The sequence below is a fragment of the Brachyistius frenatus genome, unplaced genomic scaffold (genome assembly GCF_029030835.1).
Source record: "Brachyistius frenatus isolate BFR_SWC_R1_liver_20210118 unplaced genomic scaffold, ASM2903083v1 Contig_16, whole genome shotgun sequence".
Taxonomy (NCBI): Eukaryota; Metazoa; Chordata; class Actinopteri; family Embiotocidae; genus Brachyistius; species Brachyistius frenatus.
In genome coordinates this window covers 633,616-755,511 of record NW_027210615.1, presented here as the reverse complement: position 1 = coordinate 755,511, position 121,896 = coordinate 633,616, and the positions used below count along the sequence as shown (strand labels likewise).

The following is a 121,896-nucleotide window of genomic DNA, read 5'->3' as shown; positions in this document are numbered from 1 at the left end:
TGGGATCTGAGGACCTTTTCACCTACTGGAGGTCAGAGGAGTGTCTTGGTGGTGTAATGCTGTGTTTAAATTGGGCCGCATTCACCGTGTACACGAGAAGAGTCCATACTCTTCTGGTATTCACAACGTCTGCACTCCAAATGTGCTATAAGCCTCGAGTTCATGAGTTCTGAAGTGTTTGCTGATGTTTCCGTAAAATGGTTTACGGAAATTCGCTGGATGTTAAGTGAATATATTGTAATTTTAGTCATGTAGAGTCTATCTTCATAATTTAGATAACAGCCTACGTCTGAGGAAAATGGTAATCTTCCCAACGGCCTCATCTTTTCCCTCTATGCCTTTATGTTCCCTGCATTACATTATCCCCTGTTAGCTTGCTAACCACCAGGACTGTGAGGAGGTGGACACAGGAGGCTAAAGATGCCCTGCAGGACTGCTTTGAGTCCACGGACTGGAATGTGCTGTTTGGACCACATGGGGAGGACATCAACAGCATGACGGACTGTATCACAGAATACATCAAATCCTGTGAACACTCCACCGTACCATCCCGGACTGTAAAATGCTTCCCCAACAACAAGCCATGGATCACCAGTGACCTGAAGGTGCTTCTTAATAAGAAGAAAGCAGCTTTCAGGTCTGGGGACAGGGAGGAGCTCAGGAGAGTGCAGCGCCACCTGAAGGAGAAGCTCAAGGAGTGCAAGGACTCCTACAGGAGGAAGCTGGAGGCCAAACTCCAGCAGAACAACGTGAGGGAGGTGTGGACCGGTATGAAGGAGATTACTGGGTTCAAAGGGAGAGAGAGACAACCAGGGGGCTCCCTGGAGAAGTCAAATGAACTAAACTGTTTCTTCAACAGGTTTAGTTCACCACCCTCATCTGTCTCCTCCACACCTCACACCTCCCAAACACCTCTGCTGCCTCCCCCCTCCCCCCTCTGCGCCCCCTGGTGAACTGCATAGAGCCCTCAATCTCAAAGGGCTCTTCCTCCATCGACACCTCGACCCCTCCCCCCACACACACACACACACCCCTCTCCCCCCTCTCTGTGACGACTGGCCAGGTTAGGAGACAGCTGGAGAGACTCCACCAGCGCAAGGCTGCAGGACCTGACGGCATCAGCCCCGTGGTCCTGAAGACCTGCGCCGTCCAGCTGGCTGAGGTCCTACAACACCTCTTCAACCTGAGCCTGAAGCAGGAGGAGGTCCCAGTGCTGTGGAAGACATCCTGTCTGGTTCCTGTCCCCAAGAAGAAGACTCCATCTGCCCTCAATGACTACTGACCGGTTGCCCTCACATCTCATGTGATGAAGGTGCTGGAGAGGCTGGTCTTGGCCCACCTCAGGCCGCTGGTGAAATCTTCTCTGGACCCTCTGCAATTTGCGTACCAGCCTCATGTGGGAGTGGACGACGCCATCATCTACCTGCTGCAACGAGCTCAGTCTCACCTGGATGGAACCGGTGACTCTGTGAGAATCACTTTCTTTGATTTCTCCAGTGCATTCAACACCATCCAACCACTGCTACTGAGTGAGAAGCTGCGGGTGGTGGGGGTGGACGCGCCCACCGTCTCCTGGATCACTGACTACCTGACAGGCAGACCACAGTTTGTCCGTCTGGGCAGTGTGCTGTCTGATACGGTGGTCAGTGGTACTGGAGCTCCTCAGGGAACTGTTCTGTCTCCCTTTCTGTTCACCTTATACACAACTGACTTCCAGTACAACTCAGAGTCCTGCCATCTGCAGAAGTTCTCTGATGACTCTGCAGTGGTAGGATGTATAAGGGATGGACGGGAGGATGAGTACAGGGCAGTAGTGGAGGACTTTGTGGAGTGGGCTGGTAGAAATCACCTCCTTCTGAACGTGGCCAAGACCAGAGAGATGGTGGTCGACTTCAGGAGGAAGGCGACGGCTCCACAACCGCTGAGAGTTCTGGGAGAGGAGGTGGACATGGTTGAGGAGTACAAGTACCTGGGTGTGTCCATCGACAACAGAATGAACTGGAAGACCAACATCAACGCTGTCTACAAGAAGGTGATGAGTCGACTCTTTTTCTTGAGGAAACTTCGATCCTTCAATGTGTGCAGCGAGATGTTGGAGATGTTCTACCAGTCTGTTGTGGCCAGTGCTTTGTACTTCGCTGGGGTCTGCTGGGGGAGCAGCATTGGAGCCGGTGACACCAACAGACTTAACAAACTGGTTAAGAAGGCCGGCTCCATCATCGGCTACAAACTGGACAGCCTGGAAAAGGTGGTGGAGAGGAGGACGCTGAACAAACTATTATCCATATTGGATAATCCTGTCCACCCTCTCCACCACCTGCTGCAGGGACAGCGGAGCACTTTCTCTAAAAGATTTCTCCAGCTCCGCTGTCACAAGGACAGATACAGGAGATCATTCCTGCCCACTGCAATAAGACTGTACAATAACTCACCTCTGGCAAAATCCATCACAGTACAATAACACTGTTGACTGTGTTTCTTGGTTTGTTTGTATATTATATATATAGATATATACTGTACTGTATATATATATATATATATGTTGACTGTTTCTTGGTTTGTTGTATATAATATATATAGATATATAATGTACTGTATATACTGTGCATTTTATATTTTATATTTATATTTTTTACTGCTATTTAATTTGATTGCTTTTCTATTATTATTCTATTCTATTCTATTCTATTCTATTCTATTCTATTCTATTCTATTCTATTCTATTATTATTTTATTCTATTGTTTCTATTATTGTCTTATTGCTTCTGTATGTATGCTGCTGTAGCGAAAAAATTTCCCCTGGGGGATTAATAAAGTAAATACCTACCTACCTACCTACCTACCTACCTAACTTGTTCGCCTTTGTGGTGTACAAAAGCCGCCCACGTTGCCCAGCAACAGTGTTTTTATGACTTAACCACTGAAACGCCAAACCCACGGTGAAAACCACTTTCCATGATGTAACCACGAGTTCACGGGTTCCGTTTGAACGCAGCATAATACACACATCTGTCCACTAACAGGAAGCACGCCTTTGACACACCTGGCCTCATCTAGACGTAAGAACACGCGTGTTGACTGAAGTGGGTCGTATTACAGAGGTTATGGGACGAGCGTGACTCAACGGATGAGAGGAAGTACAACGCTAAAGTTTGTGGAAGAAGGTAAGAGGGGTAGCTTGGTGGCATAAGTGGTGGACTCCCACCGGGGTGGACGGGGTTGGAGCCCGCGAGGTGATAAACCCCTAACCATAACCACGCGGTTTCCCCTAACCAAGGTTAGTTTTTCCTAACTAAATGATTTTGTTTTCCTGAAGCACGTGACACTGATACACTTTTCTCTCGTTGCCAGGCTAGGCGTATGTGTAGGCGTGCGTACGTATGCCGTGATGCCGGGTTGCAGCTGAGGTGTGTTGAGCGACTGGCACCCACCACAGCTGAATGTGACTTCCTTTATGCCCTGATATGGCTTGATATATACATATATAACATATACATATAAAGTGTTAAACTTCTTACTTAGGCTGTAATTGAAGATTTTTCTTTTGAGTCTAATGAAATATTCAATACATTTATTTACACTGACCTTTACCACAAATTAAATTTATAATCGACCCGGATCGGGGTTGATGTGAGCTCGTATAAACCGGTGTGTCTGCTTTAAACATTCAGTTTTGATTATTGATTTAGCAGATGGACTTTAGTGTTAAACTTGGACCATTGATACTAACAGTTGAGAGCTCACACATCATTTTTAGCCTGTGACTGATTGCAACCATCATTTGTGGTTCACCGCCAGTTAAGTGGTTTAGATAATATCAATCTGGTGTTGTGCAGAAGTTATGTTTTAAACTGACACTGCAGGTGGGGTATCATGCTGAGATGATGAATTTACCAGGCTGAGAATAAAAAGGAAAACAATTAAATTATGAATATGACATTATTCAGATCCCTGGCCTTTGCTTAGGGCTCATTAAAAGTACCAGGCTGCCACACAGGCTCATACATGAGGTGTTGGTGTTCTGGTTGGGTCTGGATCAAATTTTCAGGCCTGTCAAACTCCAAAAGGAAATGATTGTTATGGGCTCTAGTTAAGTGGTTACAAATCTGTCATCTGGAATTGCATTTTGGAATTAAAAGCTGCTTTTACCTTTATGTGGCGAGCATAATGCGACACATGTGCACAAGGACACACACAGCTCTTGCTCTGACAGGCTGCAGGAAGCGAAAGAGTCACTTTGAGAGAATTACAGAGCTGAAGGGATACAAATTGGAATATAAAAGGGGCGTAAAATAAACAAAAACAGAAAGATACTTTGGATTTCTTTCAATGGATCATTGTTTCTTTCATTTTCTGAGGTCATGCGATAGAAACGGCAATCTCATGGGTCACAAATGAAGTGGGTGGCTCTGACTAATGACTGGGTCAGACCTCTGTGACGTGCTGTCTGTATTGTTTGTTGAGATATTCATGTGATTTTTAAGGTATGTTTTCAACACTGTTGTTGAGATGAAAAGACACCGAAGGTTTCTGTCTGCGTGACACCGAGTTTGTTTTCTAGTTTTAGGAATCGGGCTTCATGTTTACAAGAACAGTCTGTGCTGTCCAAAATTACAGGTTTAAAATAAATACTTCATCCTCTGCGGGGCTGTCTGTTTAATTTGACTTGGATGTTACTTTGTCATTTGTGACTTGCTCTTGTGGTGTTAGTCTGTTATCAGCTCTATTGTGTGTCACCAGTGACATCAGAGTCAGGATTTCGGAACCAAAGTTCAATAACGGGATGAGCTCACCGCTGGTTGTCACAACACAACTTATCTCTGTCACTTTTTATTTGATTTGTTTTTTCATGACTATCTCTCCATCTTTTTTTTTTTTTCTACGGGTCTTTTGAGAAGGTAAATACAGGGTTTGTGTTTGTGTGCGTGACAGAAGAATACATGATGAAAAAGTGTGTTTGAATGCAGCTAATGAAGATAATTTGATACATGAAAAAAATTACATAATTCACTCCTGTTCTGCCTTTTTAAGACTTTGAGAGCGCTGCGTTTCATATGGCTGCCTGAGTGTGTATTTTAAAAAGAACATTTGATGTGGAAAAGATGTTGGTGTTTGCTCGTCTCTGTGATGGAAACTTTTCCTTGGAATTTTACAGCGGTTGTTGGTTTGCATATTTTGATGTACTGCTACCACTTATCGAAAGAAACTGTTTTCAATCAAATCCAACTGAATCATCTGTTTCCATGTAGCTGTCAAACTAAACTTATGCCTTTGAATTGTCACTGAACAAGACTGACTACATGTCTGTAGTTGTGTTAGTGGCCCTATGAGGTAACAACCCAACACACCGGTAACCAAATTTGTTGGTTGGAAAATGTTGTTGTTTTTAAATTCCTACCATTAGTAGGGAAGAAAGTATATATATATTGGCCTGATGAGAGTGACTTCCTGATGTATGGTATAATGTATCATGTTACTTTTACAGGTGCTGGTATGTAGTTATTTTTTTTTTTTTTTGGAGGGGGGGGGGCTTTTGGCTTGCAGTTTTTTGCTGTTTTCCAGTTGTTGTTGTTTTTTCAGTTGTGTTCATTTAAGACTTGCCCCTGCTCTGCCTCTGATTAGCTGCTTCTGATATTTTGCCCTAACCATCTCACTACTCATGCTTCAACCTAACCAATCAAATCAACGAAGGCAACGAGACAATTAAAGGCAGAGTTGGAGTGGGAACATGAATACGGATGGGGGGAAAAAAAATGAGGCTTCCCAGTCTTTAACCTAAGCTAACTGCCTGCTGGCAGTACCTTCATATTTACTGTACAGACATGAGACACAAGACTGCTATTGATCTTGTTGTGTAACTCATGGAAAGAAAGCAAATAAGCATATAGTCAAAATGATGAAAAAATGAGTACAAAGCATCCTAGCTGATTGTTTCTAATTGCCAACAGTTTTAAAGGCATCTCTCACCTGTGGGGAAAATGCCTTTTTAGCACAGCAGCCAGCTACCAGGCAGATTTATCTTCGTACAGTAGTTATTGTAGAACATTTTACACTTATCATGTCAGACATACCTGTAATAAAGTGAGCTCCGACCGAAGCCCTTGTTGAACGGTCAGATATCGTCTGAAATCCATCACCCCGAGCCTTTCAGACATTAAACTCGTCTGTATTATTAGTCGACGGCACTCTATATATATCACACACACACACAAAAAAAGAATAACATCAGCATAACTGTCGGGACAATGTCAACATGATGTCCACTGTTATTGCAGGTAAAAGTAACATCCTGATATTTGATGTACACAGCAAAAATGCTAGCTTTTTCTGTTCCAGAACATTTTCTAAATGAAAACAGTATTTGACATTTTTATTGAATGAACACTGACATAAATAAAGTTCAGTTCACTTTGGAGTTGAGATGTGTCTGTGGTGCTCAGTGCTACTTGAATGCTGTGCTTTGCATTTAGTCATCAGTCTGGTGAATTGTGGGATTTTCCAGGATTCAACACCGATCGTTAAAGACCTGCTCTAACTGGCAGCACCTGCGCCTTTCTCCTTGGCTTTTTTCTTCTTTGTCTCTCTCTCTCTCTCTCTCTCTCTCTGCAGGTGTGCCAGTTTATGACAGGATTAACCATTTAACAGCAGCTCAGTTCCACCACTCACATCCGGCGTGCTGCTGAGGAAATGAGGCAGGACGATTTATAACGATTTCACAAAGGAACCCTCTAAAAAGAAAAAGAACGAGAAAGAATAATATCTTGATTTTAAGAACAAGAACAAAAAAATAAACATTCACACATGATGCAAAAAGAAAAAAAATGCTTTGTAAGTTTCCTCATAACATGATCGGTGTAATAGAAAGTCTTGAAAGCAACAAATGACAAAAAACAAAGACTTCTCACGAACAAAGTCTGTGACTTTATGTCCAGTCCTGAGAACGATTGTAACAACCGAGCTGTTTACCTTCAAAAAGCTTCAATCTGTTTAACCTAAATAAGTTTAAGAGCAATTTCTTTGCCTGCTCTCTGGCTTTTTAATGTTCTGATTTTCAACCAGTTATCCATCACTGATGATAGATTTTTGACCAAAGGCTTTATTTAATGTTAATCTTGACATTTTGGTCCCTCGTTCTTTTCATCTGCTGGTTATGCCAATAACTTGCAATTGACTCATATTCTTTTACTCCCCTGCCTCTCTGTGTGAGTGTGTGTCGACAGATCCAGGTCTTTGTCTGAGTGTGTCAGTGTGTACGGGAGAGCTCTGCGGGACACACCTCACCAGCTCTGCACACGTGTTAATGTACATGTGTCCATTTAAACAGAAGTAAATGGTCAGGACTCTTGTCTGTCTCTGCAGCGGCCTTACATAAGCTTATTTATCCTCCTGAGGGGATCCGCACCTTCCTCACCCCTTCATCCTCCTCTTCCTCTCTTCCTCCCTCCTCCTCCTCCTCACCCTGCACTTTCCTCTCTTTTTTTTTACTCTTGATCCTACTAACCCACCCACTCATCCCTTTAGCGCGCAGACTTCAGCAAAGGGTTTTACCCATGCTTAAGGGTTTTTTGGCCAAGACTTTAATCATGTCTGGCACAAGTTCACAGCCTTCAACAATGGTGATATCTATCCCCAGTACTTCTCCATCTATCTGTCTCTACCCGCTCTCCATCTCCTTCTCTGTCTCAATCTCTCATCCGATCCGTCTGGCAACCATTCTTCCCCCTTTAGGTCACTGTCTTATCCCCTCTGCACACATTCAACTTCTCCCATCCTCCTCCATAAAACCTCCATTCATCCTACCTTTGCCTGGATCCCCTCCCCCTCCCTCCCAGCATCCACCTTCCTCCTCTCCCTCCAGCGCTGCCATCCAATCCCTCCATCCAGCTGCTTTCCGCCCCTTTAGTTTTTGGTTGTTTTTTTGGGGGGGATTGTGTGAATCCCTACTCATGTCTATTCATTATTCACGTACAGCCTCAGATGTATGTATCCTATTCTCGCTTAACTTTCCATATTGGTTCCCCATCTTCCCATGTTTCCTCAGTCTTTTGTTTAAACCGTCCTGAATCCCAGAACAAAACATGTTCTGTCACTTTACCCTCTCTGTCTTCTTCAATTCCTCCTTCCTTTCTCTTCATCCCCCTCAATTTTTAAACAATTATTTTCATTATTGATTTATATACAGATTATTTTCTAAATGTATTTGATTTTAGTCTATATTTAGTCTATACAAAATAGTACAAAATCTCAATGGCAACAGTCCAAACCTAAAGCTATCTCATTTGCAATCACATACAACAAAGAAAAGCAACAAATCCTCACAGCTGAGAAGCTGGAACTTGTTAACGTTGGGTATTTGTTTTTAAAAAAAATTAAAATTACTTTAGTAATCTTCTCGATCAGCTAAACAATTTGTTTTCTAATCATTTTCGCTCCAATTCGTTAATGCATTCCCTTCTTTTTATATGAATATTGATTTAAAATTTAAAGCTGTTTGTACATTAATGAAATAATATAGGCAAAATTAACTCCTGGATACTCAAATACACTTTACTGATGTCTGTCCAATTACTCATTCTTTAAATCACCCTTATACTTTCTAAGAGATTTAATTCAGATTTGAAAGCATTTTAACATGTTTATTGTTGTGACTTCTTTAACATCTCCAGAAATAATGAATTTACATTCACCTTCAACAACATGAGCTGGGATGAAATTTTAGCAAATTGCCCAAAATGGAAAGAAAACTCGAGAGATAGGCAGAGAAAAGCTGGTTGTTGTCTGAGGTCAAACAGGAGACAAAATGATGGCGCGATTTAGTAGCACACTGACAAGCAAAAGGAAGGATTGAAAATCTGTAAACATTAAAATATCCCACTTCTGAATTATACATATTGCTTTCTGCCATCATGAGCCAAGATTTACAGAAAATCGATTCACAGAAAATTCAGAATGGTTTCAGGTGTACAGTGTAGTTGGGTACTACTCGACCCTCACAAACTTCACGTACAATATAATAAACAGTCCAGACCTCTTTCAAGTTGTAGAGTAATTTCGGTCAAAAGAAATAAGATATTTATGTTTTTTTATATATATATATATCAATAGGTGCCATGCAGAATATTTACTTTTGATCTTTTAGTGACGTCAAAAATTTCCAAACACTGATTAAAAACTGAATCCTTCTTTCCTGCTTTGTGCCTTATATTTTCTCGTCCCACACCCTTTCTGGCTTCTCCATCTCTCTTTATTCTTTCTCTATTGAGACCTAAACATAGATTTCCACAAACACACACACACACACACACACACACACACACACACACACACACACACACACACACACACACACACACACACACACACACACACACACACACACACACACACACACACCCTTTGTACCTGTAATAAATCAGCACACAGTGCAATCTCAGTGTGCATGGCGGTTGTATATGGAGATCAAGCAGGAAAGGCACGCGGATATAAAAAAAAGCTATGGATGATAATAGGAGCAGACAGAACAGAGAGCGGAGGGATGAGAGCCAAGGACAGGAGGGGGAGAGGGAGAGGACGAAGGAGAAAGTAGTATGAGAAAAGACAGAACAGAGGGACACATAAAAGCCAAGGACAGGACGGAGAAGGAGAAGTAAAGGGGGGTAAAGAATAAACACGGGGACGAAGAGGGAATTAGATGGAAAGAGAGAGAAATGGAAAAAGCAGAGTGTCACCTTTTGTGTACATGTCTGAAATTTGTTGTGTGTATTAAGACTCTCTGACATTACACTGCTGTCACATCCTTTATTCAAACTCGTGCTTGTTTGTCTTCCTTTTCCAGTAGCAGCGTATTTTACAGCCCTAAGTATCAATTTCCTTGTGTGTGTGTGTGTGTGTGTGTGTGTGTGTGTGTGTGTGTGTGTGTGTGTGTGTGTGTGTGTGTGTGTGTGTGTGTGTGTGTGTGTGTGTGTGTGTGTGTGTTTATCTGTTGTTGTGTGAGACACTTCGGCTGACTGCTCTCAAGGTTTTTCGATGTGGTGCTGTTGTGTCGTGCCACTTATCAGCATTTAAGTGTCCTTGAGTAACACTGACAGACACACACGCGCACGCACACACACACACACACACACACACGCACACGCACACGCACACACACACACACACACACACACACAGTCATGAGCACGTTTGTGTCCACCAATTGAAATGTACAGACATACAGTATTTCTGTTGTAAAATGAGGTGAGGCACCAAGAGGGGACTAAGGGATGTGTCTATGTGTATATACAAGAAACCCTCACCATGAAAATTTAGTTAGACACACACACACACACACACACACACACACACACACACACACACACACACACACACACACACACACACACACACACACACACACACACACACACACACACACACACACACACACACACACACACACTTGTTTCACTTCGGCTTGTTTCCCATGGCGCTGGGTGAATGTATTTGGTCTGTGAGCGCCAGGCTTATCTATCTGTCGTGTCATAACAACCCTATGTGTGTGTGTGTGTGTGTGTGTGTGTGTGTGTGTGTGTGTGTGTGTGTGTGTGTGTGTGTGTGTGTGTGTGTGTGTGTGTGTATGGATAGATTTATGTACATATGTACACACATGTACATTAACAGGCAGAGAAGCTTTGCCCCTGAAAAGGTCAAAAAGGCCTTTTACAGCAAGTAATGACAAAACACATAGCAGCACCTGAATTTTCTGAATGGTTGCCGGACAAAGGTGATTCTCAATTAACATATTTTTTGTGCTCTTAAAATAAAACATCACTGCACATTTAAGGACAAGAGTTCAAATTAAGTATATTCATCACATTGAAATAAATTTTGATTTAGAAAAAGGTTTTGGTAGTTGTTTTGTAAACACCTCTATGATAACCACATCTTTTTTGAGGATCTCATATTTCATTCAGGTGTTTTAAGCAGACATGAAAAACTACTCTTTTCCTAGAAGGGGAATTCCTTTTCATTTATAGCTTTCACATTGCACTAAACATCATCAGCCCTCTGTACGTAGCTGTAGTGTACTGTTAAATCTAAAGATCTATCCATTTCTAGAATGTGATTGAACGGCAAACTCATTTTTCTTCTTTTGTTTTTGAAAGAATTTCATCAATCCAGTGTTTTTTCAGCAACTACTTTTTTTTTTATCAGCTTTTTGTTAAATATCAGAAAAGGAAAAACAATTCAAGACAATAGAAAGAGATGGAAGATGAGCATAGTGTGGCTGGGAAAATGAAATGTACGGTAAATAAAGTTCCTCACAAAGAACAATGGCAGTGAAAGTCCCTGAGATCATGTTGCACCATCAGGTCAGTGTCCTACTTGGCAGTGATGCCCCACCAGCAAGTTAAATGGTAAAGAAGCGTGAAGATGGGACAAAATTAAGGCGTGAAGAAGGAGGAAGGCGGAGTAAAGGTCTTAAGATCATTAAAATGCCATTGTTTTCACCAATTGATATGTTTAGTCAAAGCTTTTGTTCAGGACAAATACAATTGGAAAAATACAAACAATATTTTGGCTTAATTAATAGTAGATTATGAGTGGCAGCATTGGTGGATACATTTGAATAAAGGCAGCATTATTGTATCATACAAATTATTTTGGTCCACTCTTTGCTAGACTTCTTTGGTAGACTCGGGACGGCAAAGAGTAAGTAGAGGAGGGATGAAGATAGTCATGGTGATGGATGTACAAGAGAAGGAGGGGGGACATAAAAAGGTATGCAATGATGGAAAGAGCCAAGCTGTCCAACTGGTCAAAACACTTATACATAGATTTTATAATGTGAGAACGGGGCAGTTAAGGAGACCGTTTTAATCATGTTGACAATAATAATTGCTGAGTTAAGTTGTCTACAGTTGGCAGAAAACAATCGGGTCTCCTGTGATAAAGTCCAATAATCTGTTGACCCATCCATCCACCCCGACCATCTCCATATGCAGACCTTAATGCTCTATAATAACGTCACCTGACTTTTTTCTTTGCTCCTGTCATAGTTAGTTTGGCAGCTCGAGGACTTTGCCACTTAATCATGCTTCATGAAACAACTGAAACAACTGTTCGTCTTGGAATGACATTCTCGAAGAGATGGGTAGTTTATGGAAAATCACGGGTTAGAGGCCGGGTTGAGGAGAAAATTTGGATGAAGAAGGAGAAGGAGGTGAGAGGAGAGGAGGACAGGGGGAAGGTTGAAGTTTAGATACAGTAGCTACTAAATTCACTGCTTGGACAGATGGTTTATCTAATTAAAGGGGCCCCGTGCAGTGAACTTTGGAGGGAGTGATGGATGATCAGACCAGTGTGTTTACCTTCTGTCCTCCCTAAAAGGGGAGGTTCAGACACAGATATCGTGAGAGATGGGAGATTAGATGCTGCCAGCAAGCATGATAGGAAAGTCTGAGGTGCCTGCCCGTTTGCGAAAATATTTTAGAAATTTTGGAATCTTAGCAAAATGCAATTCGTTTTTTTTCCATTAACTGGTTGATCACAACATACCAAAGTCATTCACCTCTAAATAGTCTCTCATCTCTGGTTCTTTGGACCGAATGTACTCTGGCAGTGTGTATTTTCCCTTAATTCCCTTCATTGTCGTTCAGTCCCGTGCTGGCTCTTGGTTCTGGTACTTGGTTGACCCCCAATCCTGGGAGAGTCGCCCAGAACTCTGGGATTCATAACGCAGCACAGGGAACACTTTGTCCTCCTCTCTTTCTCTCCTTTTCATCCCTACATTTTTCCCAAATTCTCTTTCTCGCTCAGTCTCTTTTTTTCATGGATCGCTATTTCAGAGAGCGAGATTGCAGTGGGCTCAAATGTCAGAAAGTCAAGGGTTTCCCAGCCACACAATTACACAGACTGCAGGACAACAGTAACACACACACACACACACACACACACACACACACACACACACACACACACACACACACACACACACACACACACACACACACACACACACACACACACAGACCATCTAACAAGCACAAATTTTCACCATAACACTCATGCTTTCAAAAAAACTCACAATTTCCAAATCTACCCACTCGCATACTTTCCGGTTGCCACCTGTCACTCACATTGAGGCTTGTGCACTCACACACACAAACCCACACAGTCAGTGAGGTCAGGTGGTTTTCCAATCAACGCAGCTGTGTGCTCTCCAGAGCAGTAAAATGATTTTAGGTTCACTATTGGCAGGCTTTGATGAGTCTAACACACCACTGAGTTCTGGTTCATTCTATCTGCCGACAAAGGCTCTGAGAGACGGCTGCTTGACTGTTATTAGGCACTGAAAATGCACCTGCTTGATGTGTGCGAGTACACACACAAACACACACAAAGTCACACACAATCAAGGAACCTTTTTTGTGTACATTTACATTTCCCGTAGGAGAGTACAAGAAAAAAAAATTACAAAATTACTTGAAAATGTCATTTCCTGGTCATAAAAGAAATACAACAAAGCCTTGGAAGTCGATAGAAATAGATAGATAGCTTTTAAAGTCATAACAAGAAGGCAGAAGCACAAACTGTTGCATCTATGAGATATTGCTCAAGTTTTTGTTTGCAAGAAAGTTAGAAAATGTGAAAATTGTGAGTCAGTTTTCTGTTAGGTAAAATTAAGATGCATTTGAACATTTTACTTTCAGTACTGTGACAACAGAACGTTTGCCAAGCTAGCGACAAGGCTCTAGGGAAGGCTGTGATGGTCTGTTGGGTGGTTTATTGATTTATGTCTTAAAAACAATTTACTGGATTGCTATGAAATTTTGTAAAGAAATTTAAGGTCTGCAGAGGGAAGGAAGGGCATGACGTTGGTGATAAAGTTTTGATCTGCTGAAAGTGTCAGAGAAAAATTAACTTTTTATCTGACACTTTCAGCAGATCAAAACTTTCCTGTAAAATATCTGAATTTTATCTTGACGGGAATTTGGCATTGATATTTTGGTGATACTTTAATTCTTTCTATGGTCATCATCCAAACCTTTCCATTAATTTGAATGCATTCATGGATTTGGTTTGTGACAAAATAAGAGCAAAACTATTGTCATCCCAGAGGCGTGACATTGCTATATATATATATATATATATATATATATATATATATATATATATATATATATATATATATATATATATTTATATATTACTAATTTGTAAAGCACTTTGAAATACCAACGGGTGATTTGTGCTACAGTTTTGACCAGCATGCCCTTTTTTTAATTGTCAATCTGATGGTTGTCTAATGTCTCGGGCTGCAATGGTGAGTGTTTTTTTCAGTGTTTGAATCATTTTGTATAATTATAGGAGAGTCATGGAATAAAATGAGTCCTTCCTGGACTGTTTGGCATCTTGAGCAACATGACATTTGTTTCCCAAAGTCTAAACTACAATTTGTTCATTGGGTTTTCTTACTAATGCAGTGTCCTCAAATGAAAGTAATACAACACATAAAACTGCTCCTTTTAGACATTTTGACTGAACTAAGAGCTTCCCATTTCATTTAGTTAAAACTAGAAGCCGTTATGGCTCTCTGTTCTATCAAATGTGGACACAGCAGAGAACAGCAGAGATACATTTGTAGGATACTTGATGGTTCATTTTTAGGTGATACACTGGCTTCTTTTGGTATTTACATGAGATCCTCTGCAGTGTCTGTTTTTGGTCAAGCAGGAAGCTAAAGAAGTGTTTTGGAGAGCAGAATCTATCAGCTCTTCTCATCCTCATGGCATAAATCATTAATGAGGTGTGTGTTTCTGCCTTCACCTCTCCCTGGTCAGTCCCGGGCCTGCAGTGTGTGTGTGTGTGTGTGTGTGTGTGTGTGTGTGTGTGTGTGTGTGTGTGTGTGTGTGTGTGTGTGTGTGTGTGTGTGTGTGTGTGTGTGTGTGTGTGTGTGTGTGTGTGTGTGTGTGCGCAAATCCACATTTTGTGTGTGCAACTCTGTTGTATCTACCTTATGTTTATGTGTGTATATTTGTGATTCGGAGTTTAGTGTTATGTTATTGTCCATCCACCATGTGCGTGTGTGTGCATTATTGTGTGTATGTGTTAGCATTTGGTGTGCGTGCGTGTGTGTGTCTGTCTGAAGGAGTGATGCATCCACTGGGGTCTTTGAAGTGTAAAGTAACAGGCCTTTTTAACTTTTGGATGTGAAATATTTATATGAGCAGGAGTGCTACTTTGGGAGGATGAGTTGAAAGGAAAGATAGAAGAGGACAGAAGCATGAACTTGTATTTAATCAACAAATAAGGAAAGATCCTGGGTGCCTTTTGATGGAAGTTCATTTTTTGTCATGTCCTGTCACAGTTGTATTTTATCTTTGTTATTCTTTTATAATTTAATTTGAAAGTTTTTGCAAGCCTAAATGTATTTTGACAACTTGGATTAGATGAATGAAAACAAAATTATTTTATTGATTCAAATGGTAAACCCAGTTAATGTTTTTTTTTCTCCCTTACTGTGTTTTAGGAAGTTTTTGTCACTAATAAGGACAAAGCTTTTGGATTGCCAGGTTGTGACCTTTTCAGCCGGTTACTTCCTCTTCTAATTTGCAATTTAATGAAGCCAACCTCTCTAACTGCCCTACAATGTAACGTTCAATCATTACCCTCTCAAGAAAATAATTTCAATTAACTAACATTTATAACCGCAAACCTAAATTGCTAGTTGGAAACTGACTGAGTCAACAATAAAGTATTTAATGATACTTTATTGTATACGTGTCGTTTCTAGATAGCAGCTGATTTTAAGGTTCCTGGTAAATCTACATTTCCTCTACATTTGGCACCAAATTTCCATTTTTCCAAAGCTTTTTAATGTTGCTCTCTTCTCTCTAACATAACATCTTGTCAATCTAAATCAGTTAACACAGGCCTGAAAAGAGTTCAATGGAGGAGACCTGGTGAACTTGGCACTCCTTCTGTGTGTGTGTGTGTGTGTGTGTGTGTGTGTGTGTGTGTGTGTGTGTGTGTGTGTGTGTGTGTGTGTGTGTGTGTGTGTGTGTGTGTGTGTGTGTGTGTGTGTGTGTGTGTGTGTGTGTGTTGGGAGTGTTAAAGGCTAAACTGAGCAATTAGAGGACAGGACAAAGGACAGAGGACGCTGAGACCTTTACAGAGAGCCATGTGCACTATTGTGCGCGTGTTTATAAGTCTGTAGGTTTGTGTGTTCGCGCTCACGCACGAGTCTCGGTGTGTGCGTTTGTCTGAGTGTGCGAGGCCAGACGTCAGTATTGACAATAGCCTGTTAGGACCTGGAAGGAGACTGGCTGCCTTAAAAGAGGCCTTGAACAAACAGAGAATAGAGACGGCAGGATAGAGGAATAAGGGACGGAGGGAGGGATGGATGGGTGCAAGGGCAAAAGAAAAGGAGGGAGAAGAATGGAGGGAAAGGTGCAAATGAGGTAAATGTGGTTGTATGGCATTTTGGGGAATTGTGGAAGGAAAAATAAAAGACTGGTATGGAGGGGTGTATGGGTGAAAAAAGTGAGTAAGTAAATAGGGATAGATGGAAAAGAGATCAAATGAAACAAAGACAAGTGGAGGCTGAGGGGGGGATTAGGGAGGAAGTGAAGCACAGGGAAAAGTATGGCAGCAGAGAGACGAGGCATGAAGGGGGCAGGTGAAGTCAGAATATGAAACAAAATGATTAAAGAAGGAGGAATGGATGGAGAAGAGGGTGGACAAAGGCAGGGTGGGGTGAATGAGATTTAGAGGATATTGGGATGGATGGATGGATGGATGGATGGATGGATGGATGGATGGATGGATGGATGGATGGATGGATGGATGGATGGATGGATGGATGGATGGATGGATGGATGGATGGATGGATGGATGGATGGATGGATGGATGGATGGATGGATGGATTTAAATGGGAGGAGGCAATTTTGAATAAAGGTTGAAATACAAGAGAGAAAAACCACAGACTTCTCTGAGTAAAGTTTAGTTGTGACAGAGGAAGATGGCAACAGGGTCAAATGTGTGTTTGTGTGTGTGTGTGTGGGGAGGTGGGGGGGGGAGGGGGTTGAGAGAGAGAAATAAAGATACAAGAGAATTTGCTTTGCCTTGCACAGCCCTCTGTGTTGCTGTGAGAAAGCAGAACCGTGAGGGAAAAGGGGCGTAGCTGATATGAGTGTGAGGGTGTGCTGGTGTGGTCGAAGAGTAGCAAATCAATAACTGATAAATGAATTATAAGCCACAAAATTTCAAAAGGCACCAGCCAAAACAAATGATTCAAGCACTCATGAGCTACAAGAGAGAAAAGATGAGCAGGTGGGAATTTCAGTGTGCACATGTGTTGGGGGGTGGGGTGTTTTGTGTGTGTGTGTGTGTGTGTGTGTGTGTGTGTGTGTGTGTGTGTGTGTGTGTGTGTGTGTGTGTGTGTGTGTGTGTGTGTGTGTGTGTGTGTGTGTGTGTGTGTGTGTGTGTGTGTGTGTGTGTGTGTGTGTGTGTGTGTGTGTGTGTGTGTTTCTTTTGTTGCAATGGAAAATATGTGGCGGCCCAGTTGTGGAGGTGTTTATATTGTCAGCATGCCGTGACATTTTTACACACTTATGTCCAGTTTGTGACATCAGAGAGTGTTTTACTTACAGGCTTATCAGGGTCGGGTGTCGGATATCAGTTTTTGTGAAAGCCTCATTCAGACACATGCAGCCAAGCATTTGGAAAGTGACGGAAGGAAACAATTAAACAAAGTCCACCAAGAAGACGTAAATAATGGTGAGGAGCTGAAGTAGAAATGGTCAAATTCTATAAACATACTTCTTGTAATATCCATATACAATGAAAAGTATATGCTCATTTTGAATTTGATGCCAGCAACACATTTCAAATAAGTTGGGACAGGGTCAAGAAAAGACTGGAAGAGTTGTGTAAAGCTTAAAAAACACTTGGTGGAACATCTCACAACTAATTAGGTTAATTGGCAACAGATCAGTAAAAGTACTGAATATAAAAAGAGCATGCCCTGGAGGCAAAATTCTCAGCAGTGAAAATGGGGAGGGATTTACTTCTCTTTGAAAGACTGCATGGGCAAATGGTGCTACAATTTAACAGCAAAGAATTTGGGGATTTCATCATCTACAGTGCATAATATCATAACGATTCAGAGAACCCAGATAAATCTCTGTACGCAGTGGGTAAAGCCAGTAACCAATATTGGATGGCCATGATCTTTGGGCCATCAAGCAGCACTGCATTAAAAACAGATGCAAATCCATAGTGGAAATTGCTGCATGTGGTCAGAAACACTTCTGAAATCTGCTGTTTATAAACACAGTTTGTCACTGCATCCAAAAATGCTGGTTAAAACTCTACCGTGAAAAGAATAAACCATATATAAACATAATCCAGAAACACTGCCGTCTTCTCTGGGCCCAAGCTCATTTCAGATTGACTGAGCCGAAGTAAAAAGCTGTCCTCTTGCCACACAAATCAAAATAAAAAAATATCTTTGAAAATCATAGGCGCCGCATCCTCCAAGCTAAAAAAGAGAGGGCCCATCCAGTTTGCTGGGTGCACAGTTCAAACATAATGCCTAGGCATAAAGACTGTATAGTCTTTAAAAGGTAAAGATGAGACACAGTATAAGATGGACTAGGAGGGTTTTATTTTGAAAAAAGTGTAGAAATGGAAATTTAATCTAAGTTGCTGCTTTTGTGTGCCACACATTGAGAATAACCTTATAAGCCAAGTCCTTCAGAGGCTAGGCAAGACACTTTCCTAGCAGTTGTAGAACAGTGTAGGAAGTGTAGGAAGTGTAGCAAGTGTGCGTTATGTGTAATTCTTCTGTTTAATGACAAACTGAATCCAGACGAAGCATCATCACCACCATCTGCTTTGTAGTCCAGTGTTCATCACTGAAAAGGCGTGTCCTTGTACGTGCTCGTGGGATTTTGGGTGCTTTAAGAACACTGAGGATATAGCTGGGGCATTCTTTAAGGTTCTCTAAACGAAGGACTCAGTACTTGGTAGAAATGAAAGAACCCCGGACATTGGAACAGTCCATCAGCAGAATATGATGATGTAGCATCCTGGAAATGCAGCCATCAGGGATCTTCCCTTGACACCGAGAAAAAAACCCTTGTCAGACTCTACCGTAGTCTTATTCAACAAAGCTGGATAAAAACTGATAAGAGAGGACACAGAAAATGAAACAGCAGCTGAAAGAGGCACATCTGTTGATATCACCATGTTGCAATGTGTAATTGTCAGTTTCCTGTGATTACATTTTTCATTATCTCATCTTGTTCTGTTCTTTTGTTGTCTAATTTGTTCCGTTTTATTCAACACATGCAGCGATGGATTTCCATTTGACTACACACACACACACACACACACACACACACACACACACACACACACACACACACACACACACACACACACACACACACACACACACACACACACACACACACACACACACACACATACACGTATACACTCGTCTTCTCCCAGTGTGGAGTCTCCAAGGACCTACCATGTGCGTGTATATATCTGTGTGTGTGATAATGAAAGCTGCTGACTGGCAGTTGTGATTGGCTAACTCAGCCTCCAGAGATGGCCGTCTGAATGGTGCCAGCTAGACACCAGACAGACGGCACACGTGTGTTCATGTGTGTGTGTGTTTTGCATGAGTGAGGGTGTTTGCATGCGTTTGTGCTTCGATGAACGTACCTTCAGCAGGTGTTTGTGTGTGAGTATACCCGCATGAGTGTGGATCTCAAAGTGTGAGTGAGAATGTCCATATTGCCAGTGTCTTCATGTTTGCGTGTGTGCGTGGTTCACTGATACCGTGCAGCGTCCCACTGTCTGGGTTCTGATTATGAACACAATAAATGACTTCATGTTTTGGTTTAGTGTTATCCAAAATGTATAGATTTCCACCCTGGGTGTAGTTACTCTATATTTCTTTCTGTCAGATTTGTTTGAATCTTTCTCTCTTCCTGACTCTCTCATAAACGTACCTTCATAAAAATGTTAGTACATTATTTCAGTTTGGAGTGATGATGTTATTTAAGTGAATCATTAACCCGTGGGCAGATAATATAGTGCAGACTCAGACAGTGTATCAGTAATGTCACGACAGCCTCAGGACTAACTAAAAAAAACAATGTAGATTCTTATTCTTCCTTTGTTTTCTTCTCTATCCTCCTTTCAGTTTGCCATCAGTTTGATTCTCCAAAAATGTTTACAACAGATTATGGTTGGAGGACTGTGCTGTCTGTACTTGACCAGCCATTGAGGAGGTCAAGTTACAAAGGACCAAATGTGAAAAAACAACCGGGTCAAACTTGTTGACTACATGCTTTAGTTACCTAAACCTTAACGCCTTAACGAGAATATATTTGCCATAACCACAATCTTTCTTTGACATTTATCCTTTTGTAGTTCCCTCGTGCAGATGTTATGTGAATGTTAACGTCAGCAAAGGGAAGGGTCAATAGAGGGTGCATAAGAACCTTTACTAAGGTTTACAACAGAGAAGGACTTTGGCGAGGAGACCACACTGACGTGTGCATCATCGATAAGCGTAGGCCAATTAAGATAGGAGATAGGACGAGTCATCCCAGAGTCTAGATGTTGGCGATGGCTGAGTTGCACAACTGTAATGATATTAAAAGAAAAGCCTCAGCAGACTGACAGGTTTGAGAAATGCAAGCAGAACAATTGCTGATGAGAAATGATGAAGTAAAACAAATTAATGAAAGGGTTTTTGATGAAAGTCAGAAGCAGGACAATTAACAGGAATTTCCAATATAAGAAGTGAGAGGGAAAAGATCCTCCGCACTCAGCGTCCAGTAGAAGCTTCTTTAAAGTCTTGTCACAACATATTCCAGTGTGTTGCAGACTTATCCAGTATTTGTGTTTTTGTCTGATGATAGAAATTTCTGTGGCTTGACCACATCAGCAGAAATTGACAGAGAATTTGGATGTGGAAAGGTTTTCTTGTGTTATTTAGCAACAGCTTATCCTTTCTATAGTATTATTTGCTGAAGTGTTAAGGGTAACCCTAATACCAAGTGTGGTTGTTTTAACCCTATATTTTGAGGTATCACTTTACTGGAGTGAATTGTACCATAAAAGACTTTACACACCAAGGGTGTGAGGAATAAATTCCAATGAAAAGTCAAATATTCGCCAGTGAAAAATTATTTATAATAGAAAGGATGCAAATTCTCAACAGTTTTTCAAGATTCAAAGTGATTTGTGTCAGCTCATTCTTCTGGAAAATGATAGATTGAATATCATCCAGTCATGATGATTTTGCCCTGCTTTTCCTCAGAGAACATATTGGTAGGTTAGGCAAATCTGCTCACACTGTTGCCTGCTCACTACCAACTCTATTACATCCAAAAGTAAACTACATAGACTACTCACTGTCTTCATAGCCTAGTTATTCGGCGATGCTGCTCCATATATTGTCCATGAGATCATTCTCTTTGTTGTTTTTGTGTCCTTTGTTATATACTGTAACACTGAGTGGCTAGAGACACAAACAATCAACAAGTCTCCCATTGTAGTTAGGAGTAGTGACGTGACGTCCATTCTGTTCCACATAAAGTGAATGGTAAATGCCACCTCCTTTGGAAAAAAAAGTGTCACTTTTTGCTGCATAAAAGTCGTGTTCTCATGAAAAAATAATCATTTGAAAAAAATATACTGAAGTGCAAATAAATCACACATAAAACAGGCACCCAGAATATGAAGACCTTCAGTCTTCCCTTCTAGGTTTTCCTTGAAGGTGCTTGATTCAAAGGGGCAACATCCCACAAAGTACATATTCACCTCTTAATTTATACGAGAAATATATGTTACAAAAAGTAGATAAAAAGTCAAGTATGTCTGTGTGAAGGGTTTGATTAATAATCTCTGATCCTTGAACTCAGTGACTTCAATCAATTCATATTTTTCATCTCAGAAAAGAGCAACAAACCCAAGACAGATCAATGAATGAGTTAAGATTTTAAAGAAAGCCTGAACTTCATAACAAAACTTCAAACTGAAATCCACCTTTTTTAGTGGACCCTCATCCACTGTCACCCAGATCCTTATCACAACTACATCAGCCAAAAACCTTGTAGGATCACTTAGAGACACACGTGCACAGACACAAACAGCACTGAACCTTTGAGGATAAAGTGTGTTGAATCACAACAGTAGAAGAAAGACAATGTGCCTGGGGGACAGAGCGAGGGAGCGACTTTACCTCTGGACTGTGGCAGAGGGGAGTGGCATTGAAAGAAAGAGGAGGGCGCAAGTGTGTGTGTGTGTGTGTGTGTGTGTGTGTGTGTGTGTGTGTGTGTGTGTGTGTGTGTGTGTGTGTGTGTGTGTGTGTGTGTGTGTGTGTGTGTGTGTGTGTGTGTGTGTGTGTGTGTGTGACAGAGAGAGCTTTAGCTTTCACGCCTTGGTGAGCACTGAAAGAGTATCTGTCACAGAATACAAGCCAAAAGACAGAGCGTAAAAGTTAGGCATAAAGAAAGAGACACAGGGTAAAGGACAGAGGACGAGAAAGCAGGGGAGGAAGAACAGACAGAGAAAGAGTTGACTGAAAGCAGCTTCTGTGTTGCGTCCCACCCCCTGACTGTCTTCCCCTCCTCTCTGCCTGGGAGAGAAAAGGAAAAAAAGGAAAGGAGTGCAGAGAGAAACAGAGAGGGAGCTCAGCCACGCTCGCTCTTTAGCGCAGGACTCAGGAATTCCAGGACCTTTGGAGTTGTGCACACTCACACACACATGCTGCTTTTCTCGTGGTGATACAAATCTCATCAGGACTCGGAGAGGAAGTAAAAAAAAAAAAAAATAGACAGAGACAGAGAAAATTTGAGAATAGCCTATGGACTATTTGACCATGATGGCACCTGTCAACAGGAAAGTGACTCGGAGGGGCTGAAGACTGAAACAGGACACAGGCAGAGGAAGCTACTGATGAAGGTGAGAGTTTGAATCCTGAAGCTCCCTCTCTCTCTCTCTTTGTCTTTTGTGACAGGATCACTGTCCACATTGCTACAAACTATTTATTAGAGATTTGTAATTAATGTCTAAAATGATAAACAGAGTTGTGTTTGACTGTGGTACAAGAGTGACATGTGGCTGTTATGTTCTCATTTGTTTATGTTTCAAATGGTTCTTAATAACAGACTGAGACTAAATTAGTTTTTTGACTATTCTTGAATACTGAAGCTGGGAAATACCCCGTGTATTTGAGTTGGAATGAAGTGTGGACACTTGAATGTGTGTCAGCTATGCTGGATTCATGGTTTCATATCTGTGTTGATCATTAGGGTGATTTTCCGTGAGGAAAGGAGAAGAGTTTGCATGCATGTGGGAGCGTGTGTGCGTTTTGGATGTTTTATTTCCTGATGGTCCACCAGTGGAAATGTGGGATTTAGAGGGAATCATTGTTGCTTTTGCAGAAAATCGTTTTCTTTACGTTGGCATTGATAAGGAACACTGAAGTTATGATTTTAGCTTGAAAACTGAGTGAGGTCTAATAAAGCTTTTGTATAGGATTCACAGCCTTGCACTTGAACAATAATGCATTAAAACAGACCATAAATCAGTGGTGGTTTGGACCTTTTACACCTGCTGTTATTATGTGCCTCATCTTTCCTCTCCGCCCTCTAACCTCCATCCCGCCACACTCTGCCACTTTTGTTCTCTAATCTCATTTACTCCTGCCTTTTCTGCAGGTTTATGTTGAAATCCCTTAACTAATGACAGAGGCTTATCCCATGCCACTCTGCTTTGGTCTCATCTTTTCTCCCACCCCTCTCTCTCCTCTCTCTCCCTCATCCTCTTTCTGACTATTCATCTGTCTTTATGAAGTTTTGTGTCCTTTAAATACTTTGGCTCTTTCTCATTCTTTCTCACTGTCAGTTAGGGGATCCTCCAAGTTTTGTGTTTGACTTGGTGTAGCCATGTTTTTAAGCACACAGGTGTGCATTTTGCCTGTCATTTCACCCATTCAGTCCTGTAATCCATGGTCTCACAGATCTTTATAGCCCCTCCACCCTAAATCCATCTTAACCTACACAGTAACCCTTCCATTACGGTTGAACCCACACATTAACCCTTAATTTAGCTTTGCACTGAAGCCCCAACAAAGGGTTACTTGAGAGTAATTGTGTTAACTGTAATGTGCTTATACACAAGCGTCTTGTTCTTTTATCTTGGAGATATTTCAGGTGATAACAATCACAACTAAAGCGTAGTTTACTTAGCCTACACTCATGTCTTTAAAAAAAAGAAAAAAACTTATATGAGGCCTTTTTTTTGCTCCAGAATATGCAGGAACTGGACACTGGACTCAAAGTTGGCACCCACTCACTTGAATAAAAGTTTCTTGCCTGGTGCATGAGCCCCAAAAAGTTTTATAGCTCCCAGGTTTGTTGTCACATTGTGCATATCACTGCATATGAATGTTAAGAGTACCCACTCTGCTGTTTTATTGAGATGCATGACCATCCATCCAACCATTTTCTTATCCACTTATACAGTTCCGGGTCGCAATGGCAGCTGGTTCAGCAAGTTTCGAAGGCTGAGCCCGGCCACCCAGTGGAGGAAACTCATTTCAACCGCTTCTATCCACAGTCGTATTTTTTCAGCCACTACCCAAAGTTCATGACCATAGGTAAAGGTTAGAATGTAGATCGACTGGTAATCCAAAACTCTTCCTTTTGGTTGAGCTCTCTCTTCACCAAAACTGTCCGGTACAAAGCCTCCTTTACAGTTGACACCGCATCTATACATTTTTTAATCTCTTGCTCCATCCTAACTCCACTCGTGAAATAGACCCTGAGATACATGAACTTCTTCACTTAGGGCAATGACTTTGTCCACCGAGCAGTCCACCGTTTTCGGGCAGGGAACCATGGCCTTAGACTTGGATGTTTTACTGACTTTCATCCAAGGCACTTCAGACACAGCTACAAACCAACCCAGCACATGCTGAAGGTCATGGTCTGAGAAAACCAACAAAACCACATCATCTGCAAATAGCCGAGAAGGAACATTCTCCTCCCTCCATCCTCACTTTGAACACATTAAAATGACAAACAGGACTGGTGACAAGGGACAACCCTAGCGGAGGCCAACACCATCTTGATTCATGTTTGACTTTGTGTATGACCGCAACATGAACATTGGGATAAATTAGCAGGAATGCGTTAAATCTGATTAATTAAGTGATGCCACTTGAGCCAGAGATTGTTGGGGCTGAAGACTACAAGCCAGAACATTTTAAATCTCTGGGTTTTGGAGTTAGAAAGAAGTGAGCCTACCAGACATCTGTAGCCCGCTCCTCATCAATGCTTCAGGCTTGTGGGTTGAGGGCACAGTAACTTAAACGGAGCACTAGCTACTTCACTATGTCTTCACTGTTACCTTTCTTTCGCTGAGCTTTAGTCACATCACATTAGGCTACTATCAGCCCAAAAACTAGATAATTTTCTTCATTCAGAAAAGCTATCCACCAGGGAAGTATCAAAAAGAGGCAGCCTTGATTGAAATGTTTCAATTCCTAGTCTATTGTTTGCAGAATATTCATATTGACTCAGTCTTTCACTTTTTGAATTTCTGTATCACTCAATGTATTCTTTGTTCAGCATGGTGGCTACTGCTACTCAAGCTTATTACTGCACTCTCTTCCAGTGTATTCCCCAAAACACTGCTGATAGTGTAACAGAGGATTTTTCCCAGGAAATTGTGTAGCCTATAGAGTATTGTATACGTATATAATAGCTCTCACCGTCTGGTCACAGGTTGCATTCGCTCTTACAAAATGTGCGATCATTTTACATCAGACAGCAGCAAAGTGGACATTTATTTAACTTAACATCTCGTGTGGGTTCAAGGTGGCTCTGCTGTTTGCCTGGTCATGAATCGACCACCATGGCAACTTTATGGTGGCTATACACTGATCCACTGCCACACCTTAAAACCCATTAACCTCCATGTCAACCCTCCCCGAGCAGAAAAACACATTAACCTTCCTCTTAACCCTTTCCTCTGCCGGAAATATCTACCAGGTCAGCAGAAAGTAGGTAACAAATGTACTGAGCAGAAATATCAAGATTTTGAAAAGTATGTGCGTGTGTGTGTGTAGGCCACAGGATAAAAATCTATTCATGCACGGTCAGTGTTGGTCTATTACTCTGTGTTGGGTTGTCTTGGTTATGTGTATGAAGTTTGGAGTGAAGGAAGTAGAAAGAGAAGCTGCAGAGAACAGATGAGGCTAGGTGGGAGAGAGAGAAAGAGAGAGCGAGAGAGGGAGGGAGCAGGCTGCCATGTCAGTTTTCCTTTGTTTGAAATATTTAATGAGGTTCTCCGCTCTCTTGAAATATTGACTTTTTCCCATATAGCCAGAGGGGACAGACGGGAGAGGAGGTTGTTCTCTCATTCAAATAAAAAGCAAAAGGCTGTTCACATCAAACTTTCATCAGTTCTTTTTATTATTTATTTTTTGTTTTCTTTTTCGATCCCTCCAATTAAAAAAAAACATGATAGGCTACTTGCCCTTGATTTGGAAGCCATGGCTAATGAAGGGTGCAATGTGTGATATGTCAGTGTGTGTGTGGGTGTGTGTGTGTGTCTGAGGGAGAGAGAAAGTTTGCATGTAACTGTAGATCATCTGTGCTTTTACAGTATAAGATGTACAATATGTGGAACCCTGTCTCTGCTGTGCACGTATGTGTGTGTGCAGCTTTGAGTGTATGTATAGATCATTTCTGTACTGCATTTCTGCAAAATTTGCAGTTTTCACATTCATATCATGAGCACTGAGAGTAAGCATGATCATCATCTGACTGTTACAGGTTTCCAAATATTAGATTTTTAACTCAAAATAAATTTTTACCGATATATAATCTTGTCACACATCTACAAAATAACTACTTTCCTCTACATTAACAAACACTGGTCTACTGTTGGTGGTACATTGGGCAAAGTCAGCTTAAAATATTCTTTTATGGATACAAAGGGAAGTAAAAATGTTAAGGGAACACAGATATTGCATTTTCTGCAAATAAACTAGTGTTCCAAAGTAAATAAATGGTACTGAATTTTTGTAAAAAGTCCGCTGGATGTTGAATTTCTGTAAATGGGTTTTTTACCATTTAATGTGGGATAACTGCATTAGTCCATATGTGGGCTACATAAGGTCCATCTGCAGGTGTCATTCAACTTTAAATAAAAGATGTATGCTGCATTTAGTTATTTTTTTTATATTATCATAGTTTACCTAGTGATTCAGTGAAGTACGTGCATAACAATCCACAGGCAAGAGTTTTCACTATATAGAGGATATGGATACTCTTGAAGATAATAGATCTTGTGTCTGAAAAGTGTCCGTTTGATATGTGTAGATAACCTAAACAAATGGATGGAGGGATAGCAAAAGGGTTGAACCTGAGGTCAGTGAACACAGTTGCTCTAATTCATCACTGTGTTAAAAGGGAGATAAAGGATGTTGGTAATACCTTAACTGATGTTCAAGCTCAACCTTTTAAGGAAACAAGATCTTAAGAGAAAATAGATGGGGAGCTTCTTAGCATGTGAGAGAGCAGTGATGCCAAAATTAGACATGATAGAAGTGTAAAATATATACCTACAGAGGGTGCGGATTTGGGGTGAAGGGGTTACAAAAGACCTCTGAGGCCATGGATTAAAAGAGTGAAAGAAAAAAGATGAGAAATTTGAAATAATAGCTGTTTGTTAGCATACAGGCTGGAAGGTGACGAGAAATAGGATACGTATGTTGGTTGGTCAATGAGATGACCAACCAAAGAAAACTAAAATTCCTCTTACCTTAATAACATCTAAGGATCCATGTGAATGTAAGAAAGTCTGACCAGGGAATCCAGTTGATTAAGATGTCGTATCTGCACAGAAGTTGTAGATGCAGGATGGAGTTAATGGTAGCATTGTTACATATCATCAGATTAACACAGTTCACTTAAGCATAATGACGGCCTCAAATAAAGGTTAGGCTGAGGACAGGTCATTGTCAGTTCACTCTGAGTGGACTGGTCACAGTGAATGGATAGATGTGTTACCTGGATCACTGAGTTAACTGGTGTTTCAGTGACGGCCCTGACCAATGGCTCAGTTCATTTGCAGTGTGAAAACAGTTTTTGGATGGCTTGGACATGTGGACTAAGTACAGGAAATTGTGGCAGGCCATGTTACACATGAAACAATAGAAAAAGAAACAGAGAAGTAAAAATGAGCCTTGGTCCACTTGAAAAAAGGGCTAAAATGCAAAAACATCATTTATTTTTGGAGAGGAAAACACATGCCTCCATTTAAATGGAAAAGGCTACCAGCCAAATTGATAATGCGTTGATGTCATATGCATGATGTCCATAAACCAATAAATGTGAAGTACACAGCCTGATATCCCACGTAGGTATGTCATGCAAAGTTCCTCTGCACTCAATAAATGACAGTGAGAAACCAAATCTAACCGGAACCCTCAGTTGGACTTTCAGGTGTGAAAATGCCCCAAAACATGACATGATGATAACATTTTAAGATGTTGGGTAGTTGTCATTGCAACTTTCTTGTACAACGTATCGTGTAGTGTAAACATTGAAAAATCTACTTTTGTCAAATACCACCCCATGAAGTCTACCACAAACAGTGCAATGAATACACTATATTGTAAATAAACAATGTTTAAGGATTTATTTTGGCACACAACATGGTCACCGCTAAAGCTTTTTCCAACACAGTCTTTGTGCTCGCCCTGTTACCTTTCCCTTTCTGCCACTGCCTTGTCCTCCACATCTCCTTCTCATACACAAACACGCACACTTACTGTCCTTCCTAATTTCTTCTTTCTTCCCCGAATGCTCGGGCCTATCTATCGCTGTTGCAGAACAGCCTCTCCTCTGCCAGACTGACCTGTAATTGCACTCTCGATTTGAGTAGATGTGTGCGTGCATGCATGCGCGTGAGGAGGTTTGTGAGTTTAGGACTCCGGGCCTGTCCTGCCCAATCACCTTGAGCAGTCATGCAGTGCTGAAGGTGAGGTGGAATTAGTAGGCTTTACACAGGAAGATAGGAAAATAACGAGATTCTCACCATCCCTGTCACACACACACACACACACACACACACACACACACACACACACACACACACACACACACACACACACACACACACACACACACACACACACACACACACACACACACACACACACACACACAAAGACCCTCATAGTTTAAGGAACTCTCTCTGCCTCCACACATACACACACACACTGTGTCCCAGAGGAGCGCTTGAGGGGCTTATGCAGAGGATTTTGCTGTTCTGCAGTGTGCCTGTCAGATAAGGAAGGAGACGCAGGCCTGCCTGGTGACATGCTACTGAGCGTGTGCGGTACAGCCTCTTCCCCTTCCTTCTTTAACCTGTCACTCAAGTACTTGCCACCCTCTGCTGCCACTGGTGATGATACTACACACAGGGACCATCTGGCAGCTCATTTGGTAAACTCATAAACACACAAACACAAGATGATGGGGATTTTTGCGCTGAATTGTTTTCACCTTTTTGGTCTTGCCTTCTTTCCTGTTTTTTTCCTAAACAACCTCTACCTCCTTTGAATTTCCCCTTCATCTCCTCTCTTACCTGAATGGACTGTTCTTCTTCCTTTTCTCCCCTGGCCTGTATGAACCCCTCCTTCTTACCCCCTTCCTCTTCCTCCTTCTTTGCCCTCCCTCCTCTCCTCTCACCACCTGTAATCTTGCTTACCGCTGTTCTGCAGCTGCTCAGGATCACAGATGGAAAAAGAAAGAGAGTTATAGAAATACAAAGCACAGAGAGAGTTTTTAATGCGTATTCATTATGAAGGTCTGTTTTTCAGCACTCCTGTTGATTTTTCAGTATTTGTTTCATTACTAACCCGTCGATAGCTTGATGACAGTTTTTGGCAGAGGCTAGTCAGTATTGCCGGCAGTGCTTTGGTGCATTGATCGGGTCCAGAGATGAGCTGTTTGGTAAGAAAATGGCCTTCTGCCAGAGCTTCCAGCCCCTCACCATCCTCACTCCATCCACTCCTATTAGATCCGGCAGTACAGCTGCTGCCGCCTACACCATCAGCCCCTCATTCCTCTTCATTCTTCATCACCCCTTTCTTGTATTTTCCAGTTAGCCCGAGACTCAACCCCAGGTCAAATGGTCCATCCTATCAATAGAACCTAGATTATCATGTTTTAAGAGGAAAGTAATGGCAAAAGTGACAAAAAAGTAAAGATTTTTGTCTATCTTTATGCTTTTCTGGACAATTAGCAATGAGGAATAATTAAAATGGCTGAGGATCAGTGTAGGCTCATTAATATTTAGACCCATACAAGAGACTAGGATGCCTAAAGACCACAGACAACAATTATTTGCATTAGTAACTCATTAGTGTTTTATTTTTATACAAAATGGAATAGAAAATTGTGAAAAAAGCTAAAGGTGAACTCTTTGAAATTTTTTTTTTTTGTCCCATAAGAGTTTAATTTACAGTAATATACAGTAAAACAAAAACTGATAAGCGTTCAGCCAATGGTAACTTGATTTCTTCTGGACTGAACTGACAACACTGAGATCTGAGGGAAACCTGCTCTTCCTGCTGAACCATAGACACAAAGTTTAATATATTTAGAACTGGATATCAATGTCTTGTCATTCAGTACAGAAATTTGGTGCTTAAGCTACATCCATACTAACCTTTTTTTTTTAAATGCATAACATTTGCTCCATTTACACAAGAGTAAATCTTAGCAGTGTTTCAACTTATATTAAAACGCCTTATTTCACTCTTTCCAAACACATTTATGGCCAAATATCTATCTGAGTTGTGTGTCCTGCTGTAACTGGAGGCTTGTCTGTGTGCAGCCAGCCAGCTAGCATCTACTAATAGCGTGTGACGCAACTAGAGAACATCAGTGTCTGGCAATAATTTGCATGAGGCCATTGTAGCTACAGAAAATAACCTGGGTAACACTCACCCCCTCTAAACTGCATGGAAACTTAAAATTAGTACTGTAAAGTATAATGTCATTTATTTTTACTTTCAATGGATTTTATAAAATTGGCATTGACATTTTTTTATTTCAGGAACCAAAATCAAACTGAATAATATCCAGCCATGAATAGTTTGCTTTCTAATTAATTTAAACTCTTTTTTTTTCTTCCTGTTTTTGATTCCCTTCGTTCTAATTGTTAATTAAAAATAGGCTGATAGTTGCAAGATACGTCCTAACATGTTTGATACAGGGCTGCATCTGACTGGACTGAGACCCGTGTTAAGTGTCCCTCTGCTCTTTGTCTTTGTCTATGCTGGGATTTAGTGCCCAATCTATGATTATGACTTTTCATAACGAATTGAAATTGTATTAAGGCTTGATGGGATGGTTGCTCTTACACCTTCCATTCTGCAGGTTTTACCCACCTATTGATATGTTGCACCCTTTACCGTTTATATCATATTTATGTCAAATGTGGAGCAAGTTTAAGGGTACAATTCTGCCTATATTAGCTTGGTTCCTTTAATATCCACCCACCGTCCCATGAAAACCCTCCTAACAACGCCCTTGGCCTTGTCCTGTCTCAACCCGTCACCCCACCATCAACACCACCCCACACACACCACCACCACCACCACCACCCTCTTTACCAGCACCATCCCCCAGCCTCTTGGCAGCTCCTCCAGGCAGGCTAATTGACTCAGTCCCAGGAGGGGGGGGATCATGCCACATTTCTAATTTGGCTTCCCCTCCTCCAGATAAAAGCTACATCCCTCCATCCTTCAACCGCCCCTCCTTCTGTAGCCCTCTGTCTCAATCAATCTATCCCCTTATTCCTAAATTTTTATTGTACTGATTTATTTTACATTTAGGATGACATTAGTATGTTAAAAACATACATGTTATTTTTGTTTGTCTGGTTCTGGGTATCTTTCCTTTCAACACTTTTTTTTTTTTTCCTTAGCTGACTGTCTACATGACTGCCAGCCCCAAATACAGGCATTAGACACAAATGAATACATGAAAGGACAGATACACACACACAGACTCACAGAGCACAGCACCCCGCCTTTGCTCACCATGGGGCTCACCTTCAGAGAGCCTCTATCTCCACAAACCGCACCTGGGGACTTCAATGGGCGTGTCTCGGCGCGGGTGTGTGTGCGCACACGAGTGTGTTTATACTCCAAGCTTCATCCTACTAACAAGCAGACAGATGGAGAACAAAGACATTTTGTTATTGATCATCAGAATCAGCAGAGATAATCTAAAAAAGTCTTACGTTTTAACCCTTTTAACAAACAAACAGCATAAAGATATAGTTTTGAAAATCTATACTTATAATGCAATGCTATTCATACTACAAAGCTTTGCATAGCTACTGTTTGGTGGATTATTGGTTGTTCCTATCTCTCTGTGTGTGTGTGTGTGTGTGTGTGTGTGTGTGTGTGTGTGTGTGTGTGTGTGTGTGTGTGTGTGTGTGTGTGTGTGTGTGTGTGTGTGTGTGTGTGTGTGTGTGTGTGTGTGTGTGTGTGTGTGTGTGTGTGTGCATCACAAATGCAGTGCATATGATTTAAATTCAAGGTGCAATGTGTTAGTATTGTATCTGTGCAGGTGGAGTAAACCTTAAGATACCCAGGGAAGAGTTTTACAGTACAACGACTGATATTAAACATCAAATACACACACAAGCGTACACACAGTAGCGCAGCACAGAGGGCCTCCTGACGGAATACGTTCAGGAAGCATTTTTGGTATGGAGCAGTAGCCGTGGCCGTTAGTGAAATGGCATTTTCAGATGGAGAGATAGGTATGTTAGCTGGAGGCTTGGGGTCGGCTGGCCTTGTGGAAAAGACATTTCACAAATAGAGAGTTGTTACCTACACCTACAGGGCGTGGAAAGACTTTGGGCCTGCTTGACATATTCGCAGAGGAGTGGAAAATGTATCTCTGATCCTGAATAACTAGCGAGAGCAAGTTGAACTGATACGTTTTTCACTTTTTATGCAGATTTGCTTTGTTTTCTACAATCAAAGTTACAGGAGAGGTCCATGATGCAGTTAGACTCTAACATTTTTCTCGACACATTTTGATCAACTTGGGTATATAACTAGATACAAAAGATATCAGGTGAAATCACCCTGAAAGATGTGTGGGTGCTGGAAAAGAAGTAGTACAATGTGTCACCTGTGTTGGGAAGTCAACACTATTGTTCTAAAGGGCTTCTTCAAACCCTGCTTAGTGCTTGACCTCCACACACCTGGCCAATCAGTGCGTGAAGTGGGTGTGAATGTTTCACGGTTGTTTCCGGAAGGTTACATAAAATTGTCAGATGGAGTTCTGGCACTGGAATGGTGTGTGTGGGGAGGGGGGATTTCAGATCCTGTCTGATCACCCGTAAACCACCTCTGTTGGAGTGTATGTCCTTAGGGACACTGATGAGAAGCCTGGACATCTGGAAGGAGCATGCGGTAGAACCGCTTCTCCCTCTCACTTAAAAGGACAGATTTGAGGTGGTTTAGGATCTGATTAGGACGTCTCTTGGATTCCTTCCTGTGGAGGTATTCTTGGAAAGTCAAACGTGAGAGGGATTTCCAACTGTTTTTATCCCATCTGAGCTCAAGTAACCATTTCATGGACCGTTACAGATCCCATCTTCCTAATTTACAGCTCATCTGTGTTCAACTGACTTCCAACATATGTTGGACAAAACCATTTTTAGATTGTTTTCTGTCTCATTGAAGACATTTGCCACAAGCATTTTCTTTCACGATACTCACCTTATGTTGCTAAAATGGCCTGTGAATGCTGTTAAATGTCCCAAATGAGCAGCAATGAATAAATATGAAATTATTCACATTCACAGTCTTTAATTTGACCACCGGCTATAAAATGCAAAAAAGAGTTAGCTGGTGTCTCATGTGTGGGTGAAGGGGATTCAAACAGCAAAGTCTTTCATGCTTCAGATTCCATATGTTTATATACAGCTCATTGCTTCCCTCATTAGCCGTGATTTCGTATGTGTGCCTTGTCTTTTAATGAGTGCCTAAAATGTGAATTCTCATGTTGATTAAAGAGGGAGAGTCCCTCGCTGCCGATCCCAACTGCCCACACATACACGTTCATGCATTTGTATGCATATCTTTGTGATGTGGGACAATATGTTTGACTGATTATTTACATGTTGAATGTGACTGTCGACTGTTGTACAGAACCGAGGGAGGAAGAGGAGACAAGGAGGTGGCAGGAGAGATTGAGAGCTGGAAGTGGAAGAGAGAGGGATCGGAAACAATGATGGATTAGTGTGAAACTTGCTGCTGCAGGTTGTCTCTGGTCATCCATTTCTAGTTGTTTCTATGATGTAACGACGACAGACAGCAGGGTAATTAGATCTACTGATCTGAGAAAAATGGGGGCAACAGGTCACTTTAGCATCTTCTCTATACTTTTTTTTTCTTCTCTTCTTTACTCTAAAAGTTTCCCCTCCCTTTATTTATCCTTTCCCCCCCCTTTAACATCTTCCTGCCTTTGTCTTTGTCTTGTCCCTTTTACCGCTCCACTTATCGTTCCATTTGTGACCTTTTTATCCCATAATGGAAGGGAAGGATGGATGGGAGGAGTAAGAAGAATGGAAGGTGCGGCTGAAGAGGGATGGGGAAGGGAGGTAATGAGGCAGGTAAAACCGGCTCAGATAATCTACATTTGTACGCGTTTGTTGATCAGGTCAGAGGCAGAGGTCAGGAGCCAACAGCGATATCTACCTGAGGGCAACATAAACACACCCATGTCCCTCCATCTATCTAAACCTCCTGTCCTTCATCCACTGCTTTATCTGTCTTTTTCACTTCAATTGTTGCACACATATATCTTTTAATGAGCATGGGTTTACTGTACATGTGACACCTAGATGCAACTTCAGATGCAATTTTATCCATGTTGTGTTTTTTAACTCATCATTATCTAATTGACAGAAATCTTTCAGCTAAAAACCAGAGAAAACTGATTTTCTTAATTCTTGAAAAGACCAGTGTTGTGAGGTCTTCGTTGGGAGTTTTCCTTTGTGTGCATGTGTGTCTCTGTCTCTCTCTTGACAGTAATGGTGATAGATCAAAGCCAGGGACATAATGAGTGGCCAGCATTCTGCAGGGAGTTTAGTCTGTGTGCTGAAAATATAAGTGGAAGGGAGAAAAAAAACAAGCTGCGACATGCTGAACACTAGTTGATTTCACCTATACACCTGGACACACCTTCACTCTACAGACAGAAATGATATATACTAACACCTAAAGCAGACTGTGGTTATATTTTCAGTCAGCTCTTATGAATCCATAAAATTATAAAAACACTTTAAAGTGTGCAAAACCTCACGCTCAACATGTAAATTCAGTTTGGGTGTGCTTTTTATTGATAGGACAAGAGTGAGTAGCGTCTCAGCTTGAAGCGACACTGATAACCTTGTATAACAGAGACACTTGGCCTCACTTTTAAGCAAAACAGCTTTCTTTTGTGTCTTTTATCGTTGAAGTTTAGGGTAAAACCTAATTTTGAAATGTTTTGTTAATGCTTTAATACAATTAGTACTAAAAATGTAAGTTTGTCTTCAGATAGTTGCTGGATTACAGTGGCTTAAAGTGGCCGCAATATGTCGGTGAGAGATTGGTTTCCAAAGCTTTTTAAGTTTGTACAGGAATATTCTATGTCTATCAAAAAAAGAGTGAACACACACACACACACACACACACACACACACACACACACACACACACACACACACACACACACACACACACACACACACACACACACACACACACACACACACACACACACAGTTCTCAAACCGTGTCATCAGTCCTGCAGGACTGCTGTGTGGAAATGGAGGTTTAACAGCAGGGTATAACTACATGCTGACACACTGATGCTCACTTCCTGACGGAGAAAATAGAAATGTCAGGCACAATTATTAGCCAAAGTAAGTGAGACCTCTGAAAGCCAGTGGACCGTAGGATGTAAAACTAAAAATACCCCATGCTGTGTGTTGTGATCTCTCAGTGGGCTGTACGCGAGGTCCTGTCATCCCCTGATCTCTGAGACTCTGCAAAGATTTAGTCAAGTTGTCAGTTCATTTCTGCAACATGAGCTCCAACAGAAATTGCGTTTAAAATGACTCCGCAAGTGGTAATAATGCTAAACTATGCTTTAAAACATCCAAATTCTTCTATAAAACTATTTTGTAGCCAGATAATGTATTATTAGGATGAGCTCTGAAATCTTTATATGAAAGCAGATGAAATCTTATGGGATGAGAGAAAAAAATGCCAGACATCCTTTCTGCTCAACCAAGATTAAAATAAAACAGTTCTAATTACCATGTGAATATTATATTTGTCCAAAATGTGTCAGTTTAGGCCATGTACTACACCCATCTGTCCACTACAGGACGCCCTGTCAGTGTCACGGTTGCGCACCTAAATGAAAATTAATACACATCTGTAATCAGCGACGAAGACGTACAAAGACTGATACAATCCGTGAGTAGAGCGAAAGTGTGGGGTGGTTGGATGGACACAGAAAAACCCAGGACTTTCACCAGGACATCAGTGTTCAAGTCCGTGAGAAAACAAAACTCAACGTGGATAACATAAGTAAGATACTTAACCTAATGTATTTAATACATTATGTAAATGACTAATTTTACTTATCCATTGTCTTTTCCTAAAGCTATGGCATCTTCATTTTCTACACCTAGGCGATGCAGAACATGTCACTGAAAGTGGACTGAAAGTGCATTATGTTCTTTGACGTAATATCAAGTTGTTTTCTTGGAGCTCTGTATGATTATCTTCAAGTATTACCCAAACGTTTTGTCATGTAGGCCAGATATATTTTAACTAAATTTAATTTTGATTTGGTTTAAACTGTCAATCTTGATTTAAGTCTTAATCCTTGTTAGTTTTGATCTTATTTAGCAAAATCAATGTGCAGCAATCATCACCATTGAACCTGTCAGTCAATGTTCTAGCAAAAAAAAAAGGAAAGGAGGATGAGAAAAAGAGAAGGAGGTAGGGAGAGAGAAATCTGCTGAATCCAACCCTGTATTCAGTTTCTGGCCTCTCGTCCTTCTCTCTGCTCGTCTCTCCATCCTGACATGAAATAGTCATTAGGTGTAGTGGTAATTCAGCCCATCCGTCTTTCCACATTAGCTAATGTGCATCAGAAACGTCAGGAGCATGTTCTCGTGTGTGTGTGTGTGTGTGTGTGTGTGTGTGTGTGTGTGTGTGTGTGTGTGTGTGTGTGTGTGTGTGTGTGTGTGTGTGTGTGTGTGTGTGTGTGCGTGCGTGTGTGTGTGTGTGTGTGGTGTGTGTTCATGTATACAGTATCTGGAACCCAGTATGTGCAGGTCTGTGTGTGTCAGCATCCAGTGGTTCTGTCAGGACTACAGCTCAGAGTGTGTGTGTGTGTGTGTGTGTGTGTGTGTGTGTGTGTGTGTGTGTGTGTGTGTGTGTGTGTGTGTGTGTGTGTGTGTGTGTGTGTGCGTGCGCGCGCGTGTGTGTGTGTTTCTACATCAGACAGTTCGCATGACATGTTTTTCTGTTCCACGGTCGACAGGTGCTAAATAATAAAAGCACTGGGAACAAGTAGGTGGAGGGGAAAGACAAGACAAAAGTACACAAAGAGGAGATGAGGAGAGGCAAGAATAGCAGACAGAGATGTGAAGAGGAGAAGTAGAAGAAGAAAGCGCGAGAAGGAACGAGAGACAAAGTGCAACTCCAAAACTCCAAACATCCCTTTCTCCTTTCAGTGTCCTTCCTTTGTTTAGGTTGTCTCATCACTCCCTGTGAGCTGCTGTTGGTGAGCAGCAGCAGCACTCGTCATGATGGAGGAGAGCGGAGACTGTAGGACATAACTGATGGTTTGCTAGTGTTGTGTAAGAATAAGGTAATTTCCCCTTTTGAAACATAAACTCCTGCCACAAAGAGAACGAGATGGAGGAGAGGGGGTGTGGCAGGAAATGGAAGAGCGACAGACACAAAAGAGAGAAAGACATCACAAAGTGACATGTGATGTCAGGTTTCTGTGACTGTCGCCTGTGTGTCTGCACTGTATATGTGTGCATCTGTGTAGCGGATCAGCTTTTTTTTTTTTTTTAGCCTGTGACTTACAGGTGCATGAGTGCTTTCAGTTGGTTGTCACTTCCTGTTTTGAATTTATATGCCGATGTTAGAATCTGATGGAATAGACGTGCTCTGCTCAGCATTAAGTTGAGAGTATAATGACAGTGTGTCAACAGAAAAGTGTCATCTCTCTGCCTGTGTGTTGCGTTTCATTGATTCCACCAGATCTGTGACAGCTGTAGTCGGGGGCCCCTTGGTAACTCTATACATAGCACACACAGACTCAGAGGCACACACCTGGGCACGGTGAATCCTACCCCAAGGGCAGCTCTGGGTGGGACAGCTGTGAGGGGAGAAGGAGGCCAAGAAAAACTGCAGGAAGAGTAAAATGTTACAGAGAAACAGAGAAGCGACCACACTGCAGTGGTGCTGTGCAACTCTGTGAGTGCTGGTTGTAGCATGAAGACATCGAGGCTGTAGGTTAAAGATGACTCTCAACATTTTACTCCTTTGCCATGGATGACACTGTCATAAACACAAAATGTTAGTTGACGATTAATTGTTATTCAAATATTTGTGATTCAGTTAATTTTATGCCACTATTATAGTATAAGCCTAATCATAGTTTACTAATATACAAACACCTGATGAAGAAGTCATTTGTTAGATGTAATGTTTGGTTTTGCAAATAAATCCATGATGCTAAGGCCAATAGATGTTGATCAAAATTACATCAGTGGAATATTAAAAGTTAAATGCAGCGAAATAAATCATTGGTAGCACTAATTCTCCACTTGTGCACCATAGCAGAAGAATTGGGCACAAAAAGATATCATTAAATTTAAACAAGGGTTGAGGCAAACCAACGGCAAAAAAAACACGTGGAAATATTGATGGAATATGATGGCTCTGTTAGTTTCATCCAACTGTACAGATCAATGAATTCTAACGATTATGCAGACTTTTGGTCAGATCAAATAATCTCAATCAGATGATTATGTCACAATTGTGACAGGCTTAGGCATTGGGTAAGGTTTTGATGAGACATGCTGCCTGCTGATTTTTCTCTACACTGTACCAACATTACACTGCTTCTTACATTGGCGCTCACTTTGCGATTAAATCAATCATCCACAGAACAGTTGCACTTTAATTTTTTGTAATTTTCTGAAACAGTAGACTGATATTAAATCAATATGACCGAGAGCGTGGGTAGATAATTACGAAAAGCATACAAAAATGTTGAGGTTAATATATTAAAGTGAACTTGTTAGACAGTGCTATTAATAAGAGGAGAGAAATAAACTATGCAAAAAATGTAGTTTTCCTGAGAATTTACCTTCCAGCAAAATAGATTAATGTACGTACTTTTAAAACATTTGCTGCCTTGCATGGAATCTTGCTGGAAATTTGAACATTTATCCCTCATGACAACTCAGCTTACATAAAGGAGACAAAGCGGCCTGCAAGAAAACAAAAAATGAAGATACATTTCTGTCTTCTTTTCCGGTGTTTTATGATCAGCATGCTGTGCTCGGACAGTTACATAAATCAATTTGACGACACTTGGACGAGACCACGGAAAAATATTTCATCAAGTCCCTTTGTGTTAATGTTGTCCCGAGCTGAGAGCACAGGTTGGCCAGGACAAAAAAGCATTGAGAGATGAAGTCTGCTGCAGGCAATGGAGCATTGTGTGGACAGAATGATTGGTGTGTGTGTGTGTGTGTGTGTGTGTGTGTGTGTGTGTGTGTGTGTGTGTGTGTGTGTGTGTGTGTGTGTGTGTGTGTGTGTGTGTGTGTGTGTGTGTGTGTGGGTGTGCGTGTTTGTGGACGGGTGAGTAGGATGAGCACTGAGGCGGAGTTTGGACAATTAAAAGAATTCCTGACTGCATTCTTTCTCCCATGAAAAACTCCCATGTGCATCACGGTAGTGTGTTATCGCTCTCCTTCACTCTCTCATTCACACTTTCTTTTCTCTTGGCCAATTAAACTGTCAGTCTGTCTCATGATCTGACTCCTTGTCTCACACTCCCTCTGTATAGTTCATTTTACTGTGGGGTAACCACTCGTACTTCTTCTCTACCTCTACTCCGTTTGACAAAGAGTGTGGGCGCGCGCGTATGTAGAAGGAACACTCAGTATCCTCTAATCCGTTCCCCTGTGTGTGTGTGTGTGAATCCTTTCACTATGACAGTGCCACACACAGTGAAGCTTATTACTCTTTTGCTGCACACCTCTCAGTGTGTGTGTGTGTGTGTGTGTGTGTGTGTGTGTGTGTGTGTGTGTGTGTGTGTGTGTGTGTGTGTGTGTGTGTGTGTGTGTGTGTGTGTGTGTGTGTGTGTGTGTGTGTGTGTGTGTGTCTTGCATTCCTCAGTGACTGTTTGTGACTGCATGTTTGCGTGTGCACCGCATGTATGCAAAAACTGCTCGAGTGTTTAACTCCTGTTAGCGGGGGGGATTTCAGATCCCTTCACAGTAAAAGTCTAAGGTGACTTTATCTTTAAACACATGCGCATCTGTATACTGTACAGCATATTCCCAAACTGCTGTCAGCAAACGGCCTGCATTGTTGCTGAACTCTATTAATGTTGCACTGCAGTAAGAATATAACGCTGACTGATCGTCTATGAGACACGGAGGGCTGCGTATTTTTGTCTAATTCACAAAACCCCTGCATCAAATCTCCCTCTGCTCTAACTTCTTGTCTCCCTACAAAATTTCAGACATGTTGACACTTATGGAAATTAAGTGAGCTGAGGATAAGGGGATTTGTTACCAATCCCATCTGTCATCTTCCTAAGTGGTCTCAAATCCCAGTTTGCACTGTTGGATTATATACTAGTTCTGAGAGGATAATGAGCTGCAGTATGACTGAAGCCATTTGCAGGTATCGCTTTCACTTTTTACTGCTTATTCTAGCTACACTATCACTTCAATCTGGCTTCATCCCATAAAGTAACAGTGGAAAACCAGCTGTTGCTATGAGTTCTGTTGCGATGCATTGCTGCAGATCGGTTTAAAATTATAACAGCTGTTAAAGACGAACAGAATAAACACATATGGACCATTTCTGCTGCTTCTAATAAATGTGTACAATAGGCTCGTTTTGGTCATAAAAAACATGGGTTTTTTTTGCCTCCAGGGTGAAAGTTGTAGCATTCCTTTACTGCCTGGAATATGAGTTTAGTGAGAGCACAGACACTTATTATATACTTGACTCCTGGGTCACATCTCGCATGGTGCAACCCCTGAGAAGACGAGCAGACATGTTGTCACTTAAGGAAATGAAATGAGCCAGAGCTGCCTTGGATTTGTAACCGATCCCATCTGTCATCTTCTTAAGTATCCTCAAATCCAAATCTGTTGATCCTCGCTAAAATAATTACATTTTTAAGGCTGTTGTGATCTTGGTTTTGTTGTTGGTATTGTTTTTTTTGTTTCAGACTTGCTGTATGTGGCCACCATGAGACACGGTTTAGGGCTTGCTTGCTGAGCACTGCTCGGAGAAATAATTCAATAAAAAAATTCACTGTCAGAAATATGTCTTTAAAGGTGCAAAAATACCAAAACAAAAGCAGAGTGCTAAGATTGCAGGCAGTGCAAAGACTACTTACTTCATCATAAAAAGGATTAAAGTTTTTAATAAAGGATTATTTGATCATGAAAAGACAAGGACACATTATTTCCTTACGATAATTACACATAAAAGTCAAAATATTGTAGTGAAGGTTAAGTTTTGTGAAGGAAAATCTTAAAACTCTCACATTTCTTTTCTCACATCAGCTGCCAAGGTCAGTGGATTTAAATGAAATGTACGCATCAAATTTTTCCCATCACATCTCCTTCCTATAATCAGTTTGTATAGTCTGTGCACTGTTCGTGCATAGACTGTATTTTTTAATTCATTGCAGGACTGAGCTTTAAAATCAACGGCAGTCCTATGAAGGGAAATACAACAAGATTTCTTAACAAGGGTGTGTGCAGTGTGAAAGGGATCAGACACATTTCACAATGTGTCTCCACACTGTGGCACTTGTAGCCACAAGTACCTACAGTTGACCTTCAGTCTGCCCACAAAGGCTTGCTCTGGCATTGTTAGCATTCCTCTTGTCCCCAAAAGGGACAGTTGGGTTAACGTCTAGCTGTCCCATTTGGTTTCAGGAAGACCACTTGATCATATTTACAGGAAATGTGGGAACAAATGGAAATATTTTAATGTTTCCCTTCCAGAGGTTTGCAGCTAGTGAGAGGATTCAAACTGTTCAAAGAACAAGGCTTTTCTAACCTTGTGACCTTTCCCTTCTCATTACTCTTCATCTCTCTTCAGCACATTATTAAGCTTTCTCATTTATCACACCATGATTTTCACAAGGCCAGTTCAGCTGTTCCTCTGATCCTGGTGTTCCAGGTTTTGCTCAACGGTGTCACAGTGGTATATTTTCTGGTTTTTCCTCACCACTGTCTGATCCAATCAAAATCAGGAACATAAGCCACATTGAGACTGAGCTGGCACACTGAAGTGGTTAATTGGCTAATTAACTCTGTGAAGCCCCAATCAAAGAGCCAATTAGCGTGGGACACATGCAGTTTGACATGGCCAATTAGTGGCAGCGTTCAGGCTGAACTCGTTAAGTATGAACTCGTTACGTGTTAATTAATTAGGCAGGGTGAGAGAGGGGAGCAGTGCGGATAGTGCACTCCCACTGCTTTGTCTGAAGTCTCTCCCTGAGAACCAGACCCTACAGAGGCCTATGAGTGTGATATTTCTCTACACCAAGATGAAAAAATATAGGTAAGATTTCAGTATTTACAAGTACATACAGTACACAGAGCCTGCTATTATATAGGCTTCTTTTGTAGCTGTAAGTCCGACTTAGAGAGCTACAGGTCCTGATTCTGCATTAAAACGGCAACACTGTCAGACAAACTGAGCACAAAGTAGGACATTTCACAGAAACTTGGATTTCTGTAAAGTGAGCCGAGAGATGGTTAAATGTTAGTTAACTAGTGTTCATACGTGAAAATATGAGTCTGGCAATGCTCTATTTTGGATTGTTTCAAGTCGTCACATCCAAATGGGTGTAGACCTTGGGTTTATTTTGAAACTATTGAAGCAGCCTTTAACCAATTGGCATTGGCCATTATGTAACATACTGTATGTTGGGTGCTAAAACTCCATCGCATTATAGGAACTACATTTAGAAACAAACGCTCTCAGCCGCACTCAGACTCTCCCTACTAGTTGCTGATTGGTCTGCCATTCAGAGTGTCTGAGCAAACCTTAATGTAAACAAGGTTTCTAAACTATAATCACAACAAAGTCTGAGGCTGTAAGTGGGCTAGTTGAATGACAGGGAACGGTAAAGAAAATAAGTAAATTGGTATGTACTTTTCAGTCACTTTGGAAAATTTCTTAATAGGTTTTTATTATCTGTCTAACTATTGAAATGCTGAATCCAGCTTAAGAGAAAAGCTGTCATATATTCACATTGTAGCCAACTTTTCAATCCCACACTGGGAAGAGTTGATGAAGGACAGAGTTGGGTGTTACAAAGTATACAGAGGAACTAACACAAGCACATGGGTGTGGACTTTTAATTGTGCTATGGGGAAAGTCAATGCCACAAAGTCACAATGTGGGGACTTACCTTCAAAAAAGGATAAAAAGGTGGTTCCCAAAGGATTATCCAGGTTACGACCTGGTTTTAGATGGAGATTGAAGTTATGACTGGGTTAAAGTGAGGGTTGGGGTTACGCATGTAGAGGTTATGATTAAGGTCAGGGTGAGCTTTGATGAGTTTGATGTTCTCTACACAAAAACAAACGTACTTGTCAGAAAAAAAAGACATGAAAAAAATGGAGATAAAAATGAGTTCATAAATCATAATCTAATTACTATAAGTATGTCCCAATATGCATTTTATAGATGTAGAGGGGAATGGGGGGAGGGGGAGGGAAGATTTGGGTTTCTGGTCTGTGAATCTCTTTGTGAACTACTCATGTGAAGACCTGGGAGAAATATGTGTGTGATTCTGCTCTGTCCTCTTTGTGTGTTATGTTGTCTTTAGTTCATTAGTTTAAAGATGAGGTGGTCACCAGAACTATTCAGCCATACCAGGTTATGTTGGGGTTTCTCCTCTCAGTGCTTGGTACTGGGTGTTTGGGATAAACATTGCTCTGGATTTACTGTCATCTAGAAACAAAAAAAGGGTTTGAATAGAAAACAGCATCTTTACAGAATGAATGAAGTTCATGCTGTGGTGTTTTAGTCACAGGCGTCATTTGTCAGTCACCTGCTTAGGAGAGGTGGAACGGTTCAAGTAAAAAAAACTCCAGCACGCTCACCGGTCACGGCATGTCTGGATTATTTGGTTTATTTGGAATAGGCTATGAGGCATGTGCAGAAAAAAAAAAATCAAATAGCTATTAGGGAAAAAAAGAAGTCTGCAACTGCCCACTGCATCACTTCGGACTGAGAGATAAAAAGCTCTCTTCTGCTGCCACGTCACCTTATGAGAGACAGAAGTAAGTATCTCTCTAATGCTCCCTTGTTTGCAGTTTTGTTGATGACCTTTACGTCTTTAATGTGGCCATTTTTTAATGAAAAATAAAAAGCTTTACTTTTCGTTTGCACCATTCATTTAATAAAGATTTGACAACGAAGAATGTTTATGTTTTTGCATTTTCCTTGCCAGAATTTTGTTCAGGCAAATGGTTGTTAGCACATTTTTTTGCCAAGTACATGAAAAGCATGTTGAAATTTGTAATGCCAATTCCCCACACTTCACCAAAAATGTACTGAACTGAACCAAAAACTGTGACCACAAAACCATGACATCATTTGAAACGTACGTTTTCTTTTTACTGCATACACTAGTCAATTTGCACGCAAGTAGATGTTTCCTCTGCAGAGAAGCTTTCTTTCCAGCCATGTTTTTACTACAAGTCTGCAACTGTAATAGAAATCCATCAAGGTGTAAGCACCTGGCTCTGAAAGGCAATGAGAGATGACACTGATTGGCTCATTTTATGTAACGGCCAAACACACTCCGATGATTAATGAAAACATTAAGACCCATCCCTTTGAACCATGCGCCTTACCCTAGATTAACCACTGTAGAACTAGCAAAAGTGGATTTGGACATGCCCTAATTGTACTTGCATCATGCGCTTTAAAAAGATTGCTAAGATCATTAAAACAGAGCCCCGAGCCTCGAAGGTAAAGCATGAATCTTGGCCGGTAAAAACTGTCATGAACAGGGTACAGACAAAATCACCGTTTCCACCAGTTGGTGAAAGAAAGTAGGAATCCAGACATTTACAGTGTACAGTAAAATGTCACAGGCTGTTAGCCTAACTGATGTAATTATGTGACGTTCCAAGCGGGACTCTGGTATTTGGCAGCTGGCGAGCAGCATAATGGAAGAAGATTGAGAGGTGTCATCGGGAGGGAAGGAAAAAGAAGAAATTAAATGATTCATGAGCCGACAGTATTATTCTTTCCTCTGTAATTCATCAGGCTCCTGCCTCTCTCTTCCCTCTCTAAAGCTGTCTTCTCTTTCTCTTCTTGTTTTCACATCATCCATCCGACTCCTCTCTGTCTCTTCTCCCAGCTCCATGTCGTTGTAACCCCCTTATTCCCCCGCCTCTGTCTATGGTCCATGTGTTGTTTGACTACCTAATTAACTGTGTCTGGCCTATAGCTCAGACTCTTGTTGTAACACACTCTCTGGTGAGTATTCATAGTTCCATTAGATCACCCATCAGCCACTAAAAAACAGGCCTGAGTAATCAAATGACAGAGAACACCAATGATCAGCATTTGTGAGTGATTTGTTTTGATCAAAGGCCTTCGACTGAAAGAAGTGACTCACTCGTAGAAAATGATTAACTGCACCAACTCACCATAATAATGGTGCACTTATAGGTGGTGTATGATTTAGAGATCTCATTCTCATGGCAGTTGTAATTTTTGCCATCCTACTGCTTAGGGATGAGTCATGTCTGGGTCATTAAAATAAATAAAAAATATTGATTAGTATATGCAACCATTGTTCTTCCTTATTTCCCCTGTTTTTACCTGTACTTGCTTGTAATGCACTACTCCTGTCGGAAGGTGGCAGTAATGTACCTAAAGGCTGTTTAATAACCGCCATTAAACAACACAAGGACAAAAAGTTACCAGGCTCCGTAGCTTTGCAGGTAAAACTGTGTGGTGCTTTGAGATTAGACGCCACAGTGCGAACAGCAGAAACATGCAAAGAAGACTACAGCAGTCAAAAAGTGCGGAAAAAATTAATTAAAATGAGGGGCAGGTAAAGCCAGCAGATCATCAGCCTACCACAGCTGTGCACAGTCATTAGAGTGAAGCACCCGGCAACGGTCCATCCAATAATCAGAGTTCCGAGCGATTTTCTAATAGTATTTTTGCTATTCTATTTAGTAGGTCCTCACACCTACTCACAGATGATGATTAGCATAACAACATTTTGGCACATATGACATTCAGCTCGCTGTCCCGGCTCATGTTGGCATATCTGCATTGCTGACAGAATACACCACTGTCCTAATTTGCAGTGTCAGCGTGAGTTGATCCCTTAATTGACAGATCTCTACTGTAACATGACTGCTTCTGTTGTCATGAGATAGTTTCCTGAACCACACAACCTTGAGTCGAGATAACAAAAAAGTGAAAGGAAAGTTTATTTTTCTCCCCTGGTGAACAGATCTACATTAAATGATACATGTCTGCTCACTCTGTTATTAAATGATAAGCAGCTAAGCTTGGCTGTTGTTACCCTGCCAGGTCAGTAAATAAGAGAAATATTTCAGTAGATGTGGCCTTCTCTTTTCCCTGACTTTCACCCATATAGTTTGGGTTTCTTAAGAAGCAGCAAAAGCACAGCAGCATGTGTTCCATTCTCCGTCTGGCCTATTGTCTTAATACAATCTGATTTACTTGTTCCTTTAAAACACATTACAGCCTAAGTAAAACCAGCGAGGAAGTCACTAAATCAGTGGCTTATTTTGACTGAATTACTTATAAGCTCAGAGATCTTTCTGTCCTGTGTTGATTTCCCAGACAGCTCTTTGCTGCAGGTGTGCTGTGTTTTTCCAGCTTCAGACAGAGAGCAGATAAAACTGCTTCTACGGTGTCTGATGCGTTTCCCATCTGAGGGATCGGTTGGATGTGTTGGCCAAGAAGCCACAGAGGGGGAAATCCGTGGCAATGAGAAAGGCAAAAATAATTAACCACAATGGGCAGGGGCTGCGTTTGCAGTTAGTTTAATTCAGACTTATTTTATTTGATTACGTTTCTGAGCAGGAAATAAATGGGAAGGAAGACATAGAGGTCATGAAGGATGGAAAGTTGATCAGTCATCCGTCAGGGAAGAGGAAAAACAAGGGCGGAGGATGATCCAGAGGACATCAAGAGGAAGGAAAAAATGAGAATGTCAAATTAGGAAATAAATGAAATGATTTGCAGGGAGATACAGAGAAGTGGGATATTTTAGAGGAAAAACAAAACAAAGGCAAGCACAGGAGAAGGGAGTTCATCCTTCTCAGATCTACATGGCATCACACTCTTGTGGTTGTGAACAGCTGCCAAACTCTGTGTGTGTGTGTGTGTGTGTGTGTGTGTGTGTGCGTGCGTGCGTGCGTGCGTGCGTGCGTGCGTGCGTGTGTGTGTGTGTGTGTGTGTGTGTGTGTGTATGCGTGCGGCTTCCCTGACCAGTGTACTAATTTACAACTTTACTCCCTCATTTTTTCCTCTAACCAGTGCTTGTGAAGCCCCGACCACATATTTACAATGTTGAAAGGCACCACCTATTTTACAATCTCCCCTCAAACACATGGCAGGGGAAGCAGCTTTCTGCTGTGTGGCTCTGCTGACCATCACGCTGACGGGTTCACTGCGGTGGCCTCGACACGTGGGACGACTCCCATCATGCATCTGTCTTCCATTAGGAAGTAACCCACTTTGAGTTGTTTTTTTTGCCACAGATACACTCGAAAGGCAAGGACGGATGGGAAAAAACATTAACATGCTAACATGCTAGCACACTTTTTCACTGTTTATGGGATTCTCCACCAGCCAAACCACTTGTTTCTGCTGGCAGCCAGACTATAAACCTTTACACATCTATAAAAGAGGAACTGAAGATCTAAATCACTGAAAATCAAGACCTGAGCAAGCAAAATAATCACACAACTCTGCAATACATGACAAGTTTGCGGTAAAAGGAAGAACATCTACAGCACGTTGGCTCAGTATGTCCGTATTCAAAATTCACAGTTTTTCTTGTAAGGGCTGTGGCAACGCTTCGCTAAACCACAGGCAATGTTCTCTCAATATTCTAATAGACCCAGGCCATGCTGGGGTTATATGAGGTTGCACACATTATGCAGCATGAACACACTTGACTGGTCACTGGAAATGTCTGATTGGTTGTGTATATGACCTGTGCGCACACACATTCATGTTATGGTAGAATAATATTTGTGAAAGCAGAGCTGCTACTAGTATGTCATGATATCCCCATTCTGGGCATGCACCTCTTATTTCTCAAGCAAAAAATTCCGAGAGGGAAAATTAGAATAACATCTTGCGCATCATATTTCATTCTCTGTGTGCTTATCTGCGTCAGACAACTTTATAGATAACCCCTCGTTTACTGGTTGTCAGGACAAACTTTGTAGAAACCAGGACTAAACTTCACGTTTTAATATTTTATTCAAAGTAGTTAACAAAATCGCTTTAATTGAAATCCTTCTGACTGACTATGGTTACAAAGAAGAAGCGCAGAAGGAAAATCGAGAAGTAAGAGCAGAAAAAAAAAACATTCAGAGGAAGAGAAAATATTTAGATATGACATTGACTATTAGAGTGATCTAAATATGATAAATGGTAAAAGCAGAGTTGCCAAAAGGCACTGCGAGGATAAAGCAGAGGAACACGCAGCGAGACAGAAGGAGACAGACAGAGAAAGTATCAGAGGGAGAATCCCACTAATGATCAACACATGTCTGAGACCAGTCACGCAGACGTCAGTTCAGTTTTATAGAGAACAGTCAGCTGTACTCACATACACACACAGACTTTCTTTAAGAAGTGATTATTTTGCTTCCTAGTTGTGACAAAAGGTACTACAACCTTTTAAGAGTAGCTATTCTTCAAACAAAATTATTTCAGTTTTAACAAGTGTACAAACCTGTGTGAACTACTGTTAAGTATATTGAAAAAAACGTTTCTCAAAGTCCCACTGTGTGCAAATAAAAAATAAAAAAATAAAAGCATAAATATGCAACAACAAAAAAAGAATTTAAAAAAAAGACAATTGCAAGTTTAAATAATTCTCATTTCTGTCCAGCAGAAACTGACGACTGTACTGTTGTCCCGACAAACACAACAATCTGAAGATCAACGGCCTGATATTTGGAGATCAAAAACAGATCCAAAAAGAGAGCAAATACTGAACTTCCATTAAAAACGGAAATACAACATTAATGTTGCTCTGTGTCTGCAGGTTGGGTAACTTTCGGCTAACAGGTTTGCCATATGAACTTAAATGGTGATATTTTGTCAATGTGCTGGGATTCAAAGCAGTGTCCTGTATGTTTCCCAACATTACTCTTCCTGCAGTCTTTACTTGAAAAAATGGTTAGTCTTGTTGACACAAGATTCAGCACAAACACTGATTTATTCACTTTCCAACAATGTCCTCACGGGTCTCAAACTGTTCCTGAAAAAGACACCAGAACAGCATCCACACTCTCTTTTATTTCCACATCGCCTCTCTATCTTTTCATGCTGTTTCAGCCAGTTGGTTTGCCTCATTTTGGAAGGAAAATATAACATGATTTGGCCAAGATGGCAATTTATATTTAAGCAATAGCATATGAGGAGAAGTACTGTCCTGTTGTGCTTTTTTTATTGGAGCGGGTGTGCTGCGGTTGCAGGAGGCTGCAGGCTGCATATATATTGTGTTTGGGAGTAGTCACGTTAGCCAAGCTGGCTGCAGTGTGTTGGAGTAAATGGCCTTGTGGTTTCATTTACACAGATAGAGGGACCATGTGGCTGTTTATCTGCCGTATGAGGCATATCAGCACTACCGGGAGGCTTCCTGATTGATCGCAGTTGGTAGTTGGATCCAGGTGGCCAGCCGGTGGGTGATGCATCCTCGCATTACTTCACAAATTAGGCGGAAATTTTAGGGGAAGAGGAAGTAGATTTAAAGCGAAACAAACATTTGAAGGGTAAAAGTTTTTCCGGAAAAAATAGTTTTCGATGGCGTGAGAGCGGCAAGCAAAACTCACCTTTAATAAGAGTACTGACATACTCCAAGGATGGCACTAAACTCGAGATAGATGGCCGCTGTGTCACTGCAGCTTCTGTACAAGTTCTGACAGACAGTACAATTAATGCAGAACAGTGATTATTGGCACGGCAGTGATGTGCAAGTGCCTCGGTGACCGCATCACTATCATACCAATAATCACGTTAAAGCACACCATCGAGTGTAATATTGCGATTATACAACAAGTTACCAACTAAATAATCTAAATGTATTCATATTGTGGGGCAATTGGCTCTCAAAATATAAAACGTTTTGTTAGCGGGAGCTCCGTTTCCATGGCAATACATGGAAAACACGTAGAAGCGAATGTAATGCATGCAATGTTTACCATTTCAGGAAGTAGTCCAACCCTTAGCAACGATGTAGCAACAGAGGCAAGATTTAGTCCGTGTTATTGCTTTCGAGAGATGGTTTCTTAAACTGAATAAATACAACACATAGAAACACTAAACTGCTTAGCTCGCTCAATTTCGCAAGTAAGATATCCGCTGAAAAAAGTTTTCGATGGAGTCATTTATTTTTACAATTTCAGCACCATGTCATGTGTCACACATCAGGTCAGGCTAGCCGCCGCTAGGAGTGCACAACTATCTGTAGTGTTACGGTATGGTTGCTCAGAGCAACAAAAAAGGACCAACAGAGACCAGATTTCGCCAAATGGGTCACAGCTAGTAAGCCTCCAAGTAAAAACAACATTATATTACATATTATAGGAAATTCAATTCCAATTATATATTCTCATTGAGAAGGCGGAGTGATATTTCTGGTGATGAGCAGGGTGTGATGCTTCATGGTGATTTGAGCACGTTCCAAATATACAGTTGACCAATCAGATCGCTGGGCTGGATCTACTTGTTGTATAAACATGTTTATTCTGCAGAGAGTTAAGTAATTCAACGATGACATCACAAAAACTGTGAGTTGGCTGATGTTTACTGAACTTGATCCATCATGTTAGTGACAGTGTGTGTGTGTGTGTGTGTGTGTGTGTGTGTGTGTGTGTGTGTGTGTGTGTGTGTGTGTGTGTGTGTGTGTGTGTGTGTGTGTGTGTGTGTGTGTGTGTGTGTGTGTGTGTGTGTGTGTGTGTGTGTGTGCGGCTCTCCTCTAGGTCCAATGTGTCCTATCCGAGTGTGGATGTATTCTACTTGATCAGGACTGGCTTTTAATCAGCATCTTGTTTCTATTTGCTTTGGACTGAACCTTCATTATATACATTTATATTCAGGTCTGAGATGTTGCTTCACAATTTTTTTTATAACTGGTCCCATGTAATAGAAAGCATGTGCAACATTGACTGACTGAGATGCAGGAGGAAAGGTGGAAATAGTCAAAACAAGATGTTGCATAACAGAAGAGATGATGTTAATGAAAACCATCTATATTATTGAGAATACCACGAGTACTTTGTTGTCAAGATACCAACTCTAAGTCGCAGTGTGTCTTCCCTACTTTTCAGATTTGTTTCTGGCATATTTCAGGACCGTATTTATTGTATGGTGCCAATGTATTATTAATGAGATGAGTTTCTTGTGGAGACAGGATGTTGGGGATGAGCCTTAAATAATGAGAAGTCAAATTTAAGTGTAAACCAACGAGCTTTTAGTTCTAAAGTGCATAAAAGTAGGATCATTTACCCTGAGATGACTTTACTGGTGAGACGTTGTGGTGACCGACTTTTGCAGCGCGATGTCACCACAAAATGTTTTGCGGGAATACTTGTTTTCATAGGATCTAACTCTTTGCTCTGCCAACTTTTTGTCTCTCTTTCGATCCCTCCTTCTGTACCTTCCCCCCTTTTCCTCTTCCCTTCCCTGAACGTGTCATGCTCCTCTCAGTTTAAACAGCTTTGTTTTTTCCACTTGACACGTTGGCTCCAAAGAAGAGGGGAGGAGTAGAAGGAGGGAAGTAAATGAAGGAGGGAAGGAGCCAAAACAGAGGGGGGAAATGACAGTTTGTTTGGTCAGGACAGCCTATTACTTCCAACACTCTAATCTTCCTGCACTTGGCCGACTACCTGTAACCTCAAACAGGATGGATGGAGGGAGCCTGGAGACACAGGCTGTGGTGTAGAAATGGTTTCATTATATTTGTATATGTGACCCAATTCAGCACCACAAATAGAATAAACTACCGGCTTCTGCTTGAAATAGAAACAGCACAATATTTCCATAAATTTTAGTCTTAAAATAGGCGACACACAAACACAGAGATTACAGACTAATGCAGAAGATATATACTTGAAAGCTTTAGATTTCTGTGTGATGCCTCAATAATGCCTCCTGTTAGCCAGCTGTGACTGGACATCTTGAGTTGATGTGTCTAAAGCAGAACACGTTTTTCTATCTTTAGCTACGGTTGGCATCAGATGAAAATAAAAGTCTTTTCTTTAAGAATATATTCCAGATTTTATTTTAGTGCGTTTGGACATTTCTAAGTATGTGTGCATGTGTTTGTCCTCTGTGATTTCGGGGTTATGTTAATGACAGCTGTTACCTCTGTGATAATAAGGTGATTTCCCCCTTGTTTCCCAAGTAACCCAAAATCACACCCCATGTCATCTACTGTTAGAGTGAGTGAGTGTGTGTCTCCGACTGGCTGACAGACTCCTATTGGCCCAGTTTGGTGTCTGGAATAAATACGGAGCCGATTGTTCCTCAGCAGCGCTGCCATTCAGCTGGGTGCTGTTGTTCTCCAATCAGGATTTGTACAAGGTCTTTAAATTTTAGAGGCATTATAATCCTATACATGTTCAAATTTTCTGCTTGGGAGCCAACTTCGCAATATGTCTCGCAGGAACACTTCAATTGTTTCCATGAGAAGTAGGTATTTGCCCCAATGAAGGTCAATGGAGAGTTTGCAGATGTGAAACTGCAGCTTTTCATGTGCGGTGAATATATTTCAGCATTTAACAGGGAAAGGTTTAAGGTAGTTTTGCAAACTTTACATTATTTCACAAAGATTTGGGAGTCCTAGTTACATTAAAACAAACGATAAAACAGCACAACACTTGACATTTTAAAATGATCCTGTTCACGTTTTGGTCTCTGGATTTTAGTTTGCACTTGGAAGTCTGTAGACTAGTTTGTTCCCTTGTGGACATGTCCATCTGATTTCCGATCTTGGCACCTTTAAAAGTTCATGCTGCTTTTGAATGCAACATTCTTGGCAGGAAGGATTTCCAGATTATTGTTGGTGCCAGCCGTTTGCAGAAGTTTTGTCAGTCTATGTGGTTTTTCCGAGTCTGGCCTGTAATGTTAATCTGCTCTGTTAGAGTGCAGTGATGTTTGGAGCCAAGCCACTCCACAGTAATCTGAGTGATAACGACAGAGGGCATTTGTACATCATGATGAGGACTTTTCAATTTACAAATGCCTTTGTTCTGCTTAAATCACCCAAACCAGCAGCTATTTTTTTAATGACTGTTGCTTTATGAAGCTTCTACTGTAAGTAAGGATACAGTGCCCAAAGAGCAAACCAGCTCATTCTGCATTGTCTGCTTTGGCTTGCTGACATTCCTATGTAATTTGTGCTGTATAGTAAAGAACTATATCATCTGCATATATGAGGTAAGTTAGGACAGGGCATTTTGAAAAGGAAAATGATAAATAGATCCTCAAAGACAGGATTCAAATAATTTCATTGTAACACCGCCAAAGCCACGTTTTTTTTTTGTTTCCCAGGTACAATTTTATTTGATTTTTTGATTTTATACACTTTATTAATCCCCGAGGGGAAATTGCTTCACTACAGCAGGGGGGCTCTCAGGGGGGAGATGCTGCAGCAGGCTGCCACTAGCGCGGCGCCAGGTAACCTGACCTGAGGTGCATGTTTTTGGATGATGGGAGGAAGCCGGAGAACCCGGAGAGAACCCACGCAAGCACAGGGAGAACATGCAAACTCCGCACAGAAAGGCCCAGGACCGGATTTGAACCCAGAACCTTTTTTGCTGTGAGGTGACAGTGCTAACCACTGCACCACCATGCCGCCCTCAATTATTCAGAATATTAATTGAGGAACAATGCAGCAGTGACTTCCTGTCTATTTGAGGAAGATTTTTGAAATATCTTTAATCACTTCATGAGACTAAGAACCTGTTCCATGCATTTTCCTGAAACTATTTTGACTGGCAGTAAGACAGATGGTAGTTTTCTACCTTAAATGGTCACCTGATTTTGACTGAATTATCCCAGTGAAATTAAGTTAATTGAAATGTAATTTTTAAGCCCCAAGGAGCTCTCAGTTGTGCCCACCATCACGGAGAACTGCGGTTTTATTTCCTGTGCCATAACTTCCAGCGCTGTGCGTTTGAACAAGCATAATTGCCTGTGTTGATGGGTGGGGAAGCACTTGAGGTGCACCTGCACAGCTGTGATGGATCTGACATGTCGTACCAAGGTCCATGTATCACTGAGCTAGAACGTGTTTGCAGTCTCCAGCGGGTAGCAGTGAAAATAACTACAGTCCAGGGGGAGGTGGACATTTGAAACTGTAACAAAACAGGGATACAAGTCTACAAAATAGAAAAAAACAAACAGATGTAAAAGTTGGTCGAAGAAGTGAGTGTGAGCTTGGTTTTCTTTATTTCCTGTTCTTTCGCTTCGCTTTTGACTATTAGAAAAAAAAAAAATTCTAAGTGCTTTATGGGTGGCCTCAGTGGGAATCAAACTTATTCTAACCTGAGACACTAAAGGAGATTAACCTGGGGTAAAGGTAGTATAACTACTGTCATCTCATCTTCCATTCTTCTATCCCTTCACCTCTCATAACGGTTTATTCATCCCCCTTTTTCTTCTCCCCCTCTAACTATCTTCAATTACTGGTGGGGATTTCTAGCCCGCCAGACACAGACGGCCGTCGGTACGCCTGAAAAATAAGCATGTATGCATGTGTGCCTGGGAGCTAAATATTTGTGTGTGAGCAGCTGTTTTGACAGCCTGAATCTAAAAGTGAAATTGCAATTATGGCAAAGCTGAGCGTACTTCAGTGTGAGTAGGTGTGTGCGTGCATCGCTCTGCATGTCTGGCAGTGACCAGCTGCATTTTTTTTGCATGCACCACTTTGGGAAAGTTATTGTAAGAGAAGTTGTACACAGCCTGTGAGTGTGTACTTAAAGTGTGTTCAGTACATGGAATCGAAAACAGGCAGTCGTTTTCTGACAGCTTTGTGAATCTCTGTTGTTTTGATTTGACACAAGAAAAAACTGAAAAAATTAACTGAGAAAGTGAAATTTAAGAAGAATGCAGAATATATAACAGCCAGAACCAACAAAAACAATTCTAGCTGCAAAATGTATGCCTTTTTGACATGACATGACAGATTTCCCATTTACTTTATTTAGCTGAAATACGATACATTTTCCTATAATGTGATAGCAGGGTCTGGCAGTGTGCGTGTGATTGCGTGTGCGTGCATCTACGCAACATATTGTGACAAGCAGAATCACCTGTGTGAGCCAGCATCACTAATGTTCTCGTGAAATCTGTTCAATGCTGAGCTTGTCTTAGATTACCCCTGGGTGTGTGTGTATGCACTCACACACTAATAACTGCACAACCTAGTGTTTCAACAGCCCCTTGAGGAAGTGTGTACTTCTACATGTGTGTGTGTGTTGGTGTGAGTGTGTTATTAATCCACGATGGTGCTGAGAGCAGTCTGCCTGGTTGGATCAGTGCCCATCAGGATCAGGAATCATTTCGTTGGGTCTCCTCACTGCTATCGCATCTCAGGCCTTAATGAGTCACCACAGCAGCACTGCGGTATGTGTGTCTGTGTGTGTGTGTGTGTGTGTGTGTGTGTGTGTGTGTGTGCGTGCGTGCGTGTGTGCGTGCATGCGTGCGCATGTGTGTCTTCACATGCAGCCTACGTGTCTTATCTGAATACTTTTCAGCAAAAATGTCTTTCGCAAATCCAAGTCTTTCTACATCGAAATGTTTTAAAGACAGCTTGTTGATTGTGGGAGGAAAATATCTGTCAGATGATGTTACACATTTCAGATCCATTAATCCTCTGAACCCTCTGTTTTTGTTGTGTTCAATGCAAGATTACTCTCATCTGTGTAAATATGGGCTGGAACATGGACATTATTGCAAGTAAAGGAGCAGCTACTGGTGTACAGAGCTGCTTTTGTCCAGATTGTACTCTATAACTTCCAAATGTTACCATGTTTAACAATGGAAATGAGTGCTGAAAGCAGAGTTCACTGATCTTGTCGGCCATATTGGCAATGTAGACTTTCTCTACCACAAAACTGTATAGATCCTCATCAAACTAATTGAGAAATATCTTAAAAAGTCGGTAGATCTCAAGAGGGGGAGACGAACAAGTCCTCCATCCCATACGACACTATACGTTGACCCACAGGAGTGTTTCCTAAATTAGAACCCCGGTTAGTGTTTAGACACAAAAAAAACTTGTTTAGTGTTTGGGACAGATAATGCTTGGGGTTGAAATGACTTGTGTTGTGTGTTAAAGTTACTATAGCCTTAAAGTTATGCGACCTTTTAATATTCAATGCTATTTTAAAAACCACTCCCAATTCATGTTTGGAGACAATAACTAAACAATGGTCGACTACACCAAAGTCCACTGTTGTTTCAAACCCTCCACCCAGGCTGCCAACGTCATCTGAACTGCGTCACTTCTGCGGCTCATATTTGTGTTGCTGCCACAACAAAGGATCCTAACTGACTTTCCACTGGCATTGTTTCCATGGTACCAGTTTGTAATTTTAACACATTACGTGCTGCCACCACATAATGCACTGTTAAGATTTTGGGGACCATTTCATGTAAGGTCAAAGGTTTTTTGATGATGAGGCACCCAAGACATTAGATTGGCGTTGTTTACATGATCACTAGAAGTCATTCAACTTTAAAAACAGACAAAACACATGAGGTCAGTGTTTTTGGAGGAGGACAGTCTCAAGAAGGCATATTGGACAATGACGTGTTACATGTGCAGCATTTTTACCATATTAAGGGAATATGCTCAAACCTTATGTGTTAACAAAACAGGTTCTTGGCCTATTTAGTGTCCAAAAGTGCAGGAGCAGATGCATGTGAGCTTTTCATTTTTTTTTTTATTTGAGTGTGCTGTCTGTGTGCGGGCTGAGGTTTAAAGACTGACTTTTAGTAGGTGATTTCCCTGGTTTTGGTCTTTTATCTGTCCTCACTGTGATCTGTGCTGAGGTCTCTCTGTAAATAGCAACAGTGAAGGAACAGCACAGGTTTGATTAAAGTGATGCTGAGAATTACAGGGCCCTTTGCAGTTCATTGGGCCCACAACCAGCCTATGCCTGCACATTGAACTCTTGTTCATCTTTAATTTAAAAAAAAAACAATAGGCACATGTGCATTGTCAGGGAGACAACCCAAAGTCAAGATCAAAACTTAAACCACAAAAAATGTGTTTTAAAATAGAACAACTGATACTTGTACATCACGGAAAGATAGCCATTAGCACAGTCAAAACCTGCATCCGTTAACAAATATTAAATATAAAATTTAGGTTACAATCGTAGTTAATGCACACCTTAACTTTAATACATGATCATTTTCTTTGCTTTTTGTCGACAGCTAGGCCTTCATGATCAGCTGGTCAGCCAACTAGATTTAATAGTTGTGGGAACAAGTGCAGCAATGTGCTTTCCACTAAGAAATACTTCCATTACAAGGGTGTGTGTGTGTAAATGTATATTTGTGTGAAAGAGCCGAAAGCCGCGTTCATGCAAGGTGCTGTAATCCACTCAGTGACCCTTCAGAACCAGCTCCGCGTTCGTGTGTGCGTGTGAAAATGTTTTGCGAAAGCCGTGCTTATGTTTGAAGGTGGTCTTGTCCACCCGATGACCCTCTGAACCAGGTGGTGTGTGACTGCATGCCTGTGAGAGTGTGTCTCACCTCTGAGCCTCCTGGCACCAGAGTCAGTCCCCACACCCACCCGACTGCCCTCCTGACACGCCGGTCCGACCTCACCACACCCACCCCTTCATCCTCCATCCTTTCAGTTGGGTGTGATCACATCAAAGTCAAACCGGGGGGATTACAGGTTTCTGTGCCCCGGGGGATCCCAACTGTAACACTCTCTCTAACTCTCTTTTCCATTCCTGTCACTCTCCACTTGGGTCCCTATAATCCCTGTTGTGTCAGGAGGTCAGGGGCTCCATCAGGACAATACAGCTACATGCTATATTAATATCTAGCTAACATGATTAGAGACCAGGCAAGACTCAGTCTTGGTCAGTTGATTGTTTTTGTTATTTCTAGCTGCAACTTCACCAGAAAGCACACCAAAACCATCAAAATGGCTTTTTCTTCAACCCAATCTAAACTTTCCTTGTCTTAAATTCCTGATGCACTTACGTAGTTGCATTTTAAAGATAAATTCAGTACACACGCACACACACACATGTATTTTTGAGTGGTATTACAGCTGGCAGAATGGCCTCTGCACTTTAGCTGAAATTATGCTAATGATCCACTCAGTACTGGTATTTGTTTAATGTTGGCTCAGCGTGTAACAGCAGTCATAGCCTTACATAACATACAAAGAAGAAGCTTCTTGGTTGTGGTCCGTGTTATTTCATGCTGTTCATTTTACAGGCATGTAGCCATGGCCTGCATATTTCTGCATCTGCAGAGCAAATGTTTACAGTACAACAGTGCTGGCAGGTGTCATAGCAGCCCAATATCAGATCAAATTCATGGGTGTGCCGGGTCTGTTGTAGAATGCATGTCATTTAAAGCCCTTGTTCCTCCTCTGCTCTTTAAAAGTCTGCCTGACTCTGCAACTGTCCTCCAGGATTTTCTCAACATTCCTCATCAGGGAGCAGCAACAATGTAATGTGCTTGAGTAGATTCATCTCTCTTATCCAGCTAAACTGAAAGAGACATAGAGGATAGCTTATGTATACAGCAGAGGGAACTAAATAGAAAGAAAGCATGTCTTAAATAAAACCAGCTGCGTGTGTAAAAAGAACTGTATGTTGAAACCCAGTTTCCTTAACAACATTGTCATCTATGAAGGGGCAACATTACACAGAAATGACTGGCCGCTTTTTTCCAGTCTGTCATCAGAATTTAAGGTGAGCAATTAATCATCTGTCAGCCAGCCCTGTGGATTGATTTCAACTTTGTGACAATACACTCAAGATATTCAAAGTTTTCAAAAGCTATGTCCAAACGCTTACCCCGAAATCCATTACATGCCAGATTACTGAATTGAAGGAGTGGCAGAAAGCCACATAGCCACATGTCCTTTGAAGGAGGAGGCTCCAACAACTAGACAAAGCTACAACATGCACTCCTGCAGCAGTCAGTAAAAAAACAAACCAGAGACAGGTCAGCTTCCCAGCAGACATGTGCATCTAAGACTATTGAAATTACCTCTTGCTTGCTGAGGTACTCCTTTCCAGCAGCAACACGCAGCACTTGTACTAATAGGTGCCGTTTTTAAAGTCAATATGGTATCATTAACTTCAGTGAAGTGTGACCTTCCAACATAGAGGTGCTGCTATTTTCCTTTTATTCTGGGTGTTTTGTTTGAGGTTGCCTTCACAAACGATTCATGGCTCCATTAATATTAGTACAATATGCACACAGCGGGGATGCCAGATCTGTGACCTATTCTGGGGTTTAGCTCTTAGTGCTGGAAGCCAAAATTTAGCCTGACTGTAGTTTTCATTTTAGCACCACAAGCAGAAGGTAGCTGAGCTTCCTGGAAGCTACACTCAGGTTTGTGTGACAGAAGCTGCTGTGTACATTGTTGCCATGAAAATAAAATAGTGTATAGTACCAAAGATGCCTGCTCATGTGATGGAACAAACAGTAGTGTTTTTGCAGGACTGATGTAATCCAGAGTGTGTAGGTTTGGTGGTGCTAGTGCATGACGTTGTGCATTATACATACTGAACATTATAAAACACAGAGTCAGTGCATTGTTAAAATAATCCTCTTACAAGACCAACAGTGTTTGGGTCCACTTCAGTAATCTTTAGGAAATAAAAGTAAATTTAAGGAAAGTTTTAATGAGGTCTAAGAGGAGAAGTCCAGCATTATCAGGAGTTTTGTATTTTTTCTACATCTGTCTAGAGAAACTAAACAACTTCATCACAGGTAAAAGAGTGTAATCTCGTACTCACATAGTTGCCATTGTTTAATTAGTCTTAAATAAGTACAGTGATTAGTGCTGCTGTCTGAGTATTACCGTTCGTCTGATTACACATGAAACATATGACAAAAAACCTAAATCATTTTACGAAACAACCCAACTAAACCACTTCAGCATTGCAAACCCATCTGCTGTAAAAGTTATTTAATGCTGAGGGTTTCTTGGTTTTATATGTTACTTTATGAAATGTTTAAACTGAATAATAGATAGACTAGAAGACCACAGGGAAGGCCCTACACGAAAGACACTGGTCTGATGATGATCCCACCACAATCTAAAGATCATCTCGGTTCACTGACTTGCAATAAAACAAAGATTCACTAGGACGCTATTAGCAAACCGAGCCCTCATCTGTTTCAATAGCACAGAGGCTTTGGCTGAGACAAAAGCCTTTGTGGGGATCACAGTGCTCACCCTGCAGCCTGTAGAGACATCAGGCTGGTTTATGACAGACAGGTCAGCGGGGGTGTGGGCTGAAATCATACATATAGATTTAATTGTGCACATGCCTGTGTGCGCGGATGTGGTCAAAGCGCCGAGGGTAGGTGCGCATTGTGTGTAAAATGCAAGAAAACCTGGAGACAACACACGCACATACTTTAGTGAACCCCCTAATGTGAGACCTATGACCTGGTGAGACTGGGTCTCTAGGTGTGTGTGTGTGTGTGTGTGTGTGTGTGTGTGTGTGTGTGTGTGTGTGTGTGTGTGTGTGTGTGTGTGTGTGTGTGTGTGTGTGTGTGTGTGTGTGTGTGTGTGTGTGTGTGTGTGTGTGTGTGTGTGTCAGGGTTGCCAGGCACAGCAATGCACCTTCTACTGGAATGAAGACTAAAGGAGTGGGGCAACTGAGAAAAAGACACACACCACAATATGACTGAGTGTAACAGTTTGACTGATAACTCTACTGTTTTACTTTTTCAGAGTAAACTTTAGTGTTGCTGTTGAAATAAAACTCACATTTCGGAGTTTTGAACATTATAGGCATCCTCTGTGCGCAGTGCAAAGCTCTGGTCTTCCTAACGTTCACAGTCCACGTGGTCATCAATGCAACAGTTTGGACTCTGTAGTTTGGCAGAAACAGCATTATAAAACTGTGTTAGGTTGAGTAATAACTACAGTTATAAAGTTTGTCTATCTGCATACACCTTTTATTGTTAAAATCCACTTAAAATCTATGTTAAAAAAATAAAAAAAAAACTCTAAAAGCCACTGAAAAGTGACAAAACCATTCAATGACAACAAGCTGTGTGAATTATGTTATTTAGAAGAAGTTGTGAATGAATCAAATTTTCTTCAGTATTTTCCTTATTACAATGAGTAAAGAATATCTATGTTACATGAAATGTATACACAAAATACAGAAATGTTCTGGTGCACAGAATGGATTGGTTATTTAGGTTAACATTTATTACTTGACTGCTTTTGTTGCTAAAGCCTGAAACAAGGATCAGGAGGGTCCATTGGTTTAGTACTACTTTTTAAAAATATTATTTATTATTATTATTATTATTATTGTTATTATTATTATTATTATTATTATTATTAGTATGCATGACACGATAATATCAGTTATCAAATCAAACCCTTCAACTCTATGACCGTCCACAAAGCTCTAAAGCTCCTTCACAGAATCCAGTATTTGTAATATACTGAGAATAATGTTGAATTGATAGTGGAGGAGTGAATCATGCTGCTGGAGTTGTTTGACAAGTTGAATGGATGCTTTGATTCTTTTTTTTTCCCCTCGTGAAAACTTGTCATCAAAGGAATACTTTGTAGCTGCCTGTAATGACGCTGACCAAAGCAATCTTCTCAATAATATCTCTTTAAGTCCCTTCTATGAGTTTTAAGTAAATTCTTTAATTTAAGACTTTAAAATCTTTCTCCTTATACTTTTATGGCTTTTCAAGGGGTGATATTAAAGATAAAAAGAGGCAGTTTTTGATGTCTTCATATCATGTGCGTTTCCTACATTTGTGAGGCTGGGGACCATGAATGGGTAACCCATACTTCAACTCTGAGGATGATGTAAACCCTCATGTGTTATACATGTATGCCAATTACCCTCCTACTGTAGGTACAGGAGCTTATCAGCCTACATGACATCCACATCAGCCTAAGTCATTCTTATGTATCTCGAAATCTCTCTTTCTCTCTCTCTCGCTGTGTTTGTCGGGAATTTTATCCAAACTGCTGAGTCATCTAAATACATCAATATACTAAGTCCTTTGAGGAAAGCCGTTAGTCAGGCAGGAAGTGTCAGATCATGTCTCACAGCAGTTACACCCCAGTTTCAAGCCTCACTTAAGAGATGAGCACTGTTTGACAGCTAACTTGCTGCATTGCCTGTCACACTGTGGGAGATGGTTCCAACAAAATCTTCGTGGCAATCTGTTTCAGATAATCTCCGTTTTGAGGTGTGTTGACGTACATGATGTACATATTTTAAAAAGGCAGGCAGAGACACATTAAGTCAAGTTTCCATCCAAATGTACCACATCATTTTACCACGTTTTAGAAGAGAGGGAGAGAGAATATGTGTCCATTTAGAACTCTGTCTGTCAGTGTGCATTGGTCCACACTGCAAAAAAAATAATGGCTCACAAATTGTGAGATTCTTACATTGAAATGGGGTTAAAAGAGGAAGTCATTTGATGAATTAGAAAGAGTGACAAAGGGTTTTCAGCCAGAGACCAGTGATTGAGTCCATGAGAAACAGAAATCAATATGGATCTATTTTAACTAACCTAAGGAAGTAAACTTACATCACATATTTAATGCATGTAATTTAACTAACATACAGAACATACTTATTGTAACCTTAAGTAGGATATTTTACTGAACCAAACTATGTGGTTTTGGCACCAAATTTGAAGGCACTTTATGTGTCTGTCATAAACACCAATTGCTTTGACATGAGAATGGGACTGACAGTTACATGATGTGGATGCAGGCCAATAGAGAAGAATAGGCCCAGGAAAATGGAGACATCTCAAAGTTCTGAAGCCATTGTTGTGAAACCAATCTGTTTTTCACTGTGAACAAGCACAGTCATTACATGCCTAGATTTGAGACTGTGTTGCCACCATTCACTACTGTCTTATGAATATCAGGAGCTGGGCCCATCAAGAAAAGCACAACAAGGTGCGATCAAAAAGTTCCAACTTCTAAAAGGTCCATTTTGCAAAGAAACGAAGCACAGCACAGTAATATGCATAAAGCAGGGGGAAGCAATAGTTTTTGTAAGTATTCTAAGTTACGGCGTTTGATGAAACTCAGCACCCTTGTTACACGTGTTTCTGGGACCACAAGTACGTGCACATTTGCGAGTTTATTTGTACACCTTAAATTTTGAGTCAAACTCAAGAAATGCAGACCTTTAATATGCTTCAGAAAGCCTGCAGCAATGAGCCCACAGAGGTTTTTCGAGTGGCATTGGTGTTTCAAGAGGGGCAGAACGTCCCTGTTAATGACTGAAGAAGGCGCATCAGGTCTGGAGCGCAACCAGATGGACTTTCTTTGACATTCTCGGGTTGTTCACCATGATTTTATCACCAACGGTCAGACTGCCAACACAGAATTCAACTGTGATTCTGATGTACCTGAGCGAAAATATTCAGCGCAAAAGACCCAAACTGTGACCATGACACTGAGAAAACATTTCTTGCCCATAACAACTGAATCATTACAATTCGGCCTAGTTGTTGGATACCCTGCCACGTCTTTTTGTTCCCCAAAATTTTTACTCAAAATGTTATGTGCACGCTCTGCTTAAGATTCAGGTTCAAGGTAAAATTGCAAATGCACTTGCGGTAGTGGTCACAAAGACACATGTAACACAAGTGCTTATGTTGATTAAGTGACATAACTTGGAATACTTATCTTATCAGCCCTCGTAAGTCTCAAGTCTCATGCCATTTAGCAATTACAAGAGTAGGGGGCGAAATGAGCCATCATTACAGGCAAAGCAGTTAAACTCATAAAAAACAGATTATGATGGAAACGTGGCATCTAGTTGGTTTCGTGTATTACTTGGAAGAAGGTTATAGTCATCTCTTTGTTCCACATATATCTGATGTTTTCATCAACTGTTATTTTTCATTTCCTCAGAAGAGCCATGGCTCCAGTGATGTTTAAATCACATGGTTTATGTATCTCATGCTAATTTAACTTGAATAAATTGGTTTCCATTGCATTTGATCAGATTTTGTGTATCACTGACACTCCAACTTCTCCACCTCAACCAGGAGCATTTTTCTGGATGCTTTAAGGGCACAGCAGCCCTCTGAGAATTTGGTACATGACACAGACTGTGTTTGGTCACCACAACTCTAAATCAGCGATTAGTGGAGGTGTCTCAAACTGTGAGGACCGTTTCATTTAGATTTTAAAAGCTTTTGCAATGCTTCCCTCAAAACTGGTAGAAAACGTTACAGTGACTGCAGGCTTTTAACAGTCCCAGTCACAAGTGTGTGTTGTGCTGATCTGAAGTTTTTTTTGCTCTTTTGAGGTTAATTTAAGTCACTGATCACAATGATAGACAATGTGAGGAAGAAAAAGTTTCCCTCAGGTACCAACAAACATTAGCACACACACACACACACACACACACACACACACACACACACACACACACACACACACACACACACACACACACACACACACACACACACACACACACACACACACACACACACACACACACACACACCTCCTGACAACATGTCCCTCCCCTTTTCCCCGCCCCTCTCACCTCCCACCTTTTTCTCCTCCCCTCTCTTCTCTCCCCTCTTGAATTAAGTCCATTATTCCAGCCTGCTCTCCCTCTGAGCGTGTCTACTCCGCTCAGCTCCTGTGAAAACCCAGTGTGTGTGTGTGTGTGTGTGTGTGTGTGTGTGTGTGTGTGTGTGTGTGTGTAGCTGAAGTTCAGCCGTTCATCAGTGGAGCTGACTACAGACGGGGGAATACTCAGATCTCACAGCGCTGCTTTTTTTTTTTTTTTTTTTTTACTTAGACACCAGCTGCTTTTTGGACTTTTCTAAGACTCACTGGACTTTTTTTTTTATTTGCACCAAAGCGGGACTTTGCCGCTGCTCTCTTTCTGCCCTGCAGGCACCATTGCCAACACTGGAAATTACATATTTGTTTAGATTTCTGCAAAAGATTTTTACTGGAATTTTTACCTGCTTCAAACTTAAATGAATTAATCTGCCCAATTTTTGGACTGTCAAATATTGAGGACAATTGTACCCAGATTACTTTCTCATTGAATTGAGACATGCTAAAGTCACAGAATGGGTGTTTTGGAGGCACACAACATGAGCTCAGGGAGAGTGTTTAGGTGTGTATACAGCACTCTCTGCACTGTGAGTTTATAAGTAAGAAAGTTTGTCTCATATTGTGATGGAAAGACTATGAGAAGTTAAAGAGGAGCAACACAGTGCTGTGAGAATGGAAACCATCAGTGCTATCAGACACATGTTGGGCTCAGGTGGATGCTGATCCGAACCCGGAATGTTCTGAACTCTTGTGGAATTTGGTTCCCCTGGAAACAGATGGGCAGGTGAGTTCATTCAGACCGTGTCTGTCCAATCAGAAGCTTCAATCATCTATGATTTCAAGTGACAGAGAATTTTGGGTGCAAGCTTGTATTATTTGTGACAAAACTATAGTCAATATAAAAATAAATCTCAAACATTCAATCACAAAATAACTTAGGTTGACACATTGCCCATAATGCCTGCTGCCGAGCCATGAAGCTCCTGCTTTCCCAAGCCAGCTGATCTCGTACAGCAGTGCTATTCCAGAGCCTTCTCAAACTAAAATATCGTTTTACAAGTCATGCTGATGACACACATGTCCACAGGCTTTTGCCACAGAGAGCCAGGTTTGAAACTGCGCTGTTGTTTCATTTAGGAGAGTCGAGTGAGTTGTCTTCCCTCAGAGAGCAGTTTGGAGCAGGTCCAGTCAGGAGACCAGAGGCAGCTCTGTAAGGTCCTGACTTACTGCTGCTTCTGGACTTAACTCAGCCAAATGGCCGGCTACCAGCGACCAGCAGGCTGCCCTCGCCTTACTGGCTCCTTCATTGTCTCTTCTTTCCAAGTTTCTTGTACCAGACAAGAGGTTTAGGATCTATGACAGCAGCAAGGCAATTTTCCAGCAGCGTTTTAATATTTATTTCTTACATGTAATACATCAATTTATCCATAGTAACAGCTGTCCAATCACCTCTACCTCTATGCAGCAGAGCTTATTTAAAAGATATCTATCAACATGAGTACGACTTGTATCAGCTCAAATTTATGCATTCAGGACACCAGCTGAGCAGCTTTGGTTCACTCCAGTTGCAAAAATGTATTTTTCCCAAAACTTTGAAAGGTGAGAATAATTTAGCCAAACTGAACAAATGCTAGCCACGGGTTTGTCGGCTGGGAAACTTTCCATTCATGATGTCGGGCCAGATGGCTCAGTACCAGCAACCAGCAGAGAGCTGCAGCCTCCCCGGCTCCTTCATTCACTCCGTCTCTTTCAGAACAACCGGGGTCTCTGCCTCGAATCGGCTCGCTTTTTCTTTCTCACTGTTGTTTCAGCTTAAATCCCATAAAGACTGGTAGTCACTTTTGGCTTAAAGCTGCTTTACTTTGCATGTTGGTGTGTTTTAGTGTGCGCCTGTGTGTGTGTGTGTGTGTGTGTGTGTGTGTGTGTGTGTGTGTGTGTGTGTGTGTGTGTGTGTGTGTGTGTGTGTGTGTGTGTGTGTGTGTGTGTGTGTGTGTGTGTGTGTGTGTGTAACTATTAATTTCCTCCTGTAACTACCATTGCTACCAAAACTCTGCACTGATAAATAGGAATGTACTTCTAAGCTGCATTACACAGTGGATACAGAGCCTGCTTTTAAATGCTTTTCTCAACGTTCATATGACTGAGCTTTGCACTATTTTGTGCCTCTGTAAATCACTATAGAAGCTTGTTTTTACTTTCATTGAGACTTTCATAAGACTTACAATCCTCAGATACAAATCCTCAGATAATATTCAAGGGTCATTTACATCAGAATCATAACAAAACATTATCAAACTGATTTCTTTCTCGCCATCGGTCTCTTTCAGTGTTTATTTTTTGAGTTTTCATTTGAAACAAGCCACTGCACCTTCCTGGTCTTCTCATGCTTCTAACCAATAACTTTGCCAAAGCTGTAGTCATTGTAAGTCACAGTTTATATGTGCTTTCTACACTCAAATGCTCCCTCTAAGAACTGTTTGTGAAAGTCTGCTGCATGTTGACGTGCAAGTTTGCTCTTCCTGCATCACCTGCTTCTCTTTGCACATCTCTTTTTTTTTCCTGTAATTGATACAATCAGACCCGCAAGCCATGAACACTCTTATCTGAATCAAAGCTGTTAATGGTACGACTGCAGTGGGATTTTCTTTAACAGACATGGTGGGAATGTCCTGCGACTGGATGTCCAACTTTTTACATGCTTCCTGCACTTGTGCTAAACCATACAGTACTTGTGAAGCATCAATTCCTGGATTCTTTCCCTTACTTCAACCATCACAATTACATGCTATAACTTTTTCTTTAACAGTAAACAAGCTGTTATTTCCAACTTTAACCCAGAAGCCAAGTCTCAACACGAAGATAAAGGGTCAATTGTCAAATCAGATCTGCATCAACAATATCCCACACAATATAAGCTCTCTGCTTCCTGATATACTTTTATATATTATGAGCTTTTTAACACAACAAATTAAGACATCAGACTTATGGCAAAGTATTTTCTACACTAGTTGTGAATTACCCAAATTAAAACAGTGCTTCCAATTCCAATGTGTTTCAGATGTGTTTTATTAGCATCTAAATGACCCAGTTCAATACGAATAAAACAATTTAACCCTTTGTTATACACCCACATGCTTCCAAAACCAGAAAATCGACACCAGATTGTAGCAGCTGATTTAACTCTCCGCTTTACCTCCCCTCGTTCTCTCTCCACACCCTCTCACCCTTAATGCCCATCCCAACGTTAATCCACTCTCCTCCTCAGTTTTCCTTTCTCTTTTCTCCTTTTCCACTGTTTCTCACTTCAGTTCTGTTTAAAAGTACTGTACTATATCTTTTCGTATTGCCATTTAACAGAGAGATGTGAATTAAATTCTCAATAAATGTCTGAACCCTCCACCCTCCTCCTCCGTCTCCCCCTCTTATCACGCTAACTGGTGCAAAAGCCACCAGTTACCTGCTGTTTTGGTCATTTTGCTCTCTAAAGCTCGGACGCCGCCCTTCCTCCTCCACCGTCTCCATCTCATTCTTCCTCTTCATCCATCCATCCCTCCCTCCCTCCCCGCCTTTCATTTCTCTGTTGCAGGGAGGCTTAGACTTGTTGGTCACAGGCCAGGGAAACTCTTTCTCTCCCCGCAGGCAAAACAATCGTCTCTTTTCTCTCCATCACCTCTCGTCTCGCTTGTTTTCTTCTCCATCCCTACCTCCCTCCATCGCATTCTCTTTTTTTTTTTTTTTTTTTTTTTTTTTCATCGTGGGACTGTATGCACAGTGGCAGGCTACTGAAATGTCTATATTTTGTTCTTTTGCTCATTCCCACAATTTATACTCTCACTCCCCCTTCTGCCTTTTTCCATCTTGTCACAGTTTTAATAATCCACCCTTCCTGTTTTTTCTTCATTCAGACTTTTGCACTGCTTCTTAAACTTTTTCCACATCTCAAACTTTTCTTACCTATTTCTTATTCATTTCTTTGCCTTCACCTCTTCTCCATCTTTTGTGCTTTTTTTTTTTTCCTCTAATGCACATCACCATCGTCTTAATAACTTTTGTCACTACCTCATTTTACCTCACTTGTTTCTTTCTTTTTCCCCTCATGTGTCCTTCCCGCCCCTTCTCACCCTCTTTCTATTCTCCTCATATTGTTTTTTCAATCCTTGTTTCCTCATCCCCTCACTTTCTCCTCGTTTATCTTCCTGCGTCTCCTCATATCTTTGATCCTCATTGTATCTTCCTGTCCATCTCAGTCACTTCTCTTCTGACCTGAGGTATAGTGAAGGGCCACAGGTTAAACTGATGATACCCATTCATTCATTAGGGCATGTGGTACTGTAGAGTTGCACTCTAACCTCGCTCTGTAAATCCCATCTCACCCTCGAGGCGAGCCGCTTTGTCTGCCCGACTCTATTTAGGCTGGTTTTTGACAAGAGGGCTTGCACCCCCCAGCGCCCACCTCCTCCCCCTTAGAATCTCTCTCTGTGTCTTTCTCTTTATTTTTAATCCACTCCCTCTTGGCATGCTGCTGCTCCATGTCTATTGAAGCTGAACTGAATGCAAGTGTCAGCGGGCCCAATGGCTTTTTTATTAAGATGCATTATGGAACATGCAAGGAGTGTGTGTGTGTGTGTGTGTGTGTGTGTGTGTGTGTGTGTGTGTGTGTGTGTGTGTGTGTGTGTGTGTGTGTGTGTGTGTGTGTGTGTGTGTGTGTGTGTGTGTGTGTGTGTGTGTGCGCGCGTGTGTTTGCAGATCTAAGTGCTGTTGAAGGAGGAGTTTGAAGATGAGGAAATATGCTCCTGCACCCATGTGTATAAATGTGCCTGCTCAGGGCTCTGCGATGAGATGAGGATGTGCGAGGGACAATAATGGTCTCTTCAACTTCGACACACACACACACACACACACACACACACACACACACACACACACACACACACACACACACACACACACACACACACACACACACACACACACACACACACACACACACACACACACACACACACACACACACACACAGAGAGCTTGGGGAGACTCACAGGGACAATGGGAACGGTCGTTCCTTTTATAGCAGCCGACAGGAGTGAGAGCTTCGCTGTTGCCCCTGTCATTCCCCGGGACTGTGACGTGAGTTTGTGCGTGTGTATGCGCGTGTGTTTCTGTACGTGTGTCCCCGAGCTGCAGCTGACAAGAGTGCTGACGTCCTTTCCCTTGAAATACTGCAGCATCTCTGCGGCTCAGTACAGAACCCTAAGCAAACACACACACACACACACACACACACACACACACACACACACACACACACACACACACACACACACACACACACACACACACACACACACACACACACACACACACACACACACACACACACACACACATCACTCTCTCTTTCTCTTACACTCACAAACTCAAACACACACAAAGAGTTTATTGCACACATTATCACTTCTTTTAAAGTGAGAGGGAGAATTAGCTTCACTAGCCCTCCTCTATAAAAGCACCCCAGACCTCTTGCGATCCTGAAACAGTGACTTGTGGCAGAGGACGGACGGTTATGTTGTTTTCTGCTCAAGGTTTGCATGTGCACTTTTGTCCATTCATGAATGTGCGTGTTTACATACTGCAGGGTATGTGGGAGTTTATGTTCCTGTTAAGCTCTGTCCTGTTGTGTTGTGTTGTGGCCTGGGAGCCATGAGCTCATGAGAGCTCTCCTGTCTTTACGCTTCAATAGTTCCATTCTTCATAAAACTCTGTGCCAACAGCTTCGACGGGTCTCTGTGTGTAGAGTTTGTGTTTATGTTCTCATCACTGTGTATCATAGGGGTCCTTTAAAATGATGACTGCAGCTACCAGTGTTACTTTCCAAAGTCAGAAATTAACAAATTGTCCCAGTTTAGAACAAACAAGAAAATCATTTTAGATAATCAGTTTTCCCTGAGCAGATAGCATTGGGCTGCAACATTAATATCTGTGCTACATACAGGTAATATGAGTTTAAAAAAATGCTGATATTTTGGTCAAATTTTGTAGCAGTTTGAGGTCAAGGTTTGTCCTTTAGCTTTGGCCTTTTATTGCACTTTTTTTCCCCAGTAACATAATAAGTGTAGTTTCACCTGTGTCCATCCCCTGTTCTTTTGCGTGTATAATTTGTTCCAATGGGGTCAGGGTGTCCCCATGACAATAGTAGAGGAAACTAATAAACTGATTTTAAAGCTTGTCTTTTTTTTTTTTTTTTTTTTTTGGGGGGGGGGGTGATGATGTAATCAAGAGTTTGTCTCAAAACAAACTTCTTCTCTGTTGGAGCATCATTGTGTAGTTACTGGTTAAGAACAGATGTCACATTAACATATGGTGAGGGTACATTATCTAATATGTGTGGCCTCAGATTTTCTAAGTTTTAGGGGGTGCATAATCAGTTATAAAGATCATTTGAGAATCAGCTGCAGTTGTTTGGCTAACATTACTGTTTAAAATGTGTCCACATGAGCCGCCTGAAGGATCTGAAGCTTGCTTAAGTTATATAGCGTCCTACAAAGCAACTTACTGTTATTCAGTGTCTGATTTTGTCTCAGTCATTGACAGAAAGATCAAGTCTGCAGCATAGAGCTGAGTATTATTAAGCAGCGGCGTTCACTGCCAAGTCACCAGAGGGTTTTTTACAGAGGGTAACAGATGAAGGCATAGAGGTGATTGTCAGGAGAAAGCGTAAAGATTGAAAATGAAAAGGGGGGAAAAGCTGACTGTCTGCTTGCCTGTTCCTGAGTGCCAACTGTGAGGTGCAATATAATAAAGGAGACTGTTTCTACTGAAAGGGTATATTGTTCTGGCTGACCACAGAGTCCAAAGTACTCAAAGAGAGGTGTGTGTGTGTGTGTCCTATGCACACTTTTTACAACACAACACTCATATACATGAAGGCTTACAAAGCAGTGACCTCATTCCTGCTCTGGTGGTGGTAGAGTTGTGGTCTGCTCGCAACCTGAGCATCAAGTTATTTTTCTGAAGCAATAACCAATGTGTCAAGTCGAATTCAGCAACACTCAGAAACCGAAAAGCTCAGATTATACTGTTAAAGCTATAAGTAAGCAACATTATAAAAAAAAAAAACCATCATGAATAACTTGTCATGTTATTCATCTATTACTGCATAATTCACCAAATTAGACACCAAAATTACTTTACAAAAGCCAACAGTCTTTTACTCTGTATAGTCCCATTCCTTTAGGCGCTGCTGCACTCATCCATCCTTCCCCGTCACTGTCTGCTCATTAGTCCCTAGCAACTACGAGATTTAATTTGGTGACACCGTCTGCCGGTGAGGAGGAAGCGAAGCCGAGTGTGAGCAAGCAGGAGAAACGGAGGATGGGAGGAGGTGCTCAGAGTTGGCAGTGCCACAGACATGGAGTGATTGTGCTCGGCTTGGCAGTGGGCAGAGCGTATCTCTATCTCACACACACAGTCTTCATCATCATGGTCAGTGTGTGTCTGTGTTTGTTTTGGACACTGTCCCCGAGTCTTGCTGTAATGTGAAGAGATTATAGTGTTGTTGCCATAATGGAGGTTGGCATTAACACAGCCTGGCAGGGGCATCAATCTGACTCTGACTAAATATACCTCAGACGCCAGTGTGTGTGTGTGTGTGTGTGTGTGTGTGTGTGTGTGTGTGTGTGTGTGTGTGTGTGTGTGTGTGTGTGTGTGTGTGTGTGTGTGTGTGTGTGTGTGTGCGCGCGCGCGTGTGTGTGTGCGTGCATGTGTGGATGGGGGCATCCCTGCCACAAGCACACTTATGCTAGCAGTGCACATTTCTAAATCCTCTCTCTTTCTCTCTCTATTTTTAGGTGTCTGTGCCCATGTGTGACGTTTTTGTCCCGTCTCGAATGTGAGAGGTGAACTTCCTTCGCCAGAGGAGCAGTGAAGAACTCTCCACAAGGAAGCCGTTTTAAAGATTAAACTGATTATTAAGACCTTAAAAGGAAGACTGGAAGAGACATGAACTAGAAGCCGCAGCTCTTTTAAAAGATCCTTCACAAAGTCCTTAAAAGGCAGGTGGACCGCTTCTAACAAGAAAAGATTTGGTTTGACTCTGAATCAGAAGCAGAGCAGAACTATATAAATAAAATACACAGTGACACCAAAACTAGGTATTAAAACTCACTTCACTGACTCTGCTTTTGAAAGAAAGGAGTTTGTTTTAAGCGTGCCAAAATGATGACAATGATGATGATGATGGTGGCCATGATGGTCACCTGCAGCTCTCTGTTCCTGCTGGGCTTGGCCGCAGCCCATGCCTCCTCCAGCACCGTGACCCGCACCTCTTCCTCATCTTCCTCATCTTCGTCCTCTTCCTCCTCTTCCTCATCCTCACCACGTATGAAGCTTTCATACAAAGGTAAGAACAAAAGTTTGAGGACAAAAGTTGCCGAGACTTTTGCCTAAGAAGGAAGATTGGCCATGTGTGAGGCTTTGTCTCCGCCATTGCCCATAATAGCTGAAAATGCACACAAATATGCGCACGCACACACACACACACACACACACACACACACACACACACACACACACACACACACACACACACACACACACACACACACACACACACACACACACACACACACACACACACACACACACACACACACACTTTCTCCATTTCATGTAATATTCAGCCATATCCTTTTCAAAGTAAACACTCCTGAACAGTAGCCAGCTGCAATTTTGTGGTTGCTGTGATTTGCAGCAGTTCTCTCTCTCTCTCTCTCTCTCTCTCTCTCTCTCTCTCTCTCTCTCTCACACACACACACACACACACACACACACACACACACACACACACACACACACACACACACACACACACACACACACACACACACACACACACACACACACACACACACACACACACAGCTGAAACACATGGTTTTGTGTTTCATCTCGAGCAGTGTATGTTAGAAGAAGGCAGCTCACTGCCCAACACAACCACATAAACCAGGGATGTGTTCCATCACTGAAAGCTGGCAATTACAGCCCGAACTAACTCCCCAAGGACGGGAGGCTCACTGAAGGCCGCCTGCCCTGCTGAGATATGTGCTCCCTTTAATTTCAACTGAAGGTAACATGTAGCATAGATGATGGGGAGACACGAGAATATTTTAGTTTCATTTGACATGTGAAGGACAAACAGAGACCTTTTTTCCCTACTGAAATCCAAGATGTAAGAAGTACAAAGAGAGCAGCAGCTATCTGCTCCTAATGAAACAGTTTCGTCTGTAATAAACTGAGTACGAAGTGGGATGTGAACGTAGGTGGTCATTAAAATGGCTATTTGATGTGGCACTTTAAATCACACAGGAACTGTTTTCAGCTACCTTCCCAGTAAAGAGTAATGTATGACTGTAGGTCGTGAACCCTAGCACTATATCATGCCGTCACATTTCAGATTGCGTGTGTGATATATCTGGGAGTTTTACAGCATGCTACATTTTCTATGTGAAACTCTAACCTTGCACACAAGGGAGAGGATTCAGACGTAAAACAGGTTCAAAGTAAATAAAAAGGTTTTATGAACAAATTATGAGCTCTGATATAGCGACTGGTGACAGAAAGACAAACTTGTTCCAAACTAAGCAGAATCAAAACGAAACAAAAAACCTGAACAAGGTAAAGGTGAAGCGTAAGATCTTACATGGCTGCAGATCGGCCCACAAAAATACAAGTACAGAGACGGGGAGCAGAACGTGGACGAAGAGTCAAACTGACATTAATGTTGTGTTCCGATTGTCCACTATATCGTCCACTGTGTGGTGGGCAAGTAGCAAAAAAGGGAGGGGAACTAGACAAAGGAGAAGAGGACAATGTGGGACAGATGAAACCAATTAGGGTGGGGAAAACAATCAAACAACCAGGAAAGACAGAAGGGCCGGAAGTGAAACAACAAGACGTGAAACCTACCGGAATAAAATAGGAAAGGGAACAGGAAACGCAAGGAGGACCACAGGCGTCAACACAGATACCATGATACAAACATGGGACCTTTAAAGTATCCATTACTTAATGAATCCTTATTGGAGTTCAGGGCTGTTAGAAAAATATGATCGTGACAAACAATATGTAAACTACACATACTGTACTGAAGAAGGAGATTACAGTGGACTGAACTAAACCAAAGACACCTGGAACCTTTTAGAGATCAACTGTACTTGACCTTAAGCACATGTCATTTTCAACTTAGTGTGCTTCTTCTCAAGGACTGAGATTACCGTCACCACAGCATGGCAACACTGAATAATAAAGTCCCTGATGTCATGCAGGCGGTTATTGGGTGGCGTCGGAGTTTTAATTAAAGTTATAAATTCACATTAGAACAATGGCAGACTAATAAAGGCATTTTAAAGTGTAAGTGAGGAGGGCTTTGGTCTTGCTTTCTTAAGCTCCTGGTTTAAACCGAGCCAGCAGGGGAGGATGCCGTCCCTTTATTTCTTCAGTTTCTAGGGCCAAGAGCAATTTTTTGTTTCCATTGGCTTGAGGTAACTATTATAGCTTAAATTTACAAATACAAGCTGAATTTTCCTGGGCTCTGTTCCCCCTGAATTTGTTCTTGCCAGTTTGGAAACAGCAAAGACACTCACTTTTTCCATTAAACCAATATAGTGTCATTACTTTCAGAGGATTTTGTCCTGCCAGTTCACAAGTCACTGGCCTCAGGACACAGCTCAGAAACGTTATTTAGATACACGAAAATTATGTGATAATCTTCTTTATCAACCACATGACTTGTTGCAGCCACGTGGCCAACCAACTATTTGGATCTGAAGACTCTGATGACCTGAGGCTGTTTTGGGCGTAAATGCTTTGAAAACAAATTCTTTCTGAGGTCTTTGTTTACTCTTACTTAATAATTTATTCAAGACTTACTCACTAAAGCATAAGGACATAGCCATAAATAAAGCAGAACTGTCAACAGATCAATTTGTGTTCTACTTGAGAGTTAGCACGTTGCATGCAGCAAGACAGCTGCATCTTCTGCTTATTTGTACCAACATGATACAGAGATACAGAGACTTCTCTCTTGTATCAACTGTGGCTGGACTTGTGCAGGCGTATCTCAGCCTGGACTACTTCTCCGATTATCCATACAGAAACAGTTTAATGTGTACATAAAGGCACACACACACACACACACACACACACGCACGCACGCACGCACACACACACACACACACACACACACACACACACACACACACGCACAGTCGTACACACCTCAAACCTAAGCTACAAAGGACTATTGTAACAATACAATCACCACAGACACACATTAGCAAGTGGAAACTTATCGGATGTTATCAAGTATATGAGTGAAACTAAGACGTACTACTCTCGACAACTTCATATTTGCAGATTTGCAGCAGTTTCATGGAGTGCGGCGGTTCGAGCTGGAGCGTTCCTGCTGCTTCAGCGCCCTGCTGTTGGATGAAGAGAGGGGCAGACTCTTTGTGGGGGCCAAGAACTTCCTGTTGTCACTCTCATTGGACAACATTGCCAAACAAGAGCACAAGGTTGGTCAGAAACACCACCAATCAAACTTGACAGCTTTAAAATATGTGAAGGGGGGGAGGTTTGTCGATCATTAAATACGCCAGTTCGCAGGTGTGGAATTGTCCACAAATAATGGCAGCAACTGTGCATGTGCTGGAAAACCAAAATGGACACCGAGGTCCGTCGCTACCTGCATCTCTACAATTCATCTTTAACTGTATAAAAACAATAAAATTTGCAACAATTCATGGAGGGAAACTGGCTTAAGTTTGGGAATATGTCTTGTTGTAGACGCTGATCGACTGCACATGTATGGAACATATCCTCAAAGTGGACTCCACAGAGTAGTGCAAAGAACTACTACATGTCCATGGTGCTCACTGCTGTCAATGTATGCCTCCACTGGGGACTATATTCAGGCCCTAATCTATTCCTGCTGAGGTTTTATACTTAGTGCACTCCAGTCCATTAAACGAGGGTGCTATGTGTTTGAAATTATCAGGTATTCTGTGTTCTTTTTTTCAAAAACAATGTCTATTAGAACAAACAACTATCATATTTACTGCATTTTCCACAGCAAAACGTGGTGTTGATCGATCACCAAATACACCTGAACTGTGCCCTCATTTTGAACAATATATATCTATATTCAAAATGTTTGATATTGTAAGTACAATGTAGACTGAGTCTTCCGGAAGTCAGGAAGTGCGTCTTATCTAAAACCTGTGCCATATTGTTTGACTTCTAAGAATCATTTATCACTGTTGTTATCAAAGTCATAGCAAAAATGGTTGTATGGTTGTATTCATGTGGATCTAAAAGAATGACAGGAAAATAACTAGTCATAAGTGTGGACACATGTTCCAAACATGCCCCTTTCAAAATCACATCCCTACACATATGAGACTACTCATGTATGACCTCAGGGGAGGAAAGAGAAATGTGGGATTAATAGAGAAAGGCAGAAAATCAAAGAGTTGGACAAAGATGAAAAGAAAACCTTAATGCATTAAAGTTTATGCTCAATATCTAAAAGGTATACTTTGTCTGGAGAGTGTATAAGGGTCACCGTTTATTTTTTACCTTAAGTTGAAGAAGCTTGAATATACACGCTGGAATACACAATTTACACAAATATACACAGTGAGAGAGAAACAAAAACAAAAACTACAGCTATACAAACAAAATACAGCCCAGTAGAAACATGTCCACAGCTGTTTGGAGTAAATTACACATTTAGTGCGTTAGATCTGGAACTTGTTTTGGTTTTGGGTATGTGGGCGAGTTTGATTTATGACCTAGGAGTGCAAGATTCACCCGAGTTGAGGCTGTTTTTCAAATGTGGTCAGGTGGTGGTAGGATGAAGGGATGATGGAGGTGAAAGAAGCAGATGGGAAAGGATTGAAGAGAAAGGAAAGAGAGAAAGGAATGAAGGGAGTGAAACAAAAGTACAGAAAAGTTGAAAGGAAGGGAAGTAAAATCCAGCAGTCTGAAGCGAAGTGCAGTGCCTTGCTCAAGGGCACATGATTTATATATTATTTCTCTTAGGGGTTTTGAAAGGTTAATGCTGTTTTTTGGAAATTTATATGAGTAAATTTTAACTAAATTACTAATTCAGATAATAAATGAAATCTAAAGTGACGGGATGAACTGACCTTTGCCTGCATTGTTTCAGATCTACTGGCCCGCCCCAGTTGACTGGAGGGAGGAGTGTAACTGGGCTGGCAAGGATATCACTGTAAGTCTCTTCACTCCACTCAGTCTTCTTTCTGAAAATATATAACTGTATGAAACCTGAACATCTTCATTCATTCTCAAACAAATCATCTTGAACAGTGCTCTGTGACAAAAAACATCAATACTCAACATAGAATATTGTGTTTAATAGAAATATGTAAAAGAAAAAACACTAATAAGTGAAAATATTTCTCCACAACTTCTAAGCTGAACAGACTGTAAATTGAGTTGTATGCACTATACGGTAACATCCTGTCCTCATCGGCCTTCAGACATTACTAATTGTGACATAAGAGGGCCACGGCGCACCTCGTGGAGGAGGTAACTGTCCACTCCTACCCAGCCCAACACAATGCTACCTTTTAATCCACTGGAGTCATGGGAGTCATCACAAGACAGACACACCACATTTAAACAGATAACATGTAATAATAGGTGCAGCACTCTTTCTTTTGGACCTGCAATGTAGTGAGATCACTTCCTTAAAATATGTTTGTTTTAAAGCCTAAGTGACTGAGATCTGCTATACACAGTCTGATGCAATCACAAAGTCAGTCTTCCCAGCAGCTTACAGTCTGTGCGTTTTCATGCAACATTGGGACCAGATTGCTTTAATCTTTATGCAATAATGTAATTTTTCTTTAAATGTCATGTAAAGGGGAAATTCTCACTGGGTTAAAGGAGCTAGAGAGCCCCAGTTAGCACATGACTGCTGCTGGAGAAATCTCAATTAAAGGCCATAAATCCACGTCACAAGCTTTTGACTTGCGTTTTTACAAGAGCGTACAGTATGTAGCTACATGAAAAAACAGCAACAGCAGAGGTATAGCAGGGCTTCCAGCTGCTCGAGCAAGCAGCTTATTACGACACAGTTACGTTATAAAGTTAAGCAACATCTAAATAACCACAATCTGATATCCAATAGAAATGACGCAGTTCAGATGATGTCTATAATTGTGAGTTTTTCTAGTGATTAGGAGGTGAGCTGAATGGATGGTTCAGCAGATTTGGTTCCTATTCATTTCACTTTTTTTTTTTTTTTAAACTGCCTTTCTGTTGCTTTAACAATGAAGGCTCCATAACTTATAGGAAGTAATACCTTTAATACACAACATCGTTAAAGTGATCGTTTTAAGTCAAAACATGATATTTCTCTCACCAAGTGTTTTTTGTGCCTGAACCTAACCAGGGCCGCTAATTTACAAAACTCCCCCGTGGATCGTATTTGAGGGTAGAAACAAACGATCTATATGGTTGTTTGGGTTGGAGGACTTGTTTTCCGCCTCAAACAAAATTAGCCCCAAGTAGCTTATAGAAGTCTGAACTCCATTAAGTGAGTTTCACAGCTTAAGAGTTGACCATAGGGGCATGTTGTATCACGAATACATTTTGTACACTGAATACCCGTAATTAAGGTTTGAAAAAAGGGTCAGTGGTAGGATAAATCAGATTACTGACCTGTTACATGTAAACATGTGAGGTTACATTAGGTTGCAGTGCATGTTATTTACTTTATCAACAGGGAAGGCCTGACTGAGTGTAAAAAAGAGTGAACTGGCCATGAAAAGCAGCAACAGCCATGAGCTACAAACTAACAACATAAAGAGAACAAAACAGTGGGAATGTTGGGACATCTCAATATTTGATTTGATTCTGAATTGATCACTTCTACATGATTAAACTTGTGACCTACAGCAACGCTCACAGGACAGTTTGTCCAAACACAAGCCGCCCTCTTAGGTCTCTCGGCCTTTTCTTTGGCTGACAAAAAAAAAGGTTTAAAATACGTTTTTCTCTTTTGATCTACAATAGTACAGTCAGTTCCCAAGAACATGCTGAATAAATACTGTATGTGATGATTATGTGTCTAAATGTGATGTTCTGTGTGTGGATGGAGTCTGGCCTCCACTGACCGACATGTAGAGGCCACCAAGAGCCTATAGACCACCCAGGGTTATATCCCACACATTTAACTCTACATATCTGTATGTGTGTGTGTGTGTGTGTGTGTGTGTGTGTGTGTGTGTGTGTGTGTGTGTGTGTGTGTGTGTGTGTGTGTGTGTATGCGCTTTACATTGGTGTATATTAGTGTCAAACTGCAAAGACACATTAGCATGTGCAGACATGCCACAAATTTGTATACTGTATTTATACTCGTGTTTGACATTGAGCGTACATTTATCTATGTCTGTATAAGTATCCAATCTGTGTGTGCATGTGTGTGTAAAACAACCCGTCATCAGTGTGATTACACAGCTGTAGCATACAGACAACGAACTCCATTCATACAAAAATCCAGGCTCCAATTTCACCTGACCAGGAGACTGTCTGTGAGGGTGTGTGCGCTCAAGTTTCTGTGTGTGTGTGTGTGTGTGTGTGTGTGTGTGTGTGTGTGTGTGTGTGTGTGTGTGTGTGTGTGTGTGTGTGTGTGTGTGTGTGTGTGTGTGTGTGTGTGTGTGTGTGTGTGTGTGTGTGTGTGTGTGTGTGTGTGTGTGTGTTAAAGAGAGAGTAACAGTGGAGACACTGAGTGGTGGAGCGAATTAGTAAAACTGCACCAGGGGAAGAAGGGAGGGAGAGCTGGAGAAGGAAGTAGATAAGAAAGTAAAAGGAAAGTTTGGGGGAATTTTGGACACAAATGTTGCACTGAAAGGACTTTTTCCCTGGTCAGTCGTTATTCCTGCTTTACTGGTCTTTCAAATGTTATTTTTATCCTTTGTTTAAGCACTCCCTCTCTTCTTATTTCCTCTGACTTCTTTTCTGGGTAAAAACTCACCCACACACTGAGAACTGAGCTGACCTCACACCGTTGACCCTAATTACAGAGAAGCATGTTTCTCTATAGGACGAGGACGAAAGCTCTCTCCCCCACTGCATCTCCTCTATCCTGCTCTCTTTTCCCCTCATAGTCCTCTGTTCTTCCCATGCTCTCTATATTCTCTCATATTGTTTGTTCCCTGGGAACCGGGGATTTCTCATGTTTACGACACCCTCAGTCCTGCCATTGTCTTTGTGTACTTGTTCATTCCTCAACTTTGATTTTTAATCAAAGAGCAGATCCTGAACAGTTTCCCTCTTCTCACCCTCATTAACCTCCACTGGTTGCTCTCTCTTTTGACACCAGTACTTAACAATTACCACAAATAGATATGTCTGCTCTTCAAGTGCACGAAACAAACCGTGCGCGCATGCGCACACACACGCACACACACACACACACACACACACACACACACACACACACACACACACACACACACACACACACACACACACACACACACACACACACACACACACACAAAGTAATGGGGAAAATGCTATCTATCTGGCATGATGTTGATGCTCTTCAACAGAACTATATCTTACCACTAGGATGGTGCATTTGAAAAACATAATGCATGGATTCAATCTAGAAGCGTCTAGATTACCCAGATGCCCCCATTGTAGCGCATTTCCACCTATTGGTGTATTTATTTTATAATTTGCAATGCTAGCTACCGAAGAAACGAGCTATCCATCACAGTACACAATATCACAGAGGCTCAACAAATACACATAAAGCAGGTGATGGTTTGAAAAAGTTAACAAACACCTCATCATTCGCACACACTCATATACTACAGAAAAGCCACCGAACATGCACGCAGACACACTAAGACAAACACAGACACATGCACATAAATAGAGTCAGACAGCTGCCGTAAACAGTTGACAGTTCACCTAGACACTCAGTCTGACTCAGCACTCTGAGGCGTCACTGTAAGACCGGAGCCATATTTAAAGCCACAGAAGTGATGGATCGTGTGTTTATGCTGTGATTTCAGCACTGTCACTTTCTCTGTCTTCCAAGGCCCATTAACAAATCATCAAGTAGAATTATTAAGATCAATTATTTTCTATATTTCCTTTGAATCAAAGCACATCCTTCAAAACCAATTCTGGTGTAATACAACACACTTCTGCATTTACAATTACTGAGTGATGGATGAATCACAAAATTATTTATAGGTTAATGCCTTTAATACATTTTTAAATATTATATCTGGAAAGCAGAGCTGTGTATGTTACACAATGCCTTAAAAAAAACTAAAATCTAAATTCACTGGCTGACTAAGAAATTTTCTTTTAACTTGGGACACAAAAAATAATTCTAACAATCTGAAACTGTCCTCACCACATCCACATTAATCACTAGCTAACATGCTTATGTTTAGCAGGTATGGCGTTTGCCATTTTAACCATCTTAGTTTAGCATTAGCACGCCACAATTTGCTTATTAGGACGAAAAACTAAAGAGTACAGCTGAGACTGACGAATCAGGTTTGTCGCTATCTGGTCATAAACCAATACATCAAAGTACTGGGCTAATAGGAAATTGACCTGATAGTGGGGCTTGATAATAAGGGAAAGGTCTTTGACTTTTTCCACCAGGCAGCATGAATGGCTATGAATTTCATGCAGATCCGACTACGTGGTTAAAGAATTATGTGTATTTTAGGAAGGGAATGAGAAACGACCAATATTGGGTTATGAAGGTATTAGGACTTGAAGTGAACAACAGTCTTTATGACCCAAACCTTGACTACAGAGTGATGCAGTTTAGTGACCACCAAATATGGAGCTAAATATGAAGAAAGGTGCTTCTGAAAACCAGGAAGCAAAATCATTTACCTTTCCAATTTTTGTGTCGATCACTAATGAGTATATACTAAAACAAAAGACAAAAGGAAATCTACCATCTTTATAGTTTGTAGAAGAGTCCAGAAACCAGTTAGTTCTGGGAAGAATGTGTCAGACAAATGTCAATGCTTGTGCATTGTCCTGTTCAACAAGAAGCGATCAAAGGCATTCCTCAGCTATTACACTGTGCTGTGTTGTGTATGTAATGGATATCTACGTTGCACTATCATTCCAGTCCAGCCAAACCCTTTTCAGCCATTAACTTTATTAAAGTTTCTGGGAATATAGAGATTCTTTATTCGAAGACAAAAAATATATAAACTCTAGTTGTTTCTATCAAAACTATTATGATTATGCAATAATATGTGTTTTAGATGGGTGCCAAAAAAAGAAGGAAACGGGTGAGACCAATTTAAACTTTTATAAAGATTATAATTACTAATTATGCAACCGGGAAATACTTGGCAGAATTATGGTGAAACAAATGTCGTCACCTTTTTGCTGTAAGGGATGATGAGAAACCACTGCTATATAAAGCAAAAAGTATGTTTCATTTGCACTTAGCTTTAATTCGAAAATGCATGATACTTCCCATAAAGTTTTAAACTTAGTTTATGTGAGACAGAGACAGATGGAGAGAAACGGCAAAAGGACCGGTCACATGTTGGCTGAAATAACAAATAGCTAGATTAGGTTAATCATCTCCAGAATTGAAAGAACAAAGAGAAAAAGGAGAAAAAGACGTCCATAACAGAACAATACAGCTTTATACTACATGACGGTAGGACCTGGTCCAGCTCAGGCTGCACGGAGGTCACATCCAGCGCTTTGCTCACTGTTTCAACTAATGAGTCAGTGGTGGGTCAAAGGTTGACCAGTGAACCTTTCAACGACCCACCTCACACTAACACACACGCACACACACACACACACACACACACACACACACACACACACACACACACACACACACACACACACACACACACACACACACACACACACACACACACACACACACACACACACACACACACACACAGGAAATGTGATTGCCTGCATATTTCACCTTCCTTGTTCTCCTCCTTCCTTTCGGATCTTTTCAAGGTCTTTCAACCATCTTTTCCGTTCCCTCCTGCTCTCTCTTTTGTCACATCAAACAATTTACTTTGTTAAACTGCTGCTCTGCTGACTCCCTCACCTTTCTCTGCCCCCTGACACACACATGTGCACGCACGCACGCACACACACACACACATACACACACACACACACACACACACGGCCTTAAAATACAACGGAAGTGAGATTGAGGAGGAGGTCTTGCTTCAGGCACACACTGAGCGAGAATGCTGATTAAAACTGGGCACAGTTGTGTTACAATTAAGTCTTATGCATGCTTGAAGGAGTGAAGTTGGTTGTGTATCTTATGAGTGTCCCGTATGTTCATTCACAGTGGAACTATTGTAAAGTGACGGGTAAAATTGGAGATTATTTGCCTCCAACTAGTTTCTTGTGTTTGTCAACAGTTTAGCTGGCCAATCAATTGCTTGAACACCTTCACATGTTCATGCACACACAGAAACACAGAAACGTTTGTGTTCACACAACAACTACTCCATCTCTAATCCCCTGGTGGGTTTTAAGAGTTGAAAGGCAGCCCCTTGTTCCAAACCAGTGAAGGCTATACCACCAATCAGCCACACCATGAAAACCACCTTCCCTAATATTGAGTAGGTCGCCCTTGTGCCACCAAAACAGCTCTGACCTGTTGAAACATGGCCACCAGACGTCCGAAGGTGTCACATGATAACAGGCAATAAGATGTAAGCAGCAGATACTTTAAGACTTGTAAGTCCTGAAAAAACACACGTGTGTATGTGAGGTGTAATGAATCACAAATGTTGCTCAAAGTGAGGAAGACAGAACAGACAGATAGAGAAAGACTCATTTGATTACAGAAGAGAAAAGAAAATGAGAAATACTGTATAGCACTGACGTTCATTCATGAAAACATTACCATGATGAAAATTTGGTTTGCAGCCAAGCTTTAAGCATAAAAATCACAGAAATATACCAATGATGACATCAATGATCTATCCTCTAAAACATCAGAGAAATATAAAATATGTAAATTAAAAACATCAGACAAAAACAGAAGAACTAGATGGTAGAACGCACAAAAGTTTTATATTGGAAAAGATCAAGACTAAATCAAGATAATATGCTGTGTATGATCACTTAGGTACAAATGTCAGTCATAAATAAAAGCATGAACGAATTCAATCGCAAGAATTATTAGGCTTTGATCTATCCACGTGATCCAGACACAGTTGTTCATTATCCGACTCTGTGGTTGACGGTCAGATTCATGTCTTTACAAAACTCCAGTGACTTTCAGGGGCTCCACAATATTTGTAACTTGATAGAGAGACAGATGTTACACTGGCCTGTTTGGTGAAATAGACACGAGAGAAAGGGAGGGGTAGTTGGTCAGATGAGTGGACTGCACTGATTAGATGATATTTTTAGGAAATGTAAAAGTTTGAAATCAAAACATAGACAATCAGTCTCATTAGCTCCTCGTTTATAACAAAGCCTGCAGTGAAAGACCACTGATAATAATGCAAACAATCGCTAATCAAAGCGTCCACATTTTTGTCACTTAATGGGACAGTCTGCTTAAAGCCTGGTGTTAAGATGAGAAGGATGATGAGCCATCCCGTCTCTTAGTATACTGAAAATATTTTTCCAGCAGTCTCTTGAGATCCATCTTACTGTAACCTGACTCGTAGATGGACAGATGTGTCTGTGGATCAATAACATGCTGTCCTTATAAGACGGGGAGGGAACAGAGAAGAGTCATGGATACTGGAAACTGTATATGAAGGGGGATGGGGGGAGGAGGAGGAGGAGGAGGAACTCAAATGGTTTGGTATGAACTGTTTTGCACATACTGTATATAGTAAGATAATTAAAAACATTTACTTTTTCTTTTTGCTTAATTTCTTTATGCTTGGTTGACATCAACATGTCATGACAGAAATCCTTGTATGAAAAATGGTTGGTGTGCGCATGGTTGCTCATATGACTATTTTACTGTTCACCACACACACACATTCCTATAAACACAAATGGCAGGCGTGTGTGTGTTCAGCCAGGACATAAAGGCTGCCACAACAGTGTGCTGGAGGTGGAGCTGTGGGCTTGAAAGAGGACAGAGGAGCTATGTGAGGAATGTACATCACTAAACCAAAGGACACAAAGTCCCAGTTTAGTGTGGGACAGCTGACAATCTACAGTGAATTCTGAATATGCTGCATCTTTTGGCACCACCATCAAATGAGGCAATGTTTTGACCGAGAAAGTTAAAATAAAAAACTTATTTCCTTGAAATAATTGTATTCCTACAGTGTGTAAATACTCTGAAGTAGGATTTACATCATATATAAGGAGACAAAAGAATTAATTCATGTCAATCATAGTTAAATGACACTATATCTGTGTGCGTGTGTCTTTCAGTCTGACTGTGTGAACTACGTGAAGATTGTGCACCATTATAACCGCACCCACCTATACGCCTGTGGAACTGGGGCCTTCCACCCTACCTGTGCCTTTGTAGAGGTGGGACACCGGATGGAGGTGAGGACTATATACACAACCAACACGAACACACACTTTAGAGCAACCATAAGAGTAAAAATAATGATATCCATCCGAAGAGAGGCGCTTTTAGTATCTCAAACACAAAATATTTTGCACGGTTGCAAATACAAAGAGAATATTTAAATCACTAGTAACTGGATGTTCTCATTTGCTCAGGCAAAATGTTCTTTAACCTCAGACACACACAAACTGAGTTGCAGTACCTGAAAGTGTGAGCCTCTATTTATTATAAGAGAGAACATAACTGCAAGAAAGAAGCTCAAAATACAAGGCTTTATGTGTATAAAGAGAATGTTGACATCTGATATCCAGCAGCTACTGCTCGAAACCTTAGTATAGCAAAAGTGATTCAAGCAAAGCTGCACTGAAGGTAAATGTGAAGGAAAATTATGGCAAGGAGAAACGCGTCGAGCTCAGCTCAAGTTCCTGGCTGCAAATTGTTTTTGAGTCCTTAATGATGCCAAAAATCTCAAACCTCAAATTTCACTCCCTAAATTACTGAATGTTTGTGGCAAAAGAAAATGTGATAAAATGTGATTGTATCTCAAACCCATTTCTTCCTGTGCTGTCTCTCCATCAGGACCATGTGTTCAGAATTGACCCCTCTCAGGTGGAGGACGGCAAAGGGAAGAGTCCGTACGATCCTCGCCATAATGCTGCATCTGTTCTCGTCGGTAACTGAACCCACGCACATTGATTATCCTTTTAGGTTATCACTTGGCTTTTGTGAGAAATATTATCATCACTCGGTGTGGCTGATACTGCCTTAGAAGTATATCATCAAAAATATATTGTTGTTGTGTTGATATCATGCCCTAACTGATGCAGAGTTCATTAGGAAAGGTCACATAAACAATCAGTGAGTCATTGATACATTTTATCTCCTAGGTGATGAGCTATATGCAGGCGTGGCTACAGATTTAATGGGAAGAGACTTCACCATCTTCAGAAGCCTGGGGAAACGGCCCTCCATCCGCACTGAACAGCACGACTCACGCTGGCTCAATGGTGAGACTGCAATTTTATATTTATGTGTCAGATTAGGCTTCAACTTTTTAAGAAGATCCTATTTAGAGAGAAAAAAAAAAAATCCTCTGACTGACACTTTTCTTCACTGATTCTGTCAACCAGAACCAAAGTTTGTTGGTTCCTTTTGGGTCCCTGAAAGCGAGAACCCTGATGACGACAAGATATTTTTCTTCTTCCGTGAGACGGCAGTTGAGGCTCAGGGGTTGGGGAAGTCCACCTATTCCCGCATCGGACAACTGTGCAGGGTAAAACATGGTTTATCTAATTAATTCAACTCCAGTAATATAAATAAATTAGGCTGCAAATAAAACAGTGTTCACCATGTCCACTTGGCTTTGTTATTTGACAGTTTGGTAACAAATTAGGTTCATATTATGATGAAATTTTTGATCTGGTTTCATGGTGGAAAACAAAAAAAATGGTGGACACTCTTCTCACTGTCTTTAAAAGTAATATTCTGTTAAATTACTTTTTTGTCTTGAATCAGAATGACATGGGTGGTCAGCGAAGTCTGGTGAACAAGTGGACGACATTCCTCAAGACCCGTCTGATCTGCTCGGTGCCAGGAGCCGATGGCAGTGACACATACTTTGATGAGCTGCGTAAGTTCACTTTGCACAGTCAGCAGAATGCTGAATGCTGTATGATGTTTGAAGTGTAGGTCCTACAGAAAACGCAAGTACAACTTTTCACGTGTCCTTTTAATCATGAAGGATGTTCACTTTTGACCTCAACCTCGTCCCACTGCTCCTATCAGCCTATCAGTTGTTGCTGAACTTTCCTATCAGCGGTATAATTGGTCTAACTTTCTTATTTCCGGTCCTCCTTTCCAACACTGTCAATCCAAAATATTCTGCAGTATGATTTAGTACTATGACTGAAAAAAAAAAACTGGGCTGATTTTCCAACCTTACATTTGGACTTTTACCCAGAAATACATTCTGTGGGTGCAAATGGAGAAAAAAGATGAGGGAAGCATAATAAATTAAACAGGATTTCTGACCTCGATTGTAGATTACCAGTCAGTCCCACATTCCTGCAGACTTGGAAGAAAGCATGAGTGAGAGATTAATTGGTAATAGATTCTGACCTGATCTGAAGCCAGTGTTTTTGCTATGGGTTCAAAGGGAGTTGCAGGCTTGTCTCTGGTGAGTCCTCACATGACAAAAAGCAATAATGGCTTTTCATTAGATGGGATCCAGAAGTGAGGCAAAATTCACAAAAAATGGATTGTGGGCAGAAGAAATATGTTATGATAAAGAAGACATCGCTCCACTGTAAACGCACAGACTGTTCCACAAATGTCTAGAGCCAGTTTGCTGGAGCGTTTTTACCCATGAATGTTTAAACTAAAAGATAAAACTGCTCAAACGTTTACAGTATGTATGATTTAAGCCCAATGCTGCACATTTTGGAACTCTTTGATAGAGTTCTTGTCTTTAAAATGAGTCAACTGGACATAAAGTCCGCCAAAGACAGCACATTTAATCAATTTATGGGACTAATGAAACTACACCTGAAAAAACAAAAAACAGTAACCAATAACTGTTGTTATTTCAAATGATAAACTGCTGCTTTGCCTTGTTCCCCTCGTCCAGTAATAAAATAACTTGTTGTTTTAGGAATAACACAGTTCTTTGAGGTATCATTCATGAATTATGACAAGAATGAAGAGTCTCTTATTATGTAACATCTCCTAAACCTGCAGTCATGCGATTTGCACAGCAGCTGCAGGAGTTCTAATAAATCTCCGAGCATATCTGCAGGCTGTAATATGATAAGTTTTCATGCTTATCTCATGAACCAGTGAAAGGTAAACTAATGGGAAAATCATTGGTTCAATGTCTCCACCTTGGGCTACATCTGTCCAACACATTCCCTCATATAAACAATGAGTCTCTTATCCTGACCATGAGTTTTCTGACAGTACCTGAGGCCAAATAGACAGAACAAACCCCTCTGTAAAAATATGTTAATATGAGCCAATTATTCTACTAAAATACATGTTGCTCTCTAACAGGTTAATACCAGCTAGAGCAGTGGAACTTTTTTAAAACTTGGGTCAAAACTCAGAAGTGCATCTCGTTTGAGGCAGGCCTCAGGCTAACAAATGGAACTAAATATCTTAATGGAACTAAATTTTGTTGAATTAAATTTTACCAGCCACTGCGTGAACCTGCAGAGGATTTTGTTCCATGCCATGACCCTCAGTAATCAGTAAAACGTCTCTTTAAAGTAGTTAGACATGGCCATAGGGCTTTGTTTATCTTTCTCTCAACCTTTGACCTCTGGACTACAGCCACCTGACCTGTGTGTGTGTGTGTGTGTGTGTGTGTGTGTGTGTGTGTGTGTGTGTGTGTGTGTGTGTGTGTGTGTGTGTGTGTGTGTGTGTGTGTGTGTGTGTGTGTGTGTGTGTGTGTGTGTGTGTGTGTGTGTGTGTATGTATGTGTATGTACGTGTCCATCCTCAGGCGATGTGTTCCTGCTGCAGACGAGGGACAGAAAAAACCCTCTGGTCTACACGGTCTTCTCTACTTCCAGGTCAGAATCTATTCATATTGTGTGTGTGTGTGTGTGTGTGTGTGTGTGTGTGTGTGTGTGTGTGTGTGTGTGTGTGTGTGTGTGTGTGTGTGTGTGTGTGTGTGTGTGTGTGTGTGTGTGTTATATCTAACCCAGCCCCCCCTGTCCCCCAGCAGCAGTGTATTTAAAGGCTCAGCTGTGTGTCTCTACTCCATGAATGACATCCGGAGGGCCTTCCTGGGGCCCTTTGCTCACAAAGAGGGCCCCAACTACCAGTGGGTCCCCTTCCAGGGAAAAGTCCCCTACCCCCGTCCAGGAATGGTATGTCAATAACCATAAAGGCCCATCAACATAGTAGTAGAGTAGTGTCAGGATTTTCTAACACTAAAATATAATCAAGTCAGTTTAGACAAGTACTTCACTAAAATTTTGAAGTACTTTTAAATGGGGTTTGCCTTAGTACTTATTACTCGGGTAAGTTTAGAAGAGTACACTACATTCATGTAAGACGCACAGCTACAAGCTGCATTGTAAATTCTGATTTTGAACACAACATGTTATCATCATCTTATAGAATATATTGCTTCAAAATGAAAATACTCAATATAATACCCATATAAGAAAGTTACAAAAGTAGTTCCACCCTACCCCACCCATAACAATAAATCACTGCATACTGGAAACATTAATGCCTCAGTAAGTACTAATAATTATAAGAATAATAATACTTATAATAATAGAGTCTGACAAGTACTGAAAGAGTACTTTTACAGATTATTAAAGTAAAAGCACAAACACTCCCAAGTCCTGAATGTGAAGCCATTACTTACTGTATGTCAATATCACTTTTACAGGAGTACTTTATGACAATGTGGTCTTGCTATACAATTATTGTATTCACATCATTTTAGTCACGTTGTTTAAAATATTTATAGTTTCAGCACTTAACTGTAGCAATACAGGTTGTATCAAATAAATACATGAATCTCATGTAATATCCTTGATGTTGGTCATACAGGCACTTCATAGCAATACTCAGTATTAGACCTCATTTTCCTCCAAAACCTCTCCACAATCCTCCCAATCAATATGTGCTCGTGAGGGCTCTTACATTCTGCTAAGTACACAAGTGTAGCGTCAGCAGGATTTGTTATGCAGAGCTTCAGCTGTTACTGCCACAGTAAAACAATCCCCATTGCATGACTGCAGAATAGTAATTGTATTTGGCCTACAGTGAACCCTCCCTCACGCTATCATCACCTCACTGGGTTGTAAAATAAACGCATGAACCGGATCGAACTTAATGAACTGCACCTACTGTATCAAAAGGCTGCAAATAAAAATAAAAAAAAGGATTAGATTAGACTTTATTAATCCCACAGTGGGGAAATTTAATAAAACATATGATACTTTTTTATGCTAAAGTAAAATCCAGGACTGGAATTTTAATTAGAGAGCGAGAGGTTGGACTTTGACCCGGAATAAATCACTCTTAAATCCGTGAAACCCATCACACTCTAATGACCTTTGCGTATTTCAAGCCAGTTAAAATACTGAGGGGTCAGATATTATATTCCAGTTTAAATGCACAAAGATAAAACAAACTTAAGTCATTATGGAATAATTGAGTCCGAACATGGCAAAGAGTCTCTCAGGAGATCATACATTCAGTCAGTCCTCTTCTGCAGAGCATCAACAAAACCTTTACAGGAGAAGTCTGTACACAGCTAAATACTTTTAAAAAGTAAAGTAAAGGGAATGACACATGTATGTTCAGACATTCCCGAGACAAAATGTGTTTCAAAGTTACCTGCATCACCACTGAAGTTCAGTAAATTAAGTACGACATTAGAACTAAAAATATACATCTTGAAATAGTAACAAATGAGACTTAAAATTGTATCTAAATGTAAGCTTATCATGTTCAAAGTTTATTTTTGTGTCTCTCTATAAATTGCATCTCGGGAATATGAATTAAACTTTACTGTACTGCCCTTTGTTAGTGTCCCAGCAAGACATTCGGCAGCTTCGAGTCCACCAAAGGTTTCCCAGATGACGTGATCCAGTTTGCGCGTCACCACCCTCTGATGTATAACCCCGTGTACCCGATGAGCCGACGGCCCGTCTTTGTCAGAACTAATGTGGACTACAGCTTCACACAGCTCGCTGTGGACAGAGTCAGTGCTGCCGACGGACAGTATGACGTCATGTTTATTGGCACAGGTGAATGACCCGTTGTAATTTTTTTTAACTTTACATTTAAACATGAAAATAATGAAATTACATATAAAAGGCTGTATATGTTATTTCAGACAAAGGGACAGTACTAAAGGTGATCAATGTTCCCAAGGAGAGCTGGAACAACATGGAGGAACTTTTACTGGAAGAGCTGGAGGTCTTCAAAGTAAGAACACTACTGTATGGAAATGATAATTTCATGTAGATAAAAGCCCTCTTGCACTCAACTGTATATCTGTCAGAATGCATGAAATTACATGTTTATTTTGATGGAAATGTATTGATTGCAACATGGCCAAAAGAAGCCTTGGTTTCCTTATACCTCACCTCACCTTCCATCATGCATGCCTTTGTTTTGCTATTGAATAATCAGAGGGGTTTAAAAAGTAAAACGTTTGCTTATTCTACAAACATCTTCTAAAATGCCTTGGACAATGTGAATAATACCCTGTATAAATGCTGACAAGTGGATTGTCTTGATATTTGTCTTCAATTGGTGTCACAGGAGTCACCAACCCTGTAATCAGTCAGCCAACTTATTTAAATGGAAAAAAAAGTACTCATGGTGATACTTGGTATCATGGAGTGCACAACACTGCACATGAGAGAGAGTCAGAAAAAAAAAGAGAGTTGTTGAAGGAAGAAAATGAGGCAAGGTAAAGGTTACAAGATTATCTCCCAACAGTCCGATGTTCCAGGCCCCACAGTTCCTAACTTAATCAGAAATGTTAAGGTTCATGGTTAATAGGCGAACTCCTTGGACGCAGCCTAAGGAGGAAAATTAAAAGGAGGACAGTTTGAAGGGTGGAAAAAGAAGGAAAACTCGAAAATAAAGCTGGCCCCGTAGAAGATAATTGAGTTAAGTGGAAGGGTAACAATAATTTCAGCACACATCTGTATGTAGGATGTGAATTCATTTGCTGTATCTCCTCTACTCTTCAGGATGCCTCATCTATCAACAACATGCAGATCTCCTCAAAACGGGTATGTTTGCGTTACACTTAAAATCCTTAATGAAAACATTAAACATTGTGGTTCTCTTTTTGAGAGAATACTGATCTTTGCAGCATAAAGATATCATACGAATTTCATTACAACAATACATTTTTACAATTGTGATCGCAGAATACTTAATCTTCACATACATCTGCACAGAAACATATCACGATAACTAAGCAATATAGATCTATATTGTTGGAGGCTGGTTGTATTGTATATGCAACATCACCCAGCACCTATCAATAGCAAAAACTCACAGCAACAAAGCTGGATGTTTGGATTAAAATGGCTCATAAATATTCAAGCTGTTTTTAACTCGTAAAACCGCCCTTTTAAAATGTTTCCCTCGACTTCACAGCAACAGCTGTATGTCGGCTCCGACACAGGCATCGCCCAGGTTCCCCTTCACCGCTGCAGTGTGTACGGGAAGGCCTGCGCTGAGTGCTGCCTGGCTAGAGACCCGTACTGCGCCTGGGACGGAACATCATGTACTCGCTACCTGCCCAACACAAAGAGGTCTGCGACACAAACACGATGGCACACACACCACATGATCATTCTCTTTCAAAATTCCTGATCTTATTCTAAAAATTGCAAAACTCTTTACAGGCGTTTCCGTCGCCAGGATGTGAGGAATGGAGATCCCAACACCCTCTGCTCTGGAGGTAAAATTACTCCACCATTACTCCAGCAACAACACAGATTAGAAATATTTTTTGTAGTGTATAGATGTCTCAGGAAACTATTGTTAGTCTGTCGTTAAAAATAAACCACGCAAGCTCCAATAGCTGTAATTGGTTTTGTAGTCTGACTGCTGCTGATGTATGCTCAAGTAATAAGAACAAAGCCTCAGTCTGATCCTGCTCTGACTCACAAAGACTCTTGGCATCTGACACCTCACTGTCCAGATGCCAAGAAATCCAAAATACCCTCCGCCCCCCTTCACCTCTAGTGACCTCTGTCCTCCCAGACCACAATACCAGCATTCTGCTGCTATCTGTCTTTCTGCCACATAACTGAATCAGGCTAATCGCTCAAACTGAAGGAGCTCCTGGGTAATACGATTACATCATGTGGCATGCCGGCCGGGTTGTGTAAAACTAATGAAGGTCAAAGTAATTGTCTCTGATGAGATTGGCATTACCCCAAAGCGCTGATCAGGGGTCTGTTGGACAGTGTGCACATCATTGTTCCCCCACTAATCTGTGTAGTACTGGTGCTTCCAGTGCCTTCACTCACATGTATGGGTAAGTTTAAGATTTAGGGTACATATAATTATGTCACAATATTAACAACTTACATGACTAACGTGCGTGTTTGAAATGTAACAACAAACATGTGACGGAATATCTGAATCAAGCCCCTCAAATAGTGCCAAATGTTCACACGGAATCATTGTGAGTGAGCTGCCAAACAGAAGTTGTCATCATTCAGCGTTGACTAAGACTCTATTGTGCTGACAAATAATGTGGTTAATAGTTTTCTTGCAATGCCAATGCATGAAGTAATTTGCTCATAAGACTGAAAAAGACCCACTCTATATATTTATAATTTAGGTTTTATAAATCTATGAAACATAAGCCTTAGTGTCCTAAAATGGGACAAAAATTAGGATGATAGTGCATTATCTTGTCTTTTCTTGTTATGTCTTGTCCATTCTTCCCTTTCCAATCTTTTTCTTCCCCATCTTGCCTTGTCTGACTCTTTCTACCTGTTTCCTCTCCTGACCTTTCTGCATTGTTCTGTCCTGTCCCACCCTTTTCTGCTGCTACCATTCTTGCCTTGTCCTGTATTGTTATTAGAGAGCACTGTCCTATGATAAAAGCTGACTCATAATACTCATGTCTCTGCTGCCCCCTGCAGATCACCATAAGCACCGTGTTGCAGAGAGGAAGCTGTACGGAGTTGAGGGAAGTAGCACTTTCTTGGAGTGTATACCCAAGTCCCTTCAGGCCAGAGTCACCTGGACCTTCCAGAAACATCCACAGAACCCACGAGAAGAGGTGAGAGGGAAGGTAGACAATGGAGATTGATGATGACGAAGAGAAATGGCAAGGACATAGGGTCAAAATGAAAACATTTTGTGGGACTTACTTGGCAAAATTGGTGCTAAAATATATCCTTGTACAATAAGACAACATGGCAGCAGTACACATTGTTTAGTTCTTTCATATTTCTTGTTTCCAGGTACGTCTAGATGACCGCATACTCCAGACAGACAGAGGCCTTCTGATTCGCCGTGTCCTGAAGAGAGATGTCGGCATCTACCAGTGTCATGGCATGGAACATGGCTTCACCCAAACATTACTAGGCATCACGTTCGAAGTCGTACCTTCAACATCCTCCTCCATCTCTAATCTACCCTCTGATGCCCCTGTTCGATTAGAGCCCCGCAGCGGAGGTGGGCCCCCAATGACCAATCAAAAACTTTGGTACCGGGACTTCATGCAGCTTGTGGACCACCCAAACCTGAGCACCGTTGACCAGATTTGTGAGCAAGTTTGGGCGCGCAAGAATGCCGGTGGGGAGCAGAGCGATAAGAGTTTTCCTGCTCCAGGGAAGGACATCCCGCCTCTGGGTCCAAATGCCCGCCCAGCGAACAAGAAGTGGAAACATCTTCAGGAGATCAGAAAGGGGAGAAACCGCCGGACCCACGACGGGAAACCAAATCCTCGGGCGCCGCGCAGCGCAGGGGAGTAATGATGTCAAGAAAGAGATGGAGGGAGAAAAGAATGACTCGTACAAGAAGAAAGGAGGAGCTTGATAGACAGAGACTGAGAGACCAATAACTCTTGGAGGTGTTCACACACATAGACACACACACACACTTACATAAACACACACATGCACACACACACACACACACACACACACACACACACACACACACACACACACACACACACACACACACACACACACACACACACACACACACACACACACACACACACACACACACATACACACACACACAGCACCTCCTCTATTGTGTATATTTATCTATGGATGCCCCCACTATATGATACCCCAACCCCCGAGTCCTCGTCCCACTGGCCAGCCCCTGCATGTGCTGCCTTACTGCCCAAATTGATTCTGCACGATCCCTTTACACTGTTCCACTAGAATAGTCGAGTGTACTAGCAGATACGTGGGAGGAAACCCACCTTTATCTGTGGGCAATAAACTTACACTCATCTGTCATTCCCTTTGACACTGACTGTATATGGAAGCTGGGTTCACAGCACAGGATGACCACATCCTTAAATTTGCCTGCTACAAGCTGTGTCACAGTATCCGCACCTACTCTCTGGACTATACCACTCAAAAAAAAACCTTAAGTTTTGGATGACCTCTCCTTATGGCTTTTCTTACCTGAAGATTTCATACTATTGCAGGAAAATTGTGGACTCAAGTGCTGCACACATCAGGAAGAGAAAAGAAGCGATGTGATAACTGGAACATAGTAAAGAGTAATGGTCTCTAACTGGAAACTCAAGACTATTTATGTTCAATTGCACAAGCATGCAGACAGATAAACATCTTTTGAAATATATTTACAGAAACAGATGAATTGATCCGACTTCCTGTGGTGCTCTTGGTTCACATATTTCCACTAACCTCACTTTTCACAGGTTTTGTGTGCATAATATTGAATCCACTCACAAAAGAGATCAAGATGCCAGCAGCTTTGGGCAGCTTGTGGAAAAGATGAGCATGTTGCAGAACTAGTTGTATTGTAAGTTTTCTTAGCAGTTTCTTTTGGCACATTTCAGGCATGCCACAGCAAACTAAATCACAATACAATGCAGTTGGTCATAATTAGAGAGTGGTCATATCTGGACAGATATGATTATACTGCTTTTCTGGTCCAAACCACTAGAGAATGAGTGGTGGAAAATCAACTCTCATTCCATGATGTGAGAGAAAGACGAGGTGTTTACAGTAAGCAGACAAAGCTGGGGCTCAAAGAAATCAATCTCTGAAAGCAAATAAAGGCCCAAACAAGACTTAAATTACATCTAAAAGTCTAATGTGGCATCCTTTACATATACAAATATTCTAAGAATATATTCAGGCGGTGCATTTAGAAAATTAATTTGGACATAATCCAAAACCTCACCCTGAAAGCTTTCTAGAATTTGCTGCGTTCAATGTTTTGTGGATTAACATTAAGGATATTATGGTGGTTTGGATGAGAGGCATTAATACGGTGAGCAGGATGAGGAAGAAGAGGAAAAATATTAGTGGATTCCAAATGACAACCCATGTTTCTGGGATACGATATATATATTAGCATGATATTTATGAGTGAGACTATGATTTTTTTTTAATTTTTTTTATTGTATTCCAAGCGGTACTTCATTTCTTTGACACTGTTCTTGCATAAATTGTTTGTGACAAATAGATATGCAAATAATATGAAATGAGTGATTCGAAGGTTCCTCATTCAGTACGGTAAAATGCACAGAAAGCAGCCCTTCTGACCTACCCACAATGCATTTTTACTGTTTGCAAAAGAATGAAATTCATACACTGTTGTAATCACTTCTCAATGTAGTTTTACAATCATAATATCATTGACCTTTGCTGCTTAAATAATGTCATCTCTTCATAATGGACAATTAGTAGTAAAATATCTTCCTCCTCCTCGTCTTAATCTAATCTCTCTCTGTGTATTATCTGTAAAGAAATCTTGTTTGTCTGTTGTCTGTGCTAACATGGTGTGTGTGTGTGTAGCCTGCCCCCTAGTGTCCATTGTGTGTACAGGCTCAGGTGAAGAGCCTACCTGTGGTACGATACCTTAATATATCATAGTCTATCCACATGAAAGAAAGCAACTGGCCGGTTTTGTAAGATAAAACATGCGTTTATGTTTTCCATTCATGAGATATCAATGATTTTTATGTTGAGTATGTGGTCTAATTTGTGTTGCTGCCCCAAAGTATCGTGTTTTTCAATAATTTGGCAAAATTTGGGCTTTAGTGAGAACTTGAATTGACTCGGGTCTCACTAAAAAGGCAGCATGAACTAGATCTGTGAGTGGACTTTAGATGTATGGAATCATTGTTGTTGTTATTTATATACCTTCTTTATAGAGATGTAATTAACTCTTTAAACTGAACTGACTGACGCCTATAAAAGGGACACTCTGCATTTTGACACCACATCCAGGAAGAGATGATTCACTGCAATAAGGTGATGTGAAAAATCCAAACTGATTGCCTACATTTAAACCACAGGATTTATTGAGTTTAGACTACTAATTCACTAAATTGAGAGATTATAGGTTTTAGATGTGTAATTTTTATTTTTTTTTTTTTTTTTAAATAGATTATTTACATTGGTAGTGATGTCTAACTTGCCTGAGTATCCCTTTTAAGCCAGCTGTTGTTTTGTGCTTGAAATTGCATGACCAATGTTAGTGGCTAACGCGTTTGACAATGGTGTGGTGGCAAGAAAGAGCGAGAGAAAGAAAGCAATGTTGAATATTATTATTATTCCTATGTATTTATGTGCAAAGATAAGCTGATATGTTGTGGTGGATTTTTATTTTTCTTATAAATGTAGATTTACATCTGTATCGTTCATGTTCTGCTGAAAAGGACTCATCCTCAACATGATTTTGTACATTACAGCTAACGTAGAATCTCTTCCTAAAGACAGTGTCCAATTAGAGTCTTTGGTGTTCAAACAGCGCTCCATTCAACACTCCTGTTGTATCCCATGCCATGTGACACACCCCTGTTCAATAGCTCACAAGGAGAAGCGTGTGTGTGTGTGTGTGTGTGTGTGTGTGTGTGTGTGTGTGTGTGTGTGTGTGTGTGTGTGTGTGTGTGTGTGTGTGTGTGTGTGTGTGTGTGTGTGTGTGTGTGTGTGTGTGTGTGATCAAGAGAGAAATGTGTGTTGTGTGTGTGTGTGGGGGGGGGAAGCAGAGCTCTGTATATAATGGCAAAGGATGAGTGGTGTGTGGAGCGGTCTGTAGCTGAAAGTTCAAAGGTCGAAGGCCAAAGTTAACGTGGTGCACTGTAATACTCCCCGGTCTTTGTGAAATGTCATGTCAGATTGTTTTTGATTAACACAATAAAAATATGCAGTTACTTCAAGATATGTTTCTGTGGAATTTCTTGAACTGTTATGGAACATATTTAATCATGTTATTGCTATAATGCAACTAAATTAGGAATTTGTAGTAATATAGTAACAAAGTAAATGTGCTAAAGTACAATTGTAATAATATCTTAAAATAATAACATATGGACATCTCATAGAATAGGATTACTATAGATTAGTGGTTCTTACTTGGTGGGTGGCAACCCAATAGTGTGTCATAATGTGGTGATGGTAACAACCAGAGCTAGCATTCACCATATTGTCAATTGAGCATTTCATAAACAGGGCAAGGATTTGAATTTTTATTTTATGTAGTTTAATTTTGATTCTTGGAACAGGATAAACATAAATTTGTTTAAAAGGTGTGCCCTTTGTATCATTTGGTTTTTAGCTTTACTTTTACTTTTGTTGCACCACCATGAAAACACCCAGCAATAAAAAGCAGTTATTAGCTCCATATGAAAGCAAGTATAAATTAAATTGCTGTGTATATGTTAATGCTTCAGTAATGATAATCCAGTATTATGATAACAATAGCCAAAACATATTATAACAACAGTTGGAAAGAGGCATATGCATAATGCACACTTTTGAACACAAAACAGAAAAAAAACAAGACTATTGCTCATAAACAAACTCATACTATTACTTTCTATGCCAAGTTGGTTTAAACAATTTTATATTTATGCAGTTTACAGCATAAATAACACAAATCTATTATTTATTTATTCTATAAAAATATAATACATGCCAGAATGTGTAACAGTGAGAGAATCATTCAGATAATTTTACTTGATTTAACTGAGCTTATTAATTCAACATTTGATATACTTTGTCCCAGCTCTGGATCCCAGATCATGTCATCTATCATTTGACCACGTGGTGGCAGTATAAGATGTACTGTTTTTGTTAAACTCCACAATGTTATTACTGTACCGCTAACAATGAGTACAGAGGACAATACATATTGTTGGGCAAAAGAAAATAAAGGCAATATTTAAGGAAGTTTAAGCAAAAAGGTCCAAATTCATTTGAATAAAACTGATTACAGGAAGTCCAGCTACAAAAGGCTGAACAAGAGCTCAACATACACAACCACAAGTTGCTGATAACTCTCTGATTACAACTGAAGCCACTGACCAAAGTTATACTGACTGTGGAGACCATCATCTGCTCAGGTAAGCACAGGGCAAAAATTTAAAAAAAAATTAATAATTTTTCAGTTATGGCCTCAATACAACAAAGTATACCTTCAGGCACACACATATATGTCCACAAAATATATTAACTGTTAATGGTTTTATCTTGTGTGCTGCTTAAGCTAAATGCTTGACACCTCGTGATATACAGTACAATTTGTTTTGTGTCTTTACATGTCCAGGGTTTAAATCAGTCTTCTATGCAAGTCTTTGTGAATGTTTTAACATGTGTTTTGTATATGTTGTGTACAATATAATCAAATAAATTATTTGATATGCTAATGCTGGGAAACGCAGCCCAATGAAAAGGGGAAGCACCTTTGTTCCCCTGTAATATTGATTTAATCTCCTGGAGACTGTTCTTCAGTCATGCAAAGAAAATGATCAAACGTTTGGTTTGGACAACAGTTCCAGTTGTTTATTTGACATGATGTAAGCACAACAGAGGAACAAAAGAAACTTCAAATGTCTTCTTGTCTCCTGGAGTCATAAAAGGTGAGACTGTTGTACATTGTAGTATGAATGTAAGTCACAGGACAAAACTGTTTCAACAAACAAATTAATTCAAAGTCCTGCATGCAACGGAAAATGACACCTACAGTACAGCTATGTTTTTTTTCTTTTTAAATTCTCTGTGCCCCCCCCCCCCCCGCCCACTCCCCATCCCCAACCACTCCCCTTGTTCCATCTGTTTATCAGTCTCCATCTTTGACATTAAGACCTACATTCTTCATACTAATATCATGGTGACTTGCCTGTCACAACATACAACAGTGTACACACACACACACACACACACACACACACACACACACACACACACACACACACACACACACACACACACACACACACACACACACACACACACACACACACACACACACACACACACACACACACACACACACACACATATGCAAAGATAAATAAGTGAGAACAATCGCATTCCTTTACACATAAAAAACATTCACATATGTTTAAGTATTAACTGTTGCTTACACACACGAATGCAGCATGCGGTCACCAGTCGTAAACACATTGGGAAATTAAATTGGGTCCGCATTACTCAAACTGGCAACCCATTAGTGCCCCAGTGTTTTCAATGGCCTTCAGTATTCTGTATGTGTGTTAAAATGGCTCTGCACTGGTCCATGGGGTCCTAATTGAGGGCTCATTTCCGTATAGTGATTTTTCTGGATACCACTTGCCATTCTGTGCCTGTTTGTGTGTTCTTGGATTCCTAGCTATGTGAGGACTGAGTTTTAGACCTTTAGAGTGAGGACATTGTTGAAAAATGTTGTCACATCTTACTTCTCCCAAGGAACGTTTAATAGTTAAGACTTAGATTAAGCTGAGGAAGGATGGAGACAGTTGTTGCCTTCAAATGGGGCTGCGTTCACCAAGTTCAGCTCCTCTTGTGGTATTCACGACCACGGGCCACGGAATTTTAGAAAGCTCCAAGGACGCAGGTTCTGACATGTTTGCAAATGTTTTCAGAAATGGAGGAGGTCACAGAAGTTCTTTTTTTTATGTTTCAAGTCAATGTTTTACAATTTTAGTCATATTGAGTTTATCTTCATAGTTTAACAATACCTCTGAGGAAATTGTGGACGTTCCCAACAGTCTTCTCTTTTGTTTGTCATTATCCATTTGTATTTTCTGCATTGTGCTGCCTGATAGCTTCCTAAAGTGTTAGCCTTTGTGGCTTCCAGACGCTGTCTGTGCTGCCGTTGCCTAACAACTTTTTTCTTACCACTTAAGCACTTGAACGCAAAGCAAACTGTACCCACAACTTCCTATGTCGAGTTCCAGTTAAAGGCAGCATCATTACACATACATGCATGCACATGTCTGTCCTCCTGGAAAAAATGTTGTAATCAGTACAGTTTTGCACCTCAACATGCTAAAAATGCTTTTGAGTGTGAGTAGTTTAGCAACTGTACAGTAGTGTGCACTAAGGCATTACAATAGTGAGGGCCTATACAAGTGCACAAACCTGTCGATAGATAGATAGATAGATAGATAGATAGATAGATAGATAGATAGATAGATAGATAGATAGATAGATAGATAGATAGATAGATAGATAGATAGATAGATAGATAGATAGATAGATAGATAGATAGATAGATGGATAGATGGATAGATGGATAGATGGATAGATAGATAGATAGATAGATAGATAGATAGATAGATAGATAGATAGATAGATAGATAGATAGATAGACACACACACACAAGCTATGTCTACGTGTTGTACCTGTTTCTCTTTGTGTCCTTATCCAGGTACATCTGTACCTTAGTTAAGCAAAAATATTTCCGTATATAGTATAGTTCAGTGTAAGTATGTAAGTATGCAAGTTGGCATACAGTGGCCTCTATGAAACATGATATCACTGAGACCCCAACACACACACACACACACACACACACACACACACACACACACACACACACACACACACACACACACGCTAATGCCCTCTACATAGACAAGCATGTTTACATTGAATTTGTCGCACCAGTAAATGAGAACAGAGAAAGCTTTTTAAAGTCCTTCCCATGCCATGCAATACCATGTTAAACATAGACATATATGGAACCAGTCAAATCCTGTGCTTCACTGAGCTCATACACTGCAGAATTTAAAAACCTAATTCAATTGATGTAATTGTAAATGACCCCAGACCATATCTGGAACATCATATACTTCATACAGCCTTATGACAGCAAAGACATTTTACTCCAGTGTTGGGAAATATCCAACAAAACATTCAGTATTTAGCATGGTTTAAACATCGGGTACCCACACTGTAAGAACTAGGTTTTCCCTGTAAGATAAATTTAAAGAAATGTCTCAACTTTTGGCTCCTATTTATTGTATGTTCTAGAAGAAGTCCATAACAATTATAATGTTAGGTCAGACTTTATTGAATTAACTTAAAAGGATTAAGTGTCTTCCCTTCTTCTTTTGTGGGTATGTTTAACTTTATTACATATCTGTTTTTGTGACTTCATCTTGCGATGTCCCGTCTCGCTATTTATTACTGTGACTGAGGTTTGATAAAAATACAATGTTATGGCAAAAATAAAATCATTTTATCTTCAGAGATAAATGGCTTCTCTTCGACAACGTTTAGATTCAAATACTGCCTCTTCAACTGCCTAATGGAGCGGTCGGCCAAAAAACACATGCCAAGATCAGCCGACAGCTTGAAGTTTTCCTGGTACTTCAAGCTAAACACAAAAGTTAAGCAAGAGGTTTTTGCTTTTGTATAGAACTTGGTCACCATATCAGTTACAATGGTATACGTTTCATATATCTGCAACAAAGCATTGAAATGGACCACAAAGCCCAAGTCTAATCTACACATATTAGATATTCATGAAACATTTTATACTCTGAGCATTCCTCAAGAAAAACAATGTGTGAGCAAAGGTCGGAAATTTTTGAAGAGGCAGATATGCTACTTTTTATGACAATAAAATCTCTCCAGTTAAAGTTCTGAAAAATCAATATTATTTTTTTTAAATTATTGTGTCAGAGCATCAGAGTAGTGCAAAACCTGGAGACTGGAGAAAAATGATGGTTTGTTATTGAACAGAGGATCTTATTTGATTTTCAGCGAGCATACATGACCCACTAATTTAATAGCATGTATCATTTAAATTAAGATTTTAAACTTCAGAGAGGTATCTCCTTCATGAATAAGCACCATTCGTTCTCTACATGCAGGATGGTTTATGTTGGCTTTTTTAAATGAGAAACAGAAATGTGTGTCCCAGCTTTGCTGTTTTGCATAGTGAAGCAGTTTGAATGACCCTTAGCATACAAAACTGCTACCATGGTACTGGCTCTATTGCTATGAAAGTACTATTAAATGAGCTGCAGCGTATAAACCAGTAGAGAGTAAATGAACAGATAATATTCCTCCATTTAAGAGAGATAAAGTCACATTCAACCTACCACTACCTGAACCAAACGTCTATATAAACTACTTTACTAGTTGTTTCATTAACTTAAATTAATTCAAACATCACTGTTTGGACATTTTTGTGCTACAATGCAACCTCAACCTACAAGAAACACGATGACCAATCAAAACAAGACTGTTTCTGTTGCCCACAAAACAGAGCGCAGCATCAAGACGTAAACAGAGCAGGGGGAAGCTATGGCCTTTGTAAGTAAGTATTTCAAGTTACGTCCATTGATCAAAATCAGCACCTGAGTTAAACACGTATTTGTGACCACTTGTGTATTTGGGATTTGATCCCATATTTGAACACATACCTCAAACTTGAGCAGAGAGCCACATAAAATGTTGTGCTCCACCCTTGTACGAATATATTAATAAGTATATGGGGTATAAATAAAAAAAACTTCATTTTATTGTTGTTATTGGTTTTATTCTTGAGGATTACATAATGTAACAATGTCTTTTCTTTGTGAAAATGTTGGTTAAATAACCTTTTAATTTGTAATGCTGTTAACTTTCTTTAAGTAATTATATTTTAGTAATTACAGTTTGACAATGGAAATACATAAACTAATAGGTTCAGCATGTAAAGGTGAATCTACATACTCAACACAACAACTAAATATTACCATTATATATAATAAAGTTGTCTGCCATGTTGGTGGTGCTAATTTTTTTCAAACATTATAACAGCAATTTGATCTTTTGAGATTACTCAACCCGAACACTACAAAATAGCTTACAATTGTCTGTATGAAATAAAGCCAGCCCTATATTGCCCAACTTTCTCACACATGAACAACGAGGCAGTAAAACAGACTGGCAGGTCTCAAGATTAATGAGCCTAATTAAGAGCAATTACCCTGGTGATTAGCATTAGCAAGTTGACACATGCCTGTTGACACAAAAGAGACAGGGCTCCCACTAACTAACAGTTACTCATTTAAACACACAGACACACAGTCACAGACACACAGACACACAGTCACAGACACACAGACACACACAGATAGACACACACACAGACGCTGGATTTGCAATGATGGAAGTGTACCACCTTGACAACCCAAACACAGCAAATTTTTCCCTCACATATGGCTTAATTGTGGTAAAGAAATAAACTCAAAAAAAGCTTCTTAAGTTTTGTTTGACTTCAAGTGGTAACAGTCAGCCAACAATACGGGATATTTTAATTTATTCAGACATAAACATACCTTAAAAGATCTCCAGTTACCACCAGCCAAAACACTGCATCACAGTTTTAACAGCACTGTACTACAAAAACACAAAGTCTAATGAATTGTCTCCTCAGTGGAGCTTGAATACGAGACTGCTATTGGGCTGTGTTAAAAGTTATATGGATGAATAATGTCCATGTCCTGCCAAAGTGAAATGTCTCCTGAGAAAAATCAGGTTATTTAACCATGTATGCAGTGAAGGGGCTGCTGTGTCCCTAAGTCACACCTCATTCAATCACCTCTTTGCACCGAGAAACTGGGGTTAAAAGAGGAGTTCATACCTCAAACTTGAAATGCTAAAAGAGGTGGTCCATAGGCGCTTGCCAAATCGACATACAACAGTTCCAAAATCAACTGCCCTGCCGATATGGTTATGAAAACTTTAGGCTATTAAACCTACTTGGTTTGCAGGAGGTTAGGTCATAGCAATGGCTAACAGAAACCAATGTTGTTCTATTACACCCGGTAGATACACTGGGAAATAAGACAAATATTTCCAGCAATCATCAAATTCTGTAGGTATTGTTCTCTGGGGTGCAGAAATGTAAGGTTTCCTCTCAATCCATCTGATAGTAAACATAGGGGGATCGTACAGTAAAGTCAGTCAGAGGGGAATAGTAAACTCAGTTGTAGGGCCCCATCATGACCAGTAATACAGTAAGCATTAAAAAAAAAGTGATGAAAGCAGGAGGCAATTAAGACATTGTTTCAAAAGATGGCTTGATGAAACGCATACACAGTACATGATGGATACACAAACAGCTCAGCATGAACCAGAAACCAGGTACACGCAAAAACATCACAGCCAGAGAACAGTCTTCTGCAGCCGAACTTCAACAATGTCCATATTAATATGTGGTATGTGTAAGACTATGACACAATCTCAAAATGCAATTTTTATTCTGGATAAACGTTAGATTATATTCAGTAAAACAAAGTGTTACGCGAGTGAACGCGAATAGCATATATTATATATAATGAAAGACACACACACACACACACACACACACACACACACACACACACACACACACACACACACACACACACACACACACACGCACACACACTTGTTGACACTGCTCTCTACTCGCACTTGCCGTTACCATGACTTCCTGTTGGTCAAGGTGTGAGGAAGGAAGTAGCTCAGTGACCACTGCATCTCATTCAGGACACTTCCTGTGACAAACTCACACATACGCACATATAAAATCAATCCACCCTGAGTACACACAGTATGTACAGGTTGAACCCACAGCAGAACTAATTCACTTTACTGAAGAGTAAAATTAACTTTTCCACACAGCAGCTGTGTGTTAACTGTGTGACTGCAGAGAGAGGAGGTGAGAAAAAGAGGTGGAACAAGCTTGATTGAATCACAATGCGTGTGATTGAAACTGTAATGGAATTACAATACTTACTGTAATACTTTTTACACTAATATATTGTAGTAAATCGAGTTTTTTTTTCATGTTCATTGATGTCATGCAGTCTTTGTATTAATGCTTTGCCAACATGTTTTTGATCAAAACGTCATACCAGTAAAGTTTCATTGTGTCGTACGGGACGGGGAGGGAGAGGAATCGACATTTTTACAACATCAGCTGTATCGCAGAGTATTTGAAATGGTTTGGTCTCAGGTGGGCAGTTCCAGAGGTCCCTGCTCTGTTACCAAATACAGCTGTGGCAGCCATCACGCACACAAACGACCACTCACGGCTGGTCATTTCCTCTCTAACATAATCAGTGCAATATGGAAAAGGACCAAAACTAACCTCAGCGCTAAACAGTAAAAGAACAGGAAGCAAACAATAAGCGTGCGTCAAGGTAAACAACCAGTGGTATGTGAGGTATTAACCAAAGTTCCCAGCAATATTCAAACAACATTTGGCATGTATGTGTGTTCCCATTCAATTTCCTTCCACCTTAAAATAACTAGGTGTTCATCCTGCTCTCAGTTGTTTATTCCGCTCTGGGTAAAGAAATACCACATCTTTACTTCCCGTTCTATCAGTTTCTAATACCTGAAGCATGACTCCATGAAAACACATGTTCATCTCAGCGTTGCAGCAAACATCTGCTTGCGGGTCAAACAATGTTCATGTATTTGTTGAAAAGGATTTCATTAATGCCAGGAAATGAAAAGGCTCAAACATCATCAGCTGCGTCTCTTGATGACAGGCCATACCCCGAATGCAGCAATGATTACAAAAAAACAGCTAATGGATCCTCTGTCCTGAGGACAGTGACGTCAGTGTTGAAGTATTGCTGTATGAATGATGTTCTGGATCAGACACGTGGGGAGGGTAAATACACTCAGTCTGCATTCTGGACTAAAAAACATCTGTGTTGTTTTTGTCTAAATGTGAGCCTCAATATGACCACTACTGTCAGTGACTTTACAAGAAAAAGTCAAAGACAGAAAGTTAATATCAAGTTTAAAAAGTTAGTGATCATTTGAATAATCGTGAACTTGAACAGCACCTTCAAGAACATCTGGTAGCCTCAGAACAGGAGTCGGCCAGAAAGCCACTCCACTTCAGATGCAGCCAATCTGCTACCTCATCCAAACAGTGCAAAGCCAGACCGCTCTGTCTCTATTATTTTCCTGACAATGACCAGTCGTTTGAGCAGCAGGTAAGTTGGGGGTGATGATACAGTGAAAGTTACTGTACCTCCACTGTGCCTCCTTCCAGCTCTAAGCCTTCAGACCAATCAACTCAAACATGAGTCAGGTCCACTGTTGCACCCACAACACTGCAGACACTAACAGGTCACAAGCAAAACAGTCAGGCGAAGCCCCCAAAGTAAGTAACACGTCTACCGCCATGTTTACTTTGAAAACAGATGCAATGGCAGCAACTGCTCCCCCTCTAAAAACATCTCGCGTCAATAGAACCAAGTCCAACTCAAAAGCCACATCATCCAATTAGAAATTGCATAATTGCTTCACTACATTTGACCCTGTACTCAAGAACAACTCAATACTTTTCCAATGATATCAGTGATTATATCATTAAAAAATGATAATAATTTTTGTTCCCAAACTTCATGGGCTACCATAAAAGATCTGGCCTCGTTTCAACTAGTTTCCAGTAAAGAGGTCTGTTGTGGGTTTCCCATTACCAGATGAAAGAAAACGAAACAAAAATGATTTGGAAAAAAAACTGAACTCCCTTTCCTGGATTTCTCACCAACTTCACCATTAATGTAAACCAGCAGAAAACTGCAGGTCGGATCACAGTGAACAATCTCAGTTCATCACCAGGACAGTAAAATCATCCAGAGGCTATTTCATTTAATCATTGGAAATTCCAAAAGAGTATATACAAAGTGACTAAAAGACCACACTGTCTCTATATTATGACTACTTCTTGGATCTTGTGCAAAAACCAGAATTTTGTGATTTATTCATCACTGGAACTGTTCCAACTTTCTGGATACAAAGTTCTGTAAAACAGTAAACCTTTGAGTAATCAAGATCTATTCAGTCAAAAATTCAGGTTTTCTCAACAGCAATCAATCTATTTTCAATAATGAGAACGTTTTTGATGGAATAATGTTGCTGTGGAAATTAAAGAGCCAATAAATGCTTCTTATTCGTATTAGTTGAGGACAGACAAATCTTATGACACGAGGGAACTGAGATTGATATATTTTCATAGCAGAGTATGTTTTTCCATTTACTGTACTGTCACTTGGGATTAAGTTAACAATTCGACTAAACTACATCAATCATTGTTTGATGAAATTAGATTGAATTTGGTAGTTTTAATGTTACATAGGAAATGTTTTAGGTGAGCCTGGAACAAAACTTGATTTTTGTGGACTTTAAAGCTACAAATCAAATGTTGTAGTCATATAGTTGATGGAACCAACTTGAAACTTAATTCATCTTCTCACATTTAAATGAACACATGTGAAAAAAACTTTCAGAGTGCTGCTCATTTACACAGTAAAGTCAAGTCTTCATGGATTTGAACATTTTCCCCACCACTTTAAATGTGCATCGTTTCAAGCTGTAGTGGGAATTCTTCTGTGGTTTTAAAGTTAAGGAAGCATGGAAGACCGAGTACGTTCAGACCTTCAACAAGATGGAGAGTGAGGTTTATGTGGTTTTGTGGAACATCAAGGACGACCAGTGAGTGAAAAATGACGGTGGTTTGAATGCTGAAAGATAAATATTATATAGTGCTGCTGAAAGTGGGTCGTAATGTTAAGTTGAGCACGTACTGTGCGTCCTGTGAGATTGTGGTGCAACGACACTGAGTAATGAGTCGTATTATTAAGAGGCCTTAACAACCCAAGTTCAGACTCCTAACAGGTTCTGACACGCACAGATATTCTTCTTCATTTCTTTTTCCCAGAGGATGATTGGAACTGAACATATAAGATTAATGCCTTTCTTTCCCCACGAGGCCTCGCTCTACCTCCTGTTTTTAATTTATTGCCCCAGCTTCCTCTTTCTGTCCCTTCATCACTTTCCCTCCACATTTTAGCGTCCCATGAGCGGCCTCACTCCTCCTGTCTTTCTGACCTCTTCTTTTAATTACTTCTCCTTCCTTATTTACCTGCATCACCCCTACACACACTTTATCACTCTTAATGCTCCGTCACCTGACTTCTTCTTTTGCTTGCTTCATAATCACAAAGGTCTCAATAAATGAAAATTCAGGTCGTATGAAGCTGCCTGCACAGGCAAACCAAATTCTATGAGTACAGTGAACCCTCGCTATAACGTGGTTCACCTTTCACGGTCTCGCTGCTTCACGGATTTGCATCGTGCATTGAAATCACATTACGACTATATGTAACGTAGATATATTTAATGTCCAGTTCTATCTATTTCAATTGTAAAATAAAGGTTACTACTTCACGGATTTCGCCTATCACGGTTTCTATTTGGAACGTAACCCCCGCGAAAAACGAGGGTTCACTGTACATGCATGCTGCTAGTCAGCATAATAATGGACCTAAATCATATTAGTGGTATTTGTACTGCTAGAGTTAACAACATTGAGGCCACATAATGATTTTTGCACGTAAAGCCAAGTTTTTGCTGATGAATAAATTGTTAGTCATTCACTGATTCTATTTCGTAAACCAAACTCACAATTTCAGATGGTTTGCACAGTAAAAGCGTTGAGACAAGTCTGTTGAAGTCTATTTGGAAAACCTCTCCAATTTTCAGAAAATTGTATCCAGCTGCTAAATAGCTGGTTTAAATTGTATCATTAAAAATCTTGCGATATCTCATCAAAATGAAAAAGAAAAATTATTAGGAGTGTTTTTATTCCATCTGAAGGAGATTTAACAGCCAGAGTTTAAAAAACACCCCATCTTAATCCTTAAAACAAATTTGAGACAAGAGGAGTCGAAATTAGGGATATCATGGAAAGCCACTTGTTAACCCCCCAATTCACCATAAAGTCAGAAATGATTGAGAATGAAGAGTGAAAATAATGTCATCTACTCCAGCCAACAAGTACATGTGGATTTTAGACTTTAGATTTTCTAAAGTGCTGCTGACTTTAAGTCCCCTGGGAGCCTGATTCAGCTGTTGACCGAGGATATTTTCTTTTTGAGGAACGTTCTACAGAATCTGGAATGTTCTTCTCAAGTGAAATATCACTTCAACATCTTTCCGTCCCAGATGGCCCAGTCTCTGTAGATTAATCTTTATCAGTCAAAATGGAGTCTCTACATCTATAGCCGCCTCCCTGTGGATCGCTTAAGCATGCCTTTCCTTTACGCACGCACTCTCACACACACACACACACACACACACACACACACACACACACACACACACACACACACACACACACACACACACACACACACACACACACACACACACACACACACACACACACACCTGCAGCTCTTCATTATTTACTACTTTAATTTGGCTGGTAGTGATTAAGTTCTAAAACTAAAAAGATCCTCTGATCTCTTCCCAATCTTTGTGTATGTGCAACATACACAAAAATATGCCAAATTGCAAATATACCTTTTCCAGCAAGAGTTGTACACAGATTGCTATGTTTAATGTAAGTACTGTACACAGTAAAGTTGTGATGTTTTTCTTAAATCTAGAAAATGTAAATATATGTGAAATATGGATCTCCAAAGACAAAACTGGTGGCCTCAGTTACAGTAAAGACTCCGTGCAGTCATACGTGTCAAAAACTCTGAGGCAGCAAAGACCCAAATGATCCCAAATATTATATGTAGATACTAATACAGCTATTGGTCATTTTCATTTGTATAAACTGATTAATCTGGTGCCTTTTCTTGTAGGCCTGTAAAAAAGCTTGTCTAAACAGATAATCACGATCAAGGCAAACAGAAAATTAAAAATAAATTTATGTCCAAATGCCTCAAAGCAGACTTTTAGTTTTCTCTGAAACAGTTTGATCTACCAGGATAAATCTGGCTGAGAGAACAATAACATTTGATGCAACATCAAATGTTCAACCTGCTACATACCAGTCCACAAAAACATTGTTAGGATGTTTGATTTTAGACATGAAAAAGCCTCAAGCAGAACACTCTTTATTCTTGCAGTAGATATAGGTTTCATTTCTGCAGTCTCAACCTGATCAATTAGATCCATTCAAAGTGTATTAATACTTGCAATGTGGTAATACATTAGAGGTTTAAAAAAAAATCTTTGAACTGAATTTCACAAAGTTAGGGAACAGGCATTTTTAACAAAACTGCTATGTAACATTCGTTGAGAAAAACCCAATTCGACTATCATTAAAGTGAACTATGGCATCTTAATTTCACAGCCACACACGGAGCCTGGTCATAACTGTTCTTCTTCTTTTGTTACTTAATGGTGGTTGGCAAACAGCTTTTAGGTGCATTGCTGCCACCTTCTGGTAGGAGTAACACATTACTATCAGGCTCTGGTAACAACAAGGGATAACATACAAGGCAAGATGATAGTTTCATAAACCAAATCTTTTTGTGATTTAATATCCATTCTAAAATGCAAAAACAATCCTTATTTAGGATCTTGAAATACTTTCTGAAGTGGCTGCTTCAATCACAGCAGAGCAAACCAAATGGAACATTAATTAATATGGAAATGTTGCACATTTTGACAAGAATAAACAAGAAACAACAGCAAACAAGAAAAAAGGGAACTGAATCTTTGGTTTAAGGACACATTTTTCTACCAACTTTTAAACAAAAACTGACATTAAAAGTACCAAAAGATACATATAATTTTATGGATGCAAATATTCTGAGCAGAAGTGACAGCGGACAAATGCCGCAAGCCAAAACTAAAATGTAATTGTGTGGAGTTTAACTAATTAAACACATGTAGTGAAAACTATAACAGTATAGGGCAGGGCAGGATCTGCAGTCAGTCCGTGTGAGTCAGTCCAGCACACAGACATAAAAAGAAAATCTCCTGCCTCCAATCAGAACCAATGAGCTCAACAGACTGCTCCAGTGGGTACGATCAGAAACAGAACAAAAAAAAAGAAAAGCAGAACAAGAGGAAACTTGTTTGCAGTCCAACAGACATAAGTCGACCGGCAGAGGCCAACATGCTGAGGAAACCTGCCTGTGAGCAATAATGTTAGTGTGAGGTGCTGTAATCAGCCCAAATCAGAGGTTATAAAGTTGCTTTATCCCACAGCTTTGAAAGTAAAGTGCATTTGAACACTGTAACACAAGACTGTGGCTTCATGCATCTCATAGCCAGGACAGGAACACAGCATGGTTTTGGTCTTCACAAGGGAAACAGTGGAGGCGAAAAACAAGAAGGGTGAATGACTGCCGAGATAATACACAGTTTTTCTAGACATGCTGGAGCGTAAAACAACAATCGTGTTCTTCCCTTTCTCACTTTTACCACTTTCAAAAGATGTTTATAGGCCTGGGAACAGCCAGCTTTCAGCAGCAATGTTTACAGTGGATATTAAACATAATTATGTCTTACTTAACAACTGCTGCTGTCAAGTATATTTCTATAAGCTACTTTTCATTCTTTTTTTTAATTGAGCTTTGCACTAAACAACTTACAATTTAGACAGGAAGAGAACTGAGCATTACCACTAAAAGTGTTTTTATAAGATGAAGCTTGCCTTTTTGAATCACATCTAAAATCGAGGCAAAGCTGATATACAGTTGTATTTCTGAAAAACACTCAACTCAGCTTCCATCCATGCAATTGACAAATGATGCAATCCGAGTAGATGAAGTCGTCAGTGTTTGTTAGTATTCTGGATTCAGTCCGGAAACAAACCAAGCTGCATGCTCATGTTAATCAAAAAGTCCTAACTGAAGACATGCGTGTCTTTTTTCTCCATTCTGAGGATTTTATTAATGCCCAAAAGAGACTAAGAAATATATATCCTGGCAGGGAAACTCACAATTGTACAGGACTTTCTCCTTCGAAACCAAACTGGTTTCTAGTCAGCCTCTGAAAGAGCTGCAGAGTTAATGACCTCTGGTGGACCTTGAACTGTAGTCTGTAGTGCTGGGCTTAAATAAAATTATTCAGATTCTATAGCCGGTTTACAGTTAATAATAAAGTTTGTAATGAGAAAACACAAGAAAAAGCAAATATCCCATAAAGCAACTTAACTCTTGTGTGGTTCATAAAATCAATTAGCAGCAATTGTGTGCACATAAGTATTTTGTTTTTGTTTGTCTGTGGTTGTACAAGTGCGTTATGTATAAAAAAAAAAATCTACAGGGCTAAAGATCGTGTCGTAACTCTATATCAAACCTGCCAGCTGCAGACTGTGCTAGATGTGGTCCATTTCATGCCCCACAAATCCAAAACATGTGTCTACGCAGATGGTACCAACAATAAGGCTGTGACAGTACGAAGCTTTTCTTTCTGCAATTAAAAAGCAACTTATTCTGTTTGGTGATTTACAACAAGTGCCCCCATTATGGAGAAACACAATGCATTCTTTAGCACTCGCACGTCTGAACTACATATTAAAGGCATTAAAAATAAGTCACTGTAGCGTACAATAACATTCTTGACAAATGGGATTTACTTGATAATACTACACTTTAGACTCTTCAGATTCTGTCTCTGTGTGCATGTCCATCTCAGTCATCTCACAGGCAGTCACTGAAATAGCAAAACATCTGGGACATTTGGTGGAAACGGGACTTCAGAAACAGCACACTGATTATTATAATAAATCGAACATTACTAAGGTAGCTTAGATTAAATGATGGTCTCCTACGGCTTCGAAAATGAACATCAAGATAACCATACACAGGTTTTACACTGCTCCAAAAGCCCAGACACACCAGCATTAAAAAAAAACCCGCCACAATCAGTGGATTAGTTTCCAAAGTAAATCCAGGCAAAATTTACCTTGGGTTTAACTGACAAGTCTGAGTATGGCGGACGTTTTTGTAATTCATTAATCAGTGTTGTATCATCTGATTATATTTAACCATCTGCTGTGGTTTTGCAAAAAGTTCTGAAATTCAGCTGAAGGTAATGAGGATGCAACTATCTGAGTTAGACAAGTCACGCGGATGTCTTTCAAAGACGTACACTCATTCGTAAGTTTCTCTTTGTGCAACTTTTGCTTCACTATTTTTGGAGGATTCCCAATTGAGTTACGTGACTCAGACAACTGAAACTTTCATGTTTGCTTCACTTGAAGTTGAGCAAATTTTCCACAGAATGAGGACAGTGTATTTTTTTTCCCCTTCTCATACGGTGGAACTGTGATGAGAAGGAAACTATTTATAATGGTATGAACATGACAATTACAGTATATATAAAATTTGAGGGAAAAAATGTATATGTGTCAAGACTATGGGAACAACAGCATGTGTTCAGAGTGTGTCTGATGCCAAAGCGTATGGTTGATCAGTGCAGCATTAATAATAACAATACATCTTTTCATAAGTTTGCATGTTTCAAAATTCAAACTGAAACTCCTAAATTAAGAGAATATAGCCTACAAGATCTACAGTTCACAACTCTGCCTCACCCCAACACAGCTCTGAGTATAACATTTCACACAGTTATACCACAGACAGGAGCTGAACACAAGCAGCAGGCATTAAATACAGGTGTGCACGTGTACATTTTAGCCTCAGACTCTGACATCATAAACTCAAGCTGTTAATTATCCCATCTGGTCAAATCAATCAACGGTACTCACATCGACAGACCTACAGTTCGGCCAGGATCCCAAATTGGTAGGTGGTATGTCACTTTGTGAAAAGTGGTACATACCGTTTCCTAGTGGTATGGCACTTTGACTTTTGGTATGCCCAGTCTTCTCTAAGGTGTCATGTACTGATTTCTGGTGGTGTACCAACTCCTTCAGGGGTATGTACCTATCTCTGGAGGCATGCTGCACCTTTGCCACCGATACCAAGTGGGACGATCAAATACTCAATTTACTTAAACAAAATGACCAAGGTGGGCCTAAACCTCCCTTGTCAGAGTACACGCACAGTTAAAATGGCTCAAGCTAAAAGCAGTTTTCTCCATTAAATCAACAGCTCGACACTGACAGCAGGAAGCAGGGCCGCAGGGCCACAGTGCTATCGAGATCAAGAAAAACCCAGTAGATGAGCAGTGGTCAGGCGCTGTAGACAAAGTAGTGCAGGATAAGTGAAGCCTGGTAAGCAAAGCAGCAGGTTCTTCAGAGTCAGGCGGGTTCGCTGCAGCCACTTTCTGGCAAAGTTCCGCGGCGATCCCGCCAGAAGTCCCCTGTGATAATAATTATCACCAAAGTATATAAAACTAACACAATAAAATCACATACAGATCAGGAAATGTGTGTCCGCTCCAGAAGGGGAGAGGAGGACATGTAAACAAAACGCAGTTACGAAACGTAACACAATAATATAATAAAACCAGGAGTAATCGAGACCCACTGACAGCGATCCGCGGGTGAGTTATCAGGATGAGGGGAGGCCAAGGGAAAGCCAAAGCAAGCATGACTGCCAGAGAAACAACACGGTTGCACTTGTACACACCTGCAACAGCGTTGGAAGTCAGGTGTTTTCTCTCCAGCCAACAGTGCCGGTTACTGTTTCCAGAGTCCCCGCTGATCTTCAAGTTGTTCATCAGGACGCTTTGTGGTGGATTTTCTTCAACACCTAACTCACCTGGTCCCTTCACACCACTCGTAGTATTTCAAATCAAACATGAGAGTCTTTGGAGTCTGATACAATGGAGGTTTATTGAAAATCAAGGGTCTCAAAAAACCTGAGTGATCTCTTGAGAGCAAGCAGCTACTCTTCCTCAAATAGTTTCTTCAGCCGCTGTGGCTCCTGGTTTGTGACTCCTACTTCATGGGACCTATTAACATGACCTGTATGAGTCCACAGCCACTCTCGTTTCCAGATTTTTTTTTTTATCGAGTTTTCAAACATTTATGGAGCAAACCACGATCCTCTACGATACAGCCACTCCTCACAGGAAGTGGAAGTTATATCAAAAGTTCAATGCGGCTGCGCCCATTGGCTGAATCAGGTCACCTGTGTTAGCTGGACTTTTTTTTTTTTTATTTATTTTTTTTAAATAATAGGTTTGTTTGTTTAATTTATTTATTCTTTTTTAAAATTAAGAATTACAGTTTTCACATAATTAGAAATAAATAATAAATCAAAGAAAGATTCTTCAGGGTGTAATGGCTATCCTAAGGGTAGGTAGCCTATTTCACTCTAAAGCCCCTCCCTGGCACGCCTATGTATATCCCACTGCTGAACTCGGTTGCCTTAGAATTTAACTAGAAAATAAATTGAGGAAAATCTGACTGCTGGTTTAAGGTAAAAGACGGTGATGCAATACATTTCAAACAGCCTTAAATTATTGAAATTCACTTGTCAGAACAGTGCCTCAGTCAGGAGTAATGAGAGGGATATTTTTACCAACCAACCAGAAAGTTTGGGAACAGGGTTGATGGCAAGAGGGACCTTCCTCTCAATGAGGCAACACAAGTTCACATTTGACTGAGGGTATCAGTGTGAATAGCTATACCTGGAGAGCCAGATAGTCTGAAGTTGTGAGAGAGACATGGTGTGTGTGATAAAACTATACAAGCCTATGTAGAATTGCCCAAAAAGTATAACTTGCAGCCCTCAGATATGTATGGGGCAGCACTAGTTGAACATGAACAAGTGTACATAATCCCACAGATGCCCACAGAGTGGAGAAGCCCCATAACTTTAACCTCCACCACCTGAATCCTCTTGCTGCGCAACTGAGAGAAATCACACTCTTCATTAAAGCAACCCTGATCCAAACACTTTTCACTTGGCTTTATGACTTGTTGTATGAGTTGATGAAATGTGCCCACAGGGTTCAAATTTCAGAAAACACCATTGAACCTCATGAAGCTCATTATGTTTCACTTTCCTTTGGTTTGTCTTTGTTCACTGTTTGTTTTTGTTGATTTCTGTACATCAGTAGCTTCAATAATTTGTAAAACTTACTTCTTTCTTAGGCCACTTAAAATTCCTTTTCCACATTATAGAATGACGTCAGAATTGGCATCCTGAAGTCTCGTACAGGGCTGTGTGGACATTAGTTTGCTTATGGGTCTGTGCGCATGCAGATCTCATGTGCGTCAGACGCATGTGCAAACATTCATCCTTCATTTGTGTGTTTTGTGGCTGCAGTAATTGACAGGGTGTGAAGTCGTTTAGTGGGTTCGGTTGCAGGTTTGATTTTTATGAGATGGTCTGTTAGCTGAAGCGACAAGCAGCCATTGTTACCCCACATTTCCACAGATGTTATAGCCCAATTACTCTCCAATCACATGCATGACCAGACCCAGGAACTGGGCAACATAATGGGCCAACACTATGGTCTGTAAATCTCCAATCACCTGCACACAAGTGTTCCATATATGATGAAGACTTTTGAGAGTACACACACACACACACACACACACACACACACACACACACACACACACACACACACACACACACACACACACACACACACACACACACACACACACACACACACACACAGAATGCAAATACCACCAGAATGTTTGCCCTGATGAATGGATAAATGTTTATTATATCTATAGCACAGTGTAGGGACCTCCACTGCCCGCATGTACTCTCTAACAACAAGGTTAAGTTACCCTAAACTTGGCCTACCTTGAGGGGTGTAGTACGTAGCAAGATTTGCAGGTCAGCGAAGTATGTTGAGACTAAAGCCAGGGTTGTCAGTGTCACAAAGTTGGCTCTCTTTTAAACTGGCTAGATCACCATGGTAACTTATGCTGCAAACTTAACCTTGTCGGAGATATCAGATCAAAATGTAAGAAAGTACCACTTACTGACCAATCAATTCTCTGAAAAATGCGCGGAGTGAAACAGTGACACAGTCCTCTGCGTGGGGCAGAGACCGACAAACCTCTGTGTCTGTCTCTGTTGATTTTTATATGAGGTATAGATTCATTTCAGGGTTTTTTTTACTGATATCATCAGTAACACGGACTGATTGACACACTAAAGCATTGCACTTATACTTATAAGATCTGTTTTTGTGATTACGTGGCGGGGGGATGCTGAGCTATTTGAAATGAATTCATGTAACCTACCGCTTTAAAAAATATATATATATATATTTATTTCTAATTTGCTCCTCAGTCCGTTTGACACCTCCAGGGCTGCAGGTGAAACAATAACACAAAAACGTTCATACACATCATGTGAATATATCTTATAAGGAATTAATTCGATAAAATATGCACACGTAATTAGTCAGATCTTCATGTTCACTTTGTGGTAAGGTGATTTTATATGCCTTTCAATTTCGGCTACACATTCACACAGGCGCCGATTTTTTTTTTTTGCACATCTTTCCAGCATTTAGCAGTGGCAGCTGTGCTGCTTTCAGTGGAGATTATGAGTTAACTTCACTATATTTATCTAAGATTATAGTTTGCTCCTCATTTGTTAAAATATGTGGCTCTGCTGTCAGTACACTTTTCCGTGTTTGTGATTGGTCAGATGCTGCAAACACCACCTCTTTTATGTGAACGCCCTCAGAGCCTTAAGCAAAAAGCCTGAGTTAACAGAGAAAGCTGATAACCACCATCGTAGTACCGATTATCTCTGACTGTGAGTTTCCGCTTTGTTGAGCCAGCTAAGACAAAGAAAACCAGGGTATGTTGAACTTGCTCGTAGTACACCCCTCTGAACAGTGACGTAAAGATAATCCTAACAATAAAATTGCTCTTAAAACCAAACCTTTTTAGCTTTTAAATCAAGAACAACTTGGCCTCCGCATGTACATAAAGACACACACACAAAATGTGTTGAAATAAAAGTAGTAAATGAAAGCAGACATGGGAAATAGAGCTAGTGCCTTCTACCCTGACATTTAGTGCCAAATAGCCTCATTGCAGGTGTGCAGTCTGCATGTTGTTGATTCAGTATTAAATGGAGCGTGTCTTGGCTTTAGTGCAGTAAACGCCACAGTTTATAAAAGTGGCTTGTTTCAGGGCACTACTGTCTGTCCATGTTTATGTCACCGGCGCCATTAGTCTTTAGCCCTGCCAAAAAAATAAATCTAAGATACTATCATTTCCCTGCAAACTGTAAATACAAGTCTTGAAATGAGCCAGTCAGGGAATCACCTTTATGTTAAAAAAAAAAAAAAAAAAAAGGTCAACTTTTAATTGTGTTAAATAGCATACAAGTTCATAGCATGCACGGTACAAATACACTTAAATAAAACATAAATACACATTTAAATTAGGCTCTTTCTATCAGAGACCCCACGACTAGCACACATCTGTACAACATAATGATGGGACACTTCACCAAGTTTGTGTTTGATTCAAGGATCCTTACAATTAGCCTCGACTTTATATTCAGTGTTATCTGTAGTTCGGTAAGAACTATTTTCTGCAGAAAAAGCATGCTGGTTGAATGTTTCAGGTTCAAAATGATTATGTGCTAGTTGGACTGCTTACAAGTTAATAGATACTATGGATAAAAAATTTTTTAATGTTTTCTTGAGTATTTCTTATCTTTAATATTCTTCTCCTGACTGAATCAGCTGTCTACTTATAGCAGTGAAGCAGCGGAGGTCAGGGCATGTGTAGGCATCTATGAATAAGCTCATCACCAATCAGGAGGAGCAGCTAATCAGTGAAGTCCCCTGTTGTAGTTCAGCTGGAGTGAAATGCATCACAATAATGATGATCTGCGTTTGAATCCTTGTCAAATGACAAATCTATCAGGTGGTCTTATATACACACTGTAAAATAATACATTTGGACATTAAGGCAAAAAAAATCCTGTGATTCCAAACAGTGTTTTAGATACAAGTTAAAAGGTAAAGAGAAACTGCACTGAACACAACTAGCTACAGAAAGTGGGTATCACAAGATAAAGTAAAAACTATAAAATGTCACATGCAATACCACAACACACTTTGTGCAACTGTACAGAAACTGAAATACAATGGATGAAT

The 121,896-nt window shown here is 40.7% G+C and overlaps 1 protein-coding gene across 3 annotated transcripts; it reads left to right on the top strand.

Moving 5' to 3' along the window:
- Window positions 1-22,436: 22,436 nt before the first annotated feature.
- sema3b (sema domain, immunoglobulin domain (Ig), short basic domain, secreted, (semaphorin) 3B) lies at window positions 22,437-100,006 on the top strand. Of its 3 annotated transcripts, XM_069693863.1 has the most exons (19): window positions 22,437-22,827; window positions 22,913-22,975; window positions 73,329-73,879; window positions 76,894-77,051; window positions 78,707-78,769; window positions 86,971-87,090; window positions 87,695-87,788; window positions 88,003-88,122; window positions 88,246-88,388; window positions 88,631-88,745; window positions 90,614-90,683; window positions 90,839-90,983; window positions 92,666-92,885; window positions 92,975-93,066; window positions 93,843-93,884; window positions 94,258-94,415; window positions 94,509-94,564; window positions 95,763-95,902; window positions 96,087-100,006. In XM_069693863.1, exons 3-19 carry the CDS (start codon window positions 73,696-73,698, stop codon window positions 96,597-96,599), a joined length of 2,433 nt encoding a protein of 810 aa, XP_069549964.1. In that variant the 5' UTR covers window positions 22,437-22,827; window positions 22,913-22,975; window positions 73,329-73,695; the 3' UTR covers window positions 96,600-100,006. The 3 variants fall into 3 exon arrangements, with proteins under 3 accessions (XP_069549964.1, XP_069549963.1, XP_069549965.1); XM_069693862.1 differs by having other exon boundaries at window positions 22,437-22,975; XM_069693864.1 differs by lacking the exons at window positions 22,437-22,827; window positions 22,913-22,975 and adding an exon at window positions 65,981-66,265.
- The last annotated feature ends 21,890 nt before the right edge of the window (window positions 100,007-121,896 follow it).

What these genes read in the sequence shown, in the direction of transcription:
- sema3b (XM_069693863.1), top strand. Translation starts at nt 73,696, where the DNA reads ATGATGACAATGATGATGATGATGGTGGCCATGATGGTCACCTGCAGC. An exon ending in GGGCTGGCAAGGATATCACT is followed by an intron (nt 78,770 to 86,970) that starts GTAAGTCTCTTC and finishes TGTGTCTTTCAG; the next exon opens with TCTGACTGTGTGAACTACGT. An exon ending in CACAGAACCCACGAGAAGAG is followed by an intron (nt 95,903 to 96,086) that starts GTGAGAGGGAAG and finishes TCTTGTTTCCAG; the next exon opens with GTACGTCTAGATGACCGCAT.